The following is a 144,179-nucleotide window of genomic DNA, read 5'->3' on the forward strand; positions in this document are numbered from 1 at the left end:
ACATAGGAGAAATAAGGGAACCTGGGAAAGAAAGAGAAGGAATAGGGGGAGACAGGAGAGACATAGGAGGTAATGGGGAACCTGGGAGAGAGAAAAGGAATAGGGGGAAATGGGAGAGACATAGGACAGAGTGGAAAAGGAAAGAGAGAGAGAGAAGGAATGGGAGAAGCCGGGAGAGACATAGGAGAAATAGGGGAACCTGGGAAAGAGAGAGAAGGAATAGGGGGAGACGGGAGAGAAAGGAGCAATAGGGGAACCTGGGAAAGAGAGAGGAGGAATAGGGGGAGACGGGAGAGAGAGAAGGAATAGGAGAAGCCAGGAGAGACATAGGAGAAAGAGAGGAAGCTGAAAGAGACATTGGGCTCAATTAAATTCACCGCAAATTCAATTACGCCGGAAATGAGCTCCCGGAGCTATTCAAATCAGTGCGTTACTAAGCCCGACTAAGGATTTCTTCTCGCATCCCTCCTGGGATGCAATCAAAAATCCGACACAAGTCCAGGCGCAATGCTGTTTTCTGCCCTTAGCGCAGAGGAAACAGCATCGTGCCGGGAAGTTTAGTAGGAGAATGCCTGTTCTCACGAATAAACACCTTGTTTAAGGTGCGAGGGGCGGGAGAAGGGCATTCTCCGACCTAACAACGCGCAGAATTGAATAGCTCTGGGAGCTCATTCCTGGTGCTATTCAATTCACGTTGAATTGAATCAAGCCCATAGGAGAAAGAGGGGTAGCTCGGAGAGAGAGGAGGAATAGGGGGAAATGGGAGATAGAGGGTAGGAATAGGGTGAGAACGGAGACAGGAGGAATAAGGGCAGACAGCAGAGTTTAGGAATAGGTGGAGATGAGAGGGGAATAGGGGGAAACAGAAAAAAGAGAGAAGAAATCAGGGGAGATAGAAGAGAGAGTAAGGAGGAGGAATAAGGTGAGATGGGAGTGAGACAGAAGGAAATTAATGGTGGAGATGGCAGAGAGAGATACCGCATGTACAGTAGTTTTGGAGTGTGCAGAGGTTTTACCTAGTGTCACCATATGCAGGCTCCTCTGAATGGCGTGTACTCCTTGTGCGGCTCAGCCTCCCGGGCAGCAGACAGTCTGCATAGCGCTCCCCCCGCCCCAGATTCCTTCCCATTGCCCCCATTGCCATGGGGCTTGGTCGCGGCAGTACAACCTCCCGGACTGCGCTGCGCCTTGCTCAGCAATCAGATTTCAGGAATGCTCGGCCGCGTCATGACGCACCTGCATCATGATGTCATTACGCAATGATGCGGCCGCGCATTCGTGAAATCTGCTTGCTGAGTAAGGTGCCGTCCGGGAGGTTGTACTGCCGGATAAGCCTGTGCTCAGCCAAAGCGGCCCATTTGGCCATCGGCCCTTCTGGCATTTGCCAGAAGTGCCCGATAGCCAGTCAGGCCCTGTATAAGGGGCACTGCATTAAGGTGCATATGGAATGGAAAGGAATGTTCAGAATGACGAGATAGGGATGTGTGTCATGTTGACATGCCCCATTTTTAAGTGGCCATGCCCATTTTTCAAGCGCACGCACACCGGGCCGGCTCCATTTTTAAATTTGCCCTTGACTCCATATACCCTAGTTATGCCACTGCCAGTGCTGTGACCAAGTGTTTGATCCCAGCGCCTTAGTCCTGCAGTCCGGTGAGATGTATCCCCAGCAGTACACATAAGTGTCCGGTGCTGGGACAGTATGTCTATTTCCAGTGCCGGTCAAGAACCAGCGGGGGCTGACATGTGGTGTGTGAGTGCAGCTCATGGACCGTCGGCCATTGAAGAGGGGTGACAATTTGAATTTAAGCAAATGACAGTGGTGACAATTTTGACAATCTGAGCCAATCACGGCGTTCACCAGCAGCCAATAGAAAGTGGCCACAGTGAGCCAATCATTGTAAGCTGCACCATGGCTGGCTATGCCCGTGGCGTCTAACGGCAGATGTCTCTGGGTGGAAGAGTCAATTTGGCGGAAATGGGTGAAGAGCTCCAGTGGCCGTGGAAGAGTCCAGAGGACAGCAGGATCAAAAGAGAAGAGCTCCAGCGGCTGCAGAAGACGCCAGGCTCAATAGAGAAGAGCTTCAGCGGCACCGCAGCTAGCCAGAATTGGCCAGCAACAGAAGAATGCGACTGAGGACAGGAGAGTACTGCAGTGGTTGGGAAATAAAAGAGTGAATGAAGCTCCTCACTGCAACCTCTCCCACCGGACAGGTAGACCCTCTTTGAGGCCTTACCATCATTAACCCCTCCCTAGACCACCAGGTTGTCAAGCAGTAGGCACATAGGGGTCATCAGGCCTTAGGCCTGTGGAACAAATAGGCGGACATTAGGTCCGTGCTCCTAAGGCTATAAGTGTCCCTGGGCAATAGGCCCAGGTTACAAAAATAAGGGGGTGCCAACTTCTTGCCCTAGGTGCCAAACACCCTAGTTATGCCCCTGGACCTTGGTAACTGCTACCTGGGTGAAGACTGCTGTGGCAGTGGGAGTTTGCCAGCTCAAGGTGAAGACTTCAGGAAGCACTGAGATCGTGGGAGTCGGTCCACCTCGGGTGAAGAACACAGTGGTCGTGGATGAACTAGGCTTTGTTCAGCCGAAGACTACTGGACTGGTAAGTCTAATTGCATTGTATTTTCATTCAATTGCATGCTATTTTAATTGTCAGGCATTAGGCCCGTGGCCGCTGTGGGCGTTAAGCTCTAATCAGCAGGGACGACCTTTGTTAGGCGGACAATAAGCCTGAGCCAGAGAGGGCACTAGTCCCACAAGGTATAAGGGGCATTAGGCCCTATAGGGTTCATTTGGGTTCCACATCATTAACCCATTGTTAGGTGGGCAATAGGCTCTACATAGTGTCATTGATCCCCTAGAAGGCAGGCACTAGGCCTGAGGCAGCAGAAGATCATTAAGTGGTGTAGTATTGTTGTTCTGATTTGATAAGAATGTATTGTGGTTTGTAACATTGTTACCTCGTCATCTCAGCAACTGCAATCGGGCCTTCATTAAAAAGGTAGGCTAGTAAGGTACCTGCTTGTGATTATTGTAATGCTTTGTAACTGCATTATTCCATTGTCCTGTAACAATTATTGAATTTTGGTGTAGATGTAATGTTGGGGAGCATAGGAGTAGCATGGTGATATGAAGTGCACTACATCCAGCCTGTATTGCTGTTGGCAGGGTGCTGATGTATGTATGAGTAGTCAGGTTGGTGTGTGTGGTACACACTAAAGAAAGAAGTCAGTATAGTGAAGCCGTGTGGGTGTTCTGTTCTGTTTCTTTTGATTTACATTCTCAAGTGTTAGATAAGAGTGGTCGCTATCTCGTTCTGGGCTCCTGAAGGACAAATGGGTGACTTTAGTATTGATTTATGCCCCAAACTCTAACCAAGTTCAATCTTTTAAGAAAGTTTGCTTAGATATTCAGAAGGTGCAGCGGGGCTCCCTTATTTTTTTAGGTGACTTTAATTTGGTAATTCGATTGATATGATGTGTGGCGGATTCAAAATCCGGTCGGGTGAGAATGTACATACTTTTCTCCTATTTAGAATTCGTATTCCCATATAGATCTCCTACAGTACTACTAGATAAATTGACATTACAGCATTCTGGCTCATTGGATATATTGCCTATTACCTGGTCCGACAATGATCCATTAGTGTGGTCATGTAATATCTCCAAGTATTGTATGCCCCCTCGTCCGTGGAGATTATATGCTCATCCATTGGCATACCCCCTCACAAAACAATCTATTGCTGATAGTTTGTTGCTGTATCTGAGGACTAAGTCCCCCTTGATACATCTACCCTGACATTTTGGTATGCCCTGAAGGTGGTATTCCGCGGGTACGCTATTCAGGCTGGAGCCAGAATAGACCCCGAGACCTGACGGTTTTATAAATTATTTTTATTTGACATTTCAGGAGCATTTAGGCCCTCATTCAGACCCGCTCGCAAGCGGGTCTATTGGTGGGGCACTGCGCACGCACCGCATGTGCACGGCGCGTGCACAAGCCCCGGAGCGAGAAAGAAATTCTCTCGCTCCGGGGCTCGCTACAACTGTTAGAGCAGGAAGCTACCTGGGGCTTGCGGTAGATGAGACACTACCACAAGGGGCTCGTTGCAAGCCCCAATGGTCGCGATGGTCTCGACCATCGCCTGGTCACTCGCTAAACCTGTGGGTGGTAACCCACAGCTCAGCGAGCGACCAGGGGGCCGCCTTTCTAAACAAAAGCGGCCACCCTCATTCAGAACGAGCACTCGCTTTTTGCGAGCGGCCCTGAATGAGGGCCTTAGCCACCAAGCTGACATCTTTGTTTAAGGTAACGTAATTAGGAACATTTCCAGCTGAAATGCTAGAGGCTCGTGTGGTGAGTATTCCTAAACCAGGGGAAAGATCTGTCTTACTGTCAAAATTATCACCCCATTGCTCTTGTTAATGGAGATGTTAAAGTATATGCTAAGCTTATTGTATTTCATCTTACTCCGCTTCTTCATTCGCTGATACACCCTGATCAGGTGGGGTTCATGTCCGAGAGGCAGGCCTCTGATAATACTCATCGGGTATTAAACTTATAAGATTCGGGTCCTGTATCTAATTCCGGGTTTCTTATACTCTCTCTCTCAATGTAGAAAGAGTCTTTGACATGTTGAATTGGGTGTATATGCATTCGGTTCTCACAAGGTTCAGTTTTGGTGGCCGTATACTATCATCTACCCTTGCTCTATATAGCTCCCTGTCTGCAAGGGTGTTCAATAATGGTGCTCTCTCCGAGATGTTCCCCATCTCTAATGGTACCATACACAGGCGTCTTTTTTCCCTTCTAGTGTTTGCATTAGCTATTGAGCCTTTGGCAGCTAGGCTCGAGAAGACGGATCTTTCCCTGGAGTCACTGTTTGCGCAATGACCCACAAGCTTTGTCTGTTTGCTGATGATGTTCTTCTTTTGTTTCTAACCACTTGGTTTTGCTTCCTGATTTACATGGTAAGTATAGCTCTGCCTCATAAGTTTAATACGGATAAGACTGATGCGTTACCTGCTAATCTTTTAGGTTCTGTGGTTTCCTTTCTTCGTTCTCAATTTTCTTATAACTGGCGAACTGCTTCTCTTTAATATTTAGGCATTCATATCCATCCCAACCCTTCCTTGATTTCTGATTTTAATTTTCTACTGTTGTTTGAATGTTTGATGGACTATACTAAAGCTTAATTGTACTACGAGTTCTCCTGGCTAGGTTGTTTAACAGCATTTAAGATGACCTTATGACCCAAACTTATGTATCTCTTCCTGCCCAATCCCGTTTCACGTACCTTCCAAATAATTGGATCAATGTCATTCTATCTTGTCCCATTACCTTTGAAAGAAGCTCCCATCAAAAATGTCACTGCCCCGTATGATTCTCCCAAAGTCTCAAGGTGAATTGGCTTTACCCGATTTGCCTAAATATTTGGAAGCATGTTGCCTAGCTCAATTGCAAGATTGGTTCAACCAATGCACTTCTAATTGTTGGGTGCCCCTTGAACAATCGTGTTTTTCAGGGTTTCCGCTGACCGATTTATTGTGGACTCCTAAACACCTCCACTACAATATTGTTTCCATCTATTAAGACCACGCTTTCTGTGTGGGATAAATTAGTTTCCTCTGTTGATGAAATGATCCTCCCCTCCTCTGCCCTTTCCCTTAAAGCTATTGCTAAATTGATCCCAAATCTTAATATTTCCTCTTGGTGCTCCCGGGGTGTCCATACTGTACCTTAGGGAATCTTATGAATAGCGGTAATCTATTACCATTTTCTGCCCTACAAATCCATTATTCTCTCTCTTCCACTGAATTGTTTCATTACCTTCAGATTCAACACTGTTTTAGTAGTGTGGCCCGCTGTTTAGGGCCAATACGTCTGTCTCGTAACGATATATGGTCTTGGCTTCTCTGAGGGGGAGCTAGAGGTAGTTTTTTCTTTTAGAATGAATTTGGGATTGTGTTCTGACATTAAATCTGCTGTTCAACTTAATTGGGAATTGGATTTAGGTCACCCTATTTCTGATACCCAATGGTCTATGATGTATGAATCACGCAGAAATATATGTCAAATTGTTAAATAGATTGTACCTCACTCCTGACAGATTGCATACCTCTGGGCATCCTGTACTAAGATTTGTTGGCGGAATTGTGGAGAAGTCGGCCATATTATCCATGTCTTTTGGTCCTGTACTGTTCTCTGTTCGTTTTGACTAGAAGTATTCTCCCTGATTAATAAAGTGCTCAGGTTGTCTCTATCTCTATCCCCCGCTTTAGTTTTGTTACATATCTACCCACCTGTGGTTCAGTCATAGCAGAGGTATGTACTGGGCCATATATGTATTGCGGCACGAGCAGCTTTGGCTCGACACTGGAAACAATCACTCCCCCCCCTATTTCGAAGTCCATTTCTATTTCTTAATGGAGACGGAGTATATACCCTATTCCTCTTCCTCATGTTCTCCAATAATGCAGTGGATGGCGTGGCAGGAGTATGTGACTGACAGAGAGGGGGCACAATTTATCAACAATCCATCTTTGTCTGATCCTTTAGCGTTTAGTCTAAATAAAACAAATGATTCTGATTGGTAGGCTCTCTAGATTAGTGCTTTGACTCACCTTCTTGTTATTGTATTATATTTTGTATTTTTTTCTCTTATTTGTACAGTCTTGTTTACTGAATTTTTTTAAATATGTATATTATGGTGTGCATCCCTAACATGTTCTTTCCCTTCCCCATCCTATTTTTTTGTTCTGTATCCTTCCTCCTTTTAATTTGGAATAAATTCAATAAATGTTATTGATGAAAAAATCCAGAGATAAGCTTGGAACCTGGAGATTGCCCGCTGTGCCAGGATGGTTCATGCCTCGTATAAGAATTGATAAAAATATGATCAGATGTTTTAGATGTGGTGTATTAGGCCATGTTGCTCCTAATGGTCCACTTACCTCTGAACCTACAGTACGTAATGTGATAGCCTGCACTGCAGACAAACAGGTTAAGCCATACTTGACAACTCTCCCTGATTGCACCCCCCATCATGAAGCTATTATAAAAAAACAAACAGCGATATATACAAACATTCATATTATTTCCCTGGATTTGTTATAAGGCACAATGGGGGTCATTCAGACCAGCTCGCGAGCTCAGGACGCTCGCGAGCGGGTCGATGTTCCCCCACTGTGCATGCGCACGACGGAGGGAGCTCCGTCGTGCGCATGCGCGAGACCCAGCGAGCGACAGGCTCACCATCGCTCTGGGTCTCGCACCAAAGGGGGCGTGCTGTCAATGGGAACGCCTACCGTCTGAAGCCGGCCCCACTGACATCACTAGTGATGTCAGTGGGAGTGATTTTCGCTCTGATAGTGCCAAAATCACTCCAGGGCTTGCGGCAGCGAGACCCTACCGCAGGGTCTCCGTCGCAAGCCCGATGGTCGCGATGGTCAAGACCATCGCGACCATCATCATGGACGCTCGCATAAGCTGTGGGTGGTCACCCACAGCTATGCGAGCGTCCAGGAGGACGCTCCATTTTCATGGAGGAGGGCCCTGATTCAGAGCGAGTGCTCTGGTCAGAGCGTTCGGCTCTGCATCAGGCCCAATGATCCCTATGGCTACATGCATTATATGAAAAGAATCAGTGTGTTTCCATCGAAAAGTAGATCTTAGTAACTGCATTGGGGCTCATTTACATTTGGATACAAATCAATTTTACGACACATCTCTCAAATGTAGCAGTACTCGTCCACTTTAACGCGCGAAACGTGTTGGTGTTCACAATCTCCCTTAAATGCTTTTTCAAAAGTAGGCAAGTATGGGTTAAGCAACTTAAATAAATGTGTATAATTAATATAGAAGGCAAACGGGTAGAGGCTCTGTTAGATTCTGGTAGCCTGGTTACTCTTGTAAATGCTGAGTTGGGGAACCCCTTAAAATATCAGGGGAAAACAGTTGGTGAAACCTGTATACCTGGGGATACTCTGCATTATGATACTGCTTAGGTGAACATAGATACACAGTGAGGTCCCACGTGAGTCATTGTGGGTTTACTTAATTCTGATCTATGATGTTATATTAGGAAGAGACTTTTCCCACTTCTGGAAGCTGTGGGAAACCCAATTGGTTACAGGAGTAAATAACCTCCCTATTTATTGCTGCCCATTAGAGAGGTTCCACAATCTTCCACTGGGCTCTCAACCTTTGATCTGCTGTATGGGAGACACCCAAGGGGATTGCCGAATATTGCAAAAGAGACATGGGAGAGACAACCCATACAAATAAGATGGTTATTGAGCATGTTTCTCATATGCATGAAAGAAAAGCTGCAGTGGTGCCGATAGTGAGAGAGCACTTGGAACAGGCCCAACAAAGGCTGGAGAAACACAAGGGGTAAATTGGGCTGGAGAGACACAGGTGGGACATTAGGTCGGAGAGCATATGGGGGCAGATTGATACACCATAATTTGTTAATAGTCTACTGCGCAACAGGTATTTTTTTCCCTCAAAGCTGCAGGGTGCTGGGGGGTTCGTTATCCCTTCCTGAAGCGTACAAGGAGCAGCAGGAAGAGCTTGCCATGCTCTCTGCTCTAAGTATTGAAAACTCCCTATATTTTAAGGTATGTTGGCGGTTGTATGAGTGGGGGTGAGCAGGGAAATATATTGTGCCTTATTGAGCAGTGGGCTGTTGAAGGGTGGAGCACCTCCCACTAACTGCTTTTAAGTGAGTTGGAGAAGTGTCACCAACAGCTGCAACCCATCTGTACCGTGTCAAGCACTTCTGCACTAGACTGATACCATACATCATTATATAATAAATATACGAGACTCGAGATACAGTACATACAGCATGTCGATAGTCACTATGTCGTGTGGACACGAAAATGCTGATAAAGCGGAATTTTCAAAATTATAATGCCCACATAGTTAAGCACCATTACAACCGTACAAGCATCATTACAAAACGTATTGGGGTCCCACCCCTTTATATTAGAGAAACATTTCCTGCTGTTTGCCACAGATCTCTTAAATCACAGGTTCTCAAACTCGGTCCTCAGGACCCAAAACAGTGCATGTTTTCCATATCTCCTCACAGAATCACAAGTGAAATAATTAGCTCCACCTGTGAATCTTTTAAAATGTATCAGTGATTAATAAATACATCTGTGCACCTGCTGGGTGACCTGGAAAACGTGAACTGTTTGGGGTCCTGAGGACCAAGTTTGAGAACCACTGTCTTAAGTGGATCCAGTGTATTGACTGCATTGCACACCTGGTTCCACAACTGGCATTTGCAACCTAACGGGGATCTGGCTACTCTGGAACCCAGCAGACGGTAATTACAGAATAAAAATCTCATTGTGTGAAAACCTGATGTTACACCCTGTCTTATTTTTCTGTACCTGATTCTCCTCTCCTGCCTCCTCTAAGCCCCCTTCTGTCCCCTCTGTCCTTTGCCGCTATACCTGTTACTGCTCCACCTGTGGACGCTCTCCCTCCCTTCCACCAAATAAACCGAAACAAAACACAGAAAACAAACACTAACTAAACGGACACTAATGACACTCAAAACACACATGTTCACAAATGAACAGGAGAGGAAATAAGGGATGTAGTTAGGAGACCGGCGGACGGCATGCCGCCGATCGAAATCCCGATGTCACAAGTCCGACACGGGACTAAAGATAGGCATCAAAATACTGACACCTACAGTATCTTAATCCCGACGCCGGAATCTAGACAGACACCATCCCGAACGAGGTAAACCGGAGCTTCTTAGCTGTTAGCCATTGGGGGGGGAGTGTTAGGTTTAGGGGGCTTAGCAGGGTTAGGGTTAGGTTTTTTGGGGGGGATTAGGGTTAGGCACCACTGAGGGGGGGTTAGGGTTAGACACTAAGGGGGGAGGATTAGGTTTAGGCATGATGGGGGGAGATTTAGGTCTAGGCACTAACGGGGAGGGTTAGTGTGCGGGGTGGGGATGGTTAGGCTACAAGAAGGGAAGGTAAGGAGGAGAAGGGGGGAGGTTTAGTCTACTTTTTGAAAGGAGGTATCCGACTGTTGGTATTTCATACCCATTCCAGGAAGTACATATATGACAAACAGTGAAGATAATAGACAAGTAAGCTCCAATAAAAAATACCAGGTTCACAAGTGTTAAAAATATTAGTACAATGATTAATATTATGTAGCTCCTGGTCTAGAGGTCTCTGAAATACAGAAAATTCCACACAGAAAACTATGAATATCCTAAAAATATTAATATGATTTCAAAATTCCAAAATATTGAAATCTTTGAATTTCTCTACATAATTGATATGGTTTCCAAACAAGAGCTTTTTTTAAATGAGCAAATATCTAAGGTGGCCACACAGATGGCGATCTGCACATGATCAGCCGATGTGTACGATTTGTGTACGATTTCCCATGAAACCGTCCCCGGCAGTTCTGCACACGATCTCCACACGATCTGCACACAATTTGGTGTCCAATCTTCAAACAATCTCTCCTGCATTTAGACTTTCACAGTGCATCGCCTCCTAGATTGTCAGATCTGCCCTACTGCACGGCAGATCTGAAGATGCGATGTGCGACCAGCCGGGACGCGCATTGCATCGTAAGTGGGGACTCACGATTTACTGAGGATTTGGCCATATTTTACATGATCTGTCGTTCCAATGTGTCACACCCCGCATCTCACACCCCTTGCGGCCCTCTTTCAGGCTGAACTCGCTGAATTTTTGTATGCAGCCCTATGGGGCTATGCACAGTTTTGAGCGAGTTCAGGCTGCCGTCAAGTACGAGTTCAGGCTGCCGCGAGTGCATCGCTTTTAATTGGATTGACCCCATAATTTCTCACCTTATATATATCACTACCTGATCACATATTATTATTAGAAAGTAGGGGTGGGCATCGATCTCTGATATCTAGAACTAATTTTCGTGGCCTAACCGGCGTGATTTTTGGATCGATTCTGGAGACCCGATATGTTGACCAAATAATCCTGATGCTCTGGAGCCATGTTCTTACGTGGCCAGCAGTGTCCCCAACGTCTCCTGGTCCTCTGCACACGTACCTGCTTTTTTTTTCTTCTTTTAACTGTGCATGCTCAATCCTTTCCTAATGCCCTAAAAGCGCATGAGCCATAATAACAACGATCTTAGAGACAATTAATATTATTTCCAGATATTCTTCTGCATTCGATGCAGACATGGCAATCCAGCATCAATCTGAAAGATGTTTGGCCATCCTTATTACAATAGTTAAAAACTATACAAACCATTTTGTCCTTTCTGATTTACAATTTGCAAGACAAAGGGAGTGCTTCAATTATCGGCAATAACCACGTGTGGCTGGTATTTAGACTTTCCTTAATAACTCTCTGCCACCGACATTACAGAATTTTCTTTGTAGCCCAAAGAGTTAGGGATGGCAAACAATGGGTTGGCCATTGATGCTCACCATCAATGGTGCCATCGGTGATTACAGACGATGGCACAAAAACATCTACGGTGAATCATGGATGGTTTGCCACCCTTGATGGCCAAAACTGCTGGATGGCACGGTGGGCTGTGGGCCAATCAGCATGGGGGCTGGGGCCACTGGGGGTGGGGCTAAGTTCTGTGCTGTCAGGAAGAAGAAAGAAACCGTTGTGACTAGGGGTGAGCAGGTTCGGATTTCTGAAATCCGAACCCCCCCGAGCCCCCCCGATCCGAGGCCGATCCGAGTCAGGCTCGACTTTTCCCGCCTGACTCGGATCTGAAATCGAGGCAAAACGTCATCATCCCGCCTTCCGGGTCTCGCGGGTTTTGGATCCTATATAAGGTACCCGCGTCGGCGCCATTTTCTCACTCGACTGTGGACAGTGAAGAGGGAGGGAGGGAGTTAGGGCTGGCTGGGCTGTGTAGTGTAGTGTAGTGCAGAGTAGTGTTGTGCTGTGGTGTGCTGCTGTTGTCCATAGGGGCTGTGTCCACTACTTCAAAGTCCATAGGGGCTGGCTGTATGGTGCTGTGCTGCTGTTGTTAATAGGGGCTGTGTCCACTACTTCAAAGTCCATGGGGGCTGGCTGGACTGTGTTGTGCAGTCAGTTGTCCATAGGGGCTGTGTCTACTCCAAAGTCCTGTGCAGTGTCCCAGTCCTAAAGGGGTGCTGTAGTGTTGTCCAGGGGGTGCTCTGTCCGTCAGGGGTGCTCCCCCCAAGTGCTAAAAAATATAATATTTTTTCTGTGTTTGTGAATTGTGTGCGCAGTAGCCGCATGTGCATCAACAAAGTAGTGCCAAGCGTGCGCCTGTGTCGTAAGTAAAGGGCCGGCTGGCTTGACCGTTAAAGGGTGGTGTAACCCCCAAAGTACACTCCAGTCCAAATAAAAAAATATTTTCTGTGTTTGTGAATTGTGTGCGCAGTAGCCGCACGTGCATCAACAAAGTAGTGCCAAGCGTGCGCCTGTGTCATAAGTAAAGGGCCGGCTGGCTTGACCGTTAAAGTGTGCTGTAACCCCCAAAGTACACTCCAAACCAAATAAAAAAATATTTTCTGTGTTTGTGAATTGTGTGCGCAGTAGCCGCACGTGCATCAACAAAGTAGTGCCAAGCGTGCACCTGTGTCATAAGTAAAGGGCCGGCTGGCTTGACCGTTAAAGGGTGCTGTAACCCCCAAAGTACACTCCAAACCAAATAAAAAAAATATTTTCTGTGTTTGTGAATTGTGTGCGCAGTAGCCGCACGTGCATCAACAAAGTAGTGCCAAGCGTGCGCCTGTGTCATAAGTAAAGGGCCGGTTGGCTTGACCGTTAAAGGGTGCTGTAACTCCCAAAGTACACTCCAAACCAAATAAAAAAATATTTTCTGTGTTTGTGAATTGTGTGCGCAGTAGCCACACGTACATCATCAAAGTAGTGCCAAGCGTGCGCCTATGTCATAGGTAAAGGGCCGGCTGGCTTGACCGTTAAAGGGTGCTGTAACCCCCAAAGTACACTCCAGTCCAAATAAAAAAATATTTTCTGTGTTTGTGAATTGTGTGCGCAGTAGCCGCACGTGCATCAACAAAGTAGTGCCAAGCGTGCGCCTGTGTCATAAGTAAAGGGCCGGCTGGCTTGACCGTTAAAGTGTGCTGTAACCCCCAAAGTACACTCCAAACCAAATAAAAAAATATTTTCTGTGTTTGTGAATTGTGTGCGCAGTAGCCGCACGTGCATCAACAAAGTAGTGCCAAGCGTGCACCTGTGTCATAAGTAAAGGGCCGGCTGGCTTGACCGTTAAAGGGTGCTGTAACCCCCAAAGTACACTCCAAACCAAATAAAAAAAATATTTTCTGTGTTTGTGAATTGTGTGCGCAGTAGCCGCACGTGCATCAACAAAGTAGTGCCAAGCGTGTGCCTGTGTCATAAGTAAAGGGCCGGTTGGCTTGACCGTTAAAGGGTGCTGTAACTCCCAAAGTACACTCCAAACCAAATAAAAAAATATTTTCTGTGTTTGTGAATTGTGTGCGCAGTAGCCACACGTACATCATCAAAGTAGTGCCAAGCGTGCGCCTATGTCATAAGTAAAGGGCTGGCTGGCTTGACCGTTAAAGGGTGCTGTAACCCCCAAAGTACACTCCAAACCAAATAAAAAAATATTTTCTGTGTTTGTGAATTGTGTGCACAGTAGCCGCACGTACATCAACAAAGTAGTGCCAAGCGTGCGCCTGTGTCATAAGTAAAGGGCCGGCTGGCTTGACCGTTAAAGGGTGCTGTAACCCCCAAAGTACACTCCAAACCAAATAAAAAAATATTTTCTGTGTTTGTGAATTGTGTGCACTGTGGCTGCACGTGCATCAACAAAGGAGCAGCGCCAAGCATGCGCCTGTGTCCTGTGTCCCATAAGTAAAGAGCCGGCTGGCTCATTTCTTAAAGGGTGGTGTAACCCACAAAGTGCACTACTCTCCAGCAAAAATAAAAAAATATTTTCTGTGTTTGTGTGCGCCTTAGCCGCACGTATATATCAATATAACATAAATGGAGGACCAAACTTTCTCCGATAAAAATAAAATAGGGAAAGATCAAGAACCACTTCCTCCTAGTGCTGTTGCTGCTGCTGGGAGTTGTTCATCATCCCAGAGAGGAAGTAGGAACACCACTACTTTTACTAAACAATTGACCCTCCAATAGTCCCTAGCGATGAGGATGAAGTACGACAGCAGTCATCCTGAAGCAAAACGTATAACTGAGGCCTTGACTGCTATGTTGGTGTTAGACGTGCGTCCGGTATCCGCCATTAGTGCAGTGGGATTTAGACAATTGATGGAGGTATTGTGTCCCTGGTTCCAAATCCCGGTCTAGATTCCACCTGCATCCTCAAAGCAGCAGCGACAAGCGTGCGTCTGTCTGTTAAAGGGTGGTGTAACCCTCAAAGTGCGCTCCACAAACAATAAAAAAATTATTCTTTTTTTTTCTGTCTTTGTGAATTGTGTGGGCTGTAGCCGCACTTGCATCCTCAAAGCAGCAGCGACAAGCATGCGTCTGTCTGTTAAAGGGTGGTGTAACCCTCAAAGTGCGCTCCACAAACAATAAAAAAATTCTTCTTTTTTTTTCTGTCTTTGTGAATTGTGTGGGCTGTAGCCGCACTTGCATCCTCAAAGCAGCAGCGACAAGCGTGCGTCTGTCTGTTAAAGGGTGGTGTAACCCTCAAAGTGCTCCAAAAAATAAAAAACTATTTTTTTAATGTGTTTGTGACTTGTGTGCGATGTAGCCGCACGTGCATCAACACAGTAGCAGCGCCAAGCGTGCGCCTGTGTCATAAGTCAAGGGCCGGTTTGGACATCTGGTCCGGACTGAAGGACGTGCCAACAATTTCTGACAAGTCTACTGTCACTGCATATGATACTGTCCTCAAAGCAGCAGCGACAAGCGTGCATCTGTCTGTTAAAGGGTGGTGTAACCCTCAAAGTGCGCTCCACAAACAATAAAAATATTCTTCTTTTTTTTCTGTCTTTGTGAAATGTGTGGGCTGTAGCCGCACCTGCATCCTTAAAGCAGCAGTGACAAGCGTGCGTCTGTCTGTTAAAGGGTGGTGACACCCTCAAAGTGTGCTCCACAAACAATAAAAATATTCTTCTTTTTTTTCTGTCTTAGTGAAATGTGTGGGCTGTAGCCGCACTTGCATCCTCAAAGCAGCAGTGACAAGCGTGCGTCTGTCTGTTAAAGGGTGGTGTAACCCTCAAAGTGCGCTCCACAAACAATAAAAAAATTCTTTTTTTTTCTGTCTTTGTGAAATGTGTGGGCTGTAGCCGCACCTTACCGCATCCTTAAAGCAGCAGCGACAAGCGTGCGTCTGTCTGTTAAAGGATTACATCGGTGACAGCATCCAAGTAGGCATGTCAGACAGTCCGTACCTGTACTGGCAGGAAAAAGAAGCAATTTGGAGGTCCCTGTACAAACTGGCTCTATTTTACCTGAGTTGCCCCCCCCTCCAGTGTGTACTCCGAAAGAGTGTTTAGTGCAGCCGGGAACCTTGTCAGCGAAAGGCGTAATAGGTTGCTTCCACAAAATGTGAAGAAGATGATGTTCATAAAATGAATTATCAACTCTTCCAGGGAGACCAGCCTCCAGAACATACAGAGGGACCTGTGGTTGTGGATTCCAGCAGGGACGAATTAATACTCTGTGAGGATGAGGATGTACACAACACTGAAGAGGGTGAGGAATCGGTGGATGAGGACGACATCTTGCCTCCGTAGAGCCAGTTTGTGCAGGGACAGATTAATTGCCAGCTTGTTTTGTGGGGGCCCAAACGAACCAATCATTTCAGCCACAGTCGTGTGGCAGACCATGGCGCTGAAATGTTTGGTTTGTTAAAGTGTGCATGTCCTGTTTATACAACATAAGGGTGGGTGGGAGGGCCCAAGGACAATTCCATCTTGCACCTCTTTTTTTTCTTTGAATTATGTACTGTTTGGGGCCTAGTTTTTCAAACTGTCATCCTGTCTGCCACTGCAGTGTCACTCCTAGATGGACCACATGTTTGTGCCGCCCACTCGTATCTCTTAGCATAGTCATCCAGCTACCTTGGTGCAACCTTTTGGATATAAAAACACTATTGTGAGGTGTGAGGTGTGGGAGAATAGACTGGAAATGAGTGGAAATTAAGGTTATTGAGGTTAATAATAGCATAGGAGCAGAAAAACCCACAAATTCTGTGATTTTAGCTGTTTTTATGCTTTTTTTAAAAAAAATACAGATCCAAAACACAAAACCCAGAACCCAAAACACGGAAGGGTGGTTTTGGCAAAACCAATCCAGATCCAAAACACGAAGAAAGATCCAGATCCAAAACCAAAACACGAAAAGTGGCCGGTGCACACCCCTAGTTGTGACCCAGTCTGCCACCGATAGCATAGAACTATTTGATCTCTGGCACTGATGCAAAAAAACATCAACCATCTGTAGTTGATCATCGATGGTTGTTGACTATAGATTATCGATGGCCATCACTACATAAAACAGCCCTTAGCGATGTTACTGTACCGTAATTCTCAGCCATGTGCACATTCCCACACTTTGCAAGTGGCTGTCCACAAGTATATACAGTTGTAAATCCCTATCTAATAGACATCTACACATAAATGTGTAAGAAATTATGAATATGTAAGGATGAAGGACAAGAGAACATTAGTAAGCACACAGGGTCTGATTCAGAGATGGACGCAATGCCGATATTTACACAGCCTAAGCGATTGTTTGCCATTGTGCATATGTATAAGCCGCATTGCGCACATGCAGTGATTGAAATGCGAATACGCTCACACAGATGCAAGGTGAGTGACAGGCAGTCAGCATTCGGGGGAGGTAACTGGGGGGGGGCTAGAGAAATACAGGTGTGTTTGAACCATTTAAACACTTAGCCAATGCGTTCTTGCTCGCAGCAAGAGAGCCCAAGTGTCTGGAGACCGCTATGTCGGCGACAGCCTAGACTTAATAGTAAGGCTGATGGCCGCCTGATCTGTGTTCGATGTTTCTGGTCTTGTGTGTGAGCAGTGGATGTCAGATGTTTTCAGTGTGCGTCTCTAAGCACTGGACGGTGAGTCGCAATCCTTGAGAGACCGCTGCTGCGATGACATTTGCGACCATCCTTGAATCAGGCCCACAATGAACAATTTGTAATAATTTTGTAAAAACAGCAGTAAGCTGATGTAACAGGAATCCCAACTATCATGACATTTTTGGGGGGTCTATTTACTAAGCGTTGGATCATGGAGATACGGTGGACAGAGATAAAGTACCAAACAATCAGCTCCTATCATTTTTCAAATACAGCCTGTGACATGGCAGTTTGAAGCTGATTGGATGGTACTTTATCTCCGTTCACTTTATCTCCATCCAAGGCTTAGTAAATACTAGACCCCAAATTGTTACATTGGGACTCAGCAATATAAACACCTCACACAATAGTAAGCACCCGCCGGCGCACCATCGGATAGTGACATACAGCGTACACGCTCCCACACAGATTACACACAGTCACAGCCGGCGGCGGCGGCCACGCGTTACTGTTTACTCTCTGTACACACATCCATGACATGACCCCGCCCATTCTGGTGCTCGCTCCAACCGCAGGAGGGGGCGGGGCTTATGGCAGCCCATGTGTAATGTGTGATGTGCGAGGAGGATTTCAGGCGATTTCATCAACTTGTTCTCCAGCAAATCCGATCGCTGGGCACCAGCGGAGATCTGCCAGGCACACTCAGGTAAGTGATCACATTTTCTGCCCTGGAGAGTCACAGGGGAATGCTGCACAGAACTATGCACACATGATAGCAATGATGAACATGCCCGGACTCGTACTCTCTCTAGTCACTGCCAGTGTGCCATGGGTGCCCCTGTGTGTCCCGGGGTCAGGTCATTTGTGCGTGTCCCAGGTCATATGAGCGTGTCCCATGTAATGTGAGCATGTTCCATGTAATCTGTGTATGTCCCTTGTCCGGGAGGATGGGGGCAGTGATGTGATTGTTAGTACATACATGTGAGTGAGCAGTGTGTCACACTGTGTGTGGTGTCACTATGTGAAGTGTGAGTACCAATCACCAGTGTTAGGTGACTACTAATAAGACAGATGAGCTCCCATTGCTCAGTGTCAGTGGTGTTGGGCTCTGCACCTTACTGCTTATGCTTACATTAAAGTCGAACAGGTCTCTTATCATGTATTAAATGTATGTCATTCATCATGCCATGTACTGTGTAATGCCCATAACGCGGTGGCACTGGTGTAATGGGCAGTGGGGTGAGTGGGCTGTGTGCGGTATATTTAGGATGAGGAGGCGGCGGAGATGAGCTGCTCCTGTGACATGTGCTCCGGGACAAGTCGGGGCTTGTAGGTAGCGGCCGCTGAGAGGCTCCCTGGTCTCATTCCCTCCCTCACTGCTGTGTGTCCCTAATATTAGTACCTCTGCTGCTGGGACATGTGCTGCTGACACCCTGTATGTGGTGGGCGGACAGGCAAACTCGCCAGATATGTCCTGCTGACTGGGGGGACCTGTGTGGTATGTGGGGGGATGACGACGACTGGCTGGTATTGGGACTGGAAAGGGGGAAGGAGGAGTGCTGCAGATACTTTGCTGCTAGTTATAACTGTAGTAAACACTTTGCTATTCCATAAAAAGTAGTTTATTTTGCATTTTATATTTTTACTGACACTTTTTTATTCAGTATAATAACAGAGTATCAGTCATTGATAACATCAATAATAGGATCCAACTAACTGGTTTACTCAAGTACCGTTATTAGTATATATTTTTACTGCATAGTACAGTATATTATGTTTTCACGCATTTGACCCGTTGCTTGAGAACCTGTATGAATGGCTTTTACGCATATGTGTCAGGTTTTAAAGCACATGCGTTCATATCTATTGCTGTTACCACTAATACTAATATACTGAACTGTCAATTTAGAATAAACATATTTCCAGTGTAAACTACAGGTAATGTAAAATTATATTTTACTTTCTTTTAACACCTGTTATTTATTATCTCATTCCTCATTTCCTTATCATTATTTCCTTTTCATTTTCCCCTCCACTTTTTGTCTAATTATCTAGTTTAGGTCTGTTAGCATGTTTTTAACATGTTATTTATATTTAGGGGCTTATTATCTTTTGCAGCATCTCCCTGTAAAATATAATTTCCTATTGTCACGTATCTTGGCAACAAGACATTATTTATATTTGCAATTTATTAAAATCATCTTTCTGAAACAATGGCTCCAATAAGAGCATGTCCTTATGAAGAGTAAAAAAATGAAGCAATAGTTTACGCCAGGTTCAGACCAGGCTTACCTACTGCACATAGGCGGTCATCGGAATGCACATAGGCGGTCATCGGAATGCACATAGGCGGTCATCGGAATGCACTGGTGCAAGTATAGGATACTGCGGAGGCAACCAAAGATCCTTCTCTGGCAAAAAAAAGTGTGATACTGGATAGGCTACAATGGCTAATGCTAATATAAGGGGGCAGATGCTACCAGGTGCCAACTTAGCTTTTTGAGTTTGGTAAATTGGTAATTTTCACAGTCCCCTTTGAAAGCAATAGGGATTGATTTTGTAATAAGAAATAGTGGGACCACCGCAGATATACCTGGATGTTTATTGGCCCGATACTAACTAGTGTAGCAATCCTCTGAAAATGGATGTTCTATGGAGGATTTACAGTAATTAGCAGCTTTAATAAATAGGTCCCTTAAAGCACAGTGATCCTCATATGGGAGATCCACAATCCATGTGTATCTTTTCTGTATCCCTGACTTCTATAACACTTATTTGTATAATAATGTCATTGCTTGGGACTTGGACCTGACCTACAGACATAGTTTATAGCATATATTTGGTCCATACACTCTTAATATTTTTGATAGCAGCAGATGCTCAACTCTTATTATCATCACAGGAGTCAGGAGATGACACAGCACCAGGTTGTCTTCTTGGCTTGATTTACAAGGTGACATCATGTCCAGATTTCAGGACATTATCTGTGCAGTTCAACACAAAAGAATATGCAATATCTGTACCACATAAAAACAAACACGGGGCCTTTTGTATCAGAATGTAAAATATTTCTTCCATATCTAATAACTGTTACTGATTAGCTTGAAACCACTCCACCTTTGTGTGTATGGTCAGTATCTCTTTTTATTTCATATTACCAGATTAAGGACCTGATTCAGAAATGGAGGGATTTATACAGTCACACATAAGCGGCTGTGCAAGTCCGTCCATCTCAGATGCAAATGTAGAAGGAAGTGTCAGACACCTAATTGCTGCATTTGCGATCCCAGCACTGCGACCGACGTCGCAGGCTGGGATCACCATCGGAACCGATGATCGCAATGGTTGCTCCTTCGGTCAGGCTGCGGGAGCTGAAGCTTACCACAGCCTGGTCACACATGAGGCCAGGAATCTGCATCCGCCGATGCAGACCCTATCGTCACACTCGGAAACACACGACACGCCTCCGTTTCAGGGAACGGTGACCAGGCACGCCCCTGCTCTGCCCCCCCCCCCCCAAACGCCGCAGCATGATTGACATCTTGGGGGTCAGTGAGCGAGATCGCAGGACCCGTTCTGCACAGACCCCTAAACATCGGAGATGTGCGCTTATCCTCGGATGAACGTGCATCTCTGAATCAGGCCCTAAATAGAAATATTAGCACTTTTTATCTAAATAATGATAGTATCAAATATTATAATAATAGTATCAAATATAATAAAGAACAGACTGTATGTACAGTATATGTAGTGGACATGGAGTGTCTGGACTTGTGCAGGGGGAGGGGAGTGCAGCACTATTCTTTTACATGAAAGCCACTCAACTAATGGCGCTGGAACACTGTCTCTGGCACCATTCCACAATATCCCATAAATCCTTGATTGGGTTCAGATCTGTAACTGACATATGGATAACATCAGTGTTATACTCATCAAGTCATTGTGGGATCAAAACTGCTTTGTAGATGGAGCACTGACATTCTGGAAATACAGGAAAGAAATGTTGCAACATAGGGTGAAGATATCCCATAAATTTAGCAACATTAATTAGAATATTAAGGTCTCACGAGCAGGGCCCTCTTTCCTCATACATTGTTCTCTCCCTCACTTATATCATCATCTCCCCACTGCTAACACAGGTACAGAACCATTGAGTTCACCCAGTGCAGCTTTTGTGGGTATTAAGACTGCATATGCAGCAATGTTTATATATCACTTGTATCCCATGTTCTGCAATGTTTTGTACTGTGAGTTTTCTGCGCTTTATTCTAGCTATGTTTTCACTGTTTCTGTACTTTATAAAGTGCTACAGTCCTCTTGGGGTAGGGTATGGGATGCCGGCGATTGGGATCCAGTGGGTCAGAATCCTGACGCCGGCATCCCGACTAGGTTAGCTACCCGACGGCTCAAGTTAAGTACTCCTAGTGCCTAAACCGGGATGCAATCGGGAAACCAGCTGCCGTGATCCCGACAGCCAACTTCTCAATAGCTTTATCCCGGCGTGGGTTAAATGACAGGCGTCTATATCTAGACGCCTGTAATTTTCCCGACGCCGGGAGACAGGCGACCGGCATCTCGATCGAAGGAATGCTGGGCGCCGCGAGCGGACAGCCACGGGGGGGGGGGGGGGGGGGAGGGGGAGGGTTAGGTTTAGGGCACCCGGGGGGGACTTAGGGTTAGGCAGCGGGGAAGGGGGGGGTTAAGGTTAGGCACTTACAGGGGGGATTAGGGTTAGGCACTTGGGGGGGAGGTTAGAGTTAGGCACCCCTAAGGACGGTTAGGGGGGTTAGGTTAAGTTAGTATATACTTACCTGAGGACGATTGGGATTTCCAGCGCTGTCGGGCTGCCGCTGCCGGGATCTGTCCATCTGTCAGGCTGCCACTGCCGGGAATCGAATCACCGGCCGATTCCGCCTAAACCTAACCTCCCCCCAGTGCCTAAACCTAATCCTCCCCGGCAGGGCCGACTCAAGCCCAATTTTTTAGGCAAGCAAATATTTTTTCAGCGCCCCCAGGGGTACTGTCGCGTGCGTCGGGGGCGCGCGACCGAAAAATATAAAAGGGCGTGGTCTCGTGGGAAAAGCCGTACACATACCTAAAGCATGTACATATACAGTCAGGTGCATAAATATTGGGACATTGACAGAATTTTCATATTTTGGCCTCTATTCACCACCACAATGGCTTTGAAATGAAACAAACAAGATGTGCTTTAACTGCAGACTTTCAGATTTAATTTGAGGGTAATTACATCCAAATCAGGTGAACGGTGTAGGAATTACAACGGTTTCTATATATGCCTCCCACTTTTTAAGGGGCCAAAAGTAATGGGACTATCAACTCAAAAGCTATTTCATGGACAGGTGTGGGCTATTCCCTCGTTATTTTATTATCAATTAAGCAGGTAAAAGGTCTGGAGTCGATTCTAGGTGTGACATTTGCATTTGGAATCAGTTGCTGTCGACTCTCAATATGAGATCCAAAGAGCTGTCACTATCAGTGAAGCAAGCCATTATTAGGCTGAAAAATCAAAAAAACCCATCAGAGAGAGAGCAAAAACATTAGGTGAGGCAAAATCAACTGTTTGGAACATTCTTAAAAAGAAAGAACGCACCGGAGAGCTCAGCAACACCAAAAGACCTGGAAGACCACGGAAAACAACTGTGGTGGATGGCAGAAGACATCTTGTTTGTTTCATTTCAAAGCCATTGTGGTGGTGAATAGAGGCTAAAATATGAAAATTATGTCAATGTCCAAATATTTATGCACCTGACTGTATGCATATAAATATGCAACTACAAATCTACAAAAATGCCTTGTATTGTTCTCCCCCCACTCTCTATGTCTTATATTGTCCTCTCCCCCCTCCATGCATTGTGTTGTCCTCCCCCATGTCTCAAATTGTCTTGGGGGGTTGGGGACGGCAGTACTGGAGGTAGCTACCCCTGGGGGTAGGGAGGGAGGCGGCAAAGGTAGATAGCAGCTGGGGCAGTAGTGGGGGCTAGGAAGAGTTTACGGCCAGGCAGTGCTGGGGGTAGGGAGGGGGTGGTAGATAGATTAAACTAGTAGCAGCAGCTTGCCCATCCTCACCCCCCCCACACTATTGTTTGACAAACTACAGTACCCCCATCTGATCGCCCGCCCACCACTCTTCACTGTTAGCAGCTGCAGGAAGTTAACCCCAGCCCCCCGCAGCACCAAACAGCCATCTGGTCACCCCCGCAGCACCACACCCAGGGCAGGGGCAAACGCAGGATTTTCTGGGGATGGCGGGGGTCCTTTATGTATATATAAATAGTATATTTATAGTTCCCACTGTGAAGCATGGGGGAGGAGGTGTGATGGTGTGGGGGTGCTTTGCTGGTGACACTTTTGGTGATTTATTAAAAATTCAAGGCACTCTTAACCAGCATGGCTACCCCAGCATTCTGCCGCGCCATGCCATCCCATCTGGTTTGCGCTTACTGGGACCATCATTTGTTTTTCAACAAGACAATGACCCCAAACACACCTCCAGGCTATGTAAGGGCTACTTGACCAAGAAGGAAAGTGATGGAGTGCTGCGTCAGATGACCTGGCCTCCACAATCACCCGACCTAAACTCAGTTGAGCTGGTTGGGGATGAGCTGGACCGCAGAGTGAAGGTAAAGCAGCCAACAAGTGCCCAGCACCTCTGGGAACTCCTTCAAGACTGTTGGAAAACCATTCCAGGAGACTACCTCATGAAGCTGACTGAGAGAATGCCAATAGTGTGCAAAGCTGTCATCAAAGCAAAAGGGGGCTACTTTGGGGAATCTAAAATATAAAACATATTTTGATTTGTTTAACACTTTTCTGTTTACAACATAGTTCCATATGTGTTCTTTCATAGTTTTGATTTCTTCAGTATTAATCTACTATGTTGAAAATAATTTAAATAAACAAAAACCATTGAATGAGAAGGTGTGTCCTAACTTTTGACTGGTACTGTATATATGTAAATATATATATATATATATATATATATATATATACTGTATGTCAAACACAAACATGTACACAGTATGCACACACTAACACACACATACATGAACACTATCGCATACACTTCTGTACATACACTAACACATTCACATGTGTTATACACCTCCTGCTGCATTTGCATGTTTGCAAGACGGTATTGTAAAGATGCCCTCCTGCAGCTTTGCAATTCCGTCACAAGCTGAATCACCCCCTTGGGTCGGCACCACAAGTGTGTACATCCATTTGTTGAGAATATCATGTTATCCTGCTCTGTGGGGTTTTCGTCAGACTCTTTTTGATTAAACTTTCTGCTAATGTCACAGGATGAATGTTGTAGTAATTTATCTACAGTGCTCTCCTTTTGACTGTTGGCACTATTGCCCTTTGCTATTGATAATAACAACAGCTTTGACTGTGCTGCTTGTAAACATTAGCAAGTTGAGCTGTGTTGGTCACTGAAGCTTCTGCCAAATGGACCCCAACAATCACCCCAAGGTCAATGATGACTCCTCTTGCTGTGTTTCTAGCCATAAATAAAAGGATTGATGCTAGATCCTAGTGGCCTCTGATGTCACAACCATGTGACTCGCAACGGCAGGGAAAGGAGCAAGGCCGGTGAACTAGCAGTTTTACTCTCCAAGTGGTGATCTATTGGGAACAGCAACCTGTGGCGAGCAAAGGATACACTTTGGGTCCCATGTTCTGAACCTTGCTCCTCCCCCCGACTGTCGCGAGTCATATGGTTGTGACGTCAGAGGTCCATCAGCCCACTTCAATTTAGACCTAACCTTAGTAGCAAGGAGTTGAGAGGTATACCACTTTCACCACTGCTCTGCATAGCATAACAAGTGCTTCTCATACCTGCAATACCTGGGTGTATGGAAGTGGCTAAGCAGCAGCTTAACATTTCACAAGCACTAGACATTCCTCCGGCCATTGTGATGTGGCCACGCCTTTTGTCCCAACTCATGGTTTTGAAATGTTGGGATGTATGGAATATAAATGAGGTGTCATTATTGTCAATGTGTAACTACTCTTACAAGGGTATTCAATTTGGAGCGTAAACTTCGTGCTGGACTTTTCGCTCCACATCGCTGATTTTCCAGGGATAAAGTATCGGGCGCGTGCCCGCTTTATCCCCGTATTCAGTTAAAAAGCTATGAAAACGGGAACCTGCGAAATAGGATCGGCAAAAAAAAACGGGATTTACCAGGAATAAATTGTAGGACCCCCCTAAAGCTGTCAAAACATGGGGCATCACTATGGGTACTCCCGTTATAGCCTGCAAATGAAAGTCAGGGTTTTAAATAGCTGCGGCAGGTGTTTTTTTCGACATTGAAGAAGTGATGCAGAAGAGCACTTAGGTTATTTTTTTCATTTTTTTAGTGGTCCCATCAAATTTGGGGTACATGAAAATGGGTACTAGCATATTTTTATGTCCCTAAAGTAACTTTAAACAAATTCTGCAAAAATGCACTTGCTGCTAATAACCTATTCTAGAAAACACCTGCCGCATATTTGCAGAATAGCCCTGAAACTATTTCCCTATTTTTAAACACTTTCTTCCATTTTTTTTTTTTCACTCCACTTTTTAAATAATTCTTTTGGGGTATCCCTAATTTTTTTTTGTATTTTTTTTTACACAGTTTATTTTTAAATGACATTCCCAGGGGTGCAGGCTATTTTTTTTATGCCTGCACCCCTAAACCTCAATTCTGCACTTTTTTTCGTCACCTATTCAGTGGTGAAAAGTTATCCCCGTTTTTTTTCAAAGACTTTTCGAACCTGCGAAAAGTCTTTGAAATTGAATACAGGGATAATTGAAATCGGCGAAAATGACGTCATCTGCGATAATTTATCGCCGATTCCGAAATTTCCGCTACAAATTGAATACCCCTGTTAGCAGCAGGTCACACACAGGGCTCGTGAGCGCATAGCAGAGCGCAGAAAAAAAAAAAAGCCCTGATGCAGAGCGAGCGCTCTTAAAGAGCGTCCGGCTCTGAATCAGGCCCGCAGTACACTTGCTGGTAGTAGTCAGAGGGTCTGATTCAGAGATTTTTGCAAAGCCAATATTTACGTAGATTGAGCGAATGTTTGTCATTGTGCATGCGCGAAAGCCACACTTCACAACACAGCAATTGCATTGCGATTACTCCCGTACAGAGTAACCACTCGCGAAGTGAGTGACAGGTAGTCAGCATTTGGGTGTGGTAACAGGGGGTGGTTAGCAGAGGTGTAACTAGGGTCTTTGGCTCCCAGGGCAAGATGAAAAATGGCGCACCTCCCTGGTGCGCCACTGGAAAAGGGACATGTCAACATGATACACCACCGTTTCTCATCACTGTGGGAACATTCCTTTCCATTCCATATGCACCTTACCTATAAGGTGGTTTCTCACATTGGGGAACCTCTGAAGAAATGTATCCTCCCAGGGGCGGATGGCATCTTCAGTAAGTATTCACTATTCATGTAGGATATCATGGTCCAGAAGATGCCTGTTTGTGTAGGAATATTACCAAGGTCGTAATAGTCATCAATATAACAGCAGAACAACCAGACTCATGCCGCTTCCTGCCCTCTGCGTCTCTCAGCCACACCATCATCTCCACATGCGTCTCTCAGCCACACCCTCATCTCCTCGGTTCGTCGTCTCTCAGCCACACCATCATCTCCCCCCTGCGTCATCTCTCAGCCACACCATCATCTCCCCCCTGCGTCATCTCTCAGCCACACCTTCATCTCCCCCCTGCGTCATCTCTCAGTCACACCATCATCTCCCCCTGCGTCATCTCTCAGTCACACCATCATCTCCCCCCTGCGTCATCTCTCAGCCACACCATCATCTCGCCCCTGCGTCATCTCTCAGTCACACCATCATCTCCCCCCTGTGTCATCTCTCAGCCACACCATCATCTCACCCCTGCGTCATCTCTCAGTCACACCATCATCTCCCCCCTGCGTCATCTCAGCCACACCTTCATCTCCTTCCTGCGTTTTCTCTCAACACACCATCATCTCTCTGCATCATCTCTCAGCCACAACATCATCCCTCCCTGCGTCATCTCTCAGCCACACCATCATCTCACCCCTGCGTCATCTCTCAGTCACACCATCATCTCCCCCCTGCATCATCTCTCAGCCACACCATCATCTCCTCCATGTGTCGTCTCTAAGCCACAACATCATCTCCATGCGTTGTCTCTCAGTCACATCATTACCTCCCTGCATCGTCTCTCAGCCTCACCATCATCTCCTCCGTGTCATCTCTCAGCCACATCATCTCCTCCCTGCATTGTCTCTCAGCCTCACCATCATCTCCCCCCTGCGTCATCTCTCAGCCACACCATCATCTGCCCTCCTGCATCATCTTTCAGCCACAACATCTCCCGCCTGCGTCTCAGTCTCCCCCTCCCTTCACTCTGTGTCAAACAGCCTCTATGTGCCCCCCCTTCATTCTGTGTCTCTGTGTGCCCCCCCTTCATTCTGTGTCGCTTTGTGTCCCCCCTCCTTTTTCTCTGTTTCCCCCCTCCCCCGGTAACTGCCAACCGCCCTCACCCCTGCCTTCTGTCTGGATGATCATCAGATGGTGAGGACCGGCAGGCGCAGGGGCTCTTCTTCCCTGGTAGGGCAGGGAGTGTGACGTCCCGTGGCGCTGGCGGGTGGTAGGGTACGCTGCCCTGGCCGGCAGCGCCCCCTCTGCTGTGCCTGCCACGTCGTCCAGGGCACATGCTCTGCTCCCCCTGCCCTAGTTACACCACTGGTGATTAGAAAAACACAGGCATGTCGGACTGTTTAAACGCTGTTTCATGGGCGTCCATAATTTAGCCACTGCAATCTCCTTTGGAGCTCTCTGTGTGTCGGGAGAGCTGCAGTGTTTGCAGCTGGTCAGACTAGACTTACATGGAGCATGACTGCCTGATGTGCATTGATGTTACTGATGTTTACGCTGTTGCACGTTGTCAGACGGATATGAGAAGGCAGCAGTGGGTGTCGCTATACTTGGCTATGCTTTGGAAGACATTAGCATATTTTAGCAACTGCGATCCATGTAAGAATGCAGTTGCGATTGCATTAGTGTAAATCTGGGAATCAGGCCCATTTAAATGCAACCTAGTGAAGGGGATGGTGACCATTTGATATGTCGAACACTATGATCATTTGATTTGTGAATAAAGGGCTCGATTCAGACCCGCTCGCTAAGAAGCGTTCGCTCGTAGCTGGACGATTTTCGCATTCTGCGCATGCGTATGCATCGCAGTGTGTGTGCGCGAACCAGTGTGAGAGATTGGGAAGCGGTCGCTCGCTGCGCATAGACTACCCAGCAGAGTGAGTGACAGGAGAAGCCGTTTTTTGTGGGTGATAACATGGGCTGGCCACTAGAAACGGGGGAGTGGAGGTGCGAACGCAGGTGTGCCTGAGCGTCTTAACATTGTTTCAGAGGCGTGCATGATTAACAGGCAGCGTCATAGTACACGTCGCCTGGTTGTATTTCACACTGAAGTTATCACAGTGCTTGCTGCAGGGTATAGTCTACCTCAAGCGCTGCGTTTGCTTCCGATGGTCCTCGATGTATCGATGGTTACATACACTTCCTGAAGATGACGTGCGCAAGTGGGTGTCTTAAAAAAGGTTGGTGGGCATCTGCATACACAAAGTGATCGCACGCCAAGACATAGTGGGCGTGCTTATGCCTTGGTGTGCGATCGCCTGCCTTGCTGGATGTGTGCTGGATTTGCATACGCTGGGTGCGAGCGAACGCATCTAGCAAGCGGGTCTGAATGAGCTCCAAAGATCCAAAAACATTTAATAATTAGGCGTAATCATTTATTCTTTTGTTACCTTACTAATTCCCAAACAATGTCAATTTAAAATCTGTAGTGAGCAGAGGGCCTGATTCAGACCCGGTCGCAAGCGCATAGGGCTCGCAAGCGAGGCGATGGCCGGGTAGTGCACACGCCGCGTGCGTGCGCGATCCCCATAGTGAGTGAAATTTCACTCGCCTCGGGACTCACTACAAGACAGGGCGGCTGTCGATTGTGATTGACAGCTCGCCCCGTTTTGTAGGTGTGCAGGGGTGGTGGCTGGACAAACGGAGGCGTTCCTGAAGGAACGCCTGCCATTTGTGGGCGGCCCTACTGACATCCACAGTGATGTCAGTAGTGAACTTCATGCTCTATTAGAGCAGGAAGTTCACTGGGGCTTGCGGTGGACGAGACCCTGCCACAAGGGTCTCGTCGCAAGCCCGATGGTCGCAATAATCGCGACCATCGCCAGGCCGCCCGCTAAAGCTGTGGGTGGTCACCCACAGCTTAGCGAGCGGCCTGGTGGCCGAAACAAAGAAAAAAACGTCCCGCCCTGATTTTTAGGGCCAGAAAGCAAACAATGAAATCACTTTACCTTGTAAGTAAAATTATTTAGAATATCCATTTTATTACTCATTGTGCATTTATTTCCGTGGATGAGTCATATTTCCTGTCCTGCTGAATCTATAGTGATTAACCATTTCTATGCCAAAAGGAAAGAGTTATTGGAGAACAGTGTGTTTTAGATGATCTTTTATGTTGAATTAAGGAAACTAGTTATATTATGAAGTGTGGTATTCTTTTTTTTATTACTATTGGGTGGTATTTTATGTACGGTACACTTTACAGAATGTTTATATATATAGACTGACCTTGAGTTTAATGTGTATATTAGGTGTGTTATTGTAACATCTCTGAAGGAGGAACATCCAGCATGTCTGCACAGGTCTGATTTACACAAACACATTTCCTTTCTTGTTTCCAAGTTAAGGTTATTGATCCTATTTGTACAGTTTATAAAACATACTGAGGGGAATTCAATTGTTTTATGAGGAGCACTAATCAGTTGTTGCTCCGTTCGGGCACATATGCCGTGCTGCATACATTCTTTCTCACGGTCTCCTGAGGTGGCGAGCATGAATTTTCTGAAATGTCCACAGTTTGGAGAGCCCTATCCAAGATTTTTGATGGGTTTAGTCGCTTTACACGGCTAAACCTAGTTAAATTGGGCGCGAAAAGCGCGATAATTAATGGGCACTCAAAAACAATTGAATTGCCCTGACGGGTGTCCATTACTTATCATGGCAATAAAAACAAATGAATTGCCCCCTTGTATCTGTAATTTTCTCACAAATTTCTAATGTTATTTTAGAAACAATCTATAAACATTGAAAATTAAAGTTTAAACATATACATACAAATGTGTCCTTACAAATCTTTGCTGCAGTCACACTAAAAGCCCCTCTCAGTGCGCCAGGTCTCGTGAGACTGCTAGCGCCCGGAGTCTTTCTTTGCCGATGCAACGGCAGACTGTGCTGATTCATTTGATAAGCGACACTTGTATACTGAATCTGTATATGAAGTGCTACAATGGAGTCCGGCGATACAATAAGTGCTGCATATAGCTGCATTTACTCGCACTCATGAATAAATCGCGGGTAATTAGATTGAGTCCTTAGGGGCTCATGTAGAGTTGGACCGAAATGCAATTTGAAATGTTTTGTTTCTGCTTTTTTTTTTTGCCATTTGTGCATGAGTACAAACATTTTTTGCTCATCCTTTCCCATGCAGTCTGACACATTTTGCTTTTGCTGTCCCTTGCACTTTGGGGGACAGGACAGGGTTTGATGGGGTAGTGTAAAGCACAGTAAGGCAGGGCTCGCTCAGATTTGGTTGCCTGGCGACCAGATTTTCAGCAACCCCTGGGCCCTGTAGTGCACACCTCGAGCGCGGTCCACACTACAGAGTAACAAACACACCGTCGCCGTTGTTATAGCAGCCAATGAGAGTCTGTCAGACTCTCATTGGCTGCTGCGTCGTCCACAGAGTGAGCCGGCTGGAGCTCACTGATGAGCTCCGCCTTCCGGCTCACCCCGCAGCAGGTTGGGAGAGACGTCTACTGGCGGCACTGCAGAGGGGGGCTACTACTGGGGGCACTGCATAGGGGGGGCTACTACTGGGGACATTGCATAGGGGGACCACTACTGGGGGAACTGCATATGGGTGCCCAAAGCATATTTTTGCATCTGGGCCCACCACTCTCTAGTTCGGCCACTGCCGGCGGTGGCTTTGCTTGCCCGGGGTTTTTTGGCTGCGGAGGGGTGGTCTTTCTGGGGATTGGTTGCCTGGAGAGGCGGGTTAGCTGCTCAATAATGTGGCAGTGGGAGGGTGGTTTACCTGGGGTACCCCGTTAGTGGTGTGGCCATGGGGGTTGGTTGCCTGGGGCGTAGGTGCTCAGTAATGCTGCCCTGGGGGAAGGGGGGTCTGGCTCCTACACTTTCATCCTGGCCCCTAGGTCTTAGATAAATTTGTCAAGCCCTGCAGTGAGGGCACGTTCATGCAGAATTCATCCACTGCTAACCACAAGAAAGATCGATTTGTGTCTGTTAAGAGGTGGTGCAAAATGCAATTGATTCTATTTGACTACATCGCTCCCACTTATGCTAATATTGCAATAATGTGCCTACTGTCTAGTCACATTATTACTGTGGTATTTGCAGTCGGGAAGTATTGTTTTGTGACTTGTCTAATTTCCTTTTACAGTACATGGTAAATAAAAATTATTAAGTATTTATAGCACTGCCCAGACATACTATGGGCCCCATTTATTAACGAGTTTTTATCACCAAAATTAGTGATAAATGTCACTGTGTATGATAAATGTTGCTCCAGCCAATCAGCTCCCAACTGTCATTTTTCTAACAGTTGACAGTTGGGAGCTGATTGGCTGGAGCAACATTTATCATACACAGTGACATTTATCACTCGTTTTGGTGATAAAACTCATTAATAAATGAGGCCCTACATTGTTTATGAATTGTGAACTGTAATTTTAGTATTTTCAACTACCAGTGTAACCATATCATTGGCGTAAATCAGGTGCATATATTACTGTTCTCCAGGAGCAAAGCAGGTACATATGCTACTCTTCCCGAGCTGGACGCATCTTATTTTATGCACAGCTATGCAACATTCTCCTTTTTTCCGGAAGCATGTTACGTACAATTTTCGATTTAGGCCCCTATTCAATTTGGAGTGAAAATACGTTTTCGCGTGTTTTTGGCGAAAACTCTTCGTCGATGACGTTATTTGGCCAGGCGGAAAAGTATCGCCGTATTCAATTTGAAAGACTTTCCGCCTAGACGGAAAGTCAATGCAATGTAATAGGCAAAAAGGTTTCGCCTATGAATAGCAGACGGAAAAAAGTGCAGAATTGGGGTATTCGGGTGCAACGTTGCGGGAACCCCTGTGCAGCCTTCAGACAGTCCCCCAAAGGTAAACTGTGTCAAAAAATAAAAAAAAACACTTAAGAACACCCCAAAAAATCACTTTGAATTTGGCGGCGAAAAAAAAAAATGGGGGAAAAATTTGAAAAACTATCGTACTTGACTCTGGGGGGGGGTCCCCAAGTATGCCCCAGGTGTTTTTTTTTCATTGCAGGGGCTTGCGGCAGGTGGATTTTTCACATTTTTTTAAACGTAACTTTAGCAACCTTAAAATATGCTGACCCCCATTTTCAAGTACCCCAAATTTGCTGGGATAAGTTATTTTCTGCAGAAAAACCTCCTGAATACTATTCTTCACCACTTATACAAAAACACTATTTAGCATCTATTGAGCCCGTTTAAAAACACCAAATACCTTCAGCAAGCCAAATCGGGGGGTATCATAGGGAACCCTCATGTCAGAGCATCTTTTGGGGGATGTTCAGGCCTACTTTCAAATTGAATACGAGGATAAGCGGGCACGCGCGCAATACTTTTCCGCCTGCAAAACACGCGATGTAGGCGAAAAGTCTGGGAGGCGAAAAAGTATCGCGGCTCAGCTCAAACTGAATACGGGCCTTAGCCTCTTAATTCAGGGAGCTCTCCTGGACTCGAAGCCATGATATGCCATGATTAAGCAGTGGATTACTTCATTGTGGACATGTCCCAGACATAGATCACAGGATTGTCCATGGGGGAGGAGCCAAGATAATGCAATTCCCGGTGTCACGCACCCCACAACTCCCACCTGAGCCTTCTGCTCCGGCATCTGGAGGGGGCCAGAGACAAGTCAGCATGTATGGTCTAATGTAAACAAGCCCCAAAATAGTCAGCCCTCGGAAAGTGGGGACCCCATAATAAAATGTGGCCCATCATTCTGAAGATCAACCAGCCGGGGCTATTCCCCGCACCCTTGGGGTGGTGGTGGGTGTGGGGGTAATTGTATAAAAGATAGAAATTAATATTGCTCTTTACAGTGGGACTACAGGTCCCAGCAAGGCTGCCCCAACATGGCGGCACTTGGAGAACCACAAGTGCCACCATGGCCGGACAGTGAGACAAGCTGGCACGTGTACCCCTGCTGTAAAGAAAATACAAAAGAAAAGACACACACCAGATATGTTAACTCTTTATTACACACTCTCATGGTTGCAATGTCAACATGCTTGCATACTTTTGAAAAAGCATTTCAGGGAGATTGTAAAAGCCATACCTTTTGAGCGCGGTGGTAGTGGGCGTGTACTGCTACATCTGAGAGGTGTGTCATAAACCTGACTTGCATCCAAATGTAAAGAGCTACTTGTTGATGAAAACACACTGATACTATTCAGAAAATGCATGTAGCCATAGGGATCATTGTGCCTTATAGCCAATGCAAGGAAATGATGCTAATGATCCCATTTGAATGTATGTATCTCTGTTTTTTTTATATATATGTAACTCCCCTTTACCCTCTAAAGGGACACCAGATTACTAACTCCCATTTCACTAGTCTAATGTACCCACCTATATCCTCCCTATAAGTGGTACATATAATATTACCAGTGCCTCCACCCAAGTACTAATATAGAGTGTGGGCCTACTTGGGAAAGCCCTACCGCAATGAAATATAGGTATGTGGGACTAGACCCAACATATAGGTATATATGTTTAAACACCTTTGACACCACTTAAGGGGCCTATCCATTAGCAGATAAATTTGAACGATGAAGGATTTATCGTTCAGTCGTTCAATTTATCTGCTAATGAACAGGCTCTGGACGATCAAAATGCGCACTCCCGTGGGCTGACAAATTTGGTCTTTTGTTTCTCCAACATGTTGGTCAATTATCGTTTATCGTTGACAGATATTAGAAATATCTGTCGCGGTAAATGACGAACGATTTTTTAATGCAAATGAATAGAAACATTACAAAAAATCCACTCCCAGAATGATGTCATACAAAATCGTTCGACGTTCGTAGTTTGAAAAAATCTGTCATGTACATGACAGATATCTGTCACAGCAGCCCAAGGAATTTCAAAAGATAAATCTTTTGTCTTTCATCTTTCGAAAAGATCTGCTAATGGATAGGCCCCTTAACTCTATAATCCTTGTACTGCTCCTTGGATGCTAAAGCTTGAAGTTTATTATTATAGTTCATCAAATTCCTCAACAGATAACTTACATAGCAACTGATTTTATGTCATAACGAGTTAACATTTATACAAATAACTGAGAATTACAGCAACTTAACATATACCTATATTAATATGGTGACTATTCTCTGTTTTACTCTATTATTACATACACTTGTAACTATGTTATATCAAATAAGAACATACTACAATTTATAGGATTCGTAGCTCTGGTACCATAACATATAACTTACTACGGCTGTATTTATATATGCATATATAGTTTTGCTAACTTCTAAATGGTGTTCTAGTCTCTAGAGGAGTTGAAAGTTCACAAGTCCTGTATCCCCAATCAATATATAGCTATATATTAAGTATGGATCCTGAATGTTCCGACTGGGCTGTTAAAAGGTAGCAATTACTCCAACTTGCCACTAGATGGGGGTGTTGCATGTCTTATAGAGTTTATCGCCCCCTTAACTAGGAGAGGATGTCTCTCCTGACGAAGCCTTTGGTAATTTTAATAACTGACCAGTAGTTTGTATACATAAGGAGAGCAAGAGCTATACCCCAGTGTTTCTTATGGCAACTAGTATTGAGTGCACTGCATTTGAAGAGTTCTCTCACTCTATTGTCTATTAGTCCCCACTAAGTGACTGCCGGTCAGGCACTTCTACTGCCATTCCCCAGCTCATTACACCGGAGCTGTCAGTATGCAACTATGCCTGATACTGTGGTCATTGCTATGTGAGTGTCTTGCATGATACTCACAGTTAGCAGGGCGCTGCTACCGCTGCTAACTTGTCCACCAAGAGCTTTGCTCTCTCAGCTTCCTATCATGCCCTCTGTATGACTGCTGCTGCTGGGCTGTCCTGTAGGGACCTGCCGCTGACTGTTCTGTCTCCTCTACTGCAGACACACCCCCTCCCCCACAACACTGACTTTCAGCTGCCGAGACGTGCCCCGACTCCACCCCCTCACAGCAACCAGGCAGCTTCTCCATCACCCGACTCTCCCTGCGCTGGCAGCGGTACTCCACCGCCAGGACCTCTGCAGCGATGCTCTCCCCACTGTCAGCGGTAAGCATCTTCTGCTCCATCAGTAGGGCAGGATGAGTACCACTGCCCACCTGCTTCCCTAGCTCCGGCCTGGCTCCCTCTCCAGCTCTGCCCCTCTGTGCCCGGCAGCTCATATTGCTCATTAGCTGCCCGGGTCACAGGAGGGCAGGCACTGGAGGGAGGGATCCACAGACGGGCCGGCAGAGCCGCCGGCCGTTCTATTTATACAGCTGGCTAGAGAGGCACGCGACCCTAACTTTGGCCGTGCGACCCTCTCCTTCCCACCTGCAGCGCGAGCCACTGATGCTCGCGCTGCTTCTTGAACTCTCCCCCAGCGCTTAGCTGCCCTATATCCACTATGAGGTTTTGGTTCTCCCTCCTCTTGCTATATCTCACGCCTCATTTACCCGTATACGTTTATGAAGCCGGTGGACGGAATCCCGACGGCAGGCTTCTAGACTATTTAATCCCAGTGAGGGTTAAATGACAGGCGTCTAAATCTAGACGCCTGACATTTTACCGACGCCGGGATCGGGATGCCGGGCTCCGGGCATGGACAGCTACGGGGGGGGTGAGGGTTAGGTTTAGGGCTCCCGGGGGACTTAGGGTTAGGCACCCCCCCGGGAGGTTAGGGTTAGGCTAGGGGGAGGGAGGGTTAGGGTTAGGCACCCCCGTGGGGAGGTTAGGGTTAAGCACCCCCCCCCCCCCCCAGGGGACTTAGGTTTAGGCGGCGGGGAAGCATATTACACATGTTATTAAATAATTCATGCATGAATTGTAATAAAGCATTTTATATATATATATTATTTATCAACTTTAAATAATATCCTATGGTTGTAAATATGTGAATTACTGCAACACATGAATTATATATATTATTTATATATAATATATCTCCGTAACCCTAACCAAGGGTTACACATATAACAGATTCATAATGCGGGTAAGGTGCAATCAGGGAGATTGCTGGACTCTTCAGGGAGTCAGGGAGATTGTTACTATTTCAGGGAGTCTCACTGACAATCAGGGAGAGTTGGCAAGTACTGTGTGCATGCTTTGCATGTCGACATTGGCCACGTCCACACTGATTAAATGTCTACAAAATATCCCTTGTGGTCTAGTGGTGATATACTTGGTACGACAGGTCCAGCGGCTCCAGCAGTGTCTTCCAGGTTGTGCGCTAACGTCCTGATGACTTCCGGCTCATTGTGCAGTGCTTCCAGCGAACACTATATCCCTAACTCCTAACCCTCCCCTTAAGTTCCTAACCTCCACTCCCATAGCCTAACCGTCTGGTCCTTGTAGAATGTCGACATTCCACATGTCAACATTCTGCAGATGCTGACATGTCTGATATCAATATTTCAACAATGTTGACATCATAAATTTCAACATTATGAATGTTGGCATTATAAAAGTCGATACTATTGCTACAGCCCTATAATCATACTTTTCTTTGTTCTCTCTGGGAGAAGCCTAAAGAGGAGATGCGTTTAGCCACTTCGGGCTCCTATGTCATTAGGGGCTAAATGACACGCGATTCCCGGCAATTATCTTCCCATCCTCTCCACTTTACTAGAAAGTGGGTGGGATGAGGGAGATCGGGACACTTTTCCAGGGGTGCGGCGGGCTACCCTAAAATTTGGGAGCCTCCCGAAACTTCTGGGATTGTTGGTGAGTATGCATGTAATGTCCATATAAATCAAAATGAATAGTCCACACTGTTACCAAACTTGTGGGAAACAGGTTTTCTAATGTATCACCTGCTGCTAACTTTTTGTGGGAAAAAAAATTAAAAACTCCTGCATTTTATACAAAGTTTAATGAATTTGTAACAAATAGAAAATCTGGGATAGTAATATTTGTGGAAGCTTAAACTGTTCAGGCCTGGCTGAGGGTTGAAAGCAAGTCGACCACAAGTGTGGCTGCATTGTGGGCATGGAAATACATATGGATCTTCGAGTTGACTGCATCTATGTGGCCCCACCACCCCTATCCATCTCCTTGTGGAAGTAGTAGTCAATACTATATATACCTGGTGCAAGAGAACCATTTAAAGTCGGGCACAACTCTTCGTAACCTGCACTTCCACCAACATGCCCAAGACTTGCCCTCAGAATCTGCACTTGCACCCATTCATCCTCAGATGGAGATGTGCAGCAAAGTGTCTCTATTAACATTTACAATGTTGAACTTTTATTACTATATTTATTAATATTTATTATTATGCAAATGTGGATATTATATTTAGAATATTTCCACATAGCTACAAAACATGGTCATTAAACTATCTACAAATAGACTGCACTTACTTCCAAAGTTATTTTTCATTTGAATAAACTATAACATTTAAAAGAAAGTCTAGTATGAAATTCAATGTTGTGTAGGTTTGGGACTGGAATTGTTGCAATGTGCGTGAGTGGTGTAATGTGACACGCACTGTGTAGCATGCATGGTGCATCTGTCACAATTAATGGCATAAGATGTTGTGGACACAGTGAGGGCACAGTCATATCTGTAAGCACTGTGAATGGCATAAAACTCAAAAAATCACATAAAAGTGTCTGATGGTGGCTTATTGCAGCAAGTTTTTTTGGTTTTGTTCTGAAATCTAATATTTGAGTTTATTCTGAAATCTAACATTTGGGAACCTTTCTTCTAGAAATCTTGGATTTGCCCTAACAACGCAGCAGTGGAGTCTGGACAGCAATCTGTATCAGACATCAGTGCATCTTAAATTGCAGCCTTGCCAGAAGGAGTTGGTAAGAGTTATTATTTTTATTTTACAAAAGTCAAGTATGGGAGTTACATAGCAAAATGTGTCCTGCAAGTTATTATGGTACACTTCTGTTGATTACCCACCCCATAGAATCCTACTTGTGCCTTAACTCAACATTGGTCCTGCAAATTGCAAATATAAAAGGACCAAATCCATCATTTAAAAAGCCAGTATATTGCTGTGCACATAATAAATTGCGGGCGTCACACTCACTTACCTAGGCACCATGGGGAGTTTGGAGATACCTCGGTTATATTCAGGGGGTGTGGCCTAACCACGGGAGGCTCTATTGCTGTGAGCCCCTCAATCAGGGGCAAATCCAGTGTGACCGCTTCCCACCCACCCAGGAGAATGCTCAGCAGCAGCAGCCTCCCTAGCCCAACTGCAGCCGCGCTGCTGACAGGTAAGACTTAAGAGGAAGGGGAGGGCTGCAGGGGGACCAGGACCCTCCAACATGCCCAGGTCCCCCCCTTCCCTCTCGGTGCCACAGACTCCAAGTTGGGCCAAATTTCTCGGGACCTGAATATTCTCTCAAATTGGGACTGTTCCACCTAACTTGTTACAATTGGGGTGTAAGTCTATGCTACTACCACCATAATAGATAAGACAATCCTCTGCACTTTTCAGCTGTGGACAGTTTGGGATTTGTGGAGGGAGCCAGCCTTATATTTATTTATTTTTATCCCCATCAACTCAAGGCAGCCTTGGTTAGTGTAACAGAGAGAACAGCCATTCCAGCCTGCTTAGTACAACATCTCATTATAACAGGTGGAGACTGCACACTGTAAGGGTTTTTATTTATGAAGTCATTTATTTATGGCATGATGTAAATCCATATTTTTTCAATCTTATTGAGTAATCTGGTTATTGGGCAGCTACAATGCTTCCAAACAGCAATTCATATTGGCACTTTTATTACTAATCATACGGTAATTGTAAATATCTTCATTGTCATGGAAAACTGTCGACCCTGAGACTATTATACTAAGGACATTCTAAAGACCTTTGGCAATGTAAGATGTAGAACCTGCAGCAGCCTGTTTTCTCCCACACAAGCCCTGAATACATATCCCCTGAAATAATGTCACTGTCTTGGCTTTTCACTGCCCACTCTTGCCATACTGAGCGCCCAGAACATTAGGTCCTGAATGGGAGGCCAAAGGATTAATTACAGGTACAATCCCTGTATCAGTTTCAATGTAGATTAAAATTCACTTGTTTATTTTAGTCCTCCACATGTAGACATTTCACTTACTGAAGCAAAGTCTTCAACAAAATAATACAGTGTGGTCAATTACAAATTATCTTTTAAGTTTTCCATAGTTTTACTTGAAACTGGAGGAGTTTTAGATTTTCCCTCATTGTTTAATCTCTCATATTTTTCTGACACAAAATTTTCCTGGCACATAGAAAAATGTAAGATAAATAATTGACTGTAAGTAAAATAGAAATTGCTGATTGGATGCAGTGTATACAGTTTTAAGTACTGCCCCAAATTAATATATCTGTGCATTTGCATTTCTAGGCTATTGAAGATCAATGAGTTGTTTTTATCTGCTTTTTACCAGTCTGGCTGCACAAAAATCACAGATCCCCCGGAATGATGGCCTCTGTCCATCAACTACTCTTTACTCTTGTCATCTTCAAGGTATGGCTGAGTATAACGGAAGTCTGTTCTTTTCTGTGTAGTTTAAACATGTTTTAAGACAATTTAAATCAATAGCTGTCAGTCTCGGTGTAAAGTTACAATATGTTTCTTCTGTCTTTAAAGTTTGGCTTGGTACAAACAACCTTTGCCGACTGCCAGGAAAGTGAATTTGAGGATGAACGCGGAAACTGTGTGCCATGCAAACAGTGCAGACCAGGCCAGGAACTTTCTACGGTGAGGATGAAATTAGGAACATGTAATATATTCAATCACGGATGTATAGCTATTTGTGTTAACAGTGTTTTCCCAAAAGTTAATGAACACTTTTTGAAATGATGAAAACAGTGTATAATGACCCTGGGCGCTAAACACAAAATACACTCCACTGGTAGATAAATGCAGAAATAAATTTATTAAATAAACACAGATGAAAATAAAATGTAATTAAAAATATTACTGAAAGTATAAGCATATACTTAGTTTGTGATGGTGAGTGTCACCTTGGGTAAAGTCAGCAGCAGGGGTTTCCGGAAAGCACCCTTGCTGGACACTCACAAGTATGGGGTAAAAGTCCTGGTAAGGTAAGTAGCTGCATACAGTTTACCAACGCGTTTCGAGCGGTTTGCTCTTCCTCAGGGCTGTCTGTATGCAGTTTCATGTGTGGCCTTTGAAATTAAATACATTTTTAAACCCACACTCATGTTTTATTTGACATCTTTTTAATTTAATATTCTTTCCTGTAATACATGGCACAGTTTTACATTTATTCTTTTGAAGTTAGATAAATTCAAAGTAGCTACATTGAATCAGCTCAAGGAGTGCACAAAATGTGAAAAGAAAATTATATGTTTTTTTGGAAATCATACATATTATTTAAAGGATAGTAAATTTGTGAAACAGTGGTTGCAAAATAATATAGAAACCTTTACTCATTTACATATAGTGGTAGTTTAGAAAATACATATTTCATTGGCAATAGTCAAATATCAGAACAATAAACACTAGGTGCACATATTAATACAGGGCTAGTCAGACAGGTAATGAGACTAATTGGGGAAAGGAGGAAGAGGAAAGCAGGGTGTCGGAAGGGGGTCCATGGTAATTGGTGATAGTGTCATAGCTTTTTGTGTGTGTTTTATACTTATTGAGTAGCATCCTTTGGGAGCACCTTGTCAGGCAGTGGCAAGGGAAAGACTTTAATTGCATATTTCCTATGTTTTTCTCTAATGCTTAATGGGAAGGGGTATTACACTCATATTAGATCTAAATGTCAGTGATTGTCTGATTTCTAAATATCTATGCAATGGGGTATCTATATGTGCTGTCAATCTTATATCATCCATTACTATATAAAATGTATAGGCCAAATCTATCCTTAATAGAAGGGCAAGGAGCACCTCCAGTGGACAGCAATGAGTGTCTTGGTGGCATTTCTTCTCCCCTGTACAGCTGAGTACACACGATATGATGGTCCGACCAGGCAACGGTGCGATGCAATGTAACAATACATTGTGCGTGCCTACACACACATGCTTCAGTGTACGACGGCATGATGTGTTGTTACTTGCTACATGTAACAGCACCACTTTGTTCATTGCATCGCACCAACTGCCGTGCAGAACAGCAGATGGGATAATGCGATGAATGACCTGTTGTGAACAATGGAGCAGGAGTACACACTATGCGATGTGTACGATATATTGTTCCGCACTATGCAGCTGGTCACATGCTGTACATGCAGACCATAAAATTAACATACACTGCTCCCTCTTCTGTCCTCTATGTAGAAGATTGGTGGCCATTTTGTTGTAGCATACATGTAAATACTGATCTGAGGTGGCCATTTTCTTTTTGGAGCACTCTGATAAGCACCTCTAATGTCTGCCTAGAGAAAGGATATTGGTTAGAGACCTTGTTAAATGTTTAAAGGATAAGAAGAATTAATTTATCTTGAAAGGATTCAATATATAAGGTGGAGAAACCATCAAGGCCAGGGGTCTATTCTTGAGGTGAGGATTTTCTGCCTTCCTTTAGTTCTTGTACAGTGAAGGGTTGTTCCTTTGATTCTTCAGCTTTCTCTGAGATCTTTGGAAACCCTATTGTCCTGAGGTAATCTGCTATGCATCCCTGTTTGGACTGGAATTCTCCCAAGGTATCCTGTATGGAATTATACTAAAGTTTAGAATAGTACACATGGAAGGCCCTCACTATTTATTGATCTAGTTGTAGAGTCTTTCCTTTGTCATCAGTAATCACTTGGATGTATGTCCCGGTTCTTTGATCCGTAGCAGCTCTTGTTAGTAACCTAACCATCTTATTTCTCTGACATTATCTGTGTTTGCATTTGTGGAAGGCTAATTTCATTTTGTTGTCAAAAACTTGTTCAAGTCTTCCATAGCTTTTGCTCTCTTCTCATTAATGGTGCAGGACAACAAATTCTTAGGTCTTGTCTTGAGTGTTTTTATTTTTAGCAATAAAGACTCCCTTACAGGCTTCCTTCAGATTTTTAAATAATGAGTCCCGTGCATCATTCAGAGTTTTTAAAAATTCCAGAAGGAACAATTTACTATAGTGACATTTTTTCTGGTGTATATTTTCTACCAAAAAAGTATGTAAGACTTGGACACCAGAAAAAAGTAGATATTAGTAGTATAGAAACAGTTCTAGTACTTGAACGTATGTAAAATGTCACGTACATCACACAGAGAATCACCCTACATATAAATAAGATGAAATCAATGATGGATTTCAAAAGCCATCTACTGAATACCAAATAAAATTGCAATAAAATGTATGGCCTACAAAACCAACAATATAAGTTGTCTTTATGTATATATGTAATAGACTCAGAACTGAAGATATGAGATAAAACTGTGATTGTAGAGAGATGTTCCTATACACAGTAGTGCCGACACTAGTGTACCAAAGCTGCTCTTCAACTTTTTAGGTCATAACCAATCTGTGTCTTTCATCTCTCAGAACACTGGTACGGAATGTAGTTGACTTCCCGGCAGTCGGGATGCTGTCGCTCAAAATACCGGTGCCGGAATCCCGATTTTAAGGGTTATTGGCTAGGCTTATGCTTAGGCTGCGGGGGGAGGGAGGGGAAGGTTAGGGTTAGGCTGCGGGGGGGAAGGTGGGCTAGGGGGAGGGTCTAGGGTTGGATAACTTACCTTTGGGTGTCGGGATTCTGATTGCTGGCACCCCGACCACCGGGATTCCGTACCCAACCCCTTCGATACTGTTAGACAGATGTGGGGTGTAATTTAGTTGTCAGTCACACCCATAAACATAGGGCATTAAAATGTAATTAATGTATTAACAGTAAACTCAGAAGTAGGAGAGCAAAGAAAAAATACCCAAAAACTTCAAATGTGGACAAAATTCTACAGCTCAATAATTCCCCAAACTTCCTATAGATTTATCAAGAGCAAGACACTACATAAGTGCTCACATGTTATATTGTTACACACTCTTTTTTGTTTTTGCTCTACTGGCTGAGAGCAATAATCAGCTTAGCTTCATAGTAACAGCTGTATGGTCACAGAATGGGATCTTTTACATATCTAATGTTATTAGAAACTCTGTTATATAATGCTGCTTAGTTTTAGGTTTAGGAGTACTTAACTTTACTTTGAAAATCAACAATTACACAATTTTGTACTGTTCCTTTATCAGATATATGACAATATTCTGTTCATGTGTATTTTCTTAGGACTGTGGGAGTGGAAGAGAAAGTCAGTGTGTGCCGTGTGGACTTGGCAGGTATAAAGAAGACCGTGGGCATCACCCCTGCCTCCGATGTCTCCCATGCGCAGTTATAAACCGGGTGCTGAAAGCTAACTGCACTCCAACTGCAAACTCAGTGTGCGGTGACTGTTTGCCAGGGTGAGGCTTTTTTGCATGTATATTTATATGGTACATGATTGTCTATATGGGATAATATTTTTCTCTTGCCATTTGTTCCATTCTTATGGGCTACCTGTAGGGCTCTGGATCATAAGGCAGCCTAGGCTCCTGACGGGCCCAGATTACTCCATTTTTCAGTGTGTTTTTTTTAACACATCCTATGGATACCTCTCTCTGTAACTTTTGCGGTCTGTAGCCTATAGGGCCTGTATTGTGGAGAGTGCATTTTGAAAACTTACCAAAATAAATTGTCCAGTCATGGCTCTCGGCTTTAGGTGAACCTTAGTTTTTCACACTTGCTCCTCTAATACAGCAGCTGTGATTCTTATGCTGGGCATACACTGCCAGATAACATGCCTGTCAGACCGACAGCCATTTTATCTGGCAGCCTGTCACCCTGCAGATATCGCAGGCATACACTGTGAGATATATCACAGTGTATTGGCCTCGATATCTGAGCTCCGCCCCTGGGGAGGAGCCATTTCCCCATTCCTTCCATGGGAAAATCTGTGGACAATCCAGCATGCCTGACCGATCAATATTTTACCGTTGATTGCCCGCACACACAGTGCAATTATCAGGGGGATCTGCTGATATCACCCCAATAATTGCACAGTGTATGCCCAGCATTACTATGAGCCATTGTTACTACACAGTAATGTGCAGAAGTACATCACAACTCTGAGCCATACCTTCTTACTCCCTGTTCAGTTATATAACACACATATACTGGTATTTTATGACTAGGCCTCATTTTTCCCACTTAATAATTTTCACATATTCTAATACAATTATATCTTTTCTAAGCTCTTACCACAACCACAGGTTTGCCCAGATCCCTCTTCTTTGTCTGAACTTCTAGTTTTGCCAAGTGTAGTAACTTACAGGCCCCGGTGTCTGCTGTTTTTGCTGATGACAAGCTGCATTGCTCCATTATTCCCTACTGATTTCTGATTACTATCTTCCTACTAAAGGCTTCTTCCTACTAAAGGTCTTCTCACCACTTCATTGCTTTAAATACTGTTCTCATTACTGGAATTCATTACTTTTTCTATTGTTTTTTTCAGGTTTTATAGTAAAATCCGGATAGGAGGACTTCAAGAGCTAGAGTGCTTCCCATGCACTTCTTACACGCTTCGTACTGAGACTCAGTGTAAGTTTCCTTAGCATTTAAGATAGAATGGAAAATGTAGTTATTTCGGAGAGCTTGATCCTGAATATTTTTTTGAATTTTAGGTTACCCTAGGCCCGGGAACAGTCAGCCAACCAGCAGTGTCCCACCTCCACAGGATCCTGTCATCCTAGTGGCTGTTATTATGGTGGCTGTGGCACTAATTTTGGTTGCCTTGGTGACCTTCTCGGTCATTTGCTGTGGACCCTTCTTCAAAAGTCAGTGCCAGCGAGGTGAGTCAATGTGAATAAATGGGAGAAAGCCAAGTAGTATCTACAGTATGCACAGGTACAGTAGTTTTACAAGTGACACAACTTTTCTTTCTTCTGATGGCACGGTACATTACTTGTGATAGGGTAGATTAGTTTCACCACCTACATTTAGGTGTTTATTACCTGTATGCACTTGCTTTTAAGTAAGTGGAGCTATATACAGAATATTACATTGCATTATTTTTATTAAGTTCCTATTTAGATTCATTCAAGTCAATAGAGGCTGAGCAGAGCCAAAAACCCGCAAGTACAAAGCCTGTTTTATCTCTATGCGCTTTCTTCCAAACACTGTTCTCAGTGATCCACATAAAAAAGGCTTCACCAAAGTGCAGGTAATATCTCTCTCCTTACAGGAGTAGGAGATCAGCACAGGGGTGATTTCACCAAAATAAATCAATCTATGGGGGACCACAGAGAGCATGGAGTAGTACACGTTTCTGGTGTGCTCTCCGGACCCTAACATCCGTATACCCTATCCTGCTCACGTCCCCGGGACTGCAGTCCAGTCGATTGGTGGAGAGTAGTGTGGTGACCGCGGAGGGCTACTACATTGTGGGTGTTCTGTTCAGCTTAACCGGCAGAGAGATCGAGGCAAGGAATCTTAGTCCGGGGCTTGCCCACGTGAGACGCCGGCGCCATTTCCTCTTCTCAGCGGAGACTCAACAGCGGTCCCTGCTCCTATATTGCGGCTCAGCTCCGGTGGGTACGGAGAGCACTATGCTTGATATCCTCTACAGGGCCTTCGGTGAGTTGGAGGTTAAGTGTGGTCCTGGAGGTTAAGTGTGGAAACCAACGTGCCTAATAAACTGCCATACAATACAACTCCCTCACAGGGCTCCTTAAGGGATCTGTGCTGCATCCTGCCTATAAGCTGCTAGCTACTCATTTCACAAGTGTAATATAAGCTTGAACTGCATCTGTGCTGCAGCTGTAGGGAACATTATCTCAGTTACTACATTACTGTAGTCTGCTACAAACTTTACTTGAAACTGAAATTTCCAATTCAACATGGTGAAGCACCATCATCCTGCTGCAGCAGCTAAGCTGGAAAAGTTTTCCAGAGCATCGAACACACAATCCACTTTCACTGGCCAGGGTAGCAATTCCCCTCCTGCTTCTCCTGCAGAATCTACAGCCTCAGTCGAATCCTCTGATGCTGCACTTCAGCATGTTCTTGATGTAGTGGCAGCCTGCGAGAGTTGGTTGGCGGAAAAAATTGGCAAAGTGCAGTCGGCTTTAACTAATATACACCATGATCTGCAATGTGTCAGAGAGAGAGTGGGAGAGGTGGAGACGCGTACGTTGACTCTAGAAGATACAATAGCACCCTTGGTTGTCCGAGCTGACTCCACTGATTCACAACTAGTATCTATACTTTGGAATATGTCTGATATGGAAGGGCGTCTTAGGAGAAACAATGTGTGATTTGTTGGGTTACCAGAAAAGGAAGAAATACTAATCCTGAACAATTACTGGAAAAATGGTTGTTAGACACATTTGGGGCTGCTTCCTTCTTAACATATTTCACAATGGAGAGAGCCCACCGTGTGCCTTACAGGCCCCTGCCGCCTGGAGCACCACCACACACTTTCATAGCGAAATTCCTCCACTATCGTGACTGTGACTCTGTTCTTAGATTAGCCCGCACTAGTGTTCCTCTACAGTGGAATGGGTCGCGGATCTCAGTATTTCCTGACTTTGCTATAGAGGTCCATAGGGACAGGGCTCAATTTCTCCCGATTAAAAGGCGTCTTCGCGAGCTTAACATCTCTTACGCAATGTTATATCCATCTAAGCTTCGAGTTGTTGCCGATAGAGAAACGACTCCGAGGGAAACGGCATTATGGCTAGATCGTCGCAGACCAGCCAGGGATGCAATGGCTCATGATTGATGCTTCACTCTCTATTTCTGAAACAGTATCTGGTTGCTACATAAGTCTGCAATTGTTATGTGTCAGTTATTGTGTATTCTGCTGTTCCCGCTTAATGCATAACCTGGGCGCATAAGAATGTGGGTCAGCTTATGGTGATGTATTATATCTGACAACTTTTACTGGTTTTACTTAGAGATGTGTGGGTTCGGTTTTATTCGGTTCTTATCGCCAAATTATCGCAGGTTCAGATTAGTTCGGATTTCTTTTATTGGCTATCCAAAACACAGGAAAGCTGGATAGCCAATATGATGCCGTTTTTGAGAACCGAACATATCCTAGTAAAACCGAACCGCACATCTCTAGTTTTACTATGTCTGATTAGAATTGGTGTTATTGTCATTTTTTTTCAGATGTGTACCGAATATCTTCAAATACTTTGATTAACTGATTATTATGGTATATGGTTACATATGTTTAACATACTTTTTTGACATTTGGTGGAAGTACAACTCTGCCATAGTTTATGTTATAGTAGTGTTTGGTCCCGGGGAGATACTCCTTGTCCGGAGGCCTCCTTGTGTTATGTTCTGTGGTCATTATATATATTGCTCCATTCCTTAGTTTAAGATAAGGTATTTTTATCTATCTTTCCAAATATAGTTTAGATATAGGGGGTAGGGGTCTTTGGGTATCAGGTATGCCGAAGTTGGGGTTGGTATACAGGGTGGTGGGAGTTATAATGGGTGGGACCACTTGGTTCTTTTCTCAGGGGTATTTTTTTGTTTTGAAATTGCTGGTTTGTATTTGGTATGATCATTATTGTGACTATGGACCTCATTCAGAGTCTCTCGCTAGCGCTGTGCACTTACAAGCGGCCCGATGGTTTGCGTACGCGCATGCGCACGCTTTGTTCTGCGCGTGCTCGAACTACTCTGTGTGATCACAGGCCGCTTGCTCGCCCAGCATAGACAGCCCAGTGAAATGAGTGACAGGAGATTCCGTTTGTGGGTGGTAACAGGGGCAGGACACTAATAACGGGGGAGTGGAGGTGCGAACGCAGGCGTGCCTGAGTGTTTCAACGCCATTTCTACTTCAGAGTCCATAGGGCTCCACAGGGTGACCTTGGGGTATAGCTGGATCCTGGATCCTAGGGCACCACGGAGTTAAGGCTTTTAGCTGCTCCCAGGATGCACTTGGGTCCAACCTCCCCTATACCCCGCCCCCGAGCCACAGGCACCTCAGTTTAAGATGGTGCCCGGCCGGAGTCGGGTCACCCTGCGGGGGGGGGTCTGCAGGAGCAGCCCCCTAAAGCTTTTTATTTTAACTTAGTTTAATTTTTTTTTTTTACTATAGTTTTTTTCTCCAGAGCGGCAGCGATGGGCTGTCTGTACAGACGCCCACACTGCCGCTCCTTCTCCCTGCTGGCGCCGCGACGCCAGCACTGAACTGGGGATCGCGGCGGGGGAAGCCAGAGTCTGTACTAGCCAGACTCTGGTTTCCCCCGGGACTGCTGCCGGAAGACGCCGGGGAGATTAAGGTAAGCCGCGCACCGCTGATTAGCGGCGGTGCGCGGGTTCCTTGTAAATGCAGTCCCATGCCCCCGGTCTAGGGGACAGACCGGGGGCGCTAGCGGTGGCGGCGGGCCCCCCCTCCAGCGGAGGCATACCCCGCCAGACCACTAGACCACCAGGGTAAATTATGCGGCAAGCGGGATGCCGACAACCCGGGGGTTAAATATGCTAGCCAGGGGAGGAAGCCTTCCCTGTCTAGCGGCTCCTCCCCTCAGCTCAGCGCGCCTTTCAGCTCGTAGTCTGGCGTCGCTGAGCTGCAGCTACTCGGCCACTCCTCCTCTGAGGTCTCCAGCGGCCATTTTCTTCAAGTGGCAGCGTGGATACTCTCAGGGAGCACGCGGACCGGTCCCCCTGTGTACCTCTCCCCCGACAAGGACAGTGTACACAGCACTATAGCCCTCCCAGACACTGAATCTGGGAGGTTGATTGTAGTGGAAAGGTGCAGTGAGTATATCTTCCTGCATGGTATGTGACTGTTGCTAGTGCTGCCTGTCTGTGTCTTTTTTCTACTTACTGTCAGCCTATACCTATCCCTTTCCTTCTCCTACAAGCCCTACAGGTGTGCGGGGGAAGGGTGTTTCTACAGACCTCACCTATATAAATCACGTATTTGTGAGGTCCGTCACATACAGTTGTGTGCTACACAGTACCATATTGTGGGCTGTTGTTCAGCACACTGGTGAGTGCACACGTTTTCTTCAAGTCATGTCTGAGGAGGAGATTGAGCACTCCGGGGCTCCGGTATTGTTCTCCTGCAGGCGCTGTTCTGCAGGAGTGGATAGGGAGGATTTGTCACAGGACGGCCTGTGCGGACGGTGCCAGGCGCTCCCTGGTATGTCTAAACCTCCTATGTCGCAGGAGCCACCATGGGCGATGTTTTCCCAGGAGCTGGTGTCCATCGCGGACTGTCTGTCGGTCCCGACTGCCGCCCCTACTAGGGCGTTGCCCAAGCCTGCCATCCCCCATTCCCCGGGTGTCCCACAATTATTGCAGACTCCCCCGGGGTCTCAGCCTGTTGGTCCCTATGCGGGGTTGCCAATGTATATTCAGTCCACCCCTGTGGCACAGCAGGCTGTGGTGCCGTTTCAGGCTCCTGTGGCAGCTCCTCCACCCTGGGTGGATGCGCTTTCCCACACTGTCCAAGATTTGGCGGCAGCATCTTCGGCTTTTCAGTCGATGTTGCGCAGTGACGTGCCCTCCAGGGCGTCTAAACGCTCAGTCATGGCGCAGGCTGCGCATCTTTCAGATGATGGTGAGGTGCAGGATGACTCAGCCTCAGATGCCTCAGTCCAGGAGGTAGACACTAAGTCTTCCATCAATGTGCGGGCTCTGGTTAAGGCGGTGCGGGCCATTCTTCTGATTGAGGATGAGGCACCCGCTCCCAAGTCGAGGTATTTTAGTTTTAAAAAAGCTAAGGTTACTTCTGCAGCGTTCCCCTTGTCTGATCAGTTGACTGATCACATGGCGGTGGCCTGGCAGACACCCAGTAAGCGTTTCCTGCCACAGAAACGCTTGGCGTCCAATTATCCATTCCCGGAAGCGCATTGTAAGAAATGGGAAACTCCGCCTGCAGTCGATTCCCATGTAACACGCCTCATCAGGAGTGCTACTTTGCCATTGCCGTCTATATCCTCGCTGAAGGATCCTACGGACAGGAAGGTGGAGACTTGTCTAAAGTCTATTTATTCTCTCTCAGGGGCTGTAGCCCGGCCGTCCATGGCCATCTCCTGGGTGGCCAAGGCCATTGAGGGGTGGGCCAACGCCTTGGAGGACACGTTTACGGATGAAGCTCCGGACGTCCAGAGGGCGTTGTTAGGACAGATGAGAGATGCCGCCTCCTACATTGGAGAAGCATCGTTGGATGCTAGCCTGTTGACCTCTAGGGTTTCGGCGGCAGCAGTGTCTGCTCGTAGATCCTTGTGGTTGCGGTCTTGGAGAGCAGACGCGGATTCAAAGAAAGGCTTGGAGGCCTTACCTTTTAATGGAGTATTACTATTTGGTCCGGACCTGGACAAAATAGTAGATACCCTGGCAAAATCCAAGTCAGCCGTCCTCCCTTCAGCTACTACACCTGCTAAGGTCCGGAGCTCGGCCTTTCGTTCCTTTTGGGTTCAGGGCAAGGCAAAGGGTCAGTCCTTCCCGAGGCAGTCCGCACCCAAGACCGCCTCAAAGCAAAAGAAGCAAGCCTGGAGTGCTAGGCGCCCTTCTTCCAAGCAAGAAGATAAGCCTTCTGCGTGATGGGACGGGCCTCCCTCTGGGGGACCCCAGAGTGGGAGGCCGACTTCTTCAATTCGCCCAGTGCTGGCACAATACCACCACGGATGCCTGGGTGCGAGAAGTGGTCTCCCAGGGGTACGCCCTGTATTTTCGGCACAGGCCGCCTGGCCAGTTTTTTTGCACAAGTCCTTCTCAGGACAAAACCAAGGCCTTGCAGGTTCAGGAAGCCATAGAGGCCTTGCTGACGGCGGGGGACATTATACCCGTACCACAGTCTCAACGTGGGATGGTATTACTCTACGCTGTTTCTGGTGCAGAAACCCAATGGCTCTCATCGCCCCATCCTCAATTTGAAGTCCCTGAACAGGTTTCTCAGGGTTCCCAAATTCAGGATGGAAACTTTGCATTCCATCATTCTGGCAATGGAACCAGGGGACTATATGGTCTCCCTGGATATCCAGGACGCCTACCTCCATGTGCCTATAGCAACACCGCACCAACGGTTTCTGCGGTTTGCTATTCTCCACAACCACTACCAATTCAGGGCTCTACCCTTTGGTCTCTCCACGGCACCAAGGGTATTTACCAAGGTGATGGCGGTCATGGCGGCTCATCTTTGGAGCCAGGGAATACGGTTGCTACCGTATCTAGACGACCTCCTCTTGCTGGCAAGCTCCCCGGAGGTACTGATCCAGCATCTCCACCTGACGGTCGCTTGTCTACAGGCGCACGGCTGGTTGATCAACTGGAAGAAGTCCTCCCTCATCCCTTCACAGCGGATGGTTCATTTGGGGGCCCTGCTGGACTCTCATCAGCAACGGATTTTTCTGACTCCAGAGAAGGTCTCCTCCTTACAGCTGCGGATTCACAGTTGTCTGAGCAGTGGCAGAGTGTCGGTGCACTCAGCGATGAGAGTTTTGGGGTCCATGGTGTCGGCATTCGACATGGTGGAGTTTGCCCAGTTCCATTCCAGGCCCCTGCAGGGGCTGATTCTTTCGGAATGGAACGGATTGCCACACAGGATCCGCTCTCAGATGCTGGTGTTGTCCTCGGAGGTGCGTCTGTCCCTAGCCTGGTGGCTGCAGACCGCTCATCTCCTAGAGGGGCGCCCCTTTTGGATCCCGGAATGGGTTCTGCTCACGACAGATGCCAGTCTCCGGGGTTGGGGGGCGGTGACAGGCTCCTTGTCACTTCAGGGTCGTTGGTCAGCGGAGGAAGCGATTCTTCCCATCAACATCCTGGAACTGCGGGCAGTATACAGAGCCCTGCAGTTGTCCGGCACCGCTCTTCACGGAAGGGCCGTTCAGGTGCAGTCAGACAACGCCACCACGGTGGCGTACATCAATCACCAGGGAGGGACTCGCAGTCGAGCTGCGATGTCGGAGGTGTCCCACGTCCGGGCTTGGGCGGAGCGCTATCTTCCAGCTCTCTCGGCAGTTTTCATCCCAGGAGTCCTCAATTGGGAGGCAGACTTCCTCAGCCGTTATGACGTGCATCCCGGGGAATGGTCGCTTCATCCAGAGGTATTCCAACTACTCGTGGACAAGTGGGGGCTGCCAGAGCTGGACCTGATGGCGTCCCGTCACAATCACAAGCTGCCTGTGTACGGGTCAAGGACAAGGGACGCAGGCGCAAGTCTGATAGACGCGCTGTCGGTGAAATGGCTGTTTCATTTGGCTTACTTGTTCCCTCCGATATCTCTGCTGCCTCGGGTCCTGCACAAGTTCAAACAAGACGGAGGCACACTGATCCTGGTGGCCCCAGCGTGGCCCAGAAGGCCGTGGTACTCCGATCTGTGGAGCCTGTCCATCGATGCTCCGTACCTCCTACCTCAACGGCGGGACCTGTTGTCTCAGGGGCCCTGTCTTCACCCGGATCTGGGTCGACTATCTTTGACGGCGTGGCTCTTGAGACAGCCGTCCTGAGGTCTCGGGGCTTTTCTAGCTCCGTTATTACCACCATGCTGAAGGCGCGCAAGCCTGCTTCCGCGAGGATCTATCACAGAGTGTGGCACACTTACTTTCAGTGGTGCGAGGCCAGAAACTATGATCCCCAGGTGTTCCGGGTTTCGCGTATTCTGGCTTTCCTTCAGTCGGGTTTGGACTTAGGATTGCGTCTTTCTTCGCTGAAGGTGCACGTGTCTGCTCTGTCGGTGTGGTTCCAGCGCAGGATCGCTGCTATGCCGGACGTACACACCTTTTTCCAGGGAGTTTTGAGAATCCAGCCTCCCTTTGTGCCACCTGTGGCCCCGTGGGATTTGGCGGTGGGTCTTCGGGCCTTACAGGGTCCGCCTTTTGAGCCCTTGGAGTCAGTGGAGCTCAAGTGGCTAACTTTTAAAACTGTTTTCCTCTTGGCAATTGCTTCTGCCAGGAGGGTTTCAGATTTGGGGGCGCTTTCTTGTCGTCCCCCTTTTCTGATTTTTCATCAGGACAGAGCGGTGCTTCGCACTCGTCCTGATTTCCTGCCTAAGGTGGTTTCCAGGTTCCACATTAATCAGGAAATTGTTGTACCAGCCTTTCAGTCGCCTGATCTTTCGGCTGGGGAGGCTTCCTTAGACGTTGTCCGTGCACTCCAGGTTTATGTGGACCGGACTAGTTCTGTGAGGAAGTCGGATTCTTTGTTTATCCTCTTTGGTTTTCACAAGAGGGGTTGGCCTGCCAACAAACAGACTCTAGCCCGTTGGCTTCGTTCTGTTATTATTGAGGCTTATATGCAGGAGGGTTTACCTGTTCCAGCCTCTGTTAAGGCTCATTCTACTCGGTCTGTGGGCCCTTCTTGGGCTGCTAACCGTGGCGCCTCTGCTGTTCAGCTCTGTAAGGCGGCCACCTGGTCTTCCATTCAGACCTTTTTGAGGTTCTATGCGTTTGACACCTTTGCCTCTTAGGATGCATCCTTTGGGCGCCGGGTTCTCCTATCAGCACAGGAGCGTCCCCGCCCTTAGTTGGACTGCTTTGGGACATCCCCAAGGTCACCCTGTGGACCCCTATGGACCCTGAAGTAGAAAACAAGAGATATGGTAAGAACTTACCTTTGTTATCTCTGTTTCTACGAAGTCCATAGGGTCCACAGGGCACCCGCCCTGACGCACCTGGCTTCATATGGGCTCTGTGACTGGTCACCGGTTTTCCGTCTCCCTTTTCTGTGAGTATGGTTCTTGTGTGTTCCAGTCTTCCTTCTCTCTGTTTCGTCTCCTCCTCCGGCCTGGGCTGCTTACCAACTGAGGTGCCTGTGGCTCGGGGGCGGGGTATAGGGGAGGTTGGACCCAAGTGCATCCTGGGAGCAGCTAAAAGCTTTAACTCCGTGGTGCCCGAGGATCCAGGATCCAGCTATACCCCAAGGTCACCCTGTGGACCCTATGGACTTCGTAGAAACAGAGATAACAAAGGTAAGTTCTTATCATATCTCTTGTTTTTAGAGGCGTGCATAATTAACACACAGCGTCATAGTACACGTCACATGCCTGTATTTTACACTGAAGTCCTCGCAGTTCTTGCGGTAGGGTAAGGCAACCACAAGCTCTGCGATCGCTTTCTGATTGTCCTCGATGTACCAATGTTTTAATACACTTCCTGGAGATGACGTGTGCTGGTGGGCGGCTCCGCCTGTGTGATTGGGCGTACGCTGGCCGCTCACTAAGACATGGTGGGCGTGCTTATGCCTTGGCGAGCGATTGCTTCCCGTGGCGTCACTTTGACAAATTTGCGTACGCTGTGGGCGAGCGATCGCATCTAGCGAGAGACTCTGAATGAGGTCCTATGTACGATGTGTGCTCTCGTGGCTACTAAAATGTTTTCAATATTTTGTTAAATGATGACATCACATAATAACATTCTCACTTGGAATGTAAGGGTGTTGAATGATAAAGTCAAAAGATCTTTAGTGTTCAGGCATAATTTGTTTAGTAGAACCTCATTTTATCGGCGGACGACTGCTGTCTTTAAAAAAGCCGTGGATTGGTTGGGCATATCACTCGACACATACTTCGGCATCTAGGGGTGTGTCCATATTAGTGCGTAAATCATACTTACCTACCCTCCCGATTCGGTTGGGAGCCTCCCGAAAACCGGGTGCCGCTCCCGGCCTCCCGGAAAGGTAGGCTAGCCTCCCGGTCCCCAGCGATCTATCTGTCGCATCATCGTGGCCCCGGCCCCTGCTTCACAATGCCATTTATCTCGGCATTGTGAAAAGGGGGCGGGGCCGCGATAACGCAATCACGCTGTCACGCCCTTGCCCCGCCCCCATTGTCGAGTCATTTTCTGGGCCATGCCCCCTTTTGATGTGGCACGCCCCCCTGCTGAGGACGCCCGACAGCTCCCTCCTGGAAGGAGGGAGCTAGAAGTCGGCAAGTGTGGCGTAAATCTTTTCCGTTTTGATTAGAACAAGTACAAGATATATTTTTGGGAAGATATATTTTTTTGAAATGTAAGATCAATTCAATATCTTTATTGTTATTGGCAGTATATGTTTCTCCCCCTTACTCGCACAGGGTTCTTAAAAAGGTGGCTGAATTCCTGGCTATGTCACCGGGAATACCCAATATATGTGTGGGTGATTTTAATAATATCCTGGACCCACTGTTGGACAGGCATAACATGTCTGTTGCTGATATACGAATCAGGGGCGCTGGCATTTCAGATATGGTGGATGCACAGACCTCTATTATAGTTTCACTAGATGCTGATAAGCCGTTCGATTCTGTGGAATGGGCGTTTCTATGGGAAACTATTGATTGCTTTAGTGAGAGTATCTATAAACGGGTTACTTTCCTCGTCATTTTCACTTTACAGGGGTACACAACAGGGGTGTCCCCTCTCGCCCATTCTGTTTGCCATGGCCTTAGAGCCCCTGGCGTGTATGATTAGAGCCAGTTCTGCTATTTCTGGATTTCAACTGGGCTCCAGACTTTATAAAATAGCATTGTATGCTGATGATATTTTACTTTTTATTACGAGATATGATATGTCTATGCCTAATGTTCTAAATATTATTGATTCATTGGGCAAATATGCAGGATTACTTATTAACTGGGACAAGTCGTGTATTCTTCCCTTCAGAGGAGCCTGTCCCAATAATCCCCTTATTAATCTACCATTGAAATGGGTGGACTCATTTAAATATCTAGGGATATATTCCTCAGAAGATATTTCACCAAATTGATGGACTGTTATCTTCATTGATTTGGGTTAGCAAGAGAGTTAGAATCAAGTTGGATACTTTAACCAGACCCCGTAGGTTTGGCGCTTCCCCTTTTTAAATTCTATTACTACACCGCGCAGTTAGCACACCTATGGGAATGATGATACTGTTGACTCCTTACCTCTCCTTATGCTGAAATCCTTCAATTCGGGACTAACACCCTTACAGGTACTTTTAAGTGATAATTTACAGGTAGTTAGCATCCCACTGGTCAGACAAGCTATTCTCATCTGGAGGCTGGTATCGCGCATCCTACAGGCGGAGGGCATGGATCCAGTCACTGCCCTTACTCACACTTGTAGACTCAGGGAACGCTCCACGTTGCAGATTAGAGACGCTTGGGAACAATGGGGAGTGGTGTCTATAAGACAATTATTTCACACGGGGACTTTAAAGTCCTTCCAACAATTGCAACTAGAATTTGACATACCCAAAACGTTTTTTTCTACTCCTGGATCCTTAGGGATCCACAGGGATACCTTGGGGTATTGGCATGGGCTTGTCCATGGGCATCACACAGTTAAAGCTGTCATCCCAGGATGCACTGGGCCCCCTCCTATACCCCGTCCCCAGGCCAAGGCACCTCAGTTTTAGTTGGTGCCCGGCCGGACTCGGGTCACCGCACAGGGGGGCTGTGTTTCATAGCCCCTAAAGAGCTGCAAAGAACTTTATGAGTGGCAGCACGGACAGTCCAGCGGAAGTCCGTGCTGCCGCTCCGACAATCCGGGGAACTCGGCGGGCTCTTGGGGGTTCCAGCTAGTGGAACCCCTGGGGGTCTAGGACTGTGGCCGTATTTACAGGGGACAGCAGCAGGTAAGCAGCGGGCGTCTGCGGATAGGCGCCCGCTGTCACACAGTTCAGTGTCCCCAGGGCTGGGGGCTCCCTGGGGACGGCAGGATAATGGAGCCAGGTACTGATCCTGCGCTCACACTAGGCCACCAGGGATACGGGGCTGGAGCTTTATGGAAGTGCTCCAGCATCCCGGAGGTTAACAGCCTGTCAGGGGAGGGCATCTTCCCTGCAAGCACAGGAGGCCCCTTCCCCCTCTGCTCTCAGTGCCTTGTCCTCAGACATTCGACGGCTGAGGCAGAGTTCCTCCCCCAGGCCCGCCTGTCTTGCTCTCTCTGGCGGCCATCTTGGAATGCACAGTAAGCTGGTGCAGGGTGCGGAGCCTGGGTCCCCCGTTGCATACCTCTCCTCCATTGTCAAGGTCAGCGTACGTAGCGCTATCACTGCCAGGCTGTAGGTCTATGTAAGTGATAGGGCAATTAGTGCAGGAATTTCTGCATTGTATGTGACTTTTATGCTAGCGCTGTGTGTCTGATACTCTCCTGTCAGCCATTTTAACTATCCCTAATTCTTCTTCCTGTTAAGCCCTCTCTGTGCCAGTACTGTCAGGGTGGGAATTTACCTCACAGTTTAAAGTATTTATTACTGTTGGAAAATCACATACCACTATGTCCAGTGAGGATTCTGGGCCTGATTCAGACCCGGTCGCAAGCACTGAGCGCTTGCAACCGGGTCGATGGTGGCCCAGAGCACAAGCGCACGATGGAGCCGGCTCCGTCGTGCGCATGCGCGACACCCGGACAGCGACGGTCAATCCGTCGCTCCGGGTCTCGTACCAAGGGGGGCGTGCTGTCGATGTTGAGTGACAGCACGCCCCCTTTGGTGGGCGGGCCGTGGGAGTGGCTGCCAAAACGGAGGAGTTCCCATGTGAACGCCTCCGTTTGGGGCCGGCCCCACTGATATCACGAGTGATGTCAGTGGGAGAGATTTCGGCTCTGTTAGTCTCTCTGGGGCTTGCGGCAACGAGACCCTACCACAAGGGTCTCATCGCAAGCCCGATGGTCATCTTCCTGGCCGCTCACTATAGCTGTGGGTGGTGACCCACAGCTATGCGAGCGGCCAGGAGGCCGTTCTAAAAAAAAAAAGACCGGCCCTGATTCAGAGCGAGCGGTCTGTCAGAGCGACCGGCTCTGAATCAGGGCCTCTGTGTCTATCGGTGCACCTCTCCTGTTTTCCTGCTCTAGATGTAGAGCGGGTATGGGTGAGGGGATGGTACTTCAGGATGGTATATGTACTACATGTCTGTCCCTTCCTGGTACCTCTGCTGTACCCAGCACCTCACAGGAACCCCCATAAGCTTCCTTTGCACAAGCGTTGAATATCCTTGTGAATAGGTTAACAGCCCCCCTGTGTTTCCCCAATTAGGGTTCGCACAACAGGCGGTTGTCCCTCCCCCCGTATTAGGGGGTCCGGGACAGATGGTGGTGGCGCAGTGTCCCTCTCAGTAGGTTCTTCCTCCGGTGGAACCTGTTTGGGCACACTCTGTGTCCGCTACGGCGCAGAATATTTCAGAGCAGGACCCAACACCTTCTAAAAGACCGCTACTGTCATTTCCATCTACACGACTAGATGATGATGACGGGTTGTCTGATGATGGCGAGATTTTGGATTTGACGGACACTGACGCTCCTCAATTAGGGGCGGAGGTTATGTCCAAAATATATATTCCAGGTCTCATACGGGCGGTCCGTACGCCCATGGTGATTACTGACGACAACCTACCTGCAGCACCTACACATGCTTATTTTAAGGACGTTAAGGGTGCAGCAGCAGTTTTTCCCCTATCTGGTCAGCTAGTGGATCACTTGGAGGAGGCGTGGAAATCTCCAGGTAGGAGGTTTCAGCCTCAAAAACGTCTGGCACATGCATACACCTTCGCAGAGGATTATTTTTCACTAAATGGGAATCTCCCCCTCAGGTGGACTTTCATGTGACGTGCTTAGTAAAGAGCGCGACTCTACGTATGCTGTCAATGTCTTCTCTGACAGACGCTACAGTCTGTAAGGTGGAACTGTGCCTTAAATCTATATTTCCTCGCTGGAGGAGCATCCAGGCCAGCTATGGCAGTCTGCTGGGTGGCCCAGGCTAAGGAAAGATTGGCAGATGCATTGGAAGCATCATTTGCTTCAGAAGTTACCAGTGAACAGGTTGTGTTAGTGAGTAATCTCCGGGATTCTGCTACGTACAGTAAAGAAGCGTCCTTGGATCTTAGTCTTCTGACTTCTAGGATTTCCGCGGCGGCTGTGTCCGCTCACCGCTCCTTGTGGTTACGTTCTTGGCGGGCAGATGCTGAACCCAAAAAGGGTTTGGAAGGCTTACCTTATAATGGTCAGTTCCTGTTAGGGCCTGCTTTGGACAAAATTGTGGACACCCTGGAGGCAGCCAAATCGGCATGTCTGCCTTCGACCCCGACTCCGTCAGGGTCTAAGAACCTGTCCTTTCGTCCCTATCGCCCACAGGGCAAATCTAAGGTGCAGTCCTTCCAGAGACCTTCTGGCCCCAAAAAGACCGCCAAGCCCAAGAAACAGGCTTGGAGTACAAGACGTCTGGCCGCCAAGCCAGACGGTAAGCACTCAGCCTGACGGGCTGGGCCTCCACTTGGGGGACCCCAAGGTGGGAGGCTGACTTCTGCAATACACCAAGTGCTGGTATCAGACCACCACAGACACTTGGGTAAGGGAGGTGGTATCTCAGGGATATGCCCTCTCCTTCCGCAGACGTCCTCCTCCTCAGTTCTTGGCAGCAGGCCTTCCTTCAGATCCAACGAAGGCTCTAGCAATCCAGGAGGTGGTGCGCTCTATGCTCCATATGGGAGTCATAGTGCCTGTTCCGTTACCCCTAAGGGGGACGGGATATTACTCCAATCTCTTTCTGGTTCAAAAACCAAATGAATCATTCCAACCTATCCTCAACCTCAAGACCCTGAAAAAGTTTTTAAGGGTCCCTCGGTTCCAAATGGAGACTCTGCGTTCTATTGTTTTAGCTATGCAGCTTGGGGATTTTATGGTGTCCCTGGATATTCAGGATGCTTACCTGCATATCCCATCATCAGCGTTACCTCAGATTTGCGGTGTCGGACCACCATTACCAGTTTCAAGCTTTACCATTTGGCCTTTCCACGGCCCCTTGAGTGTTCACAAAGGTATTGGCGGTCATGGCGGCACATCTGCGGTTGCAGGGGGTTCGCCTGTTACCTTATTTGGACGACCTTCTGTTGTTGGCAGGGTCACCACAACCAACTTTGCAACCATCTGCAAATGACAATATCAGTGTTGCAGGCTCATGGCTGGCTAGTGAACTGGAAGAAAGCCTCTCTAATTCCTTCTCAGAGGATGGTCCATCTCGGAGCAGTGTTGGACTCTTAGCAGCAGAGGATATTCTTGACGGAAGAAAAGATAGCACTGTTGCAGTCCAGGATATGCAATGGTCTAAAGAGTCGTCGAGTGTCTCTTCTCTCGGCAATGAGGTTACTGGGTTCCATGGTGTCAACGTTCGACATAGTGGAGTATGCCCAGTTCCATTCCAGGCCTGTGCAGATGTTGATCCTCTCCAGATGGGATGGAATTCTCTGTCGGATAAAGACACAGATGATCAGGCTCTTACAGAAGTCCCATCTCAGCAGGGGACGTCCATATTGGATTTCAGATTGGGTTCTTCTAACAACGGGTGCCTGCCTTCGGGGCTGGGGCGCTGTGACGGGCCCACACATCTTCCAGGGCTGGTGGACGTCAGAGGAATCGCTCCTGTCGATCAATATATTGGAGCTTCGGGCAGTGTTCAGAGTGCTGCAACAAGCAAGACTTTTCCTGCAGGGGAAACCTGTGCAGGTTAAGTCAGACAACGCCACCACGGTGGCTTACCTAACCGTCAAGGAGGAACTCGAAGTCAAGCGGCTCTAAGGGAGGTATCCCGCATCTCCCAGCCATTTCGGCTGTGTTCATTCCGGGTGTACTCAGCTGTTAAGCGGACTTCCTCAGCTGTCACGATGTGCATTCAGGGGAATGGTCTTTTCACCAGGAGGTGTTTCAACTCCTGGTGGACAAGTTGGGCCTTCCCGAAATAGACCTAATGGCCTCCAGATACAAACACAAGTTGTGTGCGTATGGATCCCGAACAAGAGACGCAGGGGCTCTCCTGGTGGATTCTCTGTCGGTATGGTGGACCTTCCAGTTCGCGTACATATTTCCTCCGTTCTCCTTCTGCATCGAGTACCTCGAAAGTTCAAGCAAGAAGGAGGCAAGATCCTGTTGGCCCAGACGGAATTGGTACTCGGATCTTCAGTGTCTGTCCATCGATACTCCATTGCTGTTGCCTCAACACCCGGGCCTGTTGTCTCAAGGTCCTTGCCTCTACCCGGACCTGAGTCGTCTGTCTTTGATGGCGTGGCTCTTGAAACTTCCCTCTTGAGGTCTAAGAGTTTCTCCAGAACTGTGGTGAATACCATGCTACGAGCTCGGAAACCTGCTTCGTCTAGAATTTACCACAGGGTGTGGCATACTTATTTTGAGTGGTGTCGCCCTAGAGGCTACGATCCCCAAGGGTTTCAGATATCCAGAGTGCTAGTTTTTCTACAGGTGGGCTTAGATCTAGGGCTACGCCTCGCCTCACTGAAGGTGCATGCTACGCCTCGCCTCACTGAAGGTGCATGTCTCTGCCCTGTCAGTTTGGTTTCAGCGTAGGATTGCTAAGCTGCCTGATATCCGTACCTTTATGCAGGGTGTCCTTTGCATCCATCCTCCCTTTGTCCCTCCGGTGGCTCCTTGGGATTTGGCTGTGGTTCTGAGGGCGCTCCAAGGTCCTCCATTCGAACCTTTGGATTCGGTGGATTTGAAATGGCTTATGACAAAGACAGTGTTCCTTCTGGCTATTGCTTCGGCCAGAAGAGTGTCAAATCTGGGGGCTCTCTCCTGTTGCCCCCCCTTTCTGATTTTTCACTCAGAACGGGCGGTTCTATGGACCAGCCCTGGTTTCTTTCCTAAAGGGGGTGTCTAGTTTCCATATTAATGAGAAAATTGTGGTCCTGGCCTTTAATTCCTCAGATCTCTCGGCCGGTGAGACCTCATTGGATGTGGTACGGGTCCTGCAGATTTATGTGGACCGTACCAGTTCTTTACGAAAATCGGACTCTTTGTTTGTCCTGTATGGCTTTCAAAGGAAGGGTTGGCCTGCCAATAAGCAGACCTTGGTTCGGTGGATTCGCCTGGCGATCTCTGAGGCTTACACTCAAGAGGGTCTTCCAGTGCCACCCTCTGTGAAGGCGCATTCTGCGAGATCTGTGGGTCCTTCATGGGCAGCTCGCGTGGCGCCTCGGCTGTTCAGCTTTGCAAGGTGGCCACGTGGTCCTCTGTCCATACTTTTGTCAGGCATTACGCCTTTGACACATTTTCTTCTCAGGATGCTTCCTTCAGGCGGCGGGTTCTCCTTTCTGCACAGGAGTGTTCCCACCCTTGAAGGATACTGCTTTGGGACATCCCCAAGGTATCCCTGTGGATCCCTAAGGACCCTGGAGTAGAAAACAAGAGATATCTCTGTTTCTACAAAGTCTTTAGGGTCCACAGGGCGCCCACCCTGACGCCCAGTGTTTCTGTAGGGTGAGATTCTGGTCGCCAGTTTCTGTCTCCTTTTCTGTGAGAATGTGATTCCTGTGTGTTCCAGCCTTACTTCTTCCTTTTTCTCCTCCTCCGGCCTATGGTTTGCTACTAAAACTGAGGTGCCTTGGCCTGGGGCGGGGTATAGGAGGGGGCCCAGTGCATCCTGGGATGACAGCTTTAACTGTGTGGTGCCTATGTACAAGCCCATGCCAATACCCCAAAGTAACCCTGTGGACCCTAAAGACTTCGTAGACACAGAGATAACAAAGGTAAGTTCTTACCATATCTCTTGTTTTATAGATATCTCCAGATAAGGCATGCTAATTTGTGGATACTTGTTTGACTATACAAGAGTCCCCTGTTAAAGGATTATTACAATCTGCTGGCTCTAGACATTTGATCTCTGTGATTTATTCTAATTAGCTGAACAGGCATCATGATACTGAATTACTGTCTATTATGTAGAAATGGGAAACTGATGTTGGGGTAATTGCAGAAGATGCATGGAAGGAAGCCCTTGCTAGCCCTCGTGTAGCCACTGTGGCTGTGAGATATCAACAGATACAGTTATTTTTAATTCATAGGGTATATATTAAACCTGTTCGGTTGCACAGAATTGGGGGTAGGACGGATTCAAATTGCCCTAAATGCAATTCACCTGAAGGAACTTTCTGGCCTCTTTTATGGTTGTGCCCTATAGTTTTTTCATTTTGGCAAGATGTATTCGTGTCATTATTTCAACGGACATACCTCGAGACATTCTTACCCCTATATCATGTATTTTAGCTGTGTTTGATGAAGACACAGTAGATAAATACACCAAACGCTTTATTATTAATCTTTGCATGCTTGCTAAGGTGTGTATAGCAAGAGAATGGATGGCAACAAGTGGCCCGGGCCTAGCGACATGGATTTCGCTGGTTAATGCGGTAGTCGCACATGAGAAATGTGTAAACTGCTAGGAACACAGAGAAAAAATATTTTGATATATGAGCAATATGCTTAGACTCGCCCTATAACCGTCGGGAGAGAAGACTGTTGGGATCTAATACATAAATTACAGGTGAAATGAGCTAGATGTATTTTTGAATATACAGTGTGATTTGTTCCTTCCACGTAAACACTACTTTCTGGCTGGAGGTCCATATCATCTACTGGGTCTGTTCACCCCCAGTACTGTGATGTGTGATGTCCATGTTGTCAAATTGCTGTTGGTTATTGTAAGAATTTTATAATTGATTGATTATAATTAAGACCACACTTGTACCAATATATTTATACAGGTTGAGTCTCCCATATCCAAAATGCTTGGGACCAGGGGTATTTTGGATAACGGAATATTCCGTATATTTAAATAATTGCATACCATAATGAGATATCTTGGGAATGGGACCCAAATCTAAACACATAATGCTTTTATGTTTTATATACACCTTATACACACAGCCTGAAGGTCATTTTATACAATATTTTCAATAATTTTGTGGCTCAAACAAAGGCCCTCATTCAGAGCCGTACGCTCTGAGCAGAGCGCACGCTCTGAATGAGGGCCGCCCTCCATGAAAATGGAGCGTCCTCCTGGACGCTCGTATAGCTGTGGGTCACCACCCACAGGCTATACGAGCGTGCATTTTGATGGCCGCGATGGTCGTGACCATCGCGACCATCGAATCTGCGTGCCGGAGCCTGCGGTTGAGGTTTTCAACCGCAAGCTCCGGAGTGATTTTGGCTCTATCAGCTAGTGATGTCAGTGGGCCGGCTTCTGACGGGAGGCGTTCCCGTGGGAACGCCCCCGTCAGGGAGGCACGCCCCCGGCACGCCCACCAAAGGGGGCGTGCTGTCAATCAACATCGACAGCACGCCCCCTTTGATCAGACACAACGAGCGAAGGACTTTCCTTCGCTCGTCGCGTCTGGCGCATGCGCACGACGGAGCTCCCTCCGTCGTGCGCATGCTCAGTCCAGAACATCGACCCACTTGCGAGCGGACAGCCGCTCGCGAGTGGGTCTGAATCAGGCCCAAAGTTTGTGTACATACATGAAATTCATGTATGTGTCATATACACCCTATACCAGGGCTCGACAAATTTTTGTAAAATCTAGGGGCCATCTTAAAAGTTAAGGAGCCTGACCATCGTCTATTACCAAAATATATGAAAGCGCCCCTTGTAAAAGTGCCCCCAGTAGTAAGCCCCTTGAAATAGTTCGCCCAGTAGCAAGCCCTCTGTAATAGTGCCCCCAGTAGTAAGCCCCCTGTAGTAAGCCCCTTGATATAGTGCCTCCAGTAGTAAGCCCCTTGATAAAGTGCCCCCAGTAGTAAGCCCTCTGTAATAGTGCCCACTGTAGTAAGCCCCTTGATATAGTGCCCCCAGTAGTAAGCCCCTTGAAATAGTGCCCCCAGTAGTAAGCCCCCTGTAATAGTGCCCCCAGTAGTAAGCCCCCTGTAATAGTCCCCCCAGTAGTAAGCCCCTTGAAATAGTGCCCCTAGTAGTAAGCCCCCTGTAATAGTGCCCCCAGTAGTAAGCACCCTGTAATAGTGCCCCCCTGTAGTAAGGCCTTTGAAATAGAGCCCCCAGTAGTAAGCCTCCTGTATTAGTGCCCCTAGTAGTAAGCCCCCTGTAATAGTGCCCCCAGTAGTAAGCACCCTGTAATAGGGCCCCCCTGTAGTAAGGCCTTTGAAATAGAGCCCCCAGTAGTAAGCCCCCTGTATTAGTGCCCCTAGTAGTAAGTCCCTTGAAATAGTGCCCCCAGTAGTAAGCCCCGTGAAATAGTGCCCCCTGTAATGGTGCCCTCGTTAGTAAGCCCCTTGAAATAGCCCGCTCCGGGGACAGTGGCAGGTGGGGAGTTTGACTGGGGCGGTACACCTGTCAAACCGTAACGCAGGTGTCCTAAGGCGAGCTCAGGGAGGACAGAAACCTCCCGTGGAGCAGAAGGCCCACTGTAGTAAGCCCCTGTATTAGTGCCTCCTGTAGTAAGCCCCCTCTAAGTGTGCCCCACACACACACACACAAAAAAACAAAACAGAATACTTACCTTAGGCCAGGATCCTGCGTCCGCTGCCGTCTGCCGCTCTTCGGAAGTATGGGAGAGACGTTATGGACGTCTTTCCCATAATGCCCATGGGGGGAGCCGTACGTCGGAGCTCAGGAGTGAGCTCCGGCTGCCGTTGCGGGGAGTCGGGCGTCCACCGGTAACATTTCAGTGGGCACCCGGCAGGAGCTTCCCTGCGGCGGTGGGGGGGGGGGGGGGGTGGGGGGCTTGGAAATCCCGGTTGCCAGGGCTAAAATCTTAGTCACCATGGCGACCTGGCGCCCGCAGTTTGTCGAGCCCTGCCTTATACACAGCCTATAGGTCATTTTATACAATATTTTTAATAATTTTGTGCCTTAAACAAAGTTTGTGTACATTGAACCATTAGAAAGCAAAAGTTTCACTATCTCAGTCATGCTAAAAATATTCCGTATTTCGGAATATTGCATATTTCGGAATATTTGGATATGGGAGACTCAACCTGTACTCATTTTTATTTCGTACCAATAAGTTCAATACTGTACTTTGGTATTTGTTGTTCATTATAATATATGTTTTATTTTTATTTTGTATGTATAACTTTTCAATAAAAAAATATTGGATTTAAAAAAAAAAAATAACTCAATCTCTGTCTTTTATTCTTTTTTTCTTTGCAGCTTTCCAAAGATCGCAGGACTTTGCACACCAGCCTGGAAGATTAGCACAACAATGGGAATCTACACATAGCCCCTGTGAAGAACGACCAATCCCTCCTTGCTGCATTGGAACCTCAGACAACTCTGGCCAAGTGCAAGGTGCATTATTGTAATTCTGTCTTGTCTAGCACCAGTCTAATATAGGTTTTATAAAAAGGAGGGGAACATCTTCTGGAGGATCAGGTGGTAGAGGGAGGTCAGTGTGTAGATTTTATTGGATGTATATAAAATTCACAATATACCTATTTGACTCTGGTGACTTGTAACTGGGCAGCTGTTTAATAGTCTGAGGAACTTCTAATATATTTGTCCGAGAAACGCTCCAGAAATCAGAACCCATCCCCATTAATTGACTACTCCCCTTAGAAATGTTATAAATAGAGGAGCTGCAGCATTGGGCAGTTTGTGCGATGTACAGAGCATAAACACTCTATAATCATTATGCATGTGCATTAAGTATCCTTGTGAATCTAGACATAGAGATATGTATAATTTTTTTATTTTTAACCATGTTTGGTAACAGGTCAAGTGGAAGAAGTTCATGTAATTTCTGAGAGTGCTTCCACCAACCCCCGTGCAACATCCAGTGCATTATGTTCCTTGCCCCCATCTGTGGAGCTGTGTGCCATACCTCCCGTACCTGCCAAACCTCATTACACTCGGAGTATATCAGAGACGCAGCCTTTAATCCGAAACTCAGGCTGCAGTGACTGCTTCACAGGGTGTGGGTCTTCTCCTGAGCCCAGCCAGGGTGCCACAGAGCCACTATGCACACAAACTCACTCCTGTGCTTCAGAAAGGCAGCATTGGTCTCATGCACCGGTGGAGTGCACTGAGCTGGATTTACAGAACTTCTCCTCAGAGGATGGATTTTCTCATACTGGCTGCAAAACTCAATCGGGATCCCATGTGGCACCAAGACCACCACCCTGTTCCTGCATTACACAAAATGGATATAACAGGAAAGCTCAGGAAATGTTGAGGTCAAGCACCTGTAGAAACTTATCTTCTCAGTCTCAGGTGAGTTACTCTTACCATTGCCAAACATTTTACATAAAGACATGTATACTCATACCCTCAAATTGGCCCAGTTTGGCGTGCCATGGGATTTCTGACTTAGGCACGCCATAAGACTTTTTATTAAAATATGAGTCTCAATGTGCTATACTGATCCTAAGTACTTAGGGCCTGATTTAGAGATAGCACAGCTGCTGCGACTGCAATAATATGCTAATGCTGCAGGAGGCGTCTTGTGTAAATGGACACCTCCTGCTGGTTTCTGTGATCCGCTCCTGTATCCTCTAATGCGGCGATCCGATCACTTGTGTGAACATCAACCATCTGATTAACCCACTGTGCATGCACTGGAGCCTCACTGCATGTGCAGAGCTGGTCCTGTGAAGTTGGTTTGGAAGCAGCGATGAGGAGCATTCCCGGAAAACGGGGTGTCGGCCCTGTGTTCTGGGCTTGCCGAAGTCAGTGGCTGCGTCCCTGGACTCGGCTTCGCCGGCCCAAGCAGCATAATTTTGCCAGACATCCTGAGTAACCTGAGGTTACTCAGTTGTCCGGTGTTCACGCAGAGGATCTGATGCCGCATCTTTGGATGCAGCTATAGGATTACAGAAACCTGTATCTGGCACCTTTTTACTTAAGAAGTCTACTGCAGCTTTTGCATATTTTAGCACAGCCAGGGCCGGTGTATGGTCTGTCGGCACCCCTGGCAAGGCTTCAGCATAGCGCCCCCTCTCCCAGAGGGGTACAGAGGTGGCCACTCTTGTGTGTGTGTGTGTGTATATATATATATATATATATATATATATATATACAGTGCTCGAAGTGGGAATTCAGAGGTGGGGGGCACATCTCTACACAATGCCGCTACTGTTCCAGCGCTGGGATCCCATACTAGATCCCAGTGCTGGTACATTCTCTTCTGCGACTAAAATGAAGAAGCGGCGGTATGTCATACCACCGTATACCGCCCCTCTTCAGCCACTGATCAGAACCGCAGCTGCCTCCAGTGCACTGTAAAGAAGGATGTCTCGTACAGAGACATCCTTTAGTTTCCTGATTGATTCAGTGGCGCCCTCCAGGGGCCGGCCCCCTTAGGCAGCTGTCTAAAGCTGCCTAATAGTAGCGCCGGCACTGAGCACAGCCGCTGCAGCGGTGGAGCCACTAGCATAAATAAGGCCCTTAGTACACTATTAGCAAATTAAGACGCAAAATTGACGAAAAGAGCTTAAGCACATTGATCACTACTCATTGCGGATCATCTTAGGTTGCGCCAGGCGTCTCGTGCAATATGGCGCAAAAAGGACAGGTGTATGAGGACACATCTGTATATGTACAGCATTAAATAAATACTACATACTACAAAGGATGTTCTTAATTTAATGTGTCATATCTTAGTGTGGAGTTTTATTTTGCCACTTTTATCTGTTTATTTAAAATATTATTTAGCAAAAAAATGATGTGGTTTTACTATTAAAATTGATGTATGCAAAAAAGAAAAATCCCCAACTCAGATTTATACAAGGTTTAGGGTATGTACCATTATGACGGGCACACAGCAGTTTAACAAACATTGAACATAATGGTAAAACAATTTGTTGCCCATCTGGTATTTGTACATAACCATTGTATGATACCTATCCTTTAGTTCTCAGTAATCGTTTACCACCTTAAAATTGTTATTCTAAATAAACTGTAGGATAAGTCATAATTAATTTAACTTATTGCTGTTATATAAAGCATTTGTGCTTTCTATGATGCTACATTCTCGTGAGCAAAGAAATACAATATTGATGTCGGTAATACTAGAATACTGCACCTATGAATGAATATGTGAAGTTTCAATTTATATTTTTTCATTCAAATATTATAAATATTATATACACATTTACCACTTTAATTATACTCTAAAATATTTATTTTACAGACATGTGAATATTGTGTGTCCGACTTGAGCAGTGCCACTTTAGGTAAGTGTTTTTAGTTCTCTTGTCCACAAGAGGGAGCTTTTGAGACAGTATATACAGTTTACAGTTTTTACTGTATCTGTTTCTGTGTGAGTAGCTGTGTATTAATGTCTGACATACTATATGAGAGGTATGCTTGCATATTTCATCTTCAGTTTATTTACTTGAAATTGAATACAAATATTATTTATATGAAAAATATAATTTAAGCATAAAATATTTCCTAGAGATCCCCACAGGGAAAACAGGCCCTGATTCAGAGCCGGACGCTCTGACAGAGCGCTCGCTCTGAATCAGGGCCGTCCCTGCTCCTTTTTGGAGCGGCCTCCTGGCCGCTCGCATAGCTGTGGGTGACCACCCACAGCTATAGCGAGCGGCCAAAATGATGGTCGCGATGGTCAAGACCATCGCGACCATCGGGCTTGCGACGAGACCCTGCGGTAGGGTCTCGCTTCCGCAAGCCCAGGAGTGCTTTTGGCTCTATCAGAGCCATAAGCACTCCCACTGCACTGACATCACTAGTGATGTCAGTGGGGCCGGACCCAGACGGTAGGCGTTCCCATGGGAACGCCTCCGTCTGGGCAGCCACGCCCCCGGCACGCCCACCAAAGGGGGCGTGCTGTCAGTCACCATCGACAGCACGCCCCCTTTGGTGCGAGACTCTTAACGACGGCTTGGCCGTCGTTATGCGGGTCTCACGCATGCGCACGACGGAGCCGCCTCCGTCATGCGCACTTGGGCACCATCGACCCGCTTGCGAGCGCTCGCGAGCGGGTCTGAATCAGGCCCATAGTTCATCCAATAGGGCTCTGGCCAGGAGAAATTCATGTTTCTAGGTGGTAGCGCAACATTAATGTCACAGTTTTCCCAACTTTAAAAGTAATATATGTCTATGTAAAGTGCTGCTTCCTGTGAGTCTTTCTAGCTGACATGTTGAGTAAAATAGTTAAATCTGAGACTAAACATTGCCATTACCTGTCTTATACCCCTTTTACACCGGAGCTAAAACCCGGGTTATTGTAGGGTTAACCCGGGCAGCTCCTTGGTGTAAAAGGGGTGAGGGTTGGATCGCCGGGTCGAGTGACCCGGCAATCCAACCCAGGTAAATAGCAGGGTTTAAAACGGGAGTAACCCGTGAAACCCTGCTATGTGTACGACGCACTCCGGGTCTTGATGACCTGCAGTGCGCCGCAAGCCGGCTGATTGGTCCGGCTTCAGTGGCACTTGGAGATGACGTCATCTCCAAGCGTCCACTTTCACGCCGGAAAAGCCGGGTCTATGCAGACCCGACTGCGGTGTGAGCGGCGCCGACTCGGGAATATCCAGAGTCAGCGCCGACTAAATTCCGGGTCTGATCCGGATAGGAACCCTGTTCCAACTCTGGGTCAGACCCGGAATTTTGGTGGAAAAGGGGTATAATTGTAGTTGCCATTGCTTCGGTCACACTCAGCATTAAACTTGTGACTTCTGACGTAACACAGGTGGAAAATGTGATTCATTTACCATAGTTGCAATGAATAAAAAATATTTTAGAAGCTTTTCTACTTCAGGGTCCATAGGGTATCCACAGGATACTTTGGGGTATAGGTGTGACGTCAGTCGCTGGGCACCATAGAGTTAAGCTTTTCAGCCTCCCAGGATGCACTAGGGTCCACCTCCTATACCCCGCCCCCGAGCCAAGGCACCTCAGTGTAGTTTGGTGCCCGGCCGGAGTCGGGTGCACCTGTCGGAGTGGGGGCTAGAAGAGCCCCTGAAGCTTTCTTCAGTGCAGCTGTGGCTGCACATCTGGATGTACAGCATGGACAGTCAGTCCTGACGTCCATGCTGTCTTCCCTACACCCCCGCCGGTACCAGAACGCCGGTACCGATCCGGGGATGCTGGTGAGCATCTGGGGTCACAGCTAGCGGTGACCCCAGATGTTCCGGACCATGGCCGGATCCAAGGGGGACAAAGGTAAGCAGCGGGGTCCGGCGGTGGGTCCCCGCTGGTCACATGGTCCTAAGTCCCCAGGCAGGGGGCTCCCTGGGGACTGGCTGCAGCGTGGAGCCAGGCGACCAACCTGCGCTTTCCACTACCCCCTGGGACAGCGGACCGCAGCAGAGCGGTAGCACTGCGGCGTCCCAGGGGTTAAATGCATGCCAGGGGAGCGCGCCTTCCCTGTCTCACAGCCGGCGCCTCCCCCGCTGCACACAGCCCTCTCAGCACGCTGCCGACTGGTCCTGTGGCAGCGCTCCTCCCCCAGGCCAGCCTCCTCTCTGCTCCTCGGTGGCCATCTTCTCCAGAACGCATGGTGAACACTGCTGGAAGCGCTGGACGGAAGCATCGTGGTCTGGGTCCCCCCGCATACCTCTCCTCCGCTGTGGTCAGGTCTGTGTATGCAGTGCTGTGTCCTACCAGGCCCTGTGTCTGCGTAGTTGAGTGATCAGCGCTGTTAGTGCAGGAATTTATTTTCTTTGCATTGTATGTGACTGTGCTAGCGCTGCTGCCTGTAACTTTTCTCTAAACTGTCAGCTTTATTATTGTCCCTGTTCTTTCTGCTAAGCCCTTGCGGTGCGGTGCTGCAGGGTGGTCTCTCGCCTATTTAAGTTATAATTGGTGAGAGAGGTCACATACGTGGTGCCATCATGTCCGAAAGTGATTTTCCCCTCCGGCTACAGTGTACTACGTGTAAAGTACCGTTAGCGGAGGGGGAGGGTAGCGCGGAGGGCCTTTGCCGGCAGTGTTTGTCCATGGCGCGGCCTCTTACGGTTACAGCACCGGTACAGGAGCCGCCCTGGGCGTGTTTCGCTCAGGCGCTTACAGCCTTAGTGGGCCAGTTAGCTCCGCAGCCCGCGTTTACACCGATGGGTTTATCCCAGCAGTCAGTGGTGTCGTCACCCATGCAGGGTTTCCCACGACAATTGGTGGTACCCCACAGTCTCCCTATTTCCCCGCTCCCGGTTTCTCAGGAGCCAGCGTGGGTTAACTCCCTGACGAGTTCTGTACAGCACTTGTCGGATGTGTTGCAAGGGGAGTCTGTGATGCGGCCGCATAAACGGCCGCTGGCGTCTCTGTCGGCTCCTTATGAGGATGACGAGGGGACGTCCGATGATGGGGAGATTCTGGATCCTTACGATCAGGAACCTCTACATACTAAGGACGCTGATGCTAAGTCCAAAGTATATATTCCTGGACTTATTCGGGAGGTCCGCACAGCCTTGGTGATTGAGGACGAAGTTCCCCCAGCGGCTAAATCTAAGTATGCCTTTTTCAAAGATGTGAAGGGCGATGCCACAGTCTTTCCTCTTTCGGGTCAGTTGGTGGACCATTTAGAGGAGGTGTGGAAACAGCCTGGCAAAAGATACCAGCCGCAGAGACGCCTGGCGGTGGCTTATCCGTTCGCGGATAATTATTTTGCAAAGTGGGAATCCCCTCCACAGGTGGATTCTCACGTGACCCGTCTTGTCCGTAGTGCCACATTGCCGATGCCATCTATGTCCTCCCTTAAGGAAGCTACGGACCGCAAGGTGGAGATCTGCCTGAAGTCCGCTTATTCCCTTGCAGGGGGGGCAGCACGGCCGGCTATGGCCATTTGCTAGATTGCCAGAGCGATGGAGCGCTGGGCGGATTCATTAGAGGCTTCTTTTGATTCCGACTGTCTGGCCGAACAGGCGGAGTTGATTGGTAATCTCCGTGATTCGGCCACTTATATCAACGAGGCGGCCCTAGACATTAGTACTCTGGTGTCTAGAATTTCTTCAGCAGCGGTGGCTGCTCGTCGCACCTTGTGGCTGCGATCCTGAAAGGCGGACGCAGATTCCAAAAAGGGTCTGGAGGCGTTACCGTTTACCGGAGAAGTTCTCTTCGGTCCGGATCTGGATAAGATTGTGGCCACGCTGGCGGCAGCCAAATCGGCTTGTCTCCCGTAGGCCGCTGCTCCTTCTGGTTCTGGACCATCGTCCTTTTGGTCATCTAGGGCCCAAGGCAGGCCCAAACCACAGTCGTTTCCTCGACAGGCTGGCCCTAAGAAATCGGCCAAGCCCCGGAAGCGGGCATGGAGTACCAGACGTCCGGCCCCCAAGCCAGATGACAAGCCTGCGGCCCGGCGGTCCGGGCCTCCCTTTGGGGGATCCCAGGGAGGGAGGCCGCCTGCTGCAGTTCGCCCAGTGTTGGTCGGCCACTACGACAGACACTTGGGTTCTGGAGGTGGTTTCCCACGGATACGCCCTCTCCTTCCGGCACAGACCCCCGGCTCGATTCTTCACCACGGGTCTACCATCAGACCGGAACAAGGCTACGGAGCTGTGGAAGGTATTGCACACTATGCTCCAGGCTGGAGTTATAGTGCCTGTTCCATTCTCCCAGAGGGGCCAGGGTTTCTATTCAAATCTATTTTTGGTACAGAAACCCAATGGGTCGTATTGTCCGATTCTCAACCTCAAAGCACTCAACAAATCTTTGCGGGTTCCTAAATTTCGTATGGAGACCCTACGGTCCATCATTCTGGCGCTGGAACCTGGGGACTACATGGTGTCATTGGACATACAGGACGCTTACCTGCATGTCCCTATTCTTTTGCGCCATCAACAGTTCCTCAGGTTTGCAATCCGCAGCGACCACTTCCAGTTTCGGGCGTTACCTTTTGGCCTGGCGACAGCACCATGTATTTTCACCAAGGTTATGGCGGTCATGGCAGCTTCTCTGCGGCTGCAGGGAGTCCGCATGTTGCCGTACTTGGACGACCTGTTATTGGTGGCAGGATCTCCAGAGCTCCTGTTACGCCACTTGGACCTGACCATTGCACTGCTGCAACGGCACGGCTGGCTAATCAACTGGCAGAAGTCCACTCTAATTCCGTCTCGGAGGATGCTGCATCTTGGAGCCTTATTGGACTCGGGACAGCAAAGGATCTTCGTGACGGAGGACAAGATCTCTGCTTTACAGTCAAGGGTGCGCAGTTGTCTGCACAGCCGCCGGGTGTCCCTACACTCGGCGATGAGGTTACTGGGCTCCATGGTGTCGGTGTTCGATATGGTGGAATACGCCCAGTTTCACTCCAGACCTCTGCAGCACCTGATCCTGTCCAAGTGGAACGGGCTGCCTCAGTCTCTGAAGTCCCAGACGATTGTGCTCACCCCGGAGGTTCGCCTGTCCCTTGCGTGGTGGTTACAGACGACCCACCTCAACAAGGGACGTCCGTTCTGGGTTCCAAATTGGGTCCTGTTGACAACGGACGCCAGTCTTCGGGGCTGGGGAGCAGTTTCGGGTCCACACTTGTTCCAGGGCAGGTGGACGCCGACAGAAGCGGAGCTTCCAATAAATATTTTGGAACTCCGTGCGGTCTTCAATGCTCTCCAGCAGGCACATCGGTTTCTCCAGGGTCACCCGGTGCAGGTCCAGTAGGACAACGCTACCACCGTGGCCTACATAAACAGGCAAGGAGGAACTCGCAGTCGGGCGGCTCTCGTAGAGGTCTCTCGGATCCTGGTTTGGGCGGAGCGCAATCTTCCGGCCATATCAGCGGTCTTCATCCCGGGAGTGCTAAATTGGGAGGCGGACTTTCTAAGTCGCCAGGACGTTCATCCAGGGGAATGGTCCCTGCACCCAGACGTTTTTCAACTGCTGGTGGACAGGTGGGGTCTTCCAGAGATCGACTTCATGGCGTCCCGGCACAACAACAAGTTGCCGGTGTACGGGTCTCGCACAAGAGACGAAGGGGCGTATCTGGTGGATGCTCTGTCCGTCCGGTGGACGTTCCGGTTCGCATACCTGTTCCCTCCGGTCTCCCTTCTTCCACGGGTAATCCGGAAATTCAAACAGGAAGGAGGGACGCTCCTGTTGATAGCTCCCGCGTGGCCCAGACGGCACTGGTTCTCAGACCTTCAGGGTCTGTCCGTGGACAGTCCTCTGCGGTTGCCGCTACGACCGGACCTTCTGTCTCAGGGTCCTTGTCTTCACCCGGACCTGACTCGGCTGTCTTTGACGGCGTGGCTGTTGAGACGGCCATGCTGAGGTCCCGGGGGTTTTCCAGCTCTGTGGTGCGTACCATGTTGCGAGCTTGGAAACCGTCTTCCGCGAGGATATACCATCGCGTGTGGCATACGTTCTTCCAGTGGTGTCGACCGAGAGGTTATGCACCGCAGGAGTTTCGTCTGTCTCGGATTCTCGCCTTCCTGCAAGCGGGACTAGATCATGGGCTTCGCCTTGCTTCTTTGAAGGTACAGGTTTCGGCCCTATCTGTCTGGTTTCACCGTAGGATTGCTACAATCCCGGATGTGCGCACCTTTATGCAAGGTGTTCTCCGCATTCAGCCGCCCTTTGTTCCACCTCTGGCGCCTTGGGATTTGGCTGTGGTCCTGAGGGCTCTCCAAGGACCGCCGTTTGAACCACTGGGCTCAGTGGATCTTAAATGGCTAACAGCTAAGACTGTTTTCCTTCTGGCTATTGCTTCGGCCAGACATGTTTCTGAGTTAGGGGCTCTTTCTTGTAGACCCCCTTTCTTGGTTTTTCATGGGAACAGGGCAGTGCTCCGCACTCAGCCCGAGTTTCTTCCCAAAGTTGTTTCCCAGTTTCATGTTAACGAGGAAATCCTTGTTCCGGCCTTTAACTCACCGGGTCTTTCCGTGGGTGAGGCCTTGGATGTTGTGCGGGCCTTAAGGACTTATGTTGACCGCACTTCTTCGTTTAGGAAGTCGGACGCTTTGTTTGTCCTCTATGGCTTCCGTAAAAAGGGTTGGCCTGCTTCAAAGCAAACTTTGGCAGCCTGGATCCGTATGGCTATTTCTGAAGCTTATCTTCATGAAGGCCTACCAGTTTCTCCTTCTCTGAAGGCTCATTCCACTAGGTCTGTGGGTCCTTCGTGGGCAGCTCGACGTGGTGCCTCGGCAGTTCAGATCTGCAAGGCTGCTACATGGTCCTCTGTCCATACCTTCGTGAGGTATTACAGGTTTGACACCTTCGCCTCTCAGGATGCTTCCTTCGGGCGGCGGATTCTCCTTTCTGCACAGGAGCGTCCCCACCCTTAAAGGATACTGCTTTGGGACATCCCCAAGGTATCCTGTGGATACCCTATGGACCCTGAAGTAGATAATATGAGATATGGTAAGAACTTACCCTTGTTATCTCTATTTCTACGAAGTCCATAGGGTTCCACAGGACTCCCGCCCTGTCACACCTGTGCTGCAGATGGGCTTTGCTCTGGTCACCGGTTTTCCGTCCCCTCTGGTGAGAATGTGATTCTTGTATGTGTCCAGATCTTTTTTCTCTCTCTTCCTTCTCCTCCTCCTGTCTATGGCTTGATAACTAACTGAGGTGCCTTGGCTTGGGGCGGGGTATAGGAGGGGGACCCTAGTGCATCCTGGAAGGCTGAAAAGCTTAACTCTATGTTGCCCAGCGACTGATGTCACACCTATACCCCAAGGTATCCTGTGGAACCCTATGGACTTCGTAGAAATAGAGATAACAAGGGTAAGTTCTTACCATATCTCATATTTTTAAACAGGTTTGCAATACAGCAAAGTGTAGCTCAGAAACATTGCAGTTACAAAATAACAGTGTAATACAATGGGAGTGATTCAGTTAGGGCTTGGCCTTGATCTGCCGTACAGGAATGGCACATTGCAGCCAACAACACAGCTCAGTTCCTTGAACCCCATTGTGGTGCGCATGAAAAGGAACAATGCTGAGTCCAGAGTAATAGGCGGATAGATGTGCGACCAAACATTGCAGTAAGTTTGACGTAACATTGCCACTAATTGATTCATCCCCAATGCGTATAACAACAAGTGCAGAGTTTTGATAATACTGTTCCCATCATCTAATAAATGGTTTGTATACAATAGGCTCAGATAACTGCTGTACTCTAATTTCTTAATAAATCTTCTACCTGGTTTTTATTTCACTATACTGTACTAGCTTACTTTTCAGCCCTCTTCCCCATTGGTCAAGTACAGGTGGCATGATGCAAATGTGTGTAATCATGGACACGACCTCTCCTGTGCACTAACATGATTGTGCAGCAGGGGGCAAAGCTAAGGAGATGCAGTACTACACAGAGGAGGGCGGGGCTATTGTAGCACAATTCACAGCAAATTGGCTCATCTAGGCCGTGATCTGAGAGGGTGGACTATGTTCCAGGAGGCCGTGATCTGAGAGGGTGGACTATGTTCCAGGAGGCCGTGATCTGGGAGGGTGGACTATGTTCCAGGAGGCCGTGATCTGAGAGAGTGGGCTATGTTCCAGGAGGCCGTGATCTGAGAGGGTGGGCTATGTTCCAGGAGGCCGTGATCTGAGAGAGTGGGCTATGTTCCAGGAGGCCGTGATCTGAGAGGGTGGGCTATGTTCCAGGAGGCCATGATCTGAGAGGGTGGATTATGTTCCAGGAGGCCGTGATCTGAGAGGGTGGACTATGTTCCTTGGGGTCGTGATCTGAGAGGGTGGGCTATGTTCAAGGAGGCCATGATCTGAGAGGGTGTACTATGGCCCTCATTCAGAGCCGCTCACAAAAAGCGAGTGCTCGCTCTGAATGAGGGCGCCCGCTTTTGTTTTGAAAGCCGGCCTCCTGGCCGCTCGCTAAGCTGTGGGCTTGCGTGCGCACACTGCGAGTGCTGCGCGTGCGCGTGCCCTCACCATCGACCTGCTTGCGAGCACATAACACTTGCGAGTGGGTCTGAATGAGGGCCCATGTTCCAGGAGAACTCCCCCAAATTTTGGGACTAAGCAAGTATAATTTGCACTCTCCTTTGAAACAAAACCCTCACAAGTAGCTACTGAACTTCTCAGTCAAATCTAATATGACAGTTTCCCTCATCTTCCAGCCCTTCATGTTGTTCGCTGACCACTGTTCTTACAAGCACTCCATTTTCTTGGCTTACGTCCTATCCTGGATTTCATCATACATGCCTGGCTACTGAATTTAATGTTCATTTCAATAGAGTATTTTTTTACACATATTTTGGAAACATATGGCTTCCTACTAGCTCTAAGAGCTACGGCTCCTCCACTGTACCTGCTCCTTTAGTAGACAATATTACCAAGCACTTTATTATCGTTTGTTAGGAGGGGTTCGGTACGGGGTCATGGGGGTCAGATTACAGACAGCAGCATCCTGACAGTCAGAATCCCAATCCAATTAGGCAAGTGTCCTAAACCATAACCCACCTTTCCCTCGGTCTCCACCCTGCAGCCTAACCCTAAGTGCCCTCCCCCCTGTAGCCTAATCCTCCTCCTAGTGCCTAAACCTAACCATCTCCCTAATACTTACCATCAGATACCGGCAGTCGGGATTCTGGCACCGGTATTCTGAGTGAAGGCATCCTAACCGCCTGGATGATAACTACATCCCTTTAGGAGAATTGTAGACATCCATAAGCAAACTGTTACCATTTCCACTATCTTCTTTCACACTACTGTCCGACTTCTGCTGCCTACTGTAGCAGGGATGGGCATCATCAAAGATCAATCTTTAATCTTTTGTAAAGATTGATCTTCATGCACGATACATCATACATTTTGGATCAGTCTTGGAGGCATAATCTATCATTAGGATCGATCCAAAAATCATGATGCTGGCAGTGATGTTCTCATACCTGTTCCTCTGCTGCTTCATTATTACTGCGCATGCGTGACCTTTTATTTTTTAACTCTTAAACTGTGCGTGCTTGAAAATAATATAGATCCTGGAGCAGATCGATATTTTTTTCAGGATTATTCTGTGTATTAAATACAAAGATACTGATCCTGTATCAATTCAAAAGTTTGATTCAGGGTTACCAATTGGCCATCCCTACTCTGTAGGGGCCTTGGTGTGAATTTGTGCATTCATTTAGTTTTGTGGAAATGTTTCTATTTGTTTTCCTTATTTATGTGGGGGTGTATTTAGTGAAATTGGGGCTACTACTTTAAGAACCACCACTTTGTCAATGTCAACTTTTGTATATCATGAAAAATACTCTCTGTCATGCATCATGCTTGTCTTAAATTAATCCATGGAGTGAGCGAACATTGGGATTGTCTTTATTAGGTCTTTTGCTTGTCTGAATCTTTCTTGAATCCATTAACTCCTACTTGCCTATTCTCTAGAAATGTCTGAAAGACTCCCTAATTTCAGTGATTCCCCTGGATTCCTAGGGAAGTAGCCCTCCACCCCGGGGAAGTGGTTAGAACAGGGACATGATGATATTAGTGATGAATTGCATTATTAAGTCCAACTCCACACTGTGTGATGCATTAGAATCCAGTCTGCATTTTGTTAGGGCGGGGTGCCTTGATCAACAAATTAGCTTCTTACATTCTATTGCATCCTCTCTAGGCTCCTGTATTGTAGTGTACAGATCCATGTGCCTATTATACTAACATGTGCAGAGTAATAATCATATAAACTCTCATGGGTACTTCATATATGCAAGTGTCTCATCTTTGTAGGAAAGAGAGGGGAGGTCATGTACTATATGCTTTGTTTATTAATGTCTATATTAGAGTGACCTATTTATCTTTTGATTTTGGAATTTGCAATATTTTATTACTTATGATTATTATCATGCATGTAAATATTTTTTAACCATTTTGTTTTGCTTTCAAATTCCCTATTCACTATTAGGCAACAGTAAAACCTCTTGCAGCAGAAGTAACTCTTCATCTCGTGTTCTTACACAAAAAATGCTAAAACATGCACAGAAAAGCATAATACATGCTTGAGTAACAATAGAAGCACCTACAAGCATCAGCGGTGCAGTCACAATCAACCAATCACAAACAATTCTATAGTGCTGATGAACTTCATACCCATCAGTGTATTTGCACCTGCTGCTTACCTCCTGCAAATAACATGGCTTTCTCAGATGAATGCGCGTCTGGCTGCCGGCCTGCATGTGTTTGCAATCACACAAACATGCATTTATTGTACTCGCCCTATGATAGAACTCTCCCACCCACCCCTATCCCACCTCTAATGTGGGCACATCTCTTTTCTAGGCATACACTAAGCAATTTCACTCAGAATACATTATGTACACGGGTGTAGTGCTCACTCTGCACCAGGCTCTTAGTGTTCTGTGGATACTTACATTACAATTTTTGTCTTTGAAGAATTCAAAATATGAGTGGTTTTAATTTAGTTTTTTTCAATGATAATTGTGCTAGAATCATAACTGCAACCCCAGAAATTCCATCTGCAGTTGTTTCAAAATTCAGCTATGTACTGACCTCTGACATGATTTTGATTGTCTCTAACAAAATATAACTCTCTTCACAGATCTCCCCATCTCTCAAATCCCAGATTCTCTGGTTGTGTTACTTTCACTTAAGCTGGACACTTCTACGCCCGGACAGAAGGATTTCAGGGACCTCGGAGTTGCATTAGGGGTACAGCCCCAGCTAGTAGATCGCATGCAAGGGTTTAAAGCATTGCATGCTCATCTGTCTACCAGCATCTCCTGCACACTGCTCCACTTGGTGCAGACTTTACAAAGACTCGAGCGCGTAGACGCCTTAACCTTACTTTGCACACATTACAGCCAGTAGCATTCTGTCGTTTGGAAAATTGCAGTAATGTCACCATGTGTGGTTAGCATAAGGGCACAGACAACCTGCTTCATTCTGTGTGAGATCTGCATTGTGTCTGAAAACTGATTCATATTATTATTATTATTATTACACCACTACTGAAACTGAGCCTATGGTTATGAAGTAGATGTGAGATATATCTGATTGAGAAGCACCTGGCAACATCACACTGAGCAGGATGCTTTAATCGTGCTGTTGGCCTTAGTTGGAGGATATAAGAATACAGTTTTGTCCCAGAAATACATTTCCTGAACTGGATCCAAAATCGTTAAGGGATTTTGTGTTTGAACTGTTCTTCGTTGTGCTTGGAGGTTGTTCTCTACAGTATGTCCTGTCATACTCTTTGCTGCCCATTATTAAGCAGCATCAAATAGAGTCTTTGTCCTGCTGGCCAGCCTTCTCCATCATCTGCACTGGCTTGTTGTCACTATAAATATTAATTATAAAACTGCATGTTGCACATAAAGGGAATTTTAATCATGTAAATTATGAAATCAAAGATAATTAGATGCTTTGAGTTAAGTTTGATGTACACCAACACAAGCCCATAGAAAGGCACATGTGTATTTGTTATGAATAACATCTAAATGATGTTACATTTCCTTAGGTAACCATCAGTATTGGATTGCATTGAGAGTATGATTTGAATGCTGTAGCATGATGAGAGTTCTGGAGTTAACATGAAAAATTAGTAGCATCATTAGGATGAACCACTAAAATGAACCTTGCTTCAGAACCCACTGTGGAATATCTATATGCATAGGTACACCAAGCCTTCTATTATATATTGTAATCCTGCCTCCATCCAGCAGGGGGCAAGTTATCAATGAGCACATCTCCTATACTTGCTAAAATCAATGATGGTAGTAACAAGCTAAGACACACAGTCACCATAAATAGTATGTGATATTGTACACACTTATATTATATATATAACTGTGTGTGATTGTCTTTTGTTGCAATTTACTAGAGGTGTAGGTTGTTACATAGTGGCAAGGTGTCATTGCTGGGTATATTAATTATTCAACACTTGAAATTTCAGCAGTTTCTACTTATATTCATTATATTAGTGACCAAATCGATGTTTACGGGTTAGATGACATTTCTATCTGGTTTTTATCAGATTAATTGTAGCTGTGCTTTTCATTAATCTTAACCAATGTCTTTACGGTAAAAATTATGTTTTGAATAGTGTAGTAATTCGCTTTGTATTGTGCTGAGTGATACACTTGCTTGTGTAGTCAGTGTGTCCTTTAGTTGTATAAATCGTGTTTTTTCTCTTGTATTAATGAATCTGTTTTATGCCAAAAAAAAATCGGAACCTAAATATGGCATTTCATTCATGTGTTAGCATAAAATGTATCATATCGTGTAGACCAGTTTAGATCCAAATGATTTGTTTTGTGTAGGGTCATAATGATTTCATAGTGTCAGTATTTCAAAATGAAAAGTCTATTTGCATTGTTACTGATGAAAACAAATACAATCCAAGGACATTACATGGCTGACAGAATACATACAGTATGTACAGTATACAGTATGTATACAATGAGCATAACATACAGTATATTGTGTATGGTGATTATTTCTATTATACACACGAACAAGGTTCAAAACATATTGCTGATGTTTTTAAAGGATTTTCAACAGATCTTTTTCTGTATAAAGTAAGAAAATACGATAAAAATGAAATGAAAAAGCATTAGGGCATGGTAATATATAGTCAGGTGTTATTCTGCCATTGGTCTTTATTGCAAACCAGGGTTATAAATGTCACCATATCAATCTGGAAATCATTTACAGCAGTTACACAATGACGTATGTATAATGAGTGCAGAGTGTGCGCTGCCTCCAGGGGGGCCCACACCTCACACCCTGCATCCATACATAGTTATACTTACCTCTCTGCAGTCTCCAGAGTGCTGCTCTGCAGCGTCAGGCCGCATTCCAGGGCAGCAAAAAAATCACAGGGAAAATGGCGGCGGCCATTTTCCCAGTTACTTGCACAGTAGAGATGTCCCCGGGAATAAGACGCTGGCGCCATTTTCCCAGAGACCAGCGCATGTGCAGTAGATTCTAACACCAAGCTAGAATCTACTGTGCTGTCAGATAGGAGGGTCCTGCAACGAGTCAGCATACTTGCCCTCTCCTCTCTTAAAACACCCCTGCAACCAACTTTTTACTTTTATTCATGTATTAGCTTACTCATTGGCTGTTATCCCTTATAAGTATATTTATTTTAAGTGAGTTCATGTGATTCATTTTGAATTTTGTTACCCGGATCAATAACAAACCACCCAAGAAAAACCCATCGGACCTCATTTACAAAGCGCACTTAAATATACTTGCCTACAGTACTCTCCTAGAACATCAGGGAGAATCCCAAGTTTTTGGGGCGTCCCACGGACTCCCGGAAGAGTAGCTGGCCCTCCCGAATTCTGCCCATCTTTCTGGTGCAGTCGGCAGGGGAATGCAGTTTATAGACCGGCGGCATTTATCCCAACAGGAGAAGCCCGACGGGGGACTTAAGATAGGCGTCCGACACCTATCTTAATCCCAATGCCAGAACGCCGAAGGACGCCAAACGAGGTAAGTCGGGGCGTCTTTAGCATTGGCCGCAGGGGGTTGGGGGGGTAGGATTAGGTTTATGGAGTGTGGCAGGGTTGGGTTTTGGGGGGGGGGATTAGGGATAGGCACCCCTAGGGGGGAGGGTTAGGCACCCCCGGGGGTAGGTTAGGGTTTGGCACCCCCCCTCCTCGGGAGGGTTAGGTTTAGGGTTCGGGAAGGGGGGGCTAGGTTTAGGCACTCCCGGGGGGAACTTAAGGTTAGGCACTACCCCGGGAGTTTACGGGTTAGGCACCCCTAAGGGAGGGGAGGGTTAGGGTACTTAACAGCTGGCGTCTGGATCTCCTCCTGTCGGGCTTCTCCTGTCGGTATTTCATACCGATCCTGTCGGTGGGGCGTGGAGCATAATACCGTGAATCACAGGTCCAGTAGTGATCAGCTGCATCTCCACTCCTGGCACTCTTCCGGAGGGGAGAAAATAAATGTTGGCAAGTATGCACTGGATGCATGTCACAAAATGCATTGGTCTTACTGCATAGTCTTCCCCACATACTTCAAGGTGCGAGCTTACCCTTCGTTCTCCGGAGATACCTCCAGAATCTAGAAGGTTGGAGTCAATTCTCAACACATTGTACAGAAGTCTAAACATCACATCAAAATCCAACCTGTTACTTTAGTAGCATCCCTTTATAAAACAATTTGATTGTCATGAATAGCTAATGTGAGAACGAAAAATATTTACTCATGCCTGATACTATAGCATAATAAACCTAATAAACTATTGCAGGGGTTACAACAGCCAGAATGGACATATTGCTGCTGTGAGATCTGTCTTGTACAAGTGCTGTGATATAATAAATCAGGTCTGGGTGTGACATATATGTGTAATGTGTTTTGCTTTGTTTGTTTGGTTACCTAATTTGAACTTTTGTATTATATACAACAATATTCTCTATGTACTTCTGTAATAGAGGATTTCTCCACCAGAAATTTGACATTTTTGTACTGAAAATAAAGTTTGTGTAATAAAACATATGGTGACTGCTGTTTCCATTAAAGCCTGGAGTTGTAGGAGTTTATCATCCTTACAGGGGACGTTTCATAAATTTAGATATGTTTACATTTGTTTTGTAAAATAAATTAGAATTGGGCAATGTAAATGTCTGGCAGTGAAATCATACAGATAAAGGGAGCTACGAAGCAGCACGGTAACATGTGAAATCACCCAATAAATAATATATTAAAGGGGAAAATGCATTATGGGGTTTCGGAGCACTGGTAGTGGATTTTGCAAGAGTGGAACATTTCTGGTACAGATATATCCTAATACATCATTGCTGCAGTTGTGCCAAACAGGCTACTTTTAAGATGTGGCGCACGGGATCTCAGACGTTGATATACCGATGCCGGAATCCTGTCACCCGGCATAATGCTGACTCTGCAATGCCAAACATATAAGGATACCGACGTCTGGCATCCCGAACTAAGGCTGCGGGAAAGTATTACACTTTAATTTATTATCCCGGGGATGAGGGGTTAGGTTTAGGAACGTACCCGGGTGGGTTAGGCATCATCAGGGGGAGGTAAGCGTTAGGCACCCCTGGGAGGGTTAGATTTAGGGTGCAGGAAGGGGGGGATTAGGGTTAGGTACCATTGGGGGGGGAGGTTAGGGTTAGGCACTACCAGGGGGAGGTTAGAGTTAGGCACAACCAAAGGAGGGGGAGAGTTAGGTACTTACTTCACCCTGTCGGGATTCTGCATGATTGAGATGCCAGCGTGGGTATTTCAACCGCCGGCATCTCATACACCGGCATATCATACCCAACCCGTGCCAAACAGCCTGTCTCTGCATGCCAAGTCCTGTACTATTCTGCTATCGCTGGGCGTCTTTTTTACAAAAATTGCGACATATATCTGTGTGAGACTGAGTCTGAATCTGTATAAAGTGCCGCGATGCAGCAGCCTCCATGCCAAGTTCTGTTGTGCTTTGTATACATACTCAGTTGCACACAGATATACAAGTGTCACATTAATCATAGTCTCCTTGTGCAACTTAGTACATCGCATTGCAACTAAGACACATTTTCAGCCAAAAAAGAAGCCCGGCACTAGTAGAGTCAGGACATGGCGGCTCAGTCACACCAGGCATCTTGCGCCACATGGTGTATTGAAGGTAGATGTATGTGGACATATCTGTAGGTGGGTGTTTTTTTCTGAGTGTTAGTTAATCACATAGGGGCTAATTCAGAGTTGGGAGCAAAAAAAAAAACGTTGCACTGCAGGTAGGGCAAAATTAAAGAGCCTTATTCATCAGTCTGAAATTCTATTTGCAAATCTTTGCAATATACATTTTCTTCAGCCTCAAACATGCCTTGGGACTGTGCACCTAAGGGGCTGACTGGGGCTGGAATGGATGTGGAGTCATGGGAAGAGGGCATGTGTGCGATCGCAGCCGGCGTGCAGTTGCAGTGAAAGTACAGTGAGGGCATAATGTGAGCATGCAATCGAAGAGTGTGATTAAAATGACCGTCAACAACTGCAAATGCAGCCCTCTGTGCCGAGTTGTGTGTGCTCTGACCCTGGTGTAAGTGTAAATATGATAGCAATGACTGCGCAATTGGGTGTAAATTATGAAAATACTCCAATCTATGCAAAACCTCTAAAGCTGATGCAGTAGTGTTTTAAAAGTGATTTTACTGTACACTGCAATAAATAAAATAAATAATGCTTCTAACTCAATTGGTGATGGGGACGCCTGGCGCCCATATATCCGAAAGTGTAGTCAATAAAAAATAAAAAAAAACTATTTCATCTTCAGGGTCCATAGGGCTCCACAGGGAGACATTGGGGTGTAGGTGGTACTTGGACGACCGGAAACCCAACCGCAAAGCTTTTCCAGTCCCAGGATGCTCCGGTCCTTCCCCTATACCCCGCTCATAGCCTGAATGCAACTCAGTTTTTGTTGGTGTTCGGGCAGGAGCTGGATCACCGTTATACAGTGGGGCTGCTTTTAAGCAGCTCAAGCTTTGCTTTATGATTTATTTTTTATTTTATTTTACCATAACAAAGCAAGCAGTGCTACCCAGTCCTCTTAAGGGAGAACACATCCTTACCACGTTATCATATGCCATGAACTTTTACATCATTCAGCATAATCTCATATTGCATACAGATGAACATACTGCCTAGAGTTTTAGCATACCAGCATTTATCACCAGGACCGATGTTATAAGAACACCCACCCTACAGTAACCTACAGGTGGTTCACACCAGGACTGTGATATTTAGACATTGAAGTCAAGACCACGGTTTACAACTCACAAATTACGAACTATTAATTTATTTGTCGACATATGTCTTTATACCGTTTATAATACATCAGAAGTATTTATATAGATCATCACCACATAATGACAAAATAGGACCCCAGAGCGCGGACACCATACTATAAATTTTAAACTATTTCAGGAAGGTAGGGATTCCTTCCCAGTGTTCAGCAGCTAGAGGTACTACCCATTAGCGTGAATCTTATATTCATTTATATTCCAGTCCTCTGGACGCCTACACTACTGCTCCATCACCCTTCCGCGGCGCCACAACTCCTGCCACCGGTTTGTCCAGGACTCCACTAAACCACCAGGGCATAACTTTATACTGGAGCAGGGAATAGCTGAGGCCAGGGACCTGGTGGTTGATGTCAGCATAGGAAAGATGCCCCTCTCCCAGCGGCCCCTCCCCCAGTTCGGCGCCATTCCACTGTGGTCTTGCCACCCCTGAGCTGCTCCTCCCTAGCCCTTCGCCCCCTCAGAAACTCACGGAGGGCCATTTTTTGCAAACAGCCACAAGTCTCCAGGAACGCTGAGTCCAGTCTCCCTGTATACCTCTCACAGGAGCCAGGTTATACAGTGCTATTTCCTACCAGCCACTGCGGTCTGTGTAGCTGAATTTAGTGCCCACTGCAGTTATATTATATACTCTGCATTGTATGTGACCTGCTAGCACTGCTGTCAGTTTATTTTTCTCTCAACTGTCACATAATATACCTTTCCCTTTCTTTCACTATAACCCTGGAATACTGAGGTATAGGGGGTTCTCTGTACTTCACATCTACTTGTATTTGTGAGGGCTGTCACATACTGTATATCTTTGTTGCGCAGTGCACTGTGCCAGTTTGTGCATATATCTGTGTTGCTCACTGAACTGTGCCATATTGTATGATATACTATCCTTGCAGCTATGTCTAGCAAAGGCAAGAGTAACAAGCCTGAGGAGAGGCTGCAGGGGCTGACTGGCCAGTTGCCGTATAAAAAGATGCACATAGACCATCTTGAATGGGATCCTCAGTAGCCTACTGCTCCTACTCTGGTTTCTTGTAAGTCCTGTTTTGCAGGTTTAACTCCAGAGGATCCCATTCAAGATGGTCTATGTGCATCTTGTTATATGGCACCTGGCCAGTCAGCCCCTGCAGCCTCTCCTCAGGAACCCCCCTGGGATTTCTTTTCACAGGTGTTGGCAAATATTGTAGACCACCTAGCAGTCCCTGTGATAACTCCCCCTATGGGATGGCCACAAGAGGTACTCCCTGCAAATCCAGTACCTCCTTTGCCTCCTCCATGGGTAGATGTACTTTCTATCTTAGTGCAGAGTCTGGTGGCTACCTCTACAGTCTTTCAACAAATGTTACAAAAGGAGAGACCCTTACCTAGTAAAACTACTAAGCATGATGTGTTATCTTCCCAGTCCACCCAGCTATTAGATTCTGAGTTATCATCTGGGGAGGCAGAAGACGCAGACCTCTCTATCTGACTCCCCCTCGGGGCAGGACGAGCCTCCGTCTAAATTGAACATGCCAAATAAAAAGTTTCAGCTGCCTAAATGCTTGATTTCTTTTTATGCTATTCCAGCTACTGATTGCGCTAAATGGGAAGTTCCCCCAGCCGTAGATTCCTCCTGACACGCCTGGTTAAGAACTCTACCTTGCCTATCCATACAGCAACCTCCTTGAAGGAGACCACGGATAAAAGGATTGAAGCTTGCCTGAAATCTATATACTCTTTCAGGAGCTATTACTCATCCTGCCATGGCTATGGCCTGGGTGGCAAAAGCCATTGAGAGCTGGCCTGAGGCCCAAGAAGACACTCTGATGCTTCTCGGGAACAGCTGTACTACATCTCGCACATTAGGGATGCAGCCTCCTATTTAGGAGAAGTGGCTTTGGATACTGGTCTCCTACTGTAGCTTCCAAGGCATCTGTAGCTTCCAAGGCATCTGCTACTTCGGTGGTTGCCCACTGTATCATTTGGCTTCAGTCATGGAAGGCAGACTCAGATTCTAAAAAGGCTTTGAGTCTCCGCCTTACTCTCGGGAGATCCTGCTTGACCCAGAATTGGAGAAAATTGTGATTACCTTGGTATGGCTTTCTTGCCCTCTGCATCTACTACGAGGCCTCGGATGTCATCCTTTTTGGTCCTTTCGACCCCAGGGAAAGGCTAAAGGTCAGTGTTTTCCACGTCGGTCGGCAACCACAAAGACCTCCAAGTCTAGAACCAAATAGGCCTGGGCTACTAGACATCCAGCTACCAAATCTGAGGACAAGCCTTCAGCCTCATGGGGCAGGCCTCCCTCTGAGGGTGAGAGGCCTACTTCAGTTTGCCCAGTTCTGGTGTCAGACCACCAAAGACACCTGGGTACAAGAAGTGGTCACGGGTACGCCCTCTCATTCATGAGGTGCCCCCCCAGCAGTTCTTTTGCACAGGCCCTCCATCGGACCCAACCAAAGCCATGCTCCTCCAGAAGGCCATTCAGTCTTTGCGGCCCTCGGGGGTAATAATTCCGGTCCCGTCATCACAGCAAGGGACAGGTTATTACTCTTTTCTTAGTTCAGAAGCCCAATGGGTCTCATCGGCCTAACCTCAACTTCAGGTCTCTGAACAAGATTATCAGGGTGCCCAGGTTTTGAATGGAAACCCTATGCTCTATTGTCCTGGCTATGGAACCTGAGGACTTAATGGCATCTCTCGATATTCACCTACATTTACCTATAGCGCCCTCTAATCAGCGGTATCTCCAATTTGCTGTCCTAAAGCAACATTTCCAATTTCAAGCACTATCATTTGGGCTTTCTACAGCTCCATGGGTCTTTACCAAGATCATGGCAGTTATGGCGGCCCACCTTCATCGTCAGGTGATCAGACTGCTCCCGTACTAGAACGATATCTTGCTATTAGCAAGCTCTCCAGACGTCCTTCACCGCCATCTTCAGGTAACCACTGCCTTTCTACAAACACACGGCGGGCTGTTCTATTGGAAAAAGTCTTCCCTGGCCCCTTCTCAAAGGATGGTACATCTGGGAGCCTTCCTGGATTCTCAGGCTCAGAGATTCTTACTTAAAGCAGACAAAATCTCTGCACTGCATAGCGTGCAGGTTACTCCACAGTCGCCAAGTGTCAATTCACTCAGCAATGCAGACCTTGGGATCCATGGTATCCAATTCTGACATAATGGAGTTCACTCAGTTCCACTCCAGGCCCCTACAACACCTGATCCTATCCAGGTGGAATGGGCTGCCTCATCTGATCAGATCCCAGATGATGGTCCTCTCTCCGGAGGTTTGCCTGTTTCTCTCCTGGTGGTTACAGACATCCCGTTTGAGCAAAGGTCGTTCCTTCTGGATCCCGGATTGGGTGCTCCTCACCACGGACGTAAGTCTCCGTGGGTGGGGCGCAGTGAAAGGCCAGCACTCCTTCCAGGGACGTTGGACTCCCACAGAGAGGGTCCTCCCAATCAAAGTCCTGGAACTCCGGGCCATCTACAGAGCCCTCACTTTGGCTCAGGACATTCTCTGGGGCAGGCCCATACAAGTACAGTACGATAACGCCACGGCGTTGGCCTGCCTCAATCACCAGGGAGGCACTCGCAGTTGATCGGCAATGATAGAAGTGACACACATCCTCACATGGGCCAAACATCACCTCCCGGCTATTTCTGCAGTCTTCATTATGGGGATTCTCAATTGGGAAGCAGATTTCCTCAGCCGTTATGACATGCATACCGGGGAGTGGTCTTTAAACCCAGAAGTCTTTCAACTCCTGGCTGACAAATGGCACTTACCAGATGTGGACCTCATGGCCTCACAACATACAGTAATTACAAAACTGGTGTTACAGGATAAGGGACCCCAAAGCAGCCTTGTCAGTGAAGTGGACCATCCAACTGGTGTACCTCTTCCCTCCAGTCTCCCTCCTTCCTCGGGCCCTTCGAGATACCAAGCAGGACAGCAGAACGGTTCTGCTGGTAGCTCCAGCTTGGCCCAGACATCATTGGTACTCCGACCTCCGGAGTCTCTCCATAGATGCTCCATTCCCACTTCCTCTATGCCAGGACCTGTTTCTCAGGGTCCCTGTCTGCATCCGGACCTGGCTCGTCTGTCAGACATCCCTCCTGAAGTCTAAAGTGTTTTCTAGCTCTGTGGTTCAGACCATGCTCAGAGGCAGTAAGCCGGCCTCTGCTTGGATCTATCACCGGATGTGGCATACATACTTCCAGTGGTGTGCTACCAGAAGCTATGACCCTCAGGTTTTTGGGTTTCTAGAATCCTGGCCTTCCTTCAGGCTGGATTAAATCTTGGACTCCGTCGGGCCTCTCTGAAAGTGCATGTGCCTGCTCTGTCCATCTGGTTCCAGCGCAGAATTGCTCCTCTGCCGGATGTTCACACCTTCCTTCAGGGTGTCCTCCATATTCAATCTCCCTTTGTCCCTCCAGTGGCTCTGTAGGATTTGTCAGTGGTTCTCCTCAGACTTCAGGGGTCTCCGTTTCAACACCTGGAATCAGTAGACATCAAATGGCTCACTGTGAAGACTCTCTTTCTTTTGGCTATCACGTCTGCCCGTAGGGTATTGGATTTGGGGGCACTTGCCTGTCGCTCCCAATTTCTGATCTTTCATCAGGACAGGGCCATTCTTCCAACTCGTCCTGGTTTCTTCCCAAGGTGGTCTCTCGTTTCCACCTTAATGAGGAAATTGTAGTTCGGCCTTCCAGTCACCAGACATCTTGGCAGGTGAGGCCTCCTTGGATCCGTGTTCTGAGGATCTACGTGGACCATACTACAGTAGTTTCATCAGGAAAACAATTTCTCTCTTTGTCCTATTGTGAAGAAAATTTTAAGCTAAGCCCTCTATGGTACTGCAATAAGTATTCTATTCACGTCCTAATATATGTCGTGGTCTATCTATAGAGCGTCCTAATGATTGTGTATAGTTCCTAGTAGGCTTATGTCAGGTAGGCAATATCTGTAGGCTGGATATTCCTTGCACTTCAGTCCTATATCAGCTCAGAAATATCTTTCGGCAGTGTGTTCTGATGGTGAAATATGCAACAACTCTGTGTTCTTACACCAGGTGGACAATAACTTTGGGCAGTGTGTTCAATAGTTGGTAAAATAAACGCATAGACAACTGTGATCCAAATGTCCTTGTATGCAGGAAGTCTCAGTGTTTCTTCCCTCCTTTCTTTTTAACATCATGGATACCTCAAAGTGAAATGAGTGCAGTATCAGGGTACTTGGACACTATATATGCAGATTGTTAGTAGATTGGAAAGTACTCACCAAAAAGTGGCTTCTGCTGGTCTCCCTGCTTGCTGACTTGTAACTTCATGCATATGAGGCTAAATGATGTGACTATGGAGCTGATGTTTCTCTGAATAAAAACCTTTTATTGTAGGCTTGTACTAAAAAAGCAGGGCAAATGGAGTGATGGTGTAACTTACCCTGCTTTATACCCACTAATGCAGGGTAAGTTACACCATCACCCCATTTGCCCTTGAAAAAGTCCCAAAACGGGGACGAAAAGCGTTGGGAGCACCAGGACATTTGTAGCATTGACTTTAAATATCTGGACTTTTTTGTTAATAGCAGCAACATTACAGCTGCTTTTTTAGTACAAGCCTACAATAAAAGGTTTTTATTCAGAGATACATCAGCTCCATAGTCAGAGCGCTTAGCTTAAAATTTTCTTCACAATATATTTGGAGAGGTTTGGAACACCTCATAAAGCTAGCAGCACTTGGTACACTTAGCAGGTTACTTAGTGTGCGCAAACCGTCTCTTCTTACTACCTTATATTCTCTTTGTCCTATATAGATTCCATAAGAAGGGCTGGCCAGCTAAGAAACAAACTCTGGCCAGATGGCTTCGCATGACTATCTCACAGGCTTACACACAGGCTGGCCTTCCTGTGCCGGATACCATATCTGCTCATTCTACTCGCTCTGTGGGTCCCTCGTGGGCTGCCCGATGTGACGCATCTGCTGAACAACTATGCAAGGCGCCCTTTGATACATTTGCCTCTCAGGATGCTTCCTTCAGACTCCGGATTCTCCTCTCAGCTCAGGAGCATCCCTGCCCTTGAACAACTGCTTTGGGACATCCCCAATGTCTCCCTGTGGAGCCCTATGGACCCTGAAGAAGATAAGGAGATTTACGGTAAAAACCTACCCTTGTTAACTTTCTTTCTTCAAAGTCCATAGGGTCCACAGGGCACTCCTAGCTTTCACTCCTAGCTGTGCGAGAGTGTGATTCTTAAGTGTACCAGTCTTCCTTCTCTCCTATCCTGCTCCTGCCTTGGGCTTGCTGACAAAACTGAGTTGCCTTCAGGCTGTGGGCAGGGTATAGGGGGAAGGACCGGAGCATCATGGGACAGAAAAAGCTTTGCTGTTGGTGTCCGGTCCTCCAAGTACCACCTACTCCCCAATGTCTCCCTGTGGACCCTATGGACTTCGAAGCAAGAGAGTTAACAAGGGTAAGTTTTACCATAACTCTCCTTTACTGCATGCTACTATTCACATGTTACAGGATCCATTTCTCTAGGGTAATTATTGTCTGCTCTGTCTGGCCATTAACTGTGATGTCATTGCATTGTGTACTGTTATTTTACACTTTTCGCGAATGCAAGCTGAAACAATGCTTTATTCGCAGTCTTATCACAGCCAGGTACAACAAAGGGGAAAGAGTCACAGCTTGATATTTGCTTATGGGACTAACTCTTATTTGGTCGCAAAGATGCAAATGGATTTTCGATGACATTTTGCAATTTCAGATGCAAATTACACTGAATAAGTTAAATTGAAATTTTAGAAGTGTGTGATCACACTCAAATCTTTATTACAGTGTAAAGATATAACTGTCCTCTTGTATTGCAACATTATTTACTCACATGTAAAGTCACTCATTTCTTACTTTGCGCACAAATAAATCAGCCCAATAATGTATAGAAATAAATGTCATTTTGTGTGATGAGATGAATTAAATAAGAATAAAGTTTTGTAGAAGAACAAGCCGCAGGGCATTTTTCCCCTACAAAACAACTGACTCTGGCTCTGACAAAAAAAAATAATCCTGGTGACATGTGGTAGGTAAAGTGGATTGTAGGTTCCACTGTGAATTATTAAATATTCTCTGTAAAGCAAGTGAGCTCAGTGAACAAATAGGTTTATTTTGCAAATAGAAAGCCCTGCATTTGTGTTTATATTTAATTTCCTAAACCTATTTTGCTATCTGAAGAGTACAATTCACGGCAACTAACATAAATACCAATGATGATAGTATCACCTATATCAAGCATTTCAAGCTGGATTATACCTAGTGGTACCTAGGGGTATATTTACTAAAGTGCGTTTCTTTTAGAAGTGGAGATGTTGCCCATAGCAACCAATCAGATTCTACTTAACATTTACCTAGCACCCTCTAGAAGATAATAGCTAGAATCTGATTGGTTGCTATGGGCAACATCTCCACTTCTAAAAACCTGCACTTTAGTAAATATACCCCCTAGGGTGTGAATACATTTCTGTTTATCTCTGTATGAATGGGTGTGTCTGAAAATATTTACACCAATAGAAATGGTCATGCCTTCAAATGACAATATATAAGATTCAGAGAGTATTTCCTATGAAGAACTTCTGTAGAAGTTGGAAAGTGGCACAGAATATATATATATATATATATATATATATATATATATATATATATTATGATAGGATCACTGGTAAAGTGGTCTGTGGCTGGGACATTTATCCCAGATTCCTGTCCTATGTGTTTAAAATCCCCAGGAGAAAGTTTGCAGTGTAGCAGGCTTGAGTTTCGGCTTTTTGAAAAGCCGGTTTGGGACCTGGGGGTTGTGGGTGAGAGGAGAGGGAGGGCTCCACCCACGGCCACTCCAGGTTTTGGTTCTCGCAGCCTGGTAACAGGCTTGATTGGGTTCCCACCTGAGAGTGGCCAATATAAGCCTAGTGTGTTGAGGGCTGATTGTCTCACCTGGGAGAGCAGACAGGGAGTTTGCTCAGAGACACTTGGAAAACCTATCTGTGAGTACTGTGCTGTGCTGTGCTGTGCTGTGCTTTGTTGCTGGCGAGGGCATTAGGCCCTGCCAGGTTCTGGTAGTGAGGGAACTACCTGTGAAGTTAGTGCCCCGACAGGGCTAGGATTTACGTTTATGTTTTCTTTGTGTTATTTCTGACATTGTACAATAAAGACTGGCGTCGACCAGCTTGTACTTGCATCCAGACTGGTGTGCTGCTTCCCTGCTCCTGTGTGTGTGTGTAAGGAAGGAGTCCTCTACCCAGGAGAGGGACCCCCTAACCTAACTGTGTCACAATATATATATATATATATATATATATATATACACAGTAATTTTGTCATAATATTATATAACTTTGCAATTTGTTGATCTTCAAATATTGTTCTAATGATGCAAATAGTATTGAACAATCTACTGCATAAGAAAATCAGATTTAGATTGGCGTGGCTGGCTGCCTAACATGGAGGAAGCTGCTTTTCCCTGCTCCGGGCGTCCCTGATTAAAACAGCCCCTATACAGCACATTTTACCCCACACAGACAGCCACATACCAGGGACCCGAGTACCTGTACCCTCCGAGCACAAAGGGATCCATCTGTATCTGCCCAGAGCGGGAGCTACCCTCCCGGACAGGACTCAGCGCAGTGCTGAGGAAGATGCCGGCACTATCTTGTAGGGAGATCTCTGCCTCCCTGCTACCCATGAATACCACTGCCCAGGAGTCCTGGAGCCTGGCGGTTCTTCTGTGCCCTATTGCTGCTACCCTCGGGGGCCACCCCAACTGACACCCAGGCAAGTCACAGAAGCGGCCCTTTGAGACTCACCACAGCTGCGGTGGTCGCGACATACGGGCCCTACAGCAGCTACTGGCTTACAGACTCTTGAATCTGCGACCTCCTTTGCAGGATGAGGTTAGGATCTCGGCCGACACAAGGTTTCATCATGTTGTCAGGGCATTCTCCCCTATGTCCTTTGTGGATATTCGAGAGAAACATGGGATCCCCAACACTCTACATTACCAATTTCTTCAAATCCGCCATTTTGTCACTTCATCTTCCCCTGCTCACACCTCAGCCAATCCCACCCCTTTAGAAAGATTATGTGTTTATAGATCTAATGACAAGGGGGCTATTTCATATATATATATATATATATATATATATATATATATATATATAATTCAATCCTGCATTGGAGTCTCCCCCACTCAAGGCACATGAACAGGCCTGGGAGTCAGATCTGGGCTTATCCCTTGAGGAGGAAGTTTGGGATGCTTTACGTCTAGCTATTTCAAAGTGCTCTATTAGTGTGGCCATCCGACAGAACTCCTATAATGTGCACACCAGGTGGTACCTGGTACCAGAACGCCTCCATCAGATATATCCTAACTCCTATAATCTATGCTGGAGAGGTTGCGGTCAAATAGGAACATTTTTCCACACTTGGTGGACCTGCCCCCTAATTGTCCCATTTTGGAACACGGTCCGCACTTTGCTCTCCCAAATTATTAACCTTCTGACTTCCCCCACCCCTGCCAATCTGCTACTCTGCGCTCCAATTGATTGTGCCTCCAACGCTTCCAATAAACTAGCTCTTCATATATCTTGTGCAGCCAAGTATCAGATAGCCCATAACTGGAAAGTACTGAGCCCTCCCAGCCGACAAGAACTCTTGAACAGAATATGGTTCATATCAAAAATGGAATACATCACCAGTTTACAGAACAATACTGTTTGGAACTTCTAATCCATTTGGAGCCCTTGGCATTCCTGTCAAAATGCACCCCTTCCTGGTATTGGTCATGTGTTGTTATTGAATTAGATATGCCTAATATTTGTAGACACTCCCTAACTTGTATGTGAAAGCCTGAATCTTTAGTGATGGTCCCTAGGACCATGGGGCAATGCTGGGAAGTGGGTGTAGTCTGTTGTACAGTATGTAGATAGTTTGCAAATGGCTGAATAAACAAGCATAGCAGTTGAAACCCATGCATCAGTGTCCATATGAATACATACAAGCATGCAAACAAAACAGGTCAGTACCACTCTAATCACCTTCTCTGTAATTATAAATCTTTCCCCCCGACTCGCTTCCCCACACTTCTTCCGCTCCTCTTCTATCTCTCCACCTTTTTTTTTTCTCCCTCCCTCCCTACCCCAATCCCTACCCCAATATCCTACCTACAGTATACCCAGTGGCATAAGTTCATCCCAGACACCCGGAGGCAAGTTATAATTTGGTGCCCCCCCATCACAGCCGCTGACACTGTAATGTAGCAATTCTCATGCAGACAGGCTATAGATAGACTAAGACAGCAGCTGATGGTCTGACTCGGAGTTCTCCACTAGTGTATGGTGGCTTATCAGGTGCCATGAAGGGCCATGATGGTACATAGTTACAGCCCTAAGTGGGGTGAATATGTTGTGGACAATGGAGGAGGTGCCCTCTTTAGAGGTGGAGCCCGGCGGCAGGCGCCTCCATTGTCTCCCATAGTTCTGCCCCTGAGTATACCTATTTATTCCATTGAGCCATCATGATTATACCACCTGCAATTGTACTTATTTTTCTTTTTTATGGGTCAATATTTTCTTTTAATTGTAATATGTTACTTTCTCATGTTGAACTGTTTATAAATATCCACTCTGATTTGTGAAGTACTGACATTTCGCCATACAATATTCTATCAACTCACTGTATTCTTAAATTTGCTTAATAAACAAATACAAAAAAAAAAAATCAGATTTATCACAAAAGGTAAAAAAAAGAAAAATTAAGAAGTAGAAAGACTATTGGTCAAATAGGCCTATAATGACAGATTTTTATTTGTGCCTATTTATCAATAAAACAATTGTCTGCAAGTCGGGGTTCCACATGCACACGGCACTGAGAGACAGGTCTCTGGCTCCCTGTAGCAGTTTCATTAAAAAAAAAAGGAAATAGATAAATGAATAAGAATTGGATAAAGCATTCCAGTATCCCCCATCCACTATCGCCATATTATTAAAAATGTAAATTACAATTGTTATAGTGCTGAGAGAGTTATGGTGCTACTTATATGCATTCAGAAAAAAAGGTAAGATAAAGTAAGTCACGCAAATAATGTCCAGTATAGAACACTCCATAACAGATCTCCCCACTATATTGACGGGTGGCAGCTTGTCTATCAGGATATTGATTTCGGTGGATCGGTCAAGGAAATCAAAGGTGGTGGAGAGAAGACATGTAACTAATAGTGTAGTTGTTTGCAGCAATAGATTGATAGTATATTTAAGACTGGCTGGGATACCCGGTGTTGCCCGGGTTGAAGACTGGACCCTGAAGTACACCTGTAGCCTTCATATTTTTTACATTGTCCACAACTGTAACCTGGATAAGTATACAAATTAGGAGTAAATGACAGTGCAGGCTGGAGTATTCTAAATAAGTATAGGTTCCAAAATCACTTGAGTTTCAGAAGACACTACAGAGCAGAGGGGCTAATTCAGCTGCAGGTGGATATGCTATTGCAGCTGCTAACATGTTACCAGCTGCGATAGGTGTAATATGGTAATGCAGCAGGAGGCGTTATGCCTCCTGCATGCATTATTGAACATCTGCGATCCCTTCTGCCGACTGAGTGACCATGGGGTCTCGCAAGCTGGCCTCTGCAGATGAGAGAAAAAGGCAAGGGAAACTGTCATCCGACGGAGATCCTAGCCTCTCCACGCCCCCCTAACAGCAGCGACATGCCTCTGTTTGGGAAAACGGAGGCTGTCGGTGTCCACTTCTCGGCCATAAATGGCAGCAGATTGTCAATCACTGACAGTTTGCTGCCGGAATGCGTGCGGGATCACAGACCCGCAGTACACATGCACAGTACGGGTCAGGCGCATGCGCAGAGTCCAGATAATTGGGAATCTGCTTGATCCCTGTCACTGCATCCGCAGCTGAATCACCCCCTGAAATCACTTTGAAATCCAACATTGAAATCCATGTCTAGCAGGGCTGTCATCAGAGGGGAATGGCGGGACTGGAGTCACATTCCCAGACAGAAGGGGGCCTGCCCGCAGTGGCAAAGTGTGGCTGCGATCAATCTCCCCTGCTGTTTGTAATCTCCATATGCTAAATTTAGCCAGGTTTAATAATTATGGATTGATTATTCTTTCTGCCACAGTCTGAATGTATAAAGTGTTGAGCTGCTCATGAGCCTGAAAGTGTGTGACAGTGTGTGTATGAATGGGTAAATAAACGTGTGCTTGCTTGCTGTGTATAAGTGTATCTGTTTCACTTGGTTTAAACGAATATGTACTTGAATATAATATATAAATAACTAAGCATTTATTAAATGTAAGTTAAGGGGCATACACACTAGACGATTCGCTCCATGAGCGATATCATCTAGTGTATCCGTTAACGACATTGAGTACACACATTGAACGATATCATGCCGATATCGTTCAGTGCAGGGCACCCTCCCTCATCCCCGAGCATGCAACAGCCTGACAATATCGTCACGTTTGCCTGCATGTTCGGGCGGTGAACGACAAAGACCAATGACTTGCGGGAGCGCACATCGTTGGTCGTTATCGTTCATCGTTTTTGCATACAATTTGGCCGATAATATAGTGAACAACATTATAGTTCAGTCGTCCAGAATATTGGCAAGTGTGTATGCCCCTTAAATTTGAAGCGTTAAGTCCGGATCCGCGTTAAGAACCCCTGTGCAGCCTTCAGACAGTCCCCCAAAGGTAATCTGTGTCAAAAATAAAAAAAAAAACACTTAAGGACACCCCAAAAATTTACTTTGAAAAAGGGGGCAAAAAAAAATGTTGGGGTACAAAGTTGAAAACTAGCGAACTTGACTCTGGGGGGGTCCCCAAGTATGCCCCATTTGTTTTTTTGTTTGCAGGTGTTTGCAGCAGGTGAATTTTTCATGATTTTTTCAACTTCACTTTTTCAATTTTAAATATACTGACCCCATTTTCAAGTACCCCAAATTTGCTGGGATAAGTTATTTTCTGGAAAAAATACTCCTAAATACTATTCTGCATCAGGTATAGAAAAACACTATTTAGCAGCTATTGAGCCCATTTAAAGACACCAAATACCTTCAGCAAGCCAAATCGGGGGGTACCATAGTGAACCCCCATGTCAGAGCACCATTTGGGGGGTGTCAGGCTGATTTCCCCAAAAATGACAGTACTTTCCGCTTGTTACAGTATCGCCAGGGGCCGTTTACGCGTACTTTCAAATTGAATACGGGGTAAAGCGGGCACGCACGCGATACTTTAACGCCTACAAAACAGCGTTAAGTCCGGGCCGCGTTAACTTAACGCGGCTTGGCTCAAATTGAATACGGCTCTTAGTATGAAAAATTTGCCTTAGTTATGTTTATAGCCCTTTATAAGGAAAGTTAAGAGTCCAGTCTTGGACTCTGACTATGGCTGTCAGGCAAAGAGCCGAGGTACAGAGGATAAGATCTGACCCTATCTGTCCCTTACCTCCTGGTTACCTTTGTGCGGCAGATCTTCTGACCACTGCTGCCACCGAGGTGTTCGTTCACCGGACTGGACTGTCAAACTCCACTGTTTCCACTATGTTGCACTGCCAATACGACGGGTCTCTCTGTCTCCAACGCATTTCATATCTATATAGATACTTTATCAAGGATGTTTGTTACTTAGTTATCTAAAAGTTCCTTATTTATCTAAAAAAAACTCTGTAAAAAACTTTATTGATCCGGTATTCAAAAACGGACATCATTGCCTGGAGGTTGATAAAAAGCGCTGCTAGCTTATGTTTCAAAGTGCATGTGCATTCTTCATGTAGAACAAATGCGTGTGTGTGTGTATATATATATATATATATATATATATATATATATATATATATATATATATATATATATATATATATATATATAGAGAGAGAGAGAGATATACAATGTTAAAAATGCATATTGTTGTGTTACATTACGTAGGCGTCTGATATGCCTAAATGGAGAGGTTTGAAAAATATAAACATTTATATAATTTTTTTTTTTATAAAAGAATATAAAATTATAATAATATAAAGGAATTCATATTAATCAAAATAGAGGACAAGGTGAAAGGTAAAATACATTTTCTATTCTTCTAAAAAGACACTGAGGACCTGATTCAGACCCGTTCACTAAGGAGCGATTGCTCGCTGCCGGGCGATTGTTGCTCAGTGCGCATGCATATAATTTGCAGTGCGCGTGCACAAGCCAGTCTCAGCGATGGGGAATCATGTGCTCGTAGCACACAGACTGCCGGCTACTTGGAGTGACAGATAGTGCCGTTTGTGGGTGGTAACAGGGGAAGGTGCTTGTAAACGGGGGAGTGGTGTTGCGGATGCAGGTGTGTCAGGCCAACACAACGCAGTTTAAAGGGCGTGCATAATTAGCAAAGTAGCGTCATTGTACATGTCACCTGCATGTATTTCAGCCAGCACTGATCGCAGTGCTTGTGGCGGGGTAAGGCTACCTCAAGGGCTGCGAGCAGCTCCGACGGCTCTTGATGTTACCAATTAATCGAACAATTCCTGGAGATGACATGTGTTGCGAGGGGAAAGGGGGCGTCTGTATGCACTAGTGAACGCTCAGTGTTGTTGCTCGCTAAGACATAGAGGGTGTCCTTACGTCATGCAGTGCGAGCATGGAATTTGAATATCCGGCCCCTTTTTGCCAGCGAGCGACCGCATCTTGCGAGCAGGTCTCAATGAGCTCCTGAATTCGATATTTGTATATTTTTTAAAATGGTGCAGAGTATATTTATATTTATTTGTATAGTGTTGGTATGAAGACCTCCCCTCAGCCCCAGAACCTGTGTAATTAAGAGTGTCCCCATTTTTAGAGATTATGTGACAGTGTGTGGCCCTGACGAGGTTCAAACCTAGGCAAAAACCTAATCCTGGTCAAACTACCAAATTTAGTGGAGCTAGGTATACAACTCTGGCCGTGCATAAAGGACAAACAGACAGGCACATACACACACACACAAACACACATTTTCTCACTTATTATATAGATGTAAAGTGGGTGCATTTCAAAAATGCATAGTTATGATTATTTGTTGGTTTTGGAAGCCTTGTTCCACAAGTATCAATAGTCAACCAAGTATCTTCAGAGAATTTTCCTAATGTTGTTATTCGATACACAGAATCTAGTTAGGGCAGTGGTTCCCAATCTGGGTCCCGTATCATCCTACTTGCAGGGGTGCCATTGGTTGATAGTCTAGTACAAATAATTTATGGTCAATGTGATAGGCAAGACCAGTGTCCATGGCTGCCAATCATTAAATCTGTGGACAAACAGAAGAGCAACCCTGTCTACCACCACATCACAGGACCTAAGGATGACAGGTAACCATAATTTACTTAACTTCATCATTGTTGCTAAAAAACGTTTGGCCAAGGGGTCCCGTGAAACAAATGTTTATACTCTAGGATGCAATGATTCAAGAAAGTTTGGGAACCACTGAGTTAGGATAAAACCCATCAAAGAAATAAAGTCACAATTGCATACTATTGTTGGTGTATGGTGGATAAGAGAGTGGTCTTATTTGTCAGTATGTGTGAGCTAGTTCTATGCTTCACAATATATAGCTGTGGAAGTTCTTTGGGATACTCATGTAACAACAAGAAGCATCCACATGGTGTAGACTTTTGCATAAAAAGTAAAAATGTATTGCCTAACAAAACCCAACACACTAAAAACAATGAAGAAAAAAATTAATTGGGTATTTATATGTTCACACTGGAAAGTGCAGTCCTGCACTCTATCTCCTTGGAGAGGTCCTGGAATATGCTTCCAGACCAAGGTCAAAAAGTCCAAAAGGGATACTAAGCAAGGGACTGTGTTGTCCAGGTGATGTCAAAGCGGGATGAGGTTAATTTACTGATGGCCGGTATGCTGGCTGCTGAAATCCCGGTAAAATGGGGGAGTCAGGCGATGAAGTTGTCAAGGAAGGTGGAGGAGGGACAGTTGATTACCACAACCCAAATGTGAATAGAGTGGAAGATGCACATTGAATTGACTTCAAATTAGGGGTGAGCGGGTTCGGTTTTACTCGGATTTACTCGGATCTTTAAACGGCATTTTATTGGCTATCGCCTATCATGTGTTTTGGATAGCCAATATAATAAATCTGAATTTGCGGTAAAGTGGCGATAAGAACCGAGTAAATCCGAGTAAAACCGAGCCTGCACATCCCTACTTTAAATGAGGAATAGGAAAGAGAACACTCAAAGGGAATGACTTGATAGGTGTGGTAGGGGGAGAGAAAGAAACCTAAACCATCTCCCTACTGGTCACCAGAGTGGGAAGTGAAGGAGTGTTACTGAGTGGCAGTTGGGGTGTTTGCATATAGCCTAAGGAGGAAATGTAAGGCACATGCAGGCTGTGCAGAGATCTGTCTGATTTTGGATGGATTAATTGCATCAGGTATAGGGCTTCTGCAAATGCGTGCTGATAGTGATGACAAAAACTTTTACAATGCATGGAAGGAGGGTGATGCAGCAGCATTGATACATGCAACTCGGCATGTGGGCAAAGATCAACATTTATTTCCATGCATGCAAAAGAAGCTCATAGGCTTCTATACTAGGCACATCGCAGCCTCTCAGCATCCAATGGGAACTGCTGTGGTGTGGGTCCACAGCTGATGTCTTCTGCTGACCGTTTTGAATACATAAGGGGATCCATATGATTTGCGGTAAACCTCAGAAAATGGCAGTTTCAGATACAATTTTTACCATGATACATCTCGCCCTGAGTGTGAGCTGCAACTGTCAACCACATACTACTTTCTGCTGCTTTACAATATGGTAGCCAAAATGTTTTTCCGTGTTAAAAGCTATTTTGACTGTCAAAGCCATTTATTACTATTTACGTTTTTTCAGGTCTTTTAAGACAGGACAAAATAGATCATGCATCAGTAACAATAAGGTTCCAAATCCCATCTAGATTCCACTTCACTAGGCAGGCGATACCGAGACTGTACAGAAATGTCAGAAAAAGTGTCCTCAGTGTCCTGAAAAATGCGGTTGTACCCAATGTCCACTTAACCATGGACATGTGGGCAAGTGGAACAGGGCAGACTAAGGACTATATGACTGTGACAGCCCACTGGGTAAATGTATCACCTTACGCAGCAACAAAAGCAGCGTCACAAGTAGCAGCATCTCTGAAACTCCAGCTCGTTCCAAGGCAGGCTACGTTGTGTATCACCGGTTTCAGTAAGAGGCACAACGCCCAGTGGCTTACCCCACTTAGACTCTCCTGGGGATTTGTGATATCTGACAACGCCACCTATATTGTGCGGGCATTACATCTCGGCAAATTCCAGCACGTCCCATGTTTTGCTCACACAATAAACTTGGTGGTACAGAATTTTCTGTAAAGCGACAGGGGCGTGCAGGAGACGCTTTGTGTGGCCCGAAAAATTTCTGGCCACTTTTGCCATTCAGCGACTGCGTGCGCCTGTGTCATAAGTAAAGGGCCAGCTGGCTTGTCCGTTAAAGGGTGCTGTAACCCCCAAAGTGCACTCCAAACAAAATAAAAAATTCTTTTTTTTCTGTCTTTGTGAATTGTGTGGGCTGTAGCCGCACCTGCATCCTCAAAGCAGCAGCGACAAGCGTGCGTCTGTCTGTTAAAGGGTGGTGTAACCCTCAAAGTGCGCTCCACAAACAATAAAAAAAATCTTTTTTTTCTGTCTTTGTGAATTGTGTGCACTGAAGCTGCACGTGCATCAACAAAGGAGCAGCGCCAACCATGCGCCTGTGTACCATAAGTCTGTTAAAGGGTGGTGTAACCCCCCAAAGTGCTCCAAAAAATAAAAAACTATTTTTTTTCTGTGTTTGTGACTTGTGTGCGATGTAGCCGCACGTGCATCAACACAGTGGCAGCGCCAAGCGTGCGCCTGTGTCATAAGTCAAGGGCCGATTTGGACATCTGGTCCAGACTGAAGGACGTGCCAACAATTTCTGAAAAGTCTACTGTCACTGCATATGATACTGTCCTCAAAGCAGCAGCGACAAGCGTGCGTCTGTCTGTTAAAGGGTGGTGAACCCCCAAAGTGCGCTCCAACCAAAATAAAATAATCTTTTTTCTGTGTTTGTGTGTGAAATGTATGCGCAGTAGCCGCACCTGCATCCTCAAAGCAGCAGCGACAAGCGTGCGTCTGTTTGGTAAAGGGTGGTGTAACCCTCAAAGTGCGCTCCACAAACAATAAAAAAATTCTTCTTTTTTTTTCTGTCTTTGTGAATTGTGTGGGCTGTAGCCGCACCTGCATCCTCAAAGCAGCAACGACAAGCATGCGTCTGTCTGTACCTGTCCTGGCAGGAGAAAGAGGCAATTTGGAGGCCCCTGTACAAACTGGCTCTATTTTACCTGAGTTGCCCCCCTCCAGTGTGTACTCCGAAAGAGTGTTTAGTGCAGCCGGGAACCTTGTCAGCGAAAGGCGTAGGAGGTTGCTTCCACAAAATGTGGAGAAGATGATGTTCATAAAAATGAATGATCAACTCTTCCAGGGAGACCAGCCTCCAGAACGTACAGAGGGACCTGTGGTGGTGGATTCCAGCGGGGACGAATTAATACTCTGTGAGGATGAGGATGTACACAACACTGAAGAGGGTGAAGAATCGGTGGATGAGGAGGATGAGGACGACATCTTGCCTCCGTAGAGCCAGTTTGTGCAGGGACAGATTAATTGCCAGCTTGTTTTGTGGGGGCCCAAACGAACCAATCATTTCAGCCACAGTCGTGTGGCAGAGCCTGGCGCTGAAATGATTGGTTTGTTAAAGTGTGCATGTCCTGTTTATACAACATAAGGGTGGGTGGGAGGGCCCAAGGACAATTCCATTCTTGCACCTCTTTTATTATTTGCATTATGTACTGTTTGGGGCCTAGTTTTTCAAACTGCCATCCTGTGATTGGTTTGTTAAAGTGTGCATGTCCTGTTTATACAACATAAGGGTGGGTGGGAGGGCCCATGGACAATTCCATTCTTGCACCTCTTTTATTATTTGCATTATGTACTGTTTGGGGCCTAGTTTTTCAAACTGCCATCCTGTCTGCCACTGCAGTGTCACTCCTAGATGGGCCACGTGTTTGTGCCGCCCACTCATGTCGCTTAGCATAGTCATCCAGCTACCTCGGTGCAACCTTTTGGACATAAAAACACTATTGTGAGGTGTGAGGTGTTCAGAATAGACTGGAAATGAGTGGAAATTAAGGTTATTGAGGTTAATAATAGCATAGGAGAAGAAAAACCCACGAATTCTGTGATTTTAGCTGTTTTATGGTTTGTTTTTGTTTGTTTTTTTAAATATAGAGCCAAAACACAAAACCCAGAACCCAAAACACGGAAGGGTGGTTTTGGCAAAACCAATCCAGATCCAAAACACGAAGAAAGATCCAGATTCAAAACCAAAACACGAAAAGTGGCCGGTGCACACCCCTAGCAATTAGACATTAAAACTGCCGTCAATCCTTCATCAAGTCTAAGCCACACCAAACCCGTAAATTTAGCTCCAAAATGTTGTCATTAGTTTTCAAGTAAAATTATTACCAGTACAAATAATGCTTTAAGGAAACTAATTATTAATATTTTAATGTTTTTTTTTTTTTTAATTCAAGGTGTTTCATTAATCTTGTATTTATTTGTCCACAATGTCATAATTGTGGAAGCAATAAAAATGGTGACTTTAGCAACAACTGTACATCAATATTTTGGCTGCCAAAACAAACTGTAAACACGGTATATTATGTTGGATGTTTCCTTACAATTACTTAAAAGGAGAACTGACAAATTTACTATTTACAGGCCAAATATATTCAAAGCCTTATCATCTCAAAACACTCTTTGGGATTATATATTGTCTTATTGTATTTGGTCTATGAACATATACAGTACAGTACTTAGAACTAATAAAGCTATTCAAATACTCAACCTATACAAGCACTTATCCAATTTATATTCGTAACAGGATGAAAGAAAACATTAGGTATGATGATAGGGAACACATCTAATTGCTTGGTTACATGTTAGTTCGAGAAGTCCCAACAGTCTTCCTTTCATGGCCTTATGTGTATAAAATATGTAACAATCTTAATTATGTGAGAAGCTTACAAAGGTTTCATTTTTTAACGGATATTCCATTTGTGTTTTCTTATTGACTCCATAACCCTGGCCCTTTCTTCCTTCTGTATATCTGTATAAATTGTATACAGGCTTGGAAACATATAATGCAAATTTGGGAGAGAAATTGTATTTTAATTATTTTACCATTTTTCTACTGCAATGACTTTAATTGTTACTGTTTGCTGTTGCTCAGTGATAGTTCCCAAGGCACATATATTTCTAATTATTTGTAATTATATTGTTCCCAATGTCATTTCATATGTGGTGCTTGCAGTCATTTGCATATGTTACAAAGACTCACAATGCAGTATAGTGACCCACAAATGATGTACAGTGTTCAGACACACACATCGTCTAAATAACAAGCAATGACACACAGGAGCTCATTCAGAGTCGGTCGTGAGCGCTGAGCTCACGCCCGACTCGATGTTGCCTCACAGCGCATGCGCACGACGGAGCCGGCTCCGTCGTGCGCATGCGCGAGACCCGGCTAACGATGGGTGATCCGTCGTTAGGGGTCTCGTCGTAGACGGGGCGAGCTGTCGATGTTGAGTGACAGCTCGCCCCGTTTGCTGGGCGGGCTGGGGGCGTGCCTGGCCAAACGGAGGCGTTCCAGTAGGAACGCTTGCCGTTTGGGGGCGGCCCCACTGACATCATCAGTGATGTCAGTGGGGAGCTTTCTGCTCGATCAGAGCAGGAAGCTCCCTGGGGCTTAAGGTTGATGAGACCCTACCTTAGGGTCTCGTCGTAAGCCCCGATGGTCGCGATGGTCTTGACCATCGCAACCATCACCCTTGTCGGTCGTTAGAGCTGTGGGTGTTAACCCACAGCCTAACGACTGTCATGGAGGCGGCCGTTCAGGATGCAAGCAGCCGCCCTGTTTCAGAACGACCGCTTGCATCCTACGACCGCCTCTGAATGAGGCCCCACAGTCCCTCTAATACAGCATATTGTCTTCAGTACATAAATCCATTAGACAATTTAGGGAAACCATCACAAACAGAGTTTTCTACTGTACACAATAATTTTAAATAAAATATGAGATCATCTTAAACAAATTCTTAAACTGGCCATCGACTGGCTGAACCCGTCACTGAGCACAAGCAATAGGATCACTGACTATATTGGCCACATGTGCTGTAGGTGGGGACATTGGATGAGATCTGTTTGGTTTAACATATATAATGCTTATTTATTGCTGGCTGCACACTCAGGCTAATGCTGATCATCTGACGTCATCTTGTTACTCCACTTACCGAAATGCCATATAATGATTCAACCAATTTCAACTGGATTATTGTCAGGCATTGTCATTATTTCTGGACCACATAGGTCCATTTACCCAATATTTGTTACCACATTGCATCATTTCTGACCAGCATTAATTGTAGAAAAATAAACTGATCAATAAAGGCAAAATAAAAAAACAAACATTTGTGTATTATTTGTTTTACGAAAAAATATTTTTATAAACTTTAGATTTACCACCCCTGGTAATAAGTAATCCTGAGCCATGAAAAAAAAAGTTATTATTCATTCAATCACTGGAAAGAATCCTAGGTACACACTATATAATGTGTGACACCAGCGACGGTGTAATGTGATGTAATGATACACCATTCTCGCTGCACACACTGCACATTGTGATGTGTCATTACATGCTGCATGTAACAGCACCGGGTCACTCATTGCATCATCCCATCTGCTGTGCAGCGTAACAGATAGGATGATGTGATGAACAACTGTGCACACGCAATCGGGCATACACACTGCACGGCGTGATGTGTCATTACATGCTGCATGTAACAGCACCGGGTCACTCATTGCATCATCCCATCTGCTGTGCAGCGTAACAGATAGGATGATGTGATGAACAACTGTGCACACGCAATCGGGTATACACACTGCACGATCCGTACCATATATGGAAACGATACTGTATATCGTATAGTGTGTACAAGCTTTAGACGCTGAAAATCATCATAAAGGAACATCTCTTAATAAATATTACTTTATTGCAGAGTGGAACTTGTCTGCTAGGTTCCACTGTCCAGGTGAATTTAACATCAGAGGCCAGGCCCCACCCATGTTACACACATAAAGGTCTATCTCAGGATTTCTTAGGCAGGACTGAAATACTCCACTCATGTACTGTAGCTGGAGCTAAAGCCTTTCAGCTCCACCAGTTTACCGCAAGACTTTACAATATATAAAGGCACTCTTGCAACCTATTTACAGACATTTACTGAAAGGAAGCTGCACAAACGGAAGGAGCAATACGCCGATCAAGAAAAAATGGGTTTAAACTGATTACACAAATATAAGCATATAAATAACATTAAACCAATTATTAAAATTAACAATAAACAACAATATTCACAGTAAGAAAATAGTAACAAAATAACAACATACAGAAACCACTAACATGTATCAGTATTTAGCATCATTTGGGATTTCTGCAATACACCCTGGACATCATTCAGACCCGCTCGCAAGCGCTGAGCACTCGCAAGCGGGTCGATGTTTAGGACCTGCGCATGCGCAAGAACCGGAGCGAGAGAGAAATTCTCTCGCTCCGGAGCTCACTACAAAAGGGGCGTAGGTCGATGTTGATAGACAGCTTGCCCCGTTTTGTAGGCGTGGCGGGGGGTGGTTACACAAACGGAGGCGCTCCTTAAGGAATCCCTGCCATTTTGTGGGCGGCCGCACTGACATCAGCAGTAATGTCAGTGGGGAGCTTCCTGCTAGATCAGAGCAGGAAGCGCCCTGGGGCTTGCGGTTGCCGAGACCCAACCTTAGCGTCTCATCGCAAGGCCCGATGGTCGCGATGGTCTTGACCATCGCGACTATCAACCTGGTCGGTCGCTAAAGATGTGGGTGGTAACCCAAAGCTTAGCTAGCAACCAGGAGGCCGCACTTCAAAACCCAAGCGGCCACCCACATTCAGAACAAGCGCTCGCATTTTGCGAGCGCCTCTGAATGAGGGCCTCTGTGTGTTGCTTGCATTTCAAAAATACCCTCATCAGTAGTTTCCAGCTTAACTTCATATAGGGGGAAAATCAATTGTTTGTGCCTGCGGCTGTCAGTGATGGGCACCTGATGGACCAATTCAATTGTTGCTCCATTCAAGCGTGAGAGCCTCCAGTGCTGACATTTCTGCTTGCACCAGTGGCGGGCTGGGCTGGGGGGCAGGGTGCGATGTGTCCACCCGGGCCGCAGCGCCATGCGGGCCACGGACAGTCTGTGTCTGTGTGACACAGCTGCACCGCGCGTGTAGCGCTGACTGGATGGAGTTCGGTCAGCGCTACACAGTTACAAACACACAGCCTCCGGCTCCGGCATCTGTGTGTTTGTTTTGAGTGGCAGCCAATGAGAGTCTGTCAGCCGCTCCATCTTCCGGCTCCTGCAGTGGGTAATGGGAGAGACGTCATGACGTCATAAGACATCTCTCCCTTAATGCAGAGCGGCCCGGCCCGAGAGGACAGACGGAGGAGCGGATGGCGGCGGTGGGAGCTGGGATTAAGGTAAGTTGTTTTTTTAATAATTTATTACGTGTGTGTACTGTGGGAGGGGGGGACCTCTACTGGGGGCACTGCAAGGGGGGGACTACTACTGAGGACACTACAAGGGGGAGAACACTACTAGGGGCCACAACAAGGGGGAGACCACTACTGGGAACACTACAAGGGGAATTACTACTAGGGCCACAACAAGGGGGGGCTACTACTGGGGGCATTACAAGGGGGGATTACTACTGGGGGCATTACAAGGGGGGGACTACTACTGGGGGCAATACAAGGGGAAGAGCACTACTGGGGGCACTACAAGAAGGGGGCTTCTACTGGGGGGAACTACAAGGGGGGAGACTACTACTGGGGGCACCACAAGGGGGAGAGCACTACTGGGGGCACTACAAGGGGGGGGACTACTACTGGGGGCACTACAAGGGAGAGAGCACTACTGGGGGCACTACAAGGGGGGGGACTACTACTGGGGGCACTACAAGGGAGAGAGCACTACTGGGGGCACTACAAGGGGGGGACTACTACTGGGGGCACTACAAGGGGGGGACTACTACTGGGGGCACTGCATAGGGGGTACCACTACTGGGGGCACTATATAAGGGGGTCACTACTGGGGGCACATGGGACACTGCACAGGGGGGACCACTACTGGGGACACTATATAAGAAGCTTACTACTGGGGGCACAAAGGGCTCTGTATAAGGGGCACTGTATAGGAGGATCTCTACTGGTGGCCTGTATAAGGGGGTCTTCTCATGGGGCACAGGGGGCACTGCATATGGGCACCACTACAGGGGGCTGCCCCATATCTTTATTTTTACTTTACATTAATTCCATATGGACCCGCCTCCTCCCTGGAACACTTGAGGGGGGGTCCTAAGCACGCACGTGCTCCTGGCACCCTGGCTACACGCTACTCCTCGGCCAGGTCCACCTGCATGCATTTGCCACCCAGGCTAAAAGTTGCCAGCCAGCCCCTGGCTCGCACCCTCCTGATGAAGCAAGCACAAATGTGCAAAAAGTCTGGTTTGGGCGCTCTACCCAGGACTTTAGATGGGTTTAACCGCTTTACGCGATAATTAATGGGTACCCAAAACAATTGAGTTGCTCCGACAGGCACCCATAATTACCGTGGCACCCAAGACAATTGAATTCCCGCACAGGGTCCAATTTCTCCCTGTTTGAGAACTAGGTAATGATTGTGTTTGGTCACTTCCACAGTCCATCCAATCACAGTATATTTGTAGATCCTATTGTACAAGAAGACATCTATAATCTTTCAGGGGGAACTTCCCCAGTTGAATATACAATAAAAATCTCACACACAAGGAACAAAGTAACCAGCAACAAGTAAAGCAGTGCTAGTTTTGTGTTAGGACTTAAACTAATGACAATATGTATCCGATAGAATGGTAAATTGTTGCCTAAGTCCCAAGATGGATCACACTGGCAACTGGCAGCAGCATCTGGCACTGTGCAATAGGTGTAACTCACTTAGTGGTCTGGCAGGAACAGATAAACCACAGTGGTTACTTGTGGTTTTGTATAGTGGCCAAGCCAGCTTTTGACATGAGGGGGAGGCAACAGAGATGGAAACGTAGGTTCCTCAGGTGCCCCATGCCCCCCAAATTATTTCTATTATTTCTTCCTTACTGATGTAGCCGCCTCTGCACTTGTGGGGGAAGAAACGGGGCAAAGTGCAATCTACAAATTGTGTAGAGGGTCACCAAAGAGTTGAGCTGAGATCACCCGGGAAAGCTTATATATGGATATTGGCAGCAGACCCCTTCCTGCTTCTTCTACGGAGTGCTAGTTTCCACATACCCTTACCCCACCGCATGCAAATATTAACAAATGCGCCTGTTTGGAGATGTATCATTTGCAGCTGCTATAGGGAGATGCCGGTATAGACTGATGATGACTTGTCAGAATATAGCTGCAATGTTGCCTATGCAGAGGTGTTTGCAACTCAAGTACATGTAGTGTGTGATATATACTGTTAGTGATACTGTTTCTCTTCAGCAAGTTACTCCTGTGATACTTCTGACTAGCTGCCAGGCGTCTTTTGTGGCTAACTGTATGCCAGTGTAACCTATGGATTTTTAGCTGTATTGGAACTGCGAGTTCCAGCTAGCTCTCTGGCAGGACATCCTGAGCATCACTGATTGAAAGCCACCTACCGTGCAGCTTGTATTTTGATTGATCTGCCTTACCTCTGTCGATTATCTTGAGCAATGCATGGTATCTGAGTCCATCCATGTAGCTTGTATTGTTGTATAAAATTAATATGTTTTTTAATTGCAATTCTGATTAATTAAGGGTCTTATATGAAAAAATATCAATGACTGTCTGGGAGTCAAGTGATGGTTTCCTCACTTTTCCCCGATCACCTCAAACAATATTCAGACATGAACACTGCCTGTCTGTTCTGCAAGAAAGTACATTATTATTCTAATCTGCATATATATAGGTCACATAAGTCCTAGAAGTCCCAACTCAGGCAGGGCATGCAGAGGCACAGTTTGCAGCTTGAAGCCTATTCTGAAGGTTAAGTGCAGCAAAGCTATCAGCCCACACCACATGCATATGTAGTACAGGAGCCACTTGCTGGAGAAAAAGTTCCTTCCTGGCTCAGGTGACAGATGACCCCCTGCCAAGCTTTCCCCTGCACAGCTGGCTGCTGTGGAACTGCAGGCACAATTCAAAAGTCAATTTACTAATGTCATTATTAATTACTCTATACTTACATTTTGTCTTGAAAAGTCCTGTTCAATTCCCAGCAGTGCTGACAGCTGATGATCTCCAGGTCCAGAAAACAGCAACTGTTCAGAATAAGTTCAGTCCCATGCTGCTGAAGAATCAGAAGAGCATGTGATGACCTCCTCCAATAAGAGCTCAACACAACTCACATGAACCCTGTGCTTATTCCCATGTGATTAACTGTCACCAAGGTGACAGCTGCAGGGACCTCTTGATCTCTCTGAGACCTCCTCTCTGATGCACACAATACACCCAATCAGCTGCCCCCCCAAAAAACAGACTTAGATGCAAGGGTGGGAATTGGCCATAGAAATATTTTTGAAAACGGCCCTATGCAGGAATGGCCAAAAGCAAACATTGGTGAGGTTAACAGACCATTAGCTCTAGTACTGACTGTATCCCAGTGAATGCCATGCAACATAACTCCCAACTTTCTAGTAATGAAGTGGGACCTTTGAGTGAGGCTTTGGTGGAAAAGGGAGCATGGCTTCAAGTGAAATGCTGTGCCCGTGAGCCACTCTCGTCTTTTTTGTCATGCTGGGGGACACTGGGCATGCCCTCATTCCCTCTCTCCAGTAAATAGACATCGAGCACATGTGAATGAGTTTTTTCTTATCTATATGATTTATGCAATGGGGAACATCTTAAGAAATTGATCCTGCCTGGACAGGCAGTGTCTTCAGTCAGTATTCACTATTCATGTAGGAGATCACATGCAGCCTATTTGCATAAAAATAAAGACAATGTCGACATCATGCAACAGAGTTTCAACCAGATAATACATGTGTGTGTATATATATGCATTGCCCCCAGTAGTAATCCCCCCTATGCATTGCCCCCAGTAGTACTCCCCCCTATGCAGTGCCCCCAGTAGTATTCCTCCCCCTATACATTGCCCCTAGTAGTAATCCCCCCTATGCAGTGCCCCCAGTAGTTGACCCCCTATGCATTGCCCCCAGTAGTAATCCCCCCTATGCAGTGACCCCATTTGTTGACCCCCTATGCATTGCCCCTAGTAGTCTCCTATGCATTGCCCCCAGTAGTAATCCCCCCCTATGCAGTGCCCCCAGTAGTAACCCTCCTATGCATTGCCCCTAGTAGTCCCCCTATGCATTGCCCCCAGTAGTAATTTACCCCTAATGCAGTGCCCCAAGTAGTAGTTCCCCTATGCATTGTCCCCAGTAGTAAACACCCCCTATACAGTGCCCCCAGTAGTAGTCCCCTTATAAATTGCCCCCAGTAGTAATCACCACCCTATGCAGTGCCCCCAGAAGTTCACCTCTTATGCATTGCCCCCAGTAGTGGCCCACCTATTTGCCGTTTAGTGACCCAGGTCACTCACACCTATTTGGGGGGCAGATACCTTCAATTGGGCCTAATGCACCATATGTAGCCCGGGCTTTGTGCCCGCCTATATACCCACAGGCCTATTGCCTGAATTTATCCCACGGGCCTAGTGCCCGACAACCCTGGTGGTCTAGGGAGGAGTAAAATACCGGTGGCCCAAAGCCGCCTACCGGTATGGTGGAAGAGGCTTCAGGGAGAGCTTTGTTAGCTCTTTTTCTTTCCACCCCCGCAGTCCTCTCCGTCCCTCAGCTTCATTCTTCTGTCGCTGGCCCATCCTGTCCAGCGGCACCGCCTCTGGCCAGGATGGGTCCCTTCACCAGGTACCCACCGCGGCTGCTTACCCAGCGCTGGGAACAAACGCACTGTCCCAGCGCCTGGCACGGATGTGCCGATGCTGGGATCAGACACTTGATCCCAGCACGGCTTTCCACAGCAACAGCCAATGAGAGTCTGTCTGACTCTCAATGGCTGCTATAACAAACAGCATTGTGTTTGTTACACACTGTGCTGCAGCCAGCTGTCAGAGATTGGCCACAGTACAGCGCGTCCCTGGGGACCCGGCTACTTTTCAAAAGTGAGTCCCCAGTGCTCAATCCCGGGTAAAATATGCGCTATAGCTGTGTTTGCAAACAATATATATATATATATATATAGTAGAATTTGTCCGGCACTCAGGATAATACAGCTAAAAAAGTGGGTGCCCTCCAAATGGTAATGTATAAAGATATCCTTTCATCTTTTTCACCAATCGGAGTGCCGCCTTCCATTATTAGTGCATATATATGTTATTGTATTAAATTAAGGGGTTTATAGCACTCTCAATCCTGTCTTGGAATTGTCCCTAGCTGCTCCACTGGTGGAGGTATCCCGACCTCTAAAAAATTGGTTAAATAAATGATTAATAGTAATTATTAGGAGTTGTGCGCTCTGGGGCAATTATAATATGTGGATAATGGGCCCGAAAAAATGAAGGAAAGAAAATAAAAGAAAGGAAAATGTCCAGCTAATGTCTCAACATAAAGTCCCGACTTGAATCTGTAGGTAGGTTGTTCTTAGAATTATTTAGACAACTGAATAAATGGCATGCATTCCTAGTCCCTGACTGGGAATGTGTACAACAAAAAATCCTAGTATCTCTTATGGAGTAGGATCTTTGAATAGTCTCAGAAAATATGTAGCTCTTAACGAGTTAATTTCGTGATGTCTGTAGGATGGATGTTCTTATATTGTGCTTGATGGTAACATCCACCTCTTTATCCACATTCCACCTCAAATATAATACATGGGCACAGTATCAGGGATCATGGTGAGCACGATTGATGCAGGTAGGTATGAAATGGATTGTACTTACCCAATATGTATAATCGCTCCTGCTGGTTCTCCTTGTCCCGGTGCTCCTGCAAATGCTTCTGAGGGTACTTGATACGTGGGGTATGCTGCTGCACACTAAGTGTTGTGGTACAAATTGTACTGCAGACTACAGTCTAATAAAACTTGATTTATTGATATTAATCTATGACTCAAACGAGTCTCTAAATACACATCCTGTACACATGAATCATGAACTCAAAGTCACTAGAGTATATGAAAAGTTCTCTCATAAAAAATCATGTGGGTAAGGGGCGTGGCCCTTCGCGTTTCATCCGATTTGCGGACTTTATCAAGGTGCCCACCTTTCCCTTTATTGTCTTTATATAGAGTGGGGAATTAGTCTGTCTGTGGCTCCGGTGTGCGCCCGTACTTCCGGGTTGCGCACACTGGCGCATCATAGCCAGTGATGGTATGCGGAGCTTCTAACGCTAGAGTGTGCATAGGAGTCCCTATTTTCATTCTGCGCATGCGCCGTCTCCAGCGGCCATTTTGTCATAGCTTTAAGTAATGTATTCGAGTACCGGCCTGCTCTTGATGTTATGTTGCTATCACTAGAGTCTGTGTTGGATATCAGCCACCTCCGGTGGCCATTTTGTCTGTGATCGATTTGTATTGCTGTAGTGTATCACAAGATGGCCATTTTGTTGGTTATTAACAGACTAGCTCTTTTGGTATAGCCTTACTTCAGCCATCTTTATGGTTGTTAGAAATTGGATTGATTAAGTGGTGCTGTACATACGGCAGCCATCTTGTTAGTTGGTAACATAACAATAAACTATAATGATACTCTTTAGAGATCAGTTACAATATTCCTAATCTGATCATCTTCGCTAATATTTGCATAAATAAATTAATAAACAATAAACAAGGTTCCCCCTATCTTTTCTTATTAAGCGTATTGCAAACTCCTTTTAAATGTATATTTATCATCTCACTACCTCTTATAGTTATATAATTTGATTAAAGACTGCAATGTCACTTAATTTTGGGGCAATTGGTTGTTGAAACACCAACTATTATATTATTCAAGTATGTGAGTAGATAATTGAACATGGACGAATTAAGGGTGGAGTCTAGAGCAGCACTACATGGGGCTCGATTCGTCCTATACATATTAGTTGCTGATAATAGTGAGATTGTTAGACATGTTCTATGGGGTTGTAATTTTTGGGATTCACACTATATAATGATGCAGAGGGCCTACATCTCCAAGTGATTCCCTCTATAATTTGAACAACTGTACTTATGGGTCAATATTTAATCCTTCTGGGATAGTGTCCGTAAGTTGAAGATCCATCTACTTTCTATTTTATCAATTCTGGAATTGTGGTCACCACCTCTCCAATTTGGTGTGACTTGATCAATGGCTACAAATTTTAGTCCCCTAGGGTTCATGTGATGTTCTTTCTTAAAGTGTTCTGACACACTGTGTTGTTCGAACCCTTTCCTGATGTTGCGAATATGTTCTCCAATCCTAATCTTCAAACTTCTAGTGGTGCGTCCCACATACTGTAAGTGACATGGACATTCAAGGATGTAAATAACATCTTTGCTGTTACAGCTTAGAGTATGTCTTATTTTATGCTCTTGTTTGGTTGTGTTGCTTACTATATTATTAATTGGAATAGTACTTTGATGTCCTTGATTTTTGCATGGTTGACAATATCCACAATAGTAGAAACCGCTCTTGGCGGTAGTACCATCCAATGTGGATTGTCTAGCGTATTTGTTAGTCTTTAAATGGTTCCTAACTAGTTTCTGTTTTAAATCAGGAGCCTTTCTATACACTACGTCAGGTATGTCTGGGAGAATAGCTGTCAGTTTGTCGTCCAGATGTAAGATGGACCAATGTTTTTTCAGTATGTTCCTGACTTTGGGGGCCGAGTTGCTGTAATTGGTAATGAACTATACTTTGTTACTCTCAGTTTCGCCTTGTTTCTTTTTGTCTTTATACATTAATAGTTGCTCTCTGGATCTCTCTCACTTTTTCATAAGCTGTCTCTACTTCTGTTTCATCATATTGTTTTGCCTTAAACTGTTCTTTTAATCTTTGTCCCTGTACCTCATACTCCTTAATGTCTGTGCAATTCCTTCGAATGCGTGTAAATTGGCTCTGGGGGATACTCCGAATCCAACTTGGATGGTGATTACTTGCTGCCAGGATGTAACTATTCACATCTACTTTTTTATAGTGTGTTCTAGTCTTAATGCATGTATCTTCAATGTATATATCTAAGTCGAGGAATTCCACTTTCTCTTTATCGTACTTGGTGGTAAAGATTAGATTTTGATTGTTAAGATTTATATATTGTGTAAATTCTTTCAGTGATTCCTCGTCCCCCTGCCATACAAACAACACATCATCAATGTATCGTTTCCAGAGGACCAAGTTTGCATCAAGCTCATGCGCACCCCATATGTTCCTGATCTCCCAAAGGCTCATGAACAGGTTTGCATAACTTGGTGCAAACTTGGTCCCCATTGCAGTGCCACAGCATTGTAGATAGAATTCTTCCTCAAACCACATATAATTACGGGTGAGTATGAACTCAATGCCTTTCAAAATGAAGTCAATTTGCATACCATCAAGGTCTTGATCTTGTTCCAAGAAGTATCTAACACTCTCTAGGCCTTGTTTATGATCAATAACCATATACAAGGAAGTAACGTCACTGGTGGCCAGCCAATATTCAGATTTCCATTCTATGTCCTGCAAGATGTTGAGGGTCTGAGTGGTATCCCTAAGGTATGATCTTTGTTCCTTTACATATTTTTGCAAGAAGTGGTCTATATATTGTGAGAGTGATGATGTTAGTGAATTTATCCCTGATGTGATTGGTCTACCTGGAGGGTTATTGCTGTTTTTGTGTATTTTAGGCAAGTAGTAAAAAACAGGTATGACAGGTTGGTCATTCATAATGAACTCAAATTCATGTTTGTCTAAAATCCCAGTGGACTTTCCTTCCTGTAGTGTCTTATCTAGGTCTTTCTTGAACTTGGATGTGGGGTCTCCTTTTATTTTAAGGTATGTGTCTGTATCATTAAGGATATTATAAGCCTCTTTCAAGTAATCTTCCTTATTCAGTATCACAATCCCCCCCCTTTGTCTGCTGGTTTGATCACTATTGTGGTGTCCTTTTCTAGTTCCTGCAATGCATTCAACTCTTCTTTTGTTAAATTACTGTGTGTTCCTACTGTGTTGTTCTTAAGTTTATGTATATCTTGCAAAACAGCTTTTTCGAATGTCTGCACGAAATTCCCTTTTAGATGACATGGATTGAATTTGGATTGAGGTCTCAGATTCGTATGCATTAGAAATAGATCTGCTAAATCTTACTACGCATAGCGAAGACGAAGCGGACAGCTTCTCCGTTTATACCATCGAAGACACAATAGGGAGTAATGACAACTGTGTAAATACAGTCAGATGTTCATTCGAACAAGGATGGAGGGATCTCCCCGGTATTAACACTACAACGGAGATCAGTGAACAATTAGACGAAGTTAGGACTATTGAATGTGACATCCCACAAATTAACAAAAATACACAACACACTCTTTTTGAATCTGTAGAAGAAGATTTAAATATAGCGACAAGATGGTCGGACCATTTTTTAGAATTAGGGACCAACAAATACATGACGGACCAAAAAACAATGACACCAAACAAAAGGAAATTAGAAGACACAGAAGGGGATGTAGGGGAGGGGGAAAAAGCAGAACAGAAACCAAGGACCAATAGAGGAGATTTTACCAACAGGTATATTTATTCTGAGTCCATGTCATCTAAAAGGGAATTTCGTGCAGACATTCGAAAAAGCTGTTTTGCAAGATATACGTAAACTTAAGAACAACACAGTAGGAACACACAGTAATTTAACAAAAGAAGAGTTGAATGCATTGCAGGAACTAGAAAAGGACACCACAATAGTGATCAAACCAGCAGACAAAGGGGGGGATTGTGATACTGAATAAAGAAGATTACTTGAAAGAGGCTTATAATATCCTTAATGATACAGACACATACCTTAAAATAAAAGGAGACCCCACATCCAAGTTCAAGAAAGACCTAGATAAGACACTACAGGAAGGAAAGTCCACTGGGATTTTAGACAAACATGAATTTGAGTTCATTATGAATGACCAACCTGTCATACCTGTTTTTTACTACTTGCCTAAAATACACAAAAACAGCAATAACCCTCCAGGTAGACCAATCACATCAGGGATAAATTCACTAACATCATCACTCTCACAATATATAGACCACTTCTTGCAAAAATATGTAAAGGAACAAAGATCATACCTTAGGGATACCACTCAGACCCTCAACATCTTGCAGGACATAGAATGGAAATCTGAATATTGGCTGGCCACCAGTGACGTTACTTCCTTGTATATGGTTATTGATCATAAACAAGGCCTAGAGAGTGTTAGATACTTCTTGGAACAAGATCAAGACCTTGATGGTATGCAAATTGACTTCATTTTGAAAGGCATTGAGTTCATACTCACCCGTAATTATATGTGGTTTGAGGAAGAATTCTATCTACAACGCCGTGGCACTGCAATGGGGACCAAGTTTGCACCAAGTTATGCAAACCTGTTCATGAGCCTTTGGGAGATCAGGAACATATGGGGTGCGCATGAGCTTGATGCAAACTTGGTCCTCTGGAAACGATACATTGATGATGTGTTGTTTGTATGGCAGGGGGACGAGGAATCACTGAAAGAATTTACACAATATATAAATCTTAACAATCAAAATCTAATCTTTACCACCAAGTACGATAAAGAGAAAGTGGAATTCCTCGACTTAGATATATACATTGAAGATACATGCATTAAGACTAGAACACACTATAAAAAAGTAGATGTGAATAGTTACATCCTGGCAGCGAGTAATCACCATCCAAGTTGGATTCGGAGTATCCCCCAGAGCCAATTTACATGCATTCGAAGGACTTGCACAGACATTAAGGAGTATGAGGTACAGGGACAAAGATTAAAAGAACAGTTTAAGGCAAAACAATATGATGAAACAGAAGTAGAGACAGCTTATGAAAAAGTGAAAGAGAGATCCAGAGAGCAACTATTAATGTATAAAGACAAAAAGAAACAAGGCGAAACTGAGAGTAACAAAGTATAGTTCATTACCAACTACAGCAACTCGGCCCCCAAAGTCAGGAACATACTGAAAAAACATTGGTCCATCTTACATCTGGACGACAAACTGACAACTATTCTCCCAGACATACCTGACGTAGTGTATAGAAAGGCTCCTGATTTAAAACAGAAACTAGTTAGGAACCATTTAAAGACTAACAAAAACGCTAGACAATCCACATTGGATGGTACTACCGCCAAGAGCGGTTTCTACTATTGTGGATATTGTCAACCATGCAAAAATCAAGGACATCAAAGTACTATTCCAATTAATAATATAGTAAGCAACACAACCAAACAAGAGCATAAAATAAGACATACTCTAAGCTGTAACAGCAAAGATGTTATTTACATCCTTGAATGTCCATGTCACTTACAGTATGTGGGACGCACCACTAGAAGTTTGAAGATTAGGATTGGAGAACATATTCGCAACATCAGGAAAGGGTTCGAACAACACAGTGTGTCAGAACACTTTAAGAAAGAACATCACATGAACCCTAGGGGACTAAAATTTGTAGCCATTGATCAAGTCACACCAAATTGGAGAGGTGGTGACCACAATTCCAGAATTGATAAAATAGAAAGTAGATGGATCTTCAATTTACGGACACTATCCCAGAAGGATTAAATATTGACCCATAAGTACAGTTGTTCAAATTATAGAGGGAATCACTTGGAGATGTAGGCCCTCTGCATCATTATATAGTGTGAATCCCGAAAATTACAACCCCATAGAACATGTCTAACAATCTCACTATTATCAGCAACTAATATGTATAGGACGAATCGAGCCCCATGTAGAGATATACATGGTGCTGCTCTAGACTCCGCCCTTAATTCGTCCATGTTCATTTATCTACTCACATACTTGAATAATATAATAGTTGGTGTTTCAACAACCAATTGCCCCAAAATTAAGTGACATTGCAGTCTTTAATCAAATTATATAACTATAAGAGGTAGTGAGATGATAAACATACATTTAAAAGGAGTTTGCAATACGCTTAATAAGAAAAGATAGGGGGAACCTTGTTTATTGTTTATTAATTTATTTATGCAAATATTAGCGAAGATGATCAGATTAGGAATATTGTAACTGATCTCTAAAGAGTATCATTATAGTTTATTGTTATGTTACCAACTAACAAGATGGCTGCCGTATGTACAGCACCACTTAATCAATCCAATTTCTAACAACCATAAAGATGGCTGAAGTAAGGCTATACCAAAAGAGCTAGTCTGTTAATAACCAACAAAATGGCCATCTTGTGATACACTACAGCAATACAAATCGATCACAGACAAAATGGCCACCGTAGGTGGCTGATATCCAACACAGACTCTAGTGATAGCAGCATAACATCAAGAGCAGGCCGGTACTCGAATACATTACTTAAAGCTATGACAAAATGGCCGCCAGAGACGGCGCATGCGCAGAATGAAAATAGGGACTCCTATGCACACTCTAGCGTTAGAAGCTCCGCATACCATCACTGACTATGATGCGCCAGTGTGTGCAACCCGGAAGTACGGGCGCACACCGGAGCCACAGACAGACTAATTCCCCACTCTATATAAAGACAATAAAGGGAAAGGTGGGCACCTTGATAAAGTCCGCAAATCGGATGAAACGCGAAGGGCCACGCCCCTTACCCACATGATTTTTTATGAGAGAACTTTTCATATACTCTAGTGACTTTGAGTTCATGATTCATGTGTACAGGATGTGTATTTAGAGACTCGTTTGAGTCATAGATTAATATCAATAAATCAAGTTTTATTAGACTGTAGTCTGCAGTACAATTTGTACCACAACACTTAGTGTGCAGCAGCATACCCCACGTATCAAGTACCCTCAGAAGCATTTTGCAGGAGCACCGGGACAAGGAGAACCAGCAGGAGCGATACTACATATTGGGTAAGTACAATCCATTTCTTACCTACCTGCATCAATCGTGTTCACCATGATCCCTGATACTGTGCCCATGTATTATATTTGAGGTGGAATGTGGATAAAGAGGTGGATGTTACCATCAAGCACAATATAAGAACATCCATCCTACAGACATCATGAAATTAACTCGTTAAGAGCTACATATTTTCTGAGACTATTCAAAGATCCTACTCCATAAGAGATACTAGGATTTTTTGTTGTACACATTCCAGGTCAGGTACTAGGAACGCATGCCATTTATTCAGTTGTCTAAATAATTCTAAGTACAACTTATCTACAGATTCAAGTCGGGACTTTATGTTGAGACATTGGCTGGACATTTTCCTTTCTTTTATTTTCTTTCCTTCATTTTTTCGAGCCCATTATCCACATATCATAATTGCCCCAGAGCGCACCACTATTAATCATTTATATATATGTTATTGGTCATTACTGTGTTTCTGGCACTAAATTTTAACAACAAAGCGTGCCACTAGACCGTTCTTTCTCTATATTTTTGAGGATTTACAGAATACATTTCTCAGTTGGCTGCTAGTGTTGCTGATTGAAGGAGCAGCATAACCCAGAACCCGAATTTACTCTTTTCATCTACCAAGAAGGGACCAGTGTCCATTTCTGCAATTACTGATTCTGGTTCAATGGGAAATTTTACTGATCAAAGTCTAATAAAAAAAAAAAACATTTACAGCTGTCCATCATTTCAAACATAAAGTCATGTCTATATAGACTTGCCGAATAATCCCTTCAATTTGGAACACATATGAATTACACAGATTCTGTGTCTGGCTGACTTCAAGTCTCCATTTCTCCTGGTTTTAATCAGCTACACGGAACCTGTGTAATTCACATTTCCCCAATTATATGGCAAGCGTATGCCTATAGAAACCATTGGTGGGTCTCCTTTCACTATAGGCCTATCACCACAGGCTCTAGTCAAACCATGGTAAACTGTGAGATTGGAGTTCGAGGGCTAAATTTACTAATTGGTGGATTTGGTGTCATCATTTCGAAACCGCCAGAAATTTCCGCAAGTTCACAGGTCTAATAGGTAATAGTTACTAAGCAGTGTTATTTCTTTCTAAACTGAAGCTGCTGATGATCTCCATCGGGTTCTAAATAACATCCTGCCATGGCGTGTTCTATACGTCAGCGGTTTCTACAGCTATTTTATTCATATCCATTTAATGATGCTTTTATAGAAACATTTATTGCGGGATGTACTAAAGTGAAGAATGCGGTAAACCCCCCAAAACTGCTGTTTTTGGGGGTATTACCGCATTTTCCATATGTACAAAGCACCGGATTGCGATGCATTAACCACTCTACTGACAATTTTGTTTCCAAAAACCGCTCAGAAATTGTCAGCTTTTTATTGATTGAATTAGTTCAAGAACATCTATTTCTAACTTATTCCACATGAGTTCTTTTTTTTTCACATCAATAATATTTTATTGAAAATAATGTAGGGTACAGAAAGAAAAGGGAAAAAAGGAGTACACTGTACAATGTGAAACCGAAAAACAATCTAAAAAAATAATTCAATAGATAATCACAGAGGCATAGTAAAACTTTACGAAAAACCAAATAAGACTGTGCTAATATGATAATAAACTACTGGAATGGGTCCAGAAGTAAGAAGGATAAAAAAATCCTTGTGCAATGGAATGCAAAAAATGTAACATACAGTTCCTATGTGACAGGAATAGCATGCTGGCAGAGAGTCTTATCTTAAGTCTTGCATAGTTACCACACTGGGTCCACATAAGGACCCCATATCAATCACCGCACCGGGTGCAATGAAGGTACGTGACGCCACTGAATATATGGTCAATTATACTGAATGTGTTTAATATAAAATGAATTTTTGATAAACAAGAAGCATTGACTGTTGTTGTTTTTCTGCCATCTCACAGTCCAGTAGTTTATTATCATATTAGCGCTGTCTTATTTGGTTTTTCGTATTTTGCTTTGTACCAGGTAATCACAATCCCTGGATTTTAGACGTGCAGCTACCAGTTATTTTGTTTCCACATTTAAAAAAGTGGGAGGATGATGAATTAAATACACAATTGATTTTCATTTTTATTTATTTATGTTTTATTAGCACCAAGGTCATTGGTTTGGTTTATAGTAAAACTTTACTAAGTAAAACTTTAACTAGAAATGGGAAATTCATTCAAGCAAAATTAAAGGGGAACTTACAAGGAAGATTTGGTCAGGAAAGCAGTGCCCTCTTCATCCGTTACATATTCATGCCAAGCCATCCTCTTCATCATCGGGAAGGAAGCATAAATTCTGTCTCCATCAGTAAGTGAAAATGGACTTTATGGAACATTTTTATACATGCACTGAGGGAGGGTATGTATTTAACAAGGCCAAAGATGGAGAGGGAGATAGGGATAACCCTAGTACCTTATGCACTAAGAAAAAGCTTCTGACCAGTAATTATACAAAAGACCAAAAAGTATGATAAACACGTCCAACCTCAGAGGTGTCACCGGGTGTGGTGACATCCGGTGCGCACACGGCCGAAAAGGGGGCATGGTCAAAATAAGGGGCATGACCTTGTGGGGGATCCTGTTGACATCACTCCAGGGGCAGCCCAGCATCACTGGAGATCCTGGGCTGCCCCCGGAGACTGGGCAGTCTGCATTGTCAGCTCCATTTCTATGACAGGAACCAGGTGCTGCAGGAGAATGTCACACTGCAGCACCCTGCTCCTGTCACTGCAGAGGAGCTGGCATTTTGGTGTCACCCCATCCAAGGGCCTTGGTCACGAGGATGGAGCTGCTTGGATCCAATGTGTGCCAGGGCCAAGTGCTCGATTCGTCATGAGGTGACTGCCGCCAGTGTCAGGGTCCCAAGGGTGGAGCCACGGCAGACAGGGAGAAAAAATAGGACGGCTGTAATGTGAATTGAGCCTGATGCTTCAGCCAGAAGTGAGGACTGCAACCTGCAGAGTTGCTGAAGGAGACTGCAGCCTCTGGGAACAGCTCACCACTGGCGTCTCCACGGAATCCAGAGGTCCCAATGTGAGTCCAGAGCCTCAAAAGTCCAAAGTTGTGGGTCGCAGAGGAACTTTTTATGTGGGCTAGCATGGAGCACTCAGCAGATGCGACCGTCCTGTTTGCTGGCCAGGCCACACCCAAAATATTTATCTTTTAAACACATAACATTAACATAGATTTCTTTTTAACATCATTAATCGATATATCAGGCCATCGATGTTCAGAACATGATAGCCCAAGGCTATCCCTGCCACCCCTGGGCGGTGGGTGGCGGGTTGATAGTATAAGTGTAGTGTAAAAAAAGATAACTGTAAACATTGTCTTTACAAGTAGAACTACAGGTCCCAGCAAGCCTCCCCTGCATGCTGGTACTTGGAGAACCACAAGTACCAGCATGCAGGGTATTAAGGAGCCGCTGGTACCTGTAGTTCACCTGTAAAGAAATGTTTAAATAAACACAATACACACACACTGTGATAGTACAGTTTTAATACATGTGTGTCAAATCACACTAAAATCAAAACAATAGTAAATTTACCCCCTAATCTCTATGAAAATTTTAAATCTGCCCCACCTGCAGTGCAGCATGGTTTAATCAACATGTACAGTTAGGTTCCCCATACACTATCCAATGGATTGCCGGATTCTGCTATGGCATCAATGTTCCGCAATCTGCCAGAGGATCGGTGATATTATACAAGTTAAATTTCACCAATTAGCAAATTACGTTTATATTTTGATCATAATAGGCAAATCATTGATATCCAACATGTTGGATTTCACCAATCCTCCAACTGACCATCGCAGGAACACAGCATCTCTGCAATCCGTCACTGGTGTATGGCGGTCATTACTTGCTCTATTTTACTTCCAAAAGCTGAATCAGGCCCTAAGTACGGCTACTACTAATGCTGGCTATACACCTGCACGACCAGCATCAGATCCGATTCAGCATCCGACTCCCTGGAGCTCCCTGGCATTCCCGGCAGCATATTTATTGTTCTTCTTATCACAGGATCTGTCGTATGATCGATCCTGTGCCTCACGTGCTCATTAGGGAGACAGTCATTGAAATTACTTGAATTGCCGCATTATGGATAGCATGAACAAAATAAACAGCACGATCTGCACACGATAGGATGGAACATATGGGCTGCACATTTGATCATACAATCATAAGATCCGATTATAGGAGCTGCAGGAGCGTGCATCGGATCGTAACTTACTAAAAAAATACACGATTTTCACAAGATCCATCATATGACTCGTCGAAAATCGGGCAATCGGCCCGAAATCGTGCAGGTGTATGGCCAGCATAAGACTCAAGCTCTTCGAGATGTTAAGGACCTGCAAAAATTCCTTGGCTTTGCAAATTACTACACATGCATCATAAATAATTTTTCAAAAATTGTCCACCAATTTATTTAGTTAACTGATAAACAAGTTCCAAGTCAGACTCGGTTCAAAATGCCTTTATGTTCCTTAAACAGGCATTTCACTCTGGTGCATCCAAATCCACCTCTTATCATAGAAGTAGACACTTCAGCAACAGCAATAGGGAGCTGTCTTGTCACAGCAAAAATAAAAATAACTGAGGAATTTACTTTGCCAATGTTCATACTTTTCCACTGTCTGCTGCAGACATTACACCACTGCATAACTATCTAAGCAGCATTAAAGGACTGGCTTCATTTAATAAAAGGGGTCATGGCACCCATTACCAAAAACAATTTTAATAATCAAAGGATTTTGGAGTGCTTGAAAGCAGCTAGACAATTACATTCTCAAGAAACTCCCTGGGCTCTGTTTTTCTCCCACTTCATTTTGTTGTGACTTTTGACCATGTTCTTGTGACAGAAAACGTTATTTGAGAATTCTCTGGGTGAATCATTTAAAAGTCTTCCTATGATGCATCAAACCAAGATCATAGCCTTTACTAGTATATGAGTTACAAGGGACTTTCTACATGATTTGGGTGACTTTGAGAAACTACCTTTGGGAATCTGTGGGACCTCACCTGTGGCTGGAGGAGTATACCTGGGACACCTGGAACACTTTTCCTTTTTTGGCCTTATTTGTCTACTGTTCCATCAGGTAGACAATTATATTCGGTGAGGAGCCATCTTTCCCTAGTTTTTGTTTTATGTTTTATGGAATGTGATATGTTTCAATAAATACAGTATTATGCTATGGGAGCTTTTCTCTAAATTTGTCTTTGCATAAACCACTTGATGGAGGAGTAAACGCAGCACTAAAGGGAAAGTATCGAAGGATTGTGCTTACATCCGCTCCTACATGTGCCTCAGTGTCTAAAAATTCATGTAGACCACTCTATCTGGTAGGCGAACTATATAGAGATTTGAAATTAGTTATTAAACATTGTTGACAGTATTATACTATGAATCTTTTTTTATATGCTTGAGTCCTTATCCAGATTTCCTAAGTTAATTTCTGTGTCAATTGGAAGGAACGCTACTAACCTGTGAAACATTTCTTCAGGGCTGCAGGATCTATATTGGTGATATTATTTCATTGTTTAACATGTTTGGGAGTGTTAGGTGAACACTACTACACCAAGAGACTCTATTGGCTGCTTGTATAGAGCGCACTTGTCAGATTCACATCTCTTTCATGGCCAACTACATTTATTAGTCAAATTAGAAGAACATTATTGGGAAAGCTTTGATAATATTCATGCTTCAACTGTATACAGGCAAACCAGGTGTGCATAGACATTTCTTTGGAAGCATGGTATACCATAGTTGCATTGTCAGCAGCAACAATGCCCAGGACTGTCTGGTGTTACTTCTAGAGACTGTCCTTGCCGGTGCTGATTGCATACTCTGCAGGTTGTTTGCAGTGGTTTCAGAAAAAATAAATTTGCCCCCCAGCACACTGCAGATGTATCAAAAATACTTGAATCCTACATGATAATAGAAATTCAGAGGTATTGGTTTACATACATTTGCAAATATATGAATAAGCGCTGGGCCGACGTCAAGGCTCCTCTATACCAGCGTCCCTAACATTAAGGGGTTCATGTACGAGAAGCAAGACACCCCAAAAAAATTCAGCCAAGGACCATCCCCAGGGCATCACACGAAAAGGGGAAAAAAGGTGATAGTGAAGTGTAAAAGGATAGATGTGTAAAGATAAATCAATAAGTGTTAATGAAATGTAAAAGAATTAAAATGACATAAATAATATACAAATGAATAGAGAAGTGAAAAAATATTCTATGTGAATTAAGTGGTGATGCCATGAGAAAGGTCCAGCCAGAACAACCCCGGGGGCCCCACTCCCAAATTCTCAGCGAACAAAACATGCGGACGTTTTTTTGTAAAAACGCCCCCTGGCCACTCGCATCATACATCATCTCCGCTATTTATTAGATTAATCGAGTACATCGAAAGGCGAAGGAACTGCTCTCTATTCTTGTGGTTGGATTTTCCAACCGCAATCATGCGAGCAGTTCTGGCTAAAGGACACCCAACTGACGTGGTCGATGACGCTGCTTTGTTAATTATGCACACCCATTAAACGCCCGTTTTGACCGTTTGGCACGCCTGCATTCGGATCTCCACTCCCCGTTTTCAAGCACCTTCCCCTGTTATCACCCACAAACACCTCATCCTGTCACTCAAAATAGCAGGCATTCGCTATTTTGCGAGCACACGATTTCTGACCGCACTGACTGGTTCGTGCATGCGTACTAAAACCCATACGCATGCGCAGATGTGCGAACATCGCTTCGAACGAACGAGCAGCCGCTTGCGAGCGGCTCTGAATCAGGCCCAGAGTTAATAGAAGAGGCCCAGGGAAGCTTCAAGATTTGAAGGCTGTGTGGAAGAATGGGCCAAAATCACACCTGAGCAATGCAGGCAACTAGTTCTTCCATACAGGATGCATCTTGAAGCTGTCATTAGCAACAAAGGCTTTTTTAAGAATTTCAGTAAGCATGTTCAATACTGTTGCCCTGTTTAATTTCACATTATTACACATAACTTAATTTATGGACATCTATTGTTGCTGACATTTGGTGAAAATTTCATTACAATAACCCTATTACAAGTATATTTACTAAGAAAAATGTTGATGTGTTTAATACTTATTTTACCCGCTGTACATCCTGCATGCTTACTGAAATACAGGGCACCACCTGAACTTAAATAAGAATACTGTACTCAGGAATGAGACTTTTACTGTATATACACTACCGTTCAAAAGTTTGGGGTCACTTAGAAATGTCCTTATTTTTTTAAAGTAAAGCTCTGTTTTTTTCAATGAAGATAACATTAAATTAATCAGAAATACACTCTATACATTGTTAATGTGGTAAATGACTATACTACTGTAGCTGCAAACATCTGTTTTTTAAAGGAATATAGAGGTCCATTTCCTGCAACCATCACTCCAGTGTTCTAATGGTACATTGTGTTTGCTAAGCGTGTTAGAAGACTAATGGATGATTAGAAAACCCTTGAAACCCCTTGTGCAATTATGTTAGCACAGCTGAAAATGGGTTGGCTCATTAGAGAAGCTTTATAACTGGCCTTCCTTTGAGCTAGTTGAGTATCTGGAGCATCACATTTGTGGGTTCGATTATACTCTCCAAATGGCCAGAAAAAGAGAACTTTCATGTGAAACTCGACAGTCTATTCTTGTTTTTAGAAATGAAGGCTGTTCCATGTGAGAAATTGCCAAGAAACTAAACATTTCCGACAACGGTGTGTGCTACTCCCTTCAGAGAAAAGCACAAACAGGCACTAACCAGAGTAGAAAGAGAAGTGGGAGGCCCCGGTGCACAACTGTGCAAGAAGACAAGTACATTAGAGTCTCTAGTTTGAGAAATAGATGTCTCACAAGTGCTCAACTGGCAGCTTCATTAAATGGTACCCGCAAAACGCCAGTGTCAACGTCTACAGTGAAGAGGCGACTCCGGGATGCTGGCCTTCTAGGCAGAGTGGCCAAGAAAAAGCCATATCTAAGACTGGTCAATAAAAGGAAAAGATTAATATGGGCAAAAGATCACAGACATTGGACAGAGGAAGATTGGAAAAAAGTGTTATGGACAGACAAATCGAAGTTCGAGGTGTTTGGATCACACAGAAGAACATTTGTGAGATGCAGAACAAGTGAAAAGATGCTGGAAGAGTGCCTGACGCCATTGGTCAAGCATGGTGGAGGTAATGTGATGGTCTGGGCCTGCTTTGGTGCTGGTAAAGTGGGAGATTTGTACAAGGTAAAAAGGATTTTGAATAAGGAAGGCTCTCACTCCATTTTGCAACGCTATGCCATACCCTGTGGACAACGCTTGATTGGAGCCAATTTCCACCTCCAACAGGACAATGACCCAAAACACACCTCCAAATTATGCAAGAACTATTTAGGGAAGAAGTAGGCAGCTGGTATTCTGTCTGTAATGTAGTGGCTAGCGCAGTCACCAAATCTCAACCCCATTGAGCTGTTGTGGGAGCAGCTTGACCGTATAGTAAGCAAGAAGTTCCCATCAAGCCAATCCAACTTGTGGGAGGTGCTTCAGGAAGCGTGAGGTGAAATTTCCTCAACAAATTAACAGCTAGAATGCCAAAGGTCTGCAATGCTGTCATTGCTGCAAAAGGAGCATTCTTTGACGAAAGCAAAGTTTGAAGGACAAAATTATTATTTCAAATAAAAATCATTATTTCTAACCTTGACAATGTCTTGACTATATGTTCTATTCATTTTGCAACTCATTTGATAAATAAGAGTCAGTTTTCATGTAAAACACGAAATTGGGTTTTTGAAAGGTAGTGTAGAAAAAAATGATTGTGTATTAAATATTTATTTAAATACATTTCAAGTAGATATAATTAAACATTCAACACTTCTAGTTTTACAGGTGTCTGCAAAGCCTTATTAACTTGACCAGATTTTTTCTTGTGTGTCAGGTAGTAAATATATTCTCAATATTATCTGTATTTAGAAAAACTTTTTTTGAAAACACAAATATGTATTTAATTATTGTAAATAGAATATTCTATTTCTGTGTCAGCTGGTAACAAAGTTTCCTGGTGCGACATATTCACATCAGAGCAAGTGTTTAATGCTTACTGATTTTCTCATGTTAAACAGTATTTAGGGAAACATGTTATTAGGAAAGGTGTAAAAACACAAAACAAATGAATTTTGTGTAATACTTATACTTATGCATTATTGCACATAGGGAAGCACATGGTTTGCTGTCCAAGCTGGAGGTGGGTGGAATTTTGCAGTGAAATACAGAAACTAAAGTTCTTTTGAAGTGATTACTAAAATGAGATGAAGGACACTTTTAAAGGGGAGCTCCCTGTTTGTGGGATATGCTTAACTTTTTTCTTCCAGCAAAAGGATTTTAATTCTTCCCCAACATGCCGTCTCTGAGGTCCCAGATATCGGATATCATCCCTATACTGATAATAGAAAAACATTACACCTTTAATTTGCACTTTGCACTTTGCCAGATAGCAAAATTCTAGGCTTATTCCTAAGTAATAACATGTTTCAAACACACAAAAGTAACATTTACTAAAGAAAGTCATGATTAATTTAACAGATATCTAGAGGGTAAAATTTAAATATTTAGATAAGAACCCTGAAGATAAAATACATTGTTCAGGGTTAAGCTTACTGTAGCTCTGTTGAATAGTATAGTATAGTATAGTATAGTATAGTATAGTATAGTATAGTGTAGTGTAGTATAATATAGTATAGTATAGTATAGTATAGTATAGTATAGTGTAGTATAGTATAGTATAGTATAGTGTAGTGTAGTATAGTATAGTATAGTGTAGTGTAGTATAGTGTAGTATAGTATAGAATAGTGTAGTATAGTGTAGTGTAGTATAGTATAGTGTAGTATAGTATAGTGTAGTATAGTATAATATAGTATAGTATATTGTAGTGTAGTATAGTGTAGTATAGTATAGAATAGTATAGTATAGTGTAGTGTAGTATAGTATAGTATAGTGTAGTATAGTATAATATAGTATAGTATAGTGTAGTATAGTGTAGTGTAGTATAGTGTAGTATAGTGTAGTATAGTATAGTGTAGTATAGTATAGTATAGTGTAGTATAGTGTAGTATAGTATAGAATATTGTAGTGTAGTATAGTATAGTGTAGTATAGTGTAGTATAGTATAGTATAGTGTAGTATAGTATAGTATAGTGTAGTATAGAATAGTGTACTATAGAATAGTATAGTGTAGTATAGTAAAGTGTAGTATAGTATAGTGTAGTATAGTATAGTGTAGTATAGTATAGAATAGTGTAGTATAGTATAGAATAGTGTAGTATAGTATAGTGTAGTGTAGTGTAGTATAGTATAGTGTAGTGTAGTATAGTGTAGTATAGAATAGTGTAGTATAGTGTAGTGTAGCATAGTATAGTGTAGTGTAGTGTAGTATAGTATAGTGTAGTATAGTATAGTGTAGTATAATATAGAATAGTGTAATGTAGTATAATATAGTATAGTATAGTGTAGTATAGTATAGTGTAGTATAGTATAGTATAGTGTAGTGTAGTATAGTGTAGTATAGTATAGTGTAGTATAGTATAGTATAGTATAATATAGTATAGTATAGTGTAGTATAGTGTAGTATAGTATAGTGTAGTGTAGTATAGTATAGTGTAGTGTAGTGTAGTATAGTGTAGTATAGTGTAGTATAGAATAGTGTAGTATAGTATAGTGTAGTGTAGTATAGTGTAGTGTAATGTAGTGTAGTATAGTATAGTATAGTGTAGTATAGTATAGTATAGTGTAGTATAGTATAGTGTAGTGTAGTATAGTATAGTGTAGTATAGTGTAGTAAAGTATAGTGTAGTATAGTGTAGTATAGAATAGTGTAGTATAGTATAGTGTAGTATAGTATAGTGTAGTATAGTGTAGTATAGTATAGTGTAGTATAGTGTAGTATAGTATAGTGTAGTATAGTATAGAATAGTGTAGTATAGTATAGTGTAATGTAGTATAGTATAGTGTAGTATAGTATAGTGTAGTATAGAATAGTGTAGTATAGTATAGTGTAGTATAGTGTAGTATAGTATAGTGTAGTATAGAATAGTGTAGTATAGTATAGTATAGTGTAGTGTAGTGTAGTGTAGTGTAGTATAGTATAGTATAGTATAGTATAGTATAGTATAGTGTAGTATAGAATAGTGTAGTATAGTATAGTGTAGTGTAGTATAGTGTAGTATAGTGTAGTAGAGTATAGTGTAGTGTAGTATAGTATAGTGTAGTATAGTATAGTGTAGTATAGTATAGTGTAGTATAGTGTAGTATAGTATAGTGTGGTATAGAATAGTGTAGTATAGTATACTGTAGTGTAGTATAGTATAGTGTAGTGTAGTATAGTATAGTGTAGTATAGTATAGTGTAGTATAGTATAGAATAGTGTAGTATAGTATAGTGTAGTGTAGTATAGTATAGTGTAGTATAGTATAGTGTAGTATAGTATAGTGTAGTGTAGTATAGTATAGTGTAGTATAGTGTAGTATAGTGTAGTGTAGTATAGTGTAGTATAATATAGTTTAGTGTAGTATAGTATAGTATTACCTTTTGAAATGTCTGGGAAGAAAGTACAGAGGATGAAATGGGCAGAAAAAAATGGCTGCCAGGAGGGAGATAGGAAAGTGGGAGGATAAAAGAAAGAACAGAAATTATATAATCAGGATGGATAATTTGGGAAGACTTGTGGTGGATATAAAAATCACTGGGCTGGCTGGAGAAGGAGAGGGTAAGAAATGGAACTAAGGAAAGAGCATTGTGAGACTGAAATGACAGGAGAGTGGGGCAGAAACAGCACCCTGATGTCACTAAAAATGCCCACTGGCCAGGTATGGCTGCTGCCTGTGACGGGTTACTGGACTAAATGTAGCAAAGAAGAGGAGCAGTGTAAGTTTGCTTGAATCGGTGCTTCTAATGCGGTCCAGGAAGAATTAAATAATCACAGCTGTAATTGCTGTAAGGGTAATTGCAATACTCCAAAAATGTGTAGATTTGGAAGAGACTGATGATTATTTAATAAAAAAATAAAATTAATATAAATACATACACATTTATTAAAGCATTAAGTATATGCACATGTAAACGTATTTTTTTTATCAAATAATCAGCGTAGTCTCTTCCAAATCTACTATAGAAGAGGAGGAGTAAGCCTGTGTGATAGCCTCCAACTCCCATAACACGAAAAGCCAGAATACAATAGGACTGAGCTGAGGGGGGCTCAGGTGTACCACCTCCTGCATGTGCCATGATCTCACCAAACTAAGGGGCTGTGAACAATGGATGTCTCTTGCCATAGATAAGGTGGAGAGGTTCAATCTTCTTAGGATGGGTCATGACTGGAATGAAAGAAAGGAAAGAAGAGAGGAGGTATTTAAATTGGATAAGCAAGGAAATGACAAAAGGTGCATACACACAACGATTTTTTGAACGATTATCGTTAAACGATATAGTTTAACGATAATCGTTTGTAAAAATCGTTCACTTTCTTAGTCAAACGATGAACGATTATCGTTCATGCGCATTCACGTTTGTAGTTTACAGCTTGTAGTTTGTAGTTCAGTCAGACTTGTCAACTGAACGATTTTCAGTAAGTTAATATGCAAAAATCGTTTGTAGTTCTAAAAAATCGTTCATTACATTTAGTAAATGAACAACTTTAGTAAACGATTTTAGTAAATTTTTTCAAGGGAAAAAATCGTTTACTAAAATCGTTCATTAACTAAATCGTTGTGTGTGTATGCAGCTTAAGAAAGAAAAGGCAAAGCAACAAATAGGAAAGACCAGATGACATGGAGGCAAATTAAATTAGATTCAATACTACAAAGGTAACTACAATTTTTTGAAACACACTCCAAAGAACAATTGTCAGGCAAGAATACAACAGGGGTACAGGGGAAAAGGGGCAGACACAGACATTTTTAAAATCACTAAAGCCATCCACTCCTTACATCCTGCTGACCACCCACTATTAGAAATCCAACAACTGACAATCACCAATGCAGAAGCTATCAAGACTAAATTACAGCCACATTCACTCAGGTGCTTGTACTCAGAGTCAACCCTTACTTTTCTATTTCTGTGTGGGAAAAGAATACTATAACTGTTCATTCTAGAGGGGAATTTGATTTGAAATTCACAGACTTCATGTCTGTCTACTCTTTGACATTGATATATGAAATTAATTACCTGATCAGTTGTCCCCTTTGAAGTGGTTTGCTAATTCTCTCCCCTCTGTAATGATTCCTGACCACATACCAAAAACAATTGATCTGAGGATACTGTACATTTTTTATAGACAGAAATATTTTGATATTATGTCCTTGGATCTCATATAACAATAGAGAGAATAATGGGCAACAAAATATTAAATTGATTTGTAAAACGGTATATACGCATTGTGTGATATAAAAAATTGAAGGGCTGGTTCAAGAACAATAAGTGTTAACCTTACTGAATTAAGAGATATATCTTCAGCAATCTAGTTTAATTGAATTCATCAAACCTTCCTGTTTTATGCTTAAAAATGTGTGATTAGATTGTATGGTGCTTGTTACAAAAGTAGTAAGGCTATATAATAAAACAATAGTTACATAAAGCGACTTAAAATTATTTTTTTTTTATTAACATGTTGTAAGTGATATGTTAAATCTATGAAAGGGAAATTTTAATAGAAATCACTACTTTTTCAAACCACTGAATTTTTTTTACCAGGATTCTTAAAATCTCTAATATCCCAGATTTCTGCAGTGTTATACAAAGTACAATTGTTATCTATGAAATACTGATTTAATAAATTGTCAAAATGTACTGGTTGCAGACATCTATTTTGCCTCAAAACATGGACGATAAGTGAGATGAAAAACTCTCCCTCTCTCTCTCTCTCTCTCTCTCTCTCTCTCTCTCTCTCTCTCTCTCTCTCTCTCTCTCTCTTTCATTGCAATAGTGTTTGTACATGTACAGTAATAGACATGTTAGAACCCCCAACTGAAATGAATCAGAAAATTACTGTTAATAAATAAATAAATAAACAAACAAACAAACAAACAAACAAATAAATAAATAAATAAATAGAACTGGCACCCCCAGTGTACCTGAACATGATATTGTGCTTCAATGCAAAGGCAAATATTAGTAATATAATAAAATAGAGGTTGAGTCTCCCATATCCAAAATGCTTAGGACCAGGGGTATTTGGATAATGGAATATTCCGTAATTTGGGAAATTTGCATATCATAATGAAATATCTTGGGAATGGGACCCCAATATACACACAGAATGCATTTATGTATCATATATACGTTATACACACAGCCTGCAGGTAATTTTATACAATATTTTCAATAATTTTGTGGCTCAAGCAAAGTTTGTGTACAGAACTGAAATTCATTTATGTTTCATATACACCTTATACACACAGCCTAAAGGTAATTTTATACAATATTTTTTAATAATTTGTGCCTTAGACAAAGTTTGTGTACATTGAACCATCAAAAATCAAAGGTTTCATTATCTCGGTCTTGCCAAAATTATTCGTATTTCGGAATATTCCGTATTTCGGAATATTTGGATATGGGAGACTCAAACTGTATATCTATTTTTATAATCTATCATAGTCTGCTTCCTTCATAGAAGGATTCTGTAAGTTCCCACAAAAATTGTCGAAGTTACCTCATAAACACAGGGCAGTCCAGTTTGTGAACTGGAAGCTCTAAGGCTTGGAATAGAACATACATTACCAGTGAGGGGTGGCCTATGCCTTGGAGTAAGATAAAATGGACAGACTTAAAGTACCAACCAATCAGCGCATTTCATTTTTCAAACACAGCATGTAAATTGACAGTTGAGAGCTGTTTGGTAGGTAGTGTGAACAGTGTGAACAAAGAATTGTTGGAGCTGTACAAATACTCAATGAATGGAGCAGCTTGGTGTCAGCTGATAGAGAAGGGATAGATCTCTGTTTGCCATTATGAGATAAAATAAATGTAATGCGGGAAGCTCCATTAGTATGTATTGTTCACCTTCCTCAAGGCTAGAGTGATTGCCTTGTTAAATCTGTGTAACTGAGTTGAAAGAAATCTCTCGAAGGCACAGTTGCTAAGAGTTATATCTAGATGAAAGGTATTTAAAGTGAATATTCTATTCATACTTACAGTTTAAAATGCTTTAAAATGTATAGCTTTGTATAAATATGTGTTTCTAAACTTCCTTCCCTTTTAATCATGATGTGAAATGTTCAAGGTTTTCGGTATTTAATTACTTATATGTTCTGGAGTTTACCAAGAATAACTCAATGTAATTATTTTCTGTGTGACATGTGTGTAAAGTTGGGTACACACCTCTGCAATTATTGGCCAATCCCTGATATCAGCCGATTGTGCCGATAATTAAATGGTGGTGAATGTTGGAGCTTTGGCCAATAAACTGCATCAAACACTCCTGCAATGATCGGATCAGAGTGCTTCTCATGAGCAGCTTAAAAATTGAGATGTCTGACTGCCCGATCCCATTGAAGAAAGTAAACCATGAGCTTTAAAAATAGCTTAGTGTCTACAGGGTGCACACTGATCCGATAATGTTACGGAATCCTGCACAGTTGTGTAAGACCTCCAGAGCCAAGGAGAGGATCTTCCACCACTGACAGCCACCTGCTGTTCCATTAGTGATAGATGTTCACACCGGTACTTAGGTGGCTGCCTGTACTTAAGCCTCCAGCAGTAGAGGCTTACACAAGCAGCTAAACACTGGGTGGATAGTCGCTAGCTATGGAGCAGGAGCGACCGGGACTCTGGTACAGCAGCATTTCCGGCTATGAAAACGACTGGCTATGAATTCTGGTGCAGCTAAACCACAGGATGTGGAACGGCTGGATCGTGGTCTGGAGTGACTAGGCCGCAGGCTGAAGAGTGGCAGGAGCTAAGGCGATGATGTGGCTAGGCCGGGGCTGGAGCGACTGGTCCACAGGGCCAATGCTGCGGAAAGTGGAACAACTGTAACAACTGGACTGAGCACAATACTGTGGCTAGGCTACTGGCTGGTGTAGCTGACTAGAGTCCAAGGTGCGGCTATGCCACTGGCTGAAGTATGACAGACAGATGATCACAGGTGTGGCTTAGAGCACAGGCTGGAGGAAGCGAGATGGAGAGCACTGCTGGCTTTAAGCGGCTGATCACTGACTGATATGGCTTAGACTTAGGCTGTGGTGTGGAAATGCCGTGGGCTAAAGACAGGTAGGCCGTGGCTGAAGAAGTCGCTGCTCCGAATGGTACCAGCAGTGAGGACATGAGCAGGTAGAATAACAGCAGATGAAACCAGGGCGACTTCTGATCAGGAAGGCAGGTTCAGGAAACTGGTAACAACTATTGAATGAAGGAACTGCAGAACAAGATGAGACCAACTAAAACACACGTTCTCCGGAAGTCAGGCAATATCACCAGCAGGAAGTGTAGGGCTAGCTGCAACTTAACAGAAGCAGGGATAAATAAAAGCAAGCCCTGCAGAAGTGGCGCAACTAAGGGGGGTCGGGTGGGATGCATGCCCTGGGCGCAGTCGGACCTACTGCGTGGGTGGGCGCTGCTGGCTGGCGTCCAGGTCGGTGGTTAGTGTGTACTGCGGACTGCAGTGTGTGCGGTCCGCACTACACAATAAAACAAACACACCACAGCTGGTGCCAGGTAGTACACTCATACTACCCAGCGGCGGTGTGTTTGTTTTAGCTGCCAATGAGAGTCAGACAGACTCTCATTGGCTGCTGCACCCATGGCCAGAGCCGGGCTGGAGCTCACACATGAGCTCCTCCTTCCGGCTCCCACATTGGGTGAAGGGAGAGACATCATGGCATCTCTCCTATAATGCCGAGCGGGAGGATGAAGGAGCATACAGCGGCGGGCACAGGAGCGGGAATTCAGGTAAGTGTAACTTTGTCTGTCTGTGTGTGTCTGCATATTTTATGTGTAAAAGGCCCTACTACTGGGGGCACTGTATATTGGGCACTGCATAGGGGGCACTATATAAGGGGCACTACTGGGGGCACTATATATTGGGCAATATATTTTGGGCACTACTGGGAGCAGTGCATAAAGGGCACTACTGGGGGCACTTTATAAGGGGCACTGCATAGGGGGCACTATATAAGGGGCAATATATATTGGGCACTACTAGGGGCACTGCATAAGGGGCACACCTGGAGGCACTGTATATTGTGCACTGCATAAGGGGCACTGTATAAGGGGCACTGCCCTATATATAGTGCCCCCACTACTGGGGGCACTATATATAGGGCACCTCATAAGGAGCACTATATAAGGGGCACTACTGGGGGCACTGTATAGGGGTCACTACTGGGGGCACTATATATTAGGTACTACTGGGGACACTACTGAGGGCACTGCATAATGTGCACTACAACAGAGGGGATTGCATAAGGGGCACTACTACTGGGGACATTGCATAAGGGGCTCTACAACAGGGTGTATTTTATAAGGGGCACTACTACTGGGGCATTAAGATGCATATGGAATGGAAAGGAATGCTCCCAGAGTGACAAGAAATGGTGGTATGTCATGTTGACATGAGCCATTTTTCAGTGGCCATGCCCCTTGTGGCATGTGATCACACTTCACACTTTTTCAGTGTGGGTATCTTTGGCACATGTACATAGGGATGGGCTCCATTTTTCATCTTGCTCTGGGCTCCAAATACCCTAGATATGCCACTGCCCTGCAGACAGCCTCCTTGATGACTGTATGGATTGCAGCTGTTCGCTGTACCCACACTGACTGAATGGATTGCAGCTACAGTATGGGCTGCACACACACAGAGGACCTTATTCAGAGGCGGCCGTACGGTCTACGACCGCACGGCCGCCTCAATGTTTTGCCAGTGCGCATGCGCACGAAGGAGCCGGCTCCCTCGTGTGCATGCGTAAGACCCGCTACGACCGACAGCGCCGGTCGTAGCAGGTCTCTTTCCAAAGGGGGCGAGCTGTCGATGTTGATTGACAGCTCGCCCCGTTTGGAAGGCGGGCCGGGGGGGTGGCAGCCCAAACGGAGGCGTTCCCATGGGAACGCCTGCCGTTTGGGGGAGGCCCCACTGACATCACTAGTGATGTCAGTGGAGAGCTTCCGGCTCTGACAGAGCCAGAAGCTCTCCGGGGCTTACGACAAGTGAGACCCTACCCTAGGGTCTCGTCGTAAGCCCCGATGGTCGCGATGGTCAATGACTATCGTGACCATCACCCGAGCGGTCGTTAGAGCTGTGGGTGTTAACCCACAGCCTAATGACCGCAACAGAGGCGGGCGGTCAGGATGCAAGCGGCCGCCCAGTTTCCGAGCGACCGCTTGCATCCTCCGACCGCCTCTGAATGAGGGCCAGAGTCCCAGCTGCCTAGCAACAGCCGGGAATGGAATCTAAGGCATAATGCAGCATTCCTGTTGCCTAATATGACTGGGACCTGCAGTCAAGATGATCCGCTTCCGCGGATCATAACAGATAATAGATCCAAGGATTGGAGCATGATCTTCAGAGTGATCTGCACAGTGTGTACCAGGTTTTAGTTTAGCTCTTTAAAATAGATGACTAAAACAGATTAGCAATTGTTTCCTGTATTTATTCAATAATGGAGACAAGACAAACAACACACATGCTTAATATCACAAGGTTAAGGATTGAGAACTTATTGCACCTGAGTGGGATTCCCATAGCTGAAATCTGGCAAGGACTGGTCATTCTCTGCAATGGACAATATTTACTGTAGATAGAGAGGCAGGAAGGATAAACACAAGGGGCATGGTCAGGTGCTTGAGCAGAAGTCGGCACACAGTTATTCTCATGCAGAGTCCAAGAGGCATGTTCAATGTACATGAGTGCGTTCCAGTGAATGGTATGAATAGCTCTGAGCAGAATGGCAGGCAAGGAGAATCCAGGCGGTGTGGTCAGAGAACATAAGCAAGGTTCAGTACACAATGGATTTGTATAGACAGACCTACTTCCGGGACTTTTGGACTTGGCAGGGCTGGCGAGCCATGGTGAAGCAGGGAGTATCCAGAACCATTTTCTATGTGCCTAAATTCTACCTAATTCTGGTAGGTGTGCTGGAACAACTAATTGTGCAATATTTTAAATGATGAATATTTATTTTTCCTAATGTGAGTGTGAAATTTGTAATTGTTAATACAATTTGTTTAGGCTGTGCTACATGACAATTTTTCCTCTGAGGATCTCGGTAGTATTCAAAAATGAAGTGAGAGTGACATCCAGAAACTTAAAGAATTTATCACAGGCTCTGAAAATTCCCCTTAAGACAAAGGGCAATATAATCTGGCGGTCAGGTCTTTCTCATTAAACAGTACCCAATATTGATGGGGCAGGTCCACAGAACCAGTTCAGATTGTAGACAATGGTATATTGTTTTTGGAATCCTGCAGTAGTACAATACGGAGTTTATGTAATAGCCTGCAAAATGCGGGCATAATTCCGGCAAATCTGTTCATATTTTTAAGGTGCCAATAATTTAAATGGCAAAACCAGTTTTGCCTTTTATATTATTACTGCTTTAAGATATGGGTAGACTCACTGGAATCACTCCAGTGCCTTTCTCTGCCTCGATAACCATGAGAAGACATCATAACAGAAGAAAGAGCACCACACATTGCATATAGTAATATCACTTTTATTTGTTGTAGGCAGTACGGCAGGCAAGGAAAGTCCAGGAGAAATGGTCTGTGATTGGAAGCATAAATTGTGAGCAGGGTTAGGCTAGGTCAAGGCGAGAGTAATGAGAGAGAGTATCCAGACAGAGATTGCCCACAAAAATACTTAAAATAGTCAAGCACTGTAGAACAAAATGGACTTTCTTAAATTGATTTGGAAACTGATGGCATCAAGAATTGAGGTATTAAATCTGCGTGCATGCAAGCACTGTTACAACAGGAATCCATTTAATGAGCAGAGACTCAGGGCCTCATTCAGAGGCGGTCGAAGGATGCAAGCGGTCGCTCAGAAACTGGGCGGCCGCTTGCATCCTGACTGTCCGCCTCTGTTTCGGTCGTTAGGCTGTGGGTTTACACCCACAGCTCTAATGACCACTAGGGTGATGGTCGCGATGGTCTGAGACCATCGCGACCATCGGGGCTTACGACGAGACCCTAGGGTAGGGTCTCACTTGTCGTAAGCCCCGGAGAGCTTCTGGCTCTGTCAGAGCAGGAAGCTCTCCACTGACATCACTAGTGATGTCAGTGGGGCCTCCCCCAAACGGTAGGCATTCCCATGGGAACGCCTCCGTTTGGGCTGCCACCCCCCCGGCCCGCCTTCCAAACGGGGCGAGCTGTCAGTCAACATCGACAGCTCGCCCCCTTTGGAAAGAGACCCGCTACGACTGGCGCTGTCGGTCGTAGCGGGTCTCACGCATGCACACGAAGGAGCCGGCTCCCTCGTGCGCATGCACACTTGACAAACATCAAGGTGGCCGTGCAGTCGTAGACCGTACGGCCGCCTCTGAATGAAGGCCTCAGAGTGCACTGGTGGGCAATGAATGTGAATTGCCATAATATATCCCAGTGGCCCAGCCACAGGCACCAAGTGTTCTGCACCAGGTATGAAAATAGCACCATAAAGAGGCACCTGAGAGCACACTAGAGGGACCACAACCTTATAACCATGCTTGCATAAGTTCTGCTTGTGACTAGAGAACCGAGCCCACCTAAGCTTGCAGATCCGAGGCGAGATCCGAGTCCGGCTCGGATTTTCCCATCTGACTCGGATCTCAAAGCGAGGCAAAACATCATCCTCCCGCTGTCTGATTCTCGAGGGGTTTAGGATCCTATAAAGGTTCCCGTGCTCACCGCCATTTTCATTCCAGCTGTGGAAAGTGAAGAGGAAGCTAGGGAGGGGCTGTGCTGTTGTTGTCTATAGTGGCTGTGCTGTTGCTGTGCATAGGGGCTGGCTGCTGTTGTCATAGGGGCTGGCTGCTGTTGTCTATAGGGGCTGGCTGTTGTCTATAGGGGCTGGCTGTTGTCTATAGGGGCTGGCTGGATTGTGCTGTACTGTTGTCCATAAGGGCTGTGTTGTTGTCTATAGGAGCTGTGCTGCAGACAGAAGAGAGGGGCTTCAGTGACTCCTGTGTCATTGCAGTTGATAAAGGGGTGCTGC

The 144,179-nt window shown here is 45.2% G+C and overlaps 1 protein-coding gene across 2 annotated transcripts; it reads left to right on the plus strand.

Annotated features, from left to right (window-relative positions):
- The first annotated feature begins 17,637 nt into the window (after positions 1-17,637).
- Positions 17,638-83,455, plus strand: EDA2R (ectodysplasin A2 receptor). 2 transcript variants are annotated; one of them, XM_088444198.1, is made up of 10 exons: positions 17,638-17,731; positions 38,153-38,252; positions 40,041-40,151; positions 43,633-43,805; positions 44,894-44,979; positions 45,063-45,230; positions 66,253-66,390; positions 66,815-67,311; positions 69,230-69,272; positions 80,501-83,455. In XM_088444198.1, exons 1-10 carry the CDS (start codon positions 17,640-17,642, stop codon positions 80,767-80,769), a joined length of 1,677 nt encoding a protein of 558 aa, XP_088300324.1. In that variant the 5' UTR covers positions 17,638-17,639; the 3' UTR covers positions 80,770-83,455. The 2 variants fall into 2 exon arrangements, with proteins under 2 accessions (XP_088300324.1, XP_088300325.1); XM_088444199.1 differs by lacking the exons at positions 17,638-17,731; positions 38,153-38,252 and adding an exon at positions 39,843-39,917.
- The last annotated feature ends 60,724 nt before the right edge of the window (positions 83,456-144,179 follow it).

Source organism: Taudactylus pleione, unplaced genomic scaffold, assembly GCF_031769625.1.
Source record: "Taudactylus pleione unplaced genomic scaffold, aTauple2 ptg000352l, whole genome shotgun sequence".
Classification (NCBI taxonomy): Eukaryota; Metazoa; Chordata; class Amphibia; order Anura; family Myobatrachidae; genus Taudactylus; species Taudactylus pleione.

Bases quoted from the DNA above. Each gene is read 5' to 3' on its own strand.
- EDA2R (XM_088444198.1), top strand. From the start codon at position 17,640: ATGTGCGAGGAGGATTTCAGGCGATTTCATCAACTTGTTCTCCAGCAA. The intron at 17,732-38,152 runs GTAAGTGATCAC...CCTTTCTTCTAG, and splicing joins GATCTGCCAGGCACACTCAG to AAATCTTGGATTTGCCCTAA. The intron at 43,806-44,893 runs GTGAGGCTTTTT...TGTTTTTTTCAG, and splicing joins TGCGGTGACTGTTTGCCAGG to GTTTTATAGTAAAATCCGGA.